This window comes from Castor canadensis, chromosome 1, assembly GCF_047511655.1.
Source record: "Castor canadensis chromosome 1, mCasCan1.hap1v2, whole genome shotgun sequence".
Classification (NCBI taxonomy): domain Eukaryota; kingdom Metazoa; phylum Chordata; class Mammalia; order Rodentia; family Castoridae; genus Castor; species Castor canadensis.
The window spans coordinates 186,317,377-186,461,555 of record NC_133386.1 but is presented as its reverse complement, the minus strand read 5'-3'; the positions used below and the strand labels follow the sequence as shown (position 1 = coordinate 186,461,555).

The following is a 144,179-nucleotide window of genomic DNA, read 5'->3' as shown; positions in this document are numbered from 1 at the left end:
ACATAATGAAACCCTTTGTTTTGCACAACTATTATTACTAAAATTTTAGTAATAAAATTTTAAGAACAGAGGACCACATGAGACCTAGATTAGGGAATAGGCTATATGAATTACATTATTTATTTTGGTTCACCTAGTTGCAAATTATTGGTAACAAACAAACTAGTCAAAAATGAATTGCTAATAAAGCAAAATTCACTTCCACTTGTTTTAAATTTTTGGCTAAATATGGGCTTCTAAGAATAACTTTACACAATTTAATTCATCAAATTTTATAGTTGAGAGGTAATCAATTTTTAAATTTTTTGGTAAATTCCCATAAAAAAGAAAACTTTCAAGTTGAATCTAAAAATTTTAAGTTCCTTTTGCAAAGTTAATATGTTATGTTTTTAAATAATACACAGTCAGCTAAGCATGTCTTTCTTATTTGATGATTCTTTGAAGAATTATAAATGGCATTGTTTGCTCTAAGTAAGTTTTACAAAGAAAGTTTGTTAGCTGAATATTTTCTAATCCTATGTCATGTATTAAGCAAATATATAATATCCTTAGTCTTTTATATACAAAAGGAAATAGTTTTAAAGAAAAACTTCTCTGTAAGGAAGAAGTGACTCTGGTTAGTGACTTTACTTTTTGATTTTGCCTTTTAAATATCTAAACTTTATGTCATTGATGTCTAATTTATATCATCAGAGCTGCCTTACCTACTGATTGCCTACTGATTGTATAAGACCTTTGTGTTTAGGTATCAGATGACTCTGAAAGATGAATTACATCTTTTGTGTTTATTCTAAACTGTAGATTAAACGAGTGAGAAACCATTTTAGAAACAATTTATCTCTGAGTAGTATATCAATCATAGACCCTAGTAACAAAATTGGAGAAAAGGGAAGAACAGGTTCTGCCTAGAAGCAAGAGGGGTGTGGGGGAGATGGAAGTGGTGAGGGCAGAGGGGAGAAATGACCCAAACAATGCATGTACATATGAATATATGAATAAAGAGAAGAAAATATTAATTATATTAATATTAAATTATATTTGTCTATTCTCTTAATTCAAAGTACAAGAACAATTCCCTTTGAAAATACCACTAGGTGACAAGCTTCAAAACACAGGAAACACTTGTTTTCACAAATTTATAATGTTTATGTATGCATTTCATATATATGTGTGTGTGTATATACATGTATATATATGTGTGTGTGTGTATATACTTTGTCCTTCATATATCATAAAATATTTTCAAAATTTTAAGTTGTCTCATGTCACTCTTCAGAATATCTATGTTTTACCAAGAATAAATCCCCACTGTGTGCCACATCAGTTTAGCCCTGCATGACTAACAGCTCTTACCTCAGCAGCCAGACTTCCTGCTGCTCTGCTTCTCATTCGTTTTCCTTCAGTCAGAACTTACTCTTTCCTATCTCTGCAGTATTTGCTCATAACCACCCTTTACTGAGAAAGCTCTGCTAGTCAACCTTTCTCTTATCTGTCCTTTTGGTCTCTGTACTGCTTCTTAGAGAGGGAGATCCTACTTATCATTTTCTGTTATTGCCTCTGATAATTATTTTCTTTATAAATGCAATCATCATAATTTGCCAACTTGATAGTAAATGTGTATATATGTGTATATAATTATATTATAAATGTTTATGAATATATGTAATTGTATTCTATGTGTATATGAGGACATTTCTGTTTTGTTAACATTCTATTATGCAGTCATCCGGTAATAGGTTATGAAGGAAAAAATTAGTTCATTAATTAACACTTAACCAAATCTGCTTCTAATCAATGCTAATCCCCAGTCCATACATTCAGTCTGTAACAACCAGTAACAAACTGGAATTAAATTAAATAAGATTTCCTGATCCATTGCAAAGAGGAAATAAACATCTGGTAACCTTAGAGTATCTCATCAAACATGAAGAAAAAGAGCTATCATACGATTGGGAAAAGGATTAAGTTTAGGTAAAATTGAAATGAAACAATATTTTAATTGACTATTGCAAATCAGGGCTGTATGTGAAGGTATTTACATCAAGTCTAAACCAGACAGTAAATACAAAGTACCCTTTCCTTGGAAATTACAAACTTAACTCATGTGGAATGCTGCATCTAAAAACACTTAATCTGAAGTTTTACACACCTGCATAGGAAATTGAGATTTCTCTGTTTCAAAGTGATTTAGATTTTCTAGGCAGAGTTAAGATATTTCATCTTACTGATATAATTTCAAATAATTTTGGAAAATCATGATTTTGTAGAAGCAAGTTTTTTCAGCAAGTAACAAAATATTATTATTCACTCAATAAAAACAGTTGTTTTGACACATTAGAGATTTGCTGTATCCTTGGAGGGGAAACATTTCTCCTGTTGAATTTACAGGTGGTCTTTTTTTGAATGGCCAGAGTAGATATTGACAATCTAAGTAATTTTTACTCTGTTCCTTCACATTCAGAAGGTTAACTAGCATATATTAACAATTGAGGTTCATGTTCCATGAATAGCTTCTATGTCCTCTGTTTTTTAATAGCTCTCCTTAAAGCTCCTTTTACATCCTGGTTCCTTAGGCTATAGATTAGGGGATTAAGTATGGGTGTGATCACAGTGTAGAGCACTGCTATGACCTTGCCTCCAGCCCTGGAAGATTTTGACTGGGGTCTCATGTACATGAAGACAGCAGTTCCATAGAATAAGCCCACTACTGTCAACTGGGAAGTACAGGTGGACAGAGCCTTGTACCTCCCAGAGGCTGATTGCATCCTGAAGACAGACAGAAGGATCCGGACATAGGAAACAACAATGAGGAAGAAAGGAATAAAGACAATGATGATACTGAAGATAAAAACAACCAGCTCAATGAGTGAGGTATCAGTGCAAGCCAGCCTCAGAACAGAAGGCACCTCACAGAAAAAGTGATTCAAGACATTGGGCCCACAGTAGGGCAAACTCAAGGTGAGCATATTGATAACCATGGAACTCAGAAAGCTACTGGACCAAGAAATGGCTGCCAGTTGGATACAGGTGTTTTGGTCCATAATGACAGTATAATGAAGAGGATGACAAATGGCTACATATCTGTCATAAGCCAAGACACCAAGGAGAACACATTCAATCATCCCAAAGGAGAGAGAGAAGTACAACTGAATAGTACAACTGAAGAATGGGATAGTCTTCTTTCTCCCCATCATGTTGGACAGCATTTGTGGGACATTAGTGGATGTGTAGCAAATGTGCAAAAATGACAAATTTGTGAGAAAGAAGTACATGGGGGTTTGGAGATGAGGCTCTATCTGGATAATGATGATGATAATAACATTCCCAACCACTGATAAAACATAGAAGAACAAGAATATAACAAAAAGAATGCACTGCACCTTTGGATCAGATGAAAGCCCCAAGAACACAAATTCATTCACAGTGTGGTTCATTTTCATTTTATCCATTTTTCAGCCTCCCTTCATTTCATAGAAGACAGAACCGCAGAACCACTCATTTGAAGACAAAATCAAGTCCCCTAAATGTCTCTGTCAGGGAGAGTCAACATGTAAGAAAGTCGGTAAAAATCCTGACCAGAGATTGTCTCCTGGGTTCTGAGCTTTAATAGAAATGGAAAGTTTTTCTCCAGCTTTGGAGGAGATAGTCTTGTGAGATAGGAATATCAAATTCGAATCTCAATGGAGTTAAGCAGATTTATTTGGCTTTTCAAAATAAGAATTTCCTTTCACCTATTGATAATCATTTCAAACTCAAAGTCTTAATCGGACATCATCTATTTCAAAAGATCTGATTCTCTGTTTTACTTCTGCAGCTAACAAAAGAGGAGCCAAAGGGAGCATTCAAGGAAATAGTTAATGGAAGCCATTACTTCATGTGCTACTCTACTAATTGATAAGCAAAGTCAGGACCCCAGCATAAGTTCATTCGGTGTCACCCTTATATACGTCCAGTTCTTAGTCACTCTGACACCCAACAGAGCAAATATCACACCAGCAAAAATAGACATGTGAAACTCTAATTGCTAATTCTTTTAGTTCCCTCACTTCCATACTGTGTAAACTGGAATGGTGTCATTATGTTTAAAATGAGAATGATGGTCTGGAAGTGTGGCTCATATGGTAAAATACTTACCATAAAGTGTGAAGACCTAACTTCAGACCCCACTACAGACACAAAAAAGGAGGGAGTAAAAGTGCAGTATAATACCAACTGTGTGAAATTTTTTTAAGGATAAAATTAAATAATATTTCCAAAGAATTTTAAATAATGTCTACACATTGATAACAATCTAAAAATAGTGTCTATTATTTATACTGTCAAAAGCATATATTGATGGTACATTTATCTGATGATAAACATTTCAAAGGAGCAATATTAATTAAAAGATCCAGAAAGTTAATGCTTCTACTTCTATTTATTGAATACAAAATATGCACAGGCTGCTCCCTGTGCATATTTGCTCTTAGCTCAGACAGTGTTAACATGGATTATTTACTACTTTCTGGTCTTAAAAATTTAAGGGTAACAACCTAGAAAGGCATGGGGTAATAAAGAAACCCAACAGTAAGCCCTCCACCAATGACAAGAAGTAGCTATCAATCATTTGTTTATTCTTTTTGTTTTCTTTCTTTCTAGCTTTTTCTTTCTTTGTTTCAAAATTATCTTTCTTGATATTTCAGTACATACCAGATGCAGGCTAAGTACTAATAAACATATCAGGCATTCTTAATAATTTTATAAAGATGAAAGTCCATGGAAAGTTTCAATGAAGAATAGAAACTGGCTCTTGAAGACATAGAACCCCTTCCTCACAAAGACATTTGAGTAACTAGCTGCAAGTCAGAAAAAGAACACATTATGAAAAATATCTTTTTGCATATAGTATGTTTTAAAAAGCTTACTGGAGTAAGTTCTCGGTGTGTCAGAATTTTGTGATCAAATAATTGCACAAACTGGTAAATTAAATTATCTAAAATATGAAATCCAGGTATAAAAGAAGAATGGACCTGGACAAGGCAGAGAGAAGTTCAGTCATGGTCTTCTTTTCATCCAAAGTAGCAAGAGAGAGTGTATGCAGGAGAAATTTCAGCATACTCTTCCAAATCTTCCAAACAGTACTTGGAGTCCTACTGTAAATAAAAAAAATGTTTGGGTGGTTTTTGGAAAGGATTATATTAACAACAGTTGACACCTGCAGTTTCTTTAACTGAGTTTCTCCACTGACAGTGATGACACAAAATCAGGAAACCATGAGCTAGTAGCAAACTCTATAGGATTTGTCATTAGTGAACCTGAATTCTGTGATTGGTCCCTCCATACATCAGCCTAAGGGTTTTGCACAATTCACTGCAGCTATCTATGTATACCTCATTCTCCTAATCCATAGAATGTGAGCAAAAGTAACATCAATCTCACAGAGTTGAACCAATTTAATGAGATAATGCATGCAAAATACCTAAAAAAGAGGTAAGTATGAGTTCTAAACACTCAATAAATGATAAATGTTATCATTGTGCCATGTGACCCTCATTAGAGGATTCTTGCTATGTGAATAGGAATTATTGACCTCTCTCCCCAAAATGACAGAGAAACTCTCTTTAATACATTAAAAATGTGAGATTATTTGACTAATTACTAAATATATGCACAACCACTAACAACACACATGTACCAGTATATCTATATTTAGATCATCTGTGTATATAATAAGACCACATCAAAAATAATAGTCTTGATTCTGCAGGCAGGCATGTATAAGCAAAATTTTTCAAATGTAATGGAACATAAATGTTTTGGGTCAAGTTGTAAACACTGTCTAAAATTTGAAGATTCAAATAAAAAGGATACCCCTAATCCTTGTGAACCACAGTTGCCTGAAAAAGCATCTTTGGTCACATTGCAGATGTTGCTGGTGAAATGTGGCTATAACCTATTCAAATGCACAGTTTTTCAGAGTATAAATCAATTCTCTTCCTATCTGAATCAGCAGATTTTTATATCCTTCATAAGGAAGGCAAAATAAAGCACTTTTGAAAATAAATTTAACACCCACAATATGAAAAACTCACCAAATTAAACATGGAATCCAAGAGAGCTGTATATTTTTCAACTACCCGTAAGCAATCATCTAGTTAACCATATACCCTCAGTTTACCTCATAAGGCAAAGTCTACTGTTGCCAAATGCCTTCTTCCAATGTTTCCATCTAGAAAAATGTTTTTTTAGATACAGACATGCATGACATCATCTTTGAAATTACTCCCTAATTTCATTCACAATACAAAAGTAATGACTCTCTTCTACAATTCATTTCCATCCTTTGAATATATACTCTACTGCTCTATTGATGGTGGTGGTGATGGTGGTGGTGGTGTGTATGTACATGTATAAAAATGTATCAGCCTATCTCATCATTTGACTTTGTGTTTCTGTCATGTTTGCTTATGTTTCTTCACCCTGTAGCATAAATAAGCACCATTAAATGCTAGTAAAGCACAAGTGAATCTTTCCTATTTCCTATGTTTGTCTTGAATTTTAATGAAGAATAAGTTCATTCTCATTGTAGCTATGATTTTAGGCAAAGTACATAGTCATGCAAAGTAATTTTCCCCTCATGATATCTCTTTCAGAACAATACTGCCTAATGCTAAAAAATCATGTAGATCAGTTACAAGAAGAAGAAAAAGAAGAAGGAGAAGAGGAGGTGGAGGAAGAGGAGGAGGAGGAAAAAAGTTATCTGGCATTAGGCCAAGAAAGCACAATGTGTGGCTAACTTACGCTCTGCATAGGGTTACTTGCATCATAAACGCTGTATGTACTACATATATAATCAACTGATCTTTTCATTCCACAAGTTATAGGAAGAACCCTAAAATCTTTTACATTAAACTACAAAAGTCTGATGTTCTTTCAACACTTCAGATTTAAAAAAAACCTAACTTTTTAATTTTTGTAACATGAACTGAACATATTGTCTTATCCAATGTTTAATTAAATTGCTTATTACTTATGCTTGACAAGTAGATTTATGGATACAGTGATATTCTTTGGTTTTAACAATGATTCATTTTCCAAGGATGTTTTTTCAAAGTAATGCAGCATAAAGGTTAAAAGTATACAAAAACAGCAGGAATATGAATTGTAACTCCATCACTCCTATACCAAATCACCTGGGCAAGCTTCTAAACTATTCTAAGCTCTTGCTTGTCCTATTATAAATATGAGCTGATTAGTACTTAGTTCATTAGGAAATATATTTAGCAGTTTTATTACAGTATATGACACAGAACAAATGCTTTGTAAATCACAGTTAAGATATTTTATAGATCAGATTTACTCAATTTGCTGCAAACTTACAAAAATTCTAAGAGTGGGAGAGTTGTTATGTATAACCATATTAGTAAGTAGTTCTTAACTATCACTATAAATTTATTTAGACCCTGCTTTAACTCATATAAGCCCTATTGATAAAATTCATGGTGTCAATTCATGGGACATCATTTCTTCAAAAAATAAAATTTATTGTTAGAAGTAAATTTAAGAATTAAAAAGGGTTAAGAACTAAGTATAAGAAAGATTATATCATCAAATACCATTACTATTAAGTAAGGATATTGGGAAAGTTGACCAGAAGTCCAAGAAACAACTTTCTCATAAATCCTTCCTTGAGTTATGAAAAGTATGCAGGAAACTCACTTATGACTTGATAAAAGGTAAACACCACTCAACCACTCACACTGCTTACAGATTGTACTGCAGATGACAACTTACTACTTGGCATGAATTAATTTCACATATTATCTTAATTAAATACTTCAGGTCTTGTTTTAATAGTGTGGAGGGGAAAGAGAAGAATGTGAGAGCCAAGGCTCCTAGAAAACCATGCCCTAGCAGCCAAACCTTCAATTAGCTACAACATCATGGGGGGAATCATGATAATAAATGTTAACAACTTCTGATGTTCAGTGGGAGCAAATAAATCTCCTTTCCCCACAGTGCAACATCATCAAAAAGGGAAAAAAATCACCTAAAAACTGATAGCAATTTTTGGCCACTATTATTCTCTATTATATAGACCACATTTTAGTAGGTATTTTTCAGGTATCAAGTTTCAACTTCATGGTAATTCTGAAATGTATTTATTTTAAACATGAAGATATGAAATATCAGAGAGTTTAAACAATTTTCTCAAAGTCAGAGTATTAGTAGAACCATAATTTGTACTGAATTCTGAATAATTCTAGCATGTCTTTCAGTTAAATAACATTATTATTATTATTATTATTATTATAATTAGTCTGAAACAGCAACTACAAACAGGCACACTGGTAAAACATGCCCTGAAATCATAAGCAACATATGAAAATAAACTGCTTCATACCTGCCTCTCCATATATACGTGCATACAAAATCCCATTAAGAAAGTAGATAACATTCAGGTGTAAATAAATGCAGTTTCAAGGAGATAAATCTCTTGCTATGATAACTACAAGTGAGGTACTGCTGTCCCTTTTATACATCAAAGAAGAAGAAGAAGAAGGTGGGGGCTAATGCAATGAAATGTCTTAGTATCTAAGTCTTTGTTTTAGGCCCTTAGGCTGAATTTTAAATTCTTGAGGGACAGTGTCCCAGACCAATGATTAAAATTTAATCATTTGTTCTGAGGAGCTCCTGGTTGAAGTGTTTGATAATTTCTTCCCCTCCCCTGAAAATAAATTTGTTTTCCATAACTTGTGTGCTTTCCAAATGACCAGAGTTCTCATCCTTTTGAGTTGCTTAACAATCCTAATCATGACAATGGGTTCATACATCATAGGAACAGCAATTCCCAAAATGCAGGGTTCAGGGGCCTCATCCAGAGTCAACAGGAATTTATAGATGATTATGATCCTAATATATTTTCAATAATTTACAAAGCAATTTTTAAATCTAGGTTCTTTTCTCCATGATCATAACAAAATCTGAACCCATCTCTTTTTTTTTCACCCCCTAACCACTTCTTGTATTTTTCCAACTTCTCTCCAGGTCCTCATTCATTGATTTATCTACTCACCTTGTCTATATTATATATAGAATACTGGAATTCTAAGAGGTTATTAGATTATCTTGGTATCCATGTAGATAAGATAAGGAAAAAATTATTTCTGCTCATCATCCAATTTTAGCCACTATGCTTATGATAGACTTGAATGGTAAAAGAAGTAATGCTTATCATGTTTGTAGATATGCAAATGAAACAAAAAATTTAAATTATAGATATTATTATGGATTATAAAAATGATACTTCAATGCTATTCCCATGATTGTGTCATAATAATTGACTCTATATTATTGAAAACAATGATGATGATGGAACTTAATGCTTTTAAAGCAGAACTGATAATGTACAAGCTATTGTGTTTAATGTTTTATTAATTTTATTTAGAGGAAGCTAAAGTTCAATATTCTTGAACAGAAATACAGAATTCTTTAAAAAATACTTTCAAACAAATTTCAACAGCACATTAAAAAGATAACTTTCCATGATCGAGTGGGATTTAGCCAATGGATGCAAGGATGGCTCAACATATGCACACCAATAAACGTAATATATCACATGGACAGAATCAAGGACAAAAACTGTTGGTTAATTCAATCAATGCAGAAAAATGATTTGATAAGCTGCAATATTCCTTTGGTAAAAAGTTCTGAACAAGTTAGATATAGAAGGAAAGTACCTCAATGTCATAAAGGCCATACATGGCAGTGCTACACCTAACATCATACCCAATGGGAAAAAGTTAAAAGATTTTCCTCTGCTATCAGGGAGTCCACTTTCACAATTTGCATTCAACACAAAACTGAAAGTCTTAGTCAGAACAGTTAGGATTCAGAGTGATATTGCTGAAAAGCAAATAAATCAATGCAGTAGAATAAAGCCCCCAGAAACAGACAATATAAATGTAGTGAACTGAACTTTGACAAAAGAACAAAGGTCAAAAATGAGCAAATGAAATCAAAGGAGAGAGAGCGAGAGAGAGAGAGAGAGAGAGAGAGAGAGAGAGAGAGAGAGTGTTTTCACAATAATAATGGACAACCAGAACACCTAAGGAAAAAAATAAATTATAGCACAGGACTTAAACAGTTTACAAAAATTAATTCAAAGTGTATCACAAACTTAAATGTAAAATACATAATTATTAAATTCCTAGAAGATAACATAGTAGAAAATCTAGATTACCTAGGATTTAAAAATGACACTTTAAACATGAACAAAGAGTTACATGCACAAAAGAACTGATAACCTTGACATCATTAATATTAAAATTGCCTGCATTACAAAATAACTATGAAGAGAATGAAAAGAGAAAATATTCATAAAATGCATATCTGATAAAGGACTTAACCATGACACATAAAGAAATCTTAAAAATCAGTAATCTTAAAATTCAATAAACTAATTTAAAAATAAGCCAAAAATACTAACTAACACTTCACCAAAGAATTGACACAGTTTGGGAATAAGCAAATAAAAAGAAATTTTGTATGTGTGTGTTTTTGTGTGTGTGTATGTGTGTGTGTGTGTGTGTGTGTGTGTATCATCAAGAAATTGCAAAATAAAATCACAGAGATTCCAATACAAATCCATTAGACATATCCCTGGCCAAAACCAGAGCAATGACACACCCAAATACCAGTGAGAATATAGAGAAAGAGGAATTCTCTTTCATTACTGGCAGGAAGTCAAAATATTACAATTGCTATGGAGTTTGACAGACTTTTACCCTGTTTTTGTGTGTGATGGGTTTTTTTGTGATAGAATCTCGTGAACTATTTGCCCTGGCTGCCTTTGAACCATAATCCTCCTGATCTCTGCCTTTAGAGTAGCCAGGACTAGAGGTGTGAGTCACCACCAGCACCCATTTACAAAATATGTTCTTGCCAAATGATCCTAGCAATTCTGCTCTTTACTATTTATTCAAAAGAGTTGAAAACATAGTCACATATTATGTACACATGAATGTTTATAGCCACTTTAGTCAGAACTTCAAAAACTTGGACACAACCAAGATGTCCTTTTGTAGATGAATGGAAAAATAAACTGTGATACTCCTATATAATGCAATATTATTCAAGAGTGAAAGTGAGTTATCAAGCCACTAAAAGATAGGGAAGAACCTTAAACGCATATTACTGAGAAAAGATGTCAAACTAAAAAGGCTACCTTCTGTGTGATTCTAACTGCATGAATTTCTACAAAAGCAAAACTATGTTAGCAGTAAAAAAAAAATACCAATCTTTGTCAGAGGATGGAGAAAGAAACGGTCACAGACAGAGTACAGAGGACTGCATTTAAGGCAGTGAAATTATCCCGTTGGACACTGGAGTGTTGATGCATTTCATTATACATATGTCCAAATCCATGGAACATATAATACCAAGAGTGACCTCAAATGTTAACTACAGATTTAGAATTACAATGATGTACTAGTGGAGATTCATCAGTTTTAACATCCTGATGGGTGTTAATATCCTGGTGGGTGATGCTCATAAAAGGAAAGTATATATGTGTATGAGGCAAAAGGTATCTGCTAAAGATGGAGACAAAAGGAACCAAAGATTCTCTTGCTGATCAAATTGTAAAACTCTGAGTGTCAGAAAATCATGATAAAAACAAAAACTACACTATTTTAATGTAACATATAAAACCACGAAAGCTAAGGAGTCTAGCATACGAAAAAAATGCAGTGCAGAAAAGTGTAACTGGCCACCAGTTGCTCAAAACCATCATCTGACCAACTTGGGAGTCTGAGATTGGGTGGATCACAGTTCTAGCACTGTCTGAGCAAAGAGTTTGTGAGATTCCAACTCAACAGGAAAAACTGCTCATGGTAATCCATGCCTATCATCCCTGTGACTATGAGAAGCTAAAATAGGAGGACTGTGGCCCAGATTCACCTTGGGAAAAAGTTAAACCCTATCTCCAAAAATAACAAGAGCACACAACCAGAGCAGAGTTGTGGCTCAGACAATACAAAGCCTGACTCACAAGTGCAAAGCCCTGAGTTCATGTCCCAGTACTGCCAAAAAAGCAGTGTATAGAGAATAAAAGAAGTTAGTGATAAATTAAAAGAGGATAATTATAAAGTGGGAGGGGGCAGGAGGGAGAGATGGACCAAACAATGTATACACATATGAATTAATGAGTAAACAATAAAAAAATGTATAAGAGAGATAGTGGTATGTTTACTTATGTACATGGCATGTAGAAATGTTTGGAAATTCAAATAAACAAAAATATACCAATATTTTACTGATATTATCAGTAAATAGTAAATGTAAATAACTGTGTTGTATAAATAGTATTAGCAAACTTAGGAGCTCTGCAAAGGAAAGAAAGGAATTAGCAACATTGATGAATACTATTAATAACAATCAGTAACAATTGTTATAAAATATAATGGAGTTAACTTCACACAATGCACCTATGCTGAGAAAACTATCTGCATACATACTAATCCTTCATGTTTCCTTGTTACTAATTATACAATGTTTTTCTGAGCATGTGACCACTATGCAAATCTGTGAGCCACTTTCTATAATATTATGTTAACTTCAAAAACAAAGTCTTTCCAGACTGTGAGAGAGAACAGAAGATTCACATACAACTTTGATAAAGGGAAGAAAAAAATTATACTTTTGTTTTTGCTATATGAAAACCACAAGCTTCTGGTTATCTTTGTTGTTAGAAACTAAAAAGACAATTTGTGAGACTGAACTATTAAGGAACTCAAGGAAAGAAAAAGTATTTCTGAATGCTATGTCCATATACCTGTGTTAATCAGTTTGGTAAGACTAATACTTACATTTCATTCTTCTCTGTTTACCACCCTTAAAACCCAATCCATACATGTTTTCCAGGATCCTGACAACATAGCCTGGTAAGATTCTAGTTACTCCTTTAGTAAATTATGTCTCAAAGGAAAGTCTTGGACTTCTTCATCTGGGGTTGTGATATTTAACTTTGTCCAAAGGCAATGCAGAGTGAAGTATTTAGATGCTGAGGAGATTTACATAAGATTGTGGAATAGCTCCCTTCCTAAAACAGTCATTGGAAAACTTTGTCCAGGGAAAAGCTGGTTCCCTTGAAGAGCAAGAGCAAGTAGGAATTAGGGATTTCTTCTAAACTTCAAGGCTTTTTGTTGTTAACCCTGCCCTCAGCACACCATTATCTGTATAACCAACTCTTCCAACCCATCAGTTCTTTGAGCTTACCAGAGAATGTCTTATAAGGTTTAACATTTAAATAACTGGCTTTTCTTCAATCATTAAAATTAAAAGCTAACTTGGGCCTCAACCATATCCAATTACTATATCCCTCACAGACTTGTCTGGAAACATTTGTTCCCCTCAACTTAGTCAACTAAAGAGAATTTTAAAAGGTAGTATTTTTAGTGATGTGAAAGGAGTATGGGGAAACCACAAAGAATAGACTAGTCTTTTGCAATGGAATCCTACTGTAGTTAGTCATGAAGTGAGAAGGGGAAAAAACAATCATTAGAACAGAGAAAGACAGACAGAGAGAGAGAGAGAGAGAGGGAGAGAGAGAGAGAGAGAGAGAGAGAGAGAGAGAGAGAGAGAGATTTTGTAGTGAGGGCAATTCAGTTGCTCTTCATCCAGGGAAGAATGTGACCTTCAATAGCCCTGAAAGAAAAACCCTAGGGACAAACACTCTGAATGCAATTTCTTCTCTTTCTTCCCTGTCACCCCAATATTACTAAGTTATTCAGTACAGTTTGCAGAAGCTGGCTTCCTGCTTCAGATAGCAAGAAGAAAAGAAATGGTAGTCAATCTGAAGAGGAAAGTAGAAGACATTCATCATCCTACATAAATATCAGATCCTCTGAATTAATCAATATTCAAATAAACACATGTGGATGTCATTTAGGTTCAGTAAAACTCAGCACATGATGTGAAGGAAGATTACAATTGCATATATCCATCATTGGTGGACCAACTGTCTCTAAACCAAACCTTTCCATCTCTTCTTGAGTAAGATTAACCTTACTTCATCAATGTACAGTTATGTTTAATTGTCTCTCTGCCATTTTCCCCAAGCTACAAAACCATGTTTCTTCCATGTTTCTGGAAGTAGCTGTTTTGAATGTTGGAATGAGCTGTTGCTTGACTTTTGGTAAGTTTTATGGTTTGGGTATGACTGTTAGTATACAGATTTTGTTTTTAGTTTCATAATAATTCAGCATTGTTTTGCATTATGTTATATTACAGAAACAAGAAGAGCTCATTTTCATGAATCACCATCATTCCATCTCAATTCCTTAAATTACAGAAAGTATAAAGGAAAACTTTTCTTTCTATTTGTACTACCTCACAATGCTGGGATAACTGTCATGTATTACTACATGAAGTCACAGGTTGAGATGGGGGCCTCATGAACACTTTGCCCAGGCTGGCCTGGAACCATGATCCTCCCAACCCCTGTCTCCCAAGTAGCTAGGATTATAGACGTTAGCCACTGTGTCCACCAAGAGATTGTTTCTTAAAGCAAGAAATTGTGCCTGTGACTTGTGTTCATGTTGAAAGCCCAAGGGAACACCATGAAGATATGTGTACTGTTTTGTTTTGTCTGTGTTTGTATGTAGATTCGAGCATTTTCTGATGAAAATATTCAGAGATGAAGTTTCAAAAGATATCAATGAGTGAAAAACGCTATTATTACTTTTGAAGTTATGAAAATTAAGATTGAATAATAAAATTAAAAAAGAAGATGGAGATGTGGTACCGTGATAAAAAACTGAGCTTCTAACAGAGCTAGGAGACAGACAGAAGAATTTTTAAATAACAAAGGAAAATAACAAAAGTGAAAGATCAGAATTACCACCACTTCAACTATCTTCAATCATAATGATAACAATCCTGGCATTGTATGATTTTATGACAATAATAACCAACATAATATTAAAGGTTCAACCTATTATTGAGTTTCAAACATTCTAATCTCCTTAAAAACAATGTCTCTGTTAAAAATAACCAATATCTTATAAGAAATGTGTTATTATAGGTGAGGTGTACATTATATTATAAGTGAAATAACTTATTCTTAAGAAGATTAAGTCTTCAAAGATGGCCAAGCTATAAAGGATTTGAATCAAACTCAAACTAAGTCTGTCTGACCCCACATCTCACACTTAGGAATCCATGTTGCTTCCAAATATATATGTATAAAATTCACTAAAATTCCTTTGTGAGTGTGTACACATTAATTTACTTAACCCTCTCTCCTGGAAAATAATACTGCTGTCAGTCTAATAACAGGTAACATTTTTTTTGCAGTCAATTTGCACAAAAAACACTGGGATACTTGAGGGAGAGGAGAATCCCTGGTGCCCCAATCAACTAAATTAGAATCCTTTGGAGATGAGGCCCAGGAAGCTGAAACTTTAACAATATGGACTGTTTTGTGTGTCTCAATTTTGTTGTGGATTTCAGCATTTTCGACTGAGAATATTCACAGAGATTAAATTCCAAAAGATATTAGTGACCAAAAAGCACTTACTGTTGTTTCTTTATTTTTTGGAGTTGGGTACTGGAATTTGAACTCAGGACCTCCTGCTTTCTAGATAAGCGCTTTTCCATTTGAAACACACCCCCCAGAACAAAGCATCCATTATTTTTAAATATAAGAAAAAAATGCACCTGTTCTCAGATTTAGAGGGCCACTGATATCTTGAAAATTGTCAGTGATTTAAAGTCTCCCATAAGTTATTTAAAAACATTATATATTTGAATTTTTACAACAGTCCCATCTAACACCTACAATTATTATTCTTGTTGTAGAAGGTGAGACAATAAATCCTAAGGGAATTGATTAATGTGTATGGGATCTTCTGAGAGCTAGTAAACAGGGAGATGGAGTTGAATCCATGTCATAAGTTTGAAGTCCCAGTTCTGCGTCTGTCTGGTTTGACTATCCTCTACTGTGGCTGCCTCTGTTGTGGAAAAAAAGGTTCCTCATAGCTCTTCAGTATGAGAGACAATTTGATATTAAAATAGGAACCCCCGTCCTCAGAAACATATTCTGTTTTTAAATACAATTTTCTGCACATTTAACTGACTGGACTATGAGTTCTGTGGCTATTCCATTCTGGTTTTTCTTGTACCTGTCAGTGAAGGGCACAGAATAGTCAGAGATTTCTAGTTATGGCAAGAAATGTGTGATAAGAAACAATTCCTGTAGGGTTAAATGCTGTGATTACATAGGACCACCATAGGGATTTGGTTTAGAGTCTTCTTGAGGATCATAACACTTCATGCAATTATCTCCTCAGAAAATATGTGATTTAGCCTGCTGTGTGACAGACAACAGTTTTGAGCACGAGCAACCACCAGTGACAAAGAAATCAACAAACCACATCGTTTTTGAGCTGGCATCCTCCTGGATGGGGACAGACAACAAACTAGAGGATGAAGTCAGTGTATGGTGGCCTATCCTCTGTGTGCTCTGGAGAAGAATAAAGTGGAGAGGGAGGGTGCTGAGGGTTTGGAGAGAGGCGCCACTTGGGCAAAGTGATTAGGGACCAAGATCAGTGAGCAAGCAATATTTTTTTAGCAACAAAATGAAAAGAAATGTTCTAAGAACAATGAACAGAAAGTTCAAATATTTGTATATAAAAGTCCTTTAGGTTACACAAGAAGCAAGTGTGTGCACACATCTGTTTTAAATTCATGAGTAGGAAAGCGATATTTCTAGCCAAGAACTTCCCTGAGAAATAAATATCTACTTCATTCCAGAGCTGTCTTCATTTCTATCTCACCTTCCCTATACTAAACTAAAAGCTAGAGGAGGGTGATTAGGATGTGAGTATCAGGAAGTCAAGGGTTATTTCTTTGTCATCTTGAAGATGTGACTAACAGCACACAATCCTTCCTGAAAAGAAGGAAGATTTAATTCATGGCACGGGGAGGAGTTAGAGGAACCAGTTGGAGCTGAAAGAGCAGAGTGCAGTCAGATGAACAAAGGTCCAGTCTTAGCTCTGTCTCTTATTTGTTTTGTGAACACATGATTCATTTGTCTTTCCCTGCAGGTATCAGTGCCTCATATTTCTGAACCTATAGTGGGAATGGAATACATCATCATGCATTATTCAGGCCTGCTCTGCATGTACTCATTTGGGCAGGGCCATTGGCTCCCTAACATCATCTGTTATGACTACAGCCTCTGAAGTCTCAAGAATTTTTAATATTGGTCCAGATTAAGCCTTTATCTCAAAGAATAATCCGAGTATGGCATTAAAAAACCTTCAGTGATCAACTCTCACATTGTTTCTAAATATTTCAACAAATATATTGTATTCTCCAGACAGACCGCTAAACTTAGATTTTTTATATCTCATTCCAGTTCTTGCTTCTGAACCTTGATATTTGTAGATTCTTTTACTTTAGCCAAAAATGTCCTGATTCAAATGGTTACCATCAGCTTTTTCTTCAATAAGTTTGTGTGCTCCTACTGTGTAGAAATTTTATGTTACACACAAAATCCCTGTTTCTGGAGTGGACAACAATCCAGGGGCAAGGGGGACCCCTGTTAGTACACTTCAGTATGTCTCCTGCTATGAGGAATGGTGATTTTATAATAGACTATTGCACTTATCTGAATGTTTCAAGATTTGATTTCTCTCTATGAACTACAGCCTTCTTGTGATCAGGTCCATGGTTTAGTTGTTTCTCTTGACAATAGTGTCTGGCATGGTATTTAAAACAAAGCAAATGCTACAATGTACACTGATGTGCAGGCTGTGGAGAGATGACAAGCACTGTGAACACTGGCTTTTGAATAATGGCTTCACCAACCACCCATATGTGACCTTGAATAAGGTATATGTAATCAGTTTGAGATCTCAGATATCTGATCTACAACATGGGAATGATATTGTCACTTACCTCACAAGAATAGTGTGAGGATTACAGCACTCAGTAGACTATCTGAACATAGTAAGTGCTCAACAAATGTGATTGTGATAAAAAATTGAGAAAAACAACAAGGTGCTTTTAGTCAGTATGACACTTTGGTTAAAATGATAAGCTGTGTCAAAATCACATTAGATAATATGACACTCCCTTATGACATAAAAATTTAATGAGGTATTGAGAAGCATGAATACATTAGTTGCAAAATCTAGTTGCATGGACTCTTAAGACAAGCAGCAGCTCAGTGCCAGTGGCTCATGCCTGTAATCCCAGCTACTCAGGAGGCAGAGAGCAGTAGAACTGTGGTACAAAGCCAGCTGCAGCAAATAGTTCACAAGATCCTGTCTCAAAAAATCCCTACACAAGAAAAGAGCTACTGGAGTGGCTCAAGAGTTAGGCCCTGAATTCAATCCCCAGTAGTGTAAAAAAAAAAAAAAAAATGGCAGTTATCATCTCTAAAGTGATTTAGCACAGATGAACAAATACAAAAAGATTATCCTTTGTTTGAAATGGTGAGAATAAGACAATAGCCATGAATTTTGAACTAACATTGCCTTGGGTGTAATACCTAATTTTCCTTATTTCTAAGTTTAAATTGACTGATTCATTACTTATTCTGTATATATTTGTTTGACTGCCGTGTGAATTACAATATAAATTTCAGAAAAATGTTGATAATGTATATTTTGAAATTTTATACATAGGGATTTTTATGCTAAGTTTCTAATACATAATGATTCCCATAATCATTTTAAATCACAATCCTGTTTTGCATTAAACAAACAAAAGAAAGTAAACACTCTTTTGCTTTTTCATACTCTTAGAAATATGAACCCCTGGAGGTGCTCAAATACACTGGGGACACTGAGGAAGAATAAAGTCACCTGGATTGATGGTTTGGTTCTTTGTTGTTTATGACTGTAAGATTAATGATAAGTAAGTGTTTGTATGGGAAAAGGACAGTAGAATGCTTCTGGACTCATAATCTGGCTTGATTCTAAGACAAAGAAACACAGGAGTGTGGGAACAGATGATATGAGATTGCCTGGAACTGTTATCAACCCCACAAGTATGAGGTCAATAGCCAAATCTATAAGCGTTGTCTTTTTGGCTTTGATTTAAGGTGTTCAAATCTAAATGAGAGAGACATATGGAGCCTACCAGCAACTATCTTACAGCAAACCTTGGTGAGGTGTAATAGTAATAAGAAGTGTTGGGGAGAATAATAAGACAAGAAAAAGATGATTTCTCTCACATTATTCTAGAGACAAAAAGGAGAGTAACATGGCTGGAATGGAATGAAGACAAGGGGAAAACAGGAGTTTGGAGCAAAGAGACACTTGGCATGTTTGTAAGGATTTTTGCCCTTATTCTGAATAAATTGAGACATCACTGGAATGATTAAAAGTAACATGCATTGTAACAGGACCACTCTGGATGCCAAGTTGAGGAAGTCTAGTTGGTAAAGGTGGAAGGAAGGAGACAGCTAGGAAGCTTCTGGAATACAGCAAGTGGGAATAAAGATGGCTTCATCTAGAGGTAAAACTATGGAGGAAGGAAAATCTTGCCATGATCTGGGTATATATGATAGGAGATATGGCAAGATGTTGCTAATTAATCAGACATTGTAAAATCTAGAATTCAATCAAGAATGACCCAAAATGAATTTCTGTAAACTAGAATAATACAGTTTACTATAGTGATGAAGATGAAAAGAGAAGGAAGCTTAAGAAGGATTCTCAGGAGTTCAATATCCCCAACAGTCATTCTGTCAGAGATAATAAGCAGGCATTTGGATATATGTCTGGAGTACATGGAAGAAAAGTATAATAATTAGATTCATTTACATATGAAAAGCATTAAAGTCATCAGAAATGATGACTCATCAATTTCAGAAACGATGAGATCACCAGGAACAGAATACAGATGGAAAAGACAAAAGGTAAAAGTGTTAATCAAAAACAGGGACAAAAACACGAACAGAAGTTGAAGGGGGCGTCATCAGACTTAGACTCAAGCAAACACTCCCAAGCAAAAGGAGCATTTTCCAACAGGAAGAAATGATATCTATGGCAAATGATGAAACGAGACCAAGTAAAAGGAGGACTCAGACTTAATCATTTGATTTAGCCATGTGCACTCCCTGAACCTGAGAGGGATAGCAGTCAAGAAGGCCAAGTGCAGCAGTCTGACATCATTCTATATTTTACTCAGAAAAACTACACATTATGTAGCATACTTCTGTGTACATTTCCCCCCAGGACATTGGATCTAACCTGTCTTATTCCTCAGTATATTCATATGATCACTTACACAATTATGAGAAATAAATCTGTAATGGCTATACAAGGTTACAATAAATTGAAATTTTAGTAGAAACATGCTTGATTTAAAATAATGTTAATAAATAAGTCTAGAGTTTCATGTACAAATTAGTGACAATATAAGCTAAGAAAACACACATTTAGCAAAACGTTAGCTCTCAAGAAAAGAATAGAAGTATAAGACAATAAGATTTACACAACCATGTTTTTATTGAATCATCATTCCTAATACAAAACATGATCAATCAATTTAGATAATTTGAGACTGAATGTATAATTATAAAGTCAAAGTGATCATTACAAAATGAAAATTCTTTCCAAAATGATTACACAACCAAGGTTTCGAAGATTATTTTATAATAGTCCAAATCATTATTTGGATCATTAATAACAATGTTTTATTTATTCAGGCAGTGATTTAAGCTAAGTTCTCATTTTCTCTTCTCTAAAGTGAGTTACCAACAGCTCTGGAAATGGGTAATCACACAGTAACCGAGTTCATCATTTTGGGCTTCACAGCAATCCTGTGATGCTACAGATGCTCTTTGTTGTGTTCCTCATCATGTACTTTGTGACAGAGGTAGGAAATAGTGTGCTCATCATGTTGATCTGCAATGACTCCTGGCTCCACACACCCATGTACTTTTTCATTGGAAACCTGTCTTTTCTGGATCTCTGGTATTCCACTGTCTATACTCCACAGATCTTAGTAACCTGCATATCTGAAGACAAGAGCACTTCCTTCACTAGCTGTGCAGCTCAGTTCTACTTGTCTGCTGCTCTGGGATGGCTTATGACCACTATGTAGCTATTTCAAAGCCACTATTTTATTTTCAAGCCATGCCCATAAAACTATGTGCATTTTTTGTAGTAGCCTCATATCTTGGTGGCTTTATTAACTCCTCCATGATCACCAAAAAAACTTTCAACTTTTACTTTTGCAATGACAACATCATTGATGACTTTTTCTGTGACTTGCTTCCTCTGGTGAAGCTGGCCTGTGGGCGGAAGGAGGGTTACCAGAATCTGATGTACTATCTCATGACCTCCAATGTCATCATTCCCATTTCACTCATCCTGGCCTCCTACCTCTTCATCATCGCTACCATCGTGAGGATGCGCTCTACCCAGGGCTGCCTCAAGGCCTTCTCCACATGATCTTCCCACCTGATCTCTGTGACCTTATACTATGGTTCTGTTCTCTACATCTATTCTCGACCCCAGTCTAGCTATTCTTTAGATAGGAACAAAATAGTTTCCATATTTTACACTGTGGCATTTCCCATGTTGAATCCCATGATCTACAGCCTAAGAAATAAAGATGTGAAAGAGGCTCTGAATAAGTTCTTCAAATAAATTGGGATTATTGCCTTCTGAGTAGAAGTACAGACAAGGTGATAGGGTTATTTTTATTCCCGGCAGAGATCCCATTATGCTCTATCATGATCAAGAATCATTATAATGAAGTTATGGAATTCCTATGCTTGACACATGACAATTTAACTATCCTAACAAAAGAAAATTAGAATAAAAAAATAAAATTTTTAATATAAAATATAAGAATTTGGACATCACTTAAGCAAAAAGTACCTTCCCAATTTAAAAATGGATAGCTAGCCAAGTGTGCTTACCAAAGTGAGTTGTGGCTGAATTATAGGTATTTCCACAAATAGGAATAAATATGCTGAATTAATTTTTAATATTCTTATTAATAATCAGATGATATCCCCTTTCATAACCTTAGTGGCAATATTCAGTGATATTTATGTATTTTTTCACCTAGACCTATTAGCACAAATATCCAGAGCTACCCCAAAAATAATTTGGTATAAATAATTTCTAGCAGGCATGATCTTTCCAGTTATATGTTTCATGACAATTTCCTCCCTTGTTGAAAATTAGTTTCATAGACATGAAGTCTATGACTCATTTTATAATTCACTGGCTTCTCTTTATTTTTATAGGTGTAAACTCCCAAAGACTTCCACATCTAAACTATATTATGAGCATCAAATACAATTGTCATACTAAAAATAATAATTACAATAAAGTAAAACTTTAAAAATCTATGAGTACACATTTCAGAATAGAGAAATGTTTATAAAGAAAAAGCATAGATAGTGATGAAATTAAAAAATAAATATCATGTGGTACAGTTAACTTTTTTAATGTTCAAAATGAGAAAATGCTAATGTAATATGATTTACAAAGCACAAATATGCCATTGCTTTTATTGGTGAATCCCCTAAAGAAAGAAAATGTAAGAAACTCCAAGTTAGGCAATTAAACCTAGAAAATGTAGGTGCTCTGCACAGAAGAACAGTCTGATACACACTGGCCGTCACAAGGGTTTACCTAGAACATGGAACAAGGGACAAATCAGTACTAGTTGAACTCACAGCATCTCTGTACAGACAGGAAACACACAGTAGTTTCAAGATGCTTGATTTGGAAAGCTACACCAACTTAGTCTCTGGTTTTGTGAAAAATATCTTCTATTTCTCACTAATAGTAATAAAATTTGTATGATATGCATTATTTTAGAAATAATATTATTACGTCCAATTGGCACACTGTAGTGTCAGAACATCAGTTACTTTATGTCAGTTGAAGGAAACAAAAAAATACACCACTCCAAGGGAAATACTGGCTATGAAATTAAAACCAATGTGACAAAGGTATTGTTGGGACATTTCAGTATCATAAACAGTGACACATAACTGCAGAACCAATGCCCTGACTACTGTACAACTCCTCTGTTCTAAACATTTAAACGGAAGCAAGTTTCTTTCTCCAAATAAGAATCAATAATATGTGCGAATACCATAAGCTTGGATGGCCTTAGTTATGTTCAGTTTATTTTTTTGTGTGGAAATTATCTTGTCTCCAGAATCACATATACAATTATCAACATGACCCTAGCTAAAGGGAAAAGTGCAAGATAGACATAGTGGTAGATTCCTGAAATCCCAGCCTTTTGGTGGCTAAGGCAGGAGGTTTATGAGTTCTAGGCTAGTCTAAACTCATAGCAAGATACTCTACCAAAAACATAACAAAACAGACTATAATAAACCTAGCAAAACATAAAAATAAATAAGAACATAATAATATTGTAGATAGACGTGTGACATTCATGTTTCAGAATATGATTAAATAAAAATTTAACAGTGAGTTCTTTGACTCACTGTAATGTAAATTGTGTTATATGTAATTTAGCCTTTGAAGTATTCTGAAGAAACTTTCATATTAATTTGAAATTACAGAATATATTCCCAAATTTAATCTCAACACAAAATGGCTTCCTGGTTTGAGTGTGTTAATTATAGAAGTTGTAATAAATTAAACATTTTCAGAGAACAAATGTACATAAGTAGTGCCTTTCCAAAAATATCTTGTACTCAAACATTCTATTTTTATAAAACAAATTAAGTCTTAGTTGTATCAGTCTGAATTCTTCCAAGAAATAGAAATTATAAAATGTGTGTGTGTGTGAAAAATTATGATGGCCAGCAATTCTAAAACCAGAGTGCTGTCTAGCAAAATTCAAACCCAGAAGAGCTAGCTGAAGGTGCTGTTCAAGAGACATTCTGGACCTCAGGAGAAACTGTCGTGTAGACGATAAAGTATTGTTTTTTTTTTTCATTGTTTTATTATTCATATGTGCATACAAGGCTTGGGTCATTTCTCCCCTTGCCCCCACCCCCTCCCTTACCACCCACTCCACCCCCTCCCTCTCCCCCCCCAACCCCCTCAATACCCAGCAGAAACTATTTTGCCCTTATCTCTAATTTTGTTGAGGAGAGAATATAAGCAATAATAGGAAGGAACAAGTGTTTTTGCTGGTTGAGATAAGGATAGCCAAACAGGGAGTTGACTCACATTAATTTCCTGTGCGTGTGTGTTACTTTCTAGGTTAATTCTTTTTGATCTAACCTTTTCATAGTTCTTGGTCTCCTTTTCCTATTGACCTCAGTTGCTTTTAAGGTATCTGCTTTAAGGGCAACAAATGCTAGCTAATTTTTTAGGTGTCTTACCTATCCTCACCCCTCCCTTGTGTGCTCTCGCTTTTATCATGTGTTCAAAGTCCAATCTCCTTGTTGTGTTTGCCCTTGATCTAATGGATGACAAAGTATTGTGACAAAGAACTCCCTTTGAATTTTGGAAGTGGATTTTCTGGTTGAAAAGCTGCCATGATAATGATTAAGGTGCAATACACTGGTAAAGTGCTTACGTGGCATGCATAGGCCCTGGGTTCAATCCTCAGTACCTCAGGGGAAAAAATGTTAAAATTGCCTTGATAAATTATTTCCTCCTCTGGCACATGTTTATGTATGGGCAAACAACCTGATAATAACCCTTCTCTGAGTGTCAATCATGACTGCAAGGGAGAACCCTGTAAGAACCAGCCAGTCATCAAGGACCAGAACTCCCCTCTCTAACAGCAGTCACCATTAATAATCTTCCTGTGTTTCATGCACAGAGATTTGTATTTATTTGCAAGGATATGCAAAAAAAACAAAAACCTTTAATATGCACACCCAGATGTATAGAATGAAATATTTTACACATTGTTCTGTGCTTCACTTATTTTAAATGTGTAAGAGATTTTTGTATAGTTGAATTATTAATTAATTACCTAAATAACACAGTAAGCATTTATCCACTACTACTCCACTAGGCTCTATAAATAGGTCATGCTAGGGCAAGAATATATTCACTGTTGTACAAAAACAGATAGGGACTCCGCCTTCTTGGGTTTTGAAGTGAGAGAGAGAGAGAGCTTTACCATCACAAAAAGCTATAATTTTATAAGACAATAACTGCTAAGAAGCAGAGATTTCTTTGCCATGGATACTCTGCAGGTCAGCAGAACCTGGCTAACAGGTGTTGGTCCTTGTTCACCCAGTGGACAGGTAACATGGGCCCTTGCTTTCACCACAGTGTGGCAAATGTTCTCCAAGGGAGACTTTGTCTGCAAAGCTGAAGTTGGAGTGCATTCTTTGCTTGACCACATATGAATAAATGTTATAAAAAGAAAATATTTAAAAGTGTAATTAATAATATGTTATTAATTATGGAATATTTATATAAATACTAGTGAAACATTTTTATTTTTATTTCTCCAATAGAGGTAATATGCAATTCTATGCTTCTTACTAAAATAAAACAAAAAAGTATGCTATAGAGAATAATGATTGGATCACCCTTCAATCTTCCCTTGAATTCAACTTTCTTCCTATGAAATAAGCTTCACTGTTTTGGAGAAAATTTCATTTATTCACTAATGTTCTGATAAAAAATTAGTGAAGAGTTAAGAAGACAGCTCTTTCATCGTTTTTTTTTTTTCATTTTACATTTGCTGGTAACATGTTATAATATAATATCTTAATAAGAATTAGGTTTTCCCATCACTATGCTATGTTCTTTGAAGCTAGGGATTATATTTTTGAGTTGGTTGTTGGTTTTTTAACAGGTGTTTGCTAGATTTTTTAAATGTGTTTTTAATAATTAAATTTATTTTACCTAATAAAAGGAAACACAAAAATTCAACCGTACATATCAGTGTCATACCATGTGATGTTTTGAAACAAACCTACACACACACACACAGACACACACACATAATATATGTATTATATATATGTTAAATATAGCATACACACACATATATATATGTTAGGGTGAGAAAAAGGAAGCCATGTTAGGATTGGACCCTCCCTCCCTTGAAGGCAGCTTACTGGAAACACCATACCACCCACTGGAAGGACCACACCTAGCCTCAAGGAAATGACAAGCTGCCACTTTGCCAGGGAGTCCAAAGTTGAACAACTTATGTACCTGGTTACCACTTACCTCCTCTAGCTTCCCTTAGTGATGGTTGACTCCACTCCGGAAAAATTTTCCCGCCCAGCAAAATTTCCCCCCCAGACCCCTTCCCTATATCTATTCCAAGCCTGTAAGTGGTTGTGGGCTCCAGTTCTCTTGCTGGGGACCCCCTCCACAGTGTTTCTTCCCCAGTAAATCCTGTGCTGGCATTTGAGCTGTCTTTCCTGTCTAACCATTCTGTGCCTCTTTCAGTCTAATAATAAACATATATACGCATTTGTCCTGTTTAAATCTGGTCATGCATATCTGTCTTAAACATTTATCACTCCTTTATGAAGAAAAAATTCAATATCCTTTCTTCTAGCTTTTTGAGATATACAACATATAATTGTGTATATACTCCCTACCTTGCAATAACATAACAGTGATTTATCACCATCTAATTGCAATTTAGCAAACATTGTTCAATCTTTCCCCATTTCTCTCTCCCCCCCTATTCTTTTCAGCCTCTGTTAATCACCACTGGTGAGATTAATTGTAATATTCCTCACATGAATGAGAGCATGTGGTATTTGTTTTTCTGTTCTTGGCTTATTTTACACAACATTATGATCTCCTAGCAAGCCACAAGCTGCCTAGGCAGAGAGGGAGGAAAGAGATGGGAACAGAGGTTGTGGGGGGAGGGAAAAGGGCATAGTGGTTTTAAGGTGCCCCAAAGGGAAACTGTGAGACATGGAAACCTTGGCATGAGAGTTCTCCATGAACCCCAAGCTATGAGGGGGAGTGTGAATTGTATGAATGGACACCACTGGGTCACACAGGCCACCTGCCATGCAACACAACCCATGGAGAGGCCCCCCATGTTGGGCAGACACCACTGGATCCTGGGCACCCCCCTCTACCCCCCTCTACCTACCCTCTGCGTTTCCTAAGGGCAGAGTTTGCCCATCTCCTTCTGTTTGGAGAAAGAGAAGGAAACAGAAGGAAGACAAGAAAAGAGAGTAGAAATTGAGTCTCGGGGAATACTGTTTCTACTGGCTGGTCTTGCCACATGATGGCAGCTGATGGTGGAGCTGGTGATCAGAAGCCTTCCAAATTCTTTGTGTCCTGTGTGAAGGACACCTGGGTATAAATGGAACTTATTAAAGTTAGGGAAGGAAAATACAAAGGGAAGCATGGTGAGGACCAAGTAGAATGTCAGACTGTAAGAGAGTGCGGTTCTCTTCTCCAGGTGCTTTTATTTATTTTTATTCATTTATTCACACGTGCATACATTGTTTGGGCCATTACTCCACCCTTTCTCCCACCACCTCCCTCTCCCAACCACCACCCCTTGCTTCCAGGTAGAATCTGTTCTGCCCTTTTCTCTAATTTTGTTGAAGAGAAGACATAAGCATAATAAGGAAGACAAAGCGTTTTTGCCAGTTGAGATAAGGGTAGTTATTCTAGTATTGCTTCCATGTACAAATGTGTTACATCCCAAGTTGATTCATCTCTAACTGTCCTTTTCACTAGTTCCTGATCCCCTTCTCATATTGATCTCTGTAGCTTTAAGGTTTCTGTATTAGTTCCTCTGTAGTGGAGACATCAAATACTTTCATGTTTTGGGTTTCTTAGCTATTCCCCTGCTTCCCATGTGTGCTCTCCCCTTATCATGTGACCCAAGTCCAACTCCAGGTGCTTTTAAAAACCTATGCTAACCTTTGGGAAAGGAGGATCCAGGTGATTTCCTAGATTCCTGATTGAGTGGGGAGGGGCATGGGTAGCTTCTGAGCCAAGTGAGGGCATGTCATTATCTGGCTCCATTGACCTTTAAGCCCAGGGGAGGAGCAGGGCAGACTTCCATATAAGGCTATGTTAATTATCAGATGTGCTACCCATGAGGGAGAAAGTTCCCATTTTTTCTAATTTATTGTAATTAAAATGGACCTCTTATGGTGAGTCAGGAAGGGGTCTCAGTCCCAAACTTTCCTTAATTCTAATCTGCCTCAAAACTGCTAGAGGAAAACTTAGGGGAGACATTTCGAGATCTAGACATAGGAAATAACTTTCTGTATAGGACTACAACAATTTAGGAAATAAGAGCCATAATTTACCATGTAATCCCAGCTGTTCAGGAAGCAGAGAATGGGAGGATTGCTGGTTGAAGCCCAACCAACCTGCAAAAACCAACCAGGCAAAAGTTAGTAAGAAACTTTCTCAGCCAATAAGCCAGACATGCTGTCTGTGATGCCAGTTGCTGGGACCCATGGGTAAGAGGACCATAGTCTGGACTGGCCTACAACAAAAATATGAGACCCTACCTGAAAAGTAACAAGCCAAAAAGGACTGGTTGTGTGGCTCAGGTGGTAGAGTCCTGCCTACCAAGTGCAAGACCCTGACTTCATATCCCATTAACACCAAAAAATAAACTAAATTTAAAAGAAAAGAATTGGCAAATGAGAATCTTCAATTTAAAAAGTTTCTACATAGGAAAAAGAAACAATCAACAGAGTACAGAAAACAGCCTGGAAAATGAGAGAAAATCTTTGTCAGTTATTCATACAAAATTTATAAAGAAATCAAATTTTGGTAATAGTTATTCTAATTAGAGTAAGATGATAACTCATTATGGTTTGATTTGCTTTTTCCTGAGGAGTAGTGATAGTGAGCATTTTTGCATATACTTATTGGCCGTTTGTGTGTCTTCTTTAGAAATGTCAACTCAGACTGTTAGTTTTTAATAGGGTCATTTGTGCTCTTACTATTGAGCTTTCTGAGCTTCTTGTATTTTAATCCCTCATCAAATGTGAAAATATATTTTTCCCATTTTATAAGATATCTCCACTTTGTTAATAGTTTTCTTTGCTCTGCAGCTTCTTAATTTCATGTAACTTCATTTGTCTATCTTTGATGTTATTGCATCTGCCTTTGAGGACATTTCCAAATACCATTGCTCAGAACAATGTCACCAAGCATTTGCCCTAAGTTTTCTTCTTCCAGTTCCATACTTGCAGATCTTAGATTTAAGTCTTCATATAAGCTGAGTTTTATATCGTCAGAGATTTCATCTAATTTCATCCTTTTGTATGTACATGTCCAGTGTTTTAACACAATTTACAGAAAAGATTATGCTTTTCCCAATGTGTGTTTTATCACATCTTTGCAAAAAGTCAGTTGGGTTTAAGTGTATGATTTTATTTCTGGGTTGTCTATTTTCTTCCTTTGGTCTTTGCATCTGCCTTTATAATAACACCATGGTGTTTGGTTACTAAACTTTACAGTAAATGTTGAAGACAGGTAGTGGCAAGACATTCAGATTCATTCTTCTTTAGTCAAGATAGCCTTGACTATTCAGTATTTCCTGTGGCTCCATAGGAAGTAACTCTTATGTAATTTGCTAATTGGTTTTCTCTTATTTAGTTGCTAAATGACCACCCACCACATCCTCACAACTCATTGTAAGTGCATGTTCAATTTGAATATTTTATCTTACATGACTTTCTCTTACCCTCTAAAATCCTGTATCTTTCTCAAGATGAACAGTTCATTATGTCATCAAGTTTTGTTATGTTTGCATTTTATTAAAAGAAGATAGCATTTATTAAAAATAATGGAAATTCTGTCCTAATTAGGTGACTTCTTGGCTAGGTGGGTTAGCTAATGTGAAACAGAGAAACTCAGGTCACTGTTTTCTACCATTTGTTTGAATATTTTCATATTAGGATTTCTTTCTTAACGTAACCACATAGAGACTAAGTTTTATATCATAAGCATACATTGTAGAATTTTGCTGTTAATTCATTTCCTGGTCCTCTGGGATCAGTACATCCTGCATCTTGCTTTTGGGAATTTCCAAACAGACATTTTCTTTTTTCTCTTTTTTTAGTCCCAATTGGGTGGCTTATTGTAATTGTCAATTTCCTTCTCCTTGCTCAAATCTCTCATCATCTCCTCAGAGCAATACTGTGTTAGAATCTATGCAAAATCAGACAGCATTCACAGATTATTTTAAAAAACTACAGTTACAATTGCAAAAAGATTAGAGTGATTCCTTAAAAATGCACACATATGTAGGCATAGACATTTATATAACAAATTATATATGTATGTATATATGCATACATGGTAATAAGACATCAACGTTGCTGTTTTTTTTTCTACTGACTATTAAATTTCTAAACAATTTAGTTTCTAAGAACTTGCCTGTATTAACTTATAATCAACTAATAATTCAAAGCACTCTTAAACACATTCTCTGCAATTTCTGTTCTTAAAAATAATTTTGCTTACTAAGGAAATGTCATTTCTACACATATTCCATTTTCACTTGATCATAAAATGACATAGTAAACTAGACTGCATTTGCTACTTTGAGTTTGAAACTGGAGTTTTGCACCCAAGGCCCAAACTCCTGAGATTCCATCTGCCAGATTCGACCACTTGCCCATAAATGCCAAATAAAGAGACATGATGAAGGCAGGAAAGAGAGATTTATTATACAGCTTAGGACATGTCTTGTAAAGAGGCACTAAGTACTCAGCCCACTTCTGGGATACAGACATGAGCTACAGGTTTAAGTAGATGAAAAAACTTGGGTGCACAGGAAAAAATAGATAGTCAAACAGTCCAAGTCATAGATGTGTTCTGGTTGCCCATTATGTTGGTTAAAGGGTTCCGAAAGGAGTTCCAAAGATGTTATTGCTGTCATCACTTGAGAGGAGCAGTCTTGTTCCTGTGAGACTGCTCCTGCTTCAGGATACAACAGCAAGCATTATTATAGGTAACTGGCCTCATTTGGAGGGCAGTCTGTCCTGCAAGTCTCCTCTGTTCCTTATACGAAGTTTTAGTCCCTTGTCATAAAGATATTATCTGTCTGTCCTTTCTGGAATCCAAGGTAATCACAAAGTGCAAACAGAATGGCTTAGACAAAAACAGCTGCAAAATGGAGTCAGGGATGCTAAGCTTCTCCTGTTTTTAGTTAATTCATGGGCCCAAGAAGGAGTCAATGCTTTCAGCAAAAGCAGTTTGAGGACCTCTTACAAGTTGACTGTGGTATATGTTAGATATTATCTATAAAATACTCATGTTTGGGCCTGCCATTTTGTAAGCATTATAGTTGTAAATATTGTATTTATTAAGGTTTGAAAATGAGAAAAGAATAGAATGAATCTGAGTTCAATTGTTATTCTCAGTGCTTTACTTGATACAATGTTGGGAAAGTGATTATCTTTGTTTTCTACAAGAGTCTTGGGCAAACAAATGTCTGGTTAACACTTCACTTACATTGTAGAGCATAAGGAGGAACAAACCAGGTCAACATTCTAAAACAAGGGAGCAATTTGAAAAAATGAAAGGAGAGGTGACCATAATGGAAGGTTTGTGGGTAATTACACAGAGTTTTGAGGTTTGCTACAACTTAATGCATGGTGAGCTAGACAGAAATTTGCTAAGTTAAGTTCCTATTCATTCTTGCAAAGTAGCTCAACCCATTAACCTTTTTGGTGGGGAGGGGGACTGGGGTTTGAATTCAGAACATCACATTTGCAAAGTTGACTGACACAACTCCAGTCTATTTTGATTAGGTTGTTTTGGAGATGGCAGCCTTTTGAACTGTTGTACTGGACTGGACTGGCCTGCAACTGAGATCCTCTTCAGTCTCCCAAGTAACTAGGATTCTAGCATGAGACACTGGAGTCTGGCCTCATCCTATTAACTTTTAAGTTAGTCTGAGGATGGGGAGAGGAACTGTTTATTGACAATAGTGTGACAATTAAATAACCATTCTTGCTCAGTACAGTGGCCCATGTGCAGAGGTTCTTTCTACTTGCAAAGCAGGCACTCAACCACTTGATCCAAACCTCTAGTTCATTTTGCTCTGGTTATTTTTGGAGATAGGGTCTCACAAACTGTTTGCCTGGGCTGACCTGGATCTGTGATTCTCCCAATCTCAGCCTCCAAAGTAGCTAGAAATACAGGCATGAGTCACCATCACCTGGCTGAGATTACACCTTTGAAAACCTTTAGTAAAATGCCTGGCACTTACAAAATGTTCAGTAAATTTATTATATTATGATAAATAATGGAAAAAGTGTGTGCAAGTTACTTTTAGCTAATGTGCCTTGTTGAATATAATTGTCACATTGGCTGGAAGAAATGACTACCTTTCTTCTCACATCAAAATTGAACAATGAGCTAAGAATCAAGACTGGATTGAATCGTTGTGAAATCATTCTGGATAGACCTTGAGAAAATGTGCCTCTAAAGCTACATAGTCACAGATGAATAGATACTCAAAGACTAAATTTGTCTGAAGTGGCCTTATTGTAGAGAAACAACCATGAATTTAAAACTGAAATTGCTTTATATGCAAACCCTAATTGTATTTATTTCAAAGTTTGATTTATTGAAAAGTTCTGTGTATACTTTTTCTTGACTATGAAGTAAACTGAAACACATACTTCAAATAATTTTTTCAAAATATTCATTTATTGAGGAATTTTATTATTTAAAACTTTCCACATAGGCATTTTTAAACATTTAAATTTCTGACCTTTGTCTTTGTGATCCTGGCTAACTTCACTTAAGATGATATTCTCCAGTTCCATCCATTTACTTGTGAACAACAAAATTTCATTGATGGCCCAAAAAATTCCATTTTGTGCATGTGTGTGTGTGTGTGTGTGTGTGTGTGTGTGTGTTTGTGTGTGTGTGTATGTGTGTCTGTGTTCGTGTGTCACATTTTCTTAATCCATTCATCATTTATAAGTCATCTAAACTGTTTCCATAGCTGGATATTTTGAATAATCCTACAATAAACATGGGCATGCAAGTGTCTTTATTGTATCTTCTATTATACTTCAGGTATATCCTTAGAAGTGGTTTGATGAATCATGAGGTCATTCTACATTTAGTTTTTTGAGGAGCCTCCCTACTGTTTTCCACCATGATTGCACTAACTTATATTCCCACATCCTTACTACCATTTGTTGTTGGTGGTGTTCTTGATGCTAGCCATTCTAACAGAGGTAAAGTAGAATTTTAATATGTTTCTGAGTTTCAGTTTGTTTATGGTCAGAGATGTTGACCATTTCCTCATGTCTGTTTTGACCATTTTTTAATTATTATTCATCTATTCACATGTGCATAGTTTATTTGGGTCATTTCTCCCTCCTGCCCCCGCCCCCAGCTCTTCGTTCTTCCCCACTCCTTTCCAGGCAAAACCTGTTCTGTGTTTTTCTCCAGTTCCGTTGAAAAGTAGAAATAAGCAATAATAAGAAAGACATAGCATTTTTGCTAGTTGAGATAAGGACAACTATACAGAGAGATTCCTAGCATTGCTTTCATATACAAATGTGTTACAACCCAGGTTGATTCATCTCTAACTGGTCTCTACACTGATTCCTGATCCCCTTCTGGTGTTGACCTCTGTTGTTTTAAGGTTTCTGTATTAATTCCTCTGGAGTGGGGAAATCAAATGCTTCCATGTTTTGGGCTTTCTGTCTAACCCTGTACTTTCCCGTATATGTTTTCCCTGGTCATGTAACCCGAGTCCTACAACACTGCTGCATTTTCCCTAGATCTAAAGACCACATATGAGGGAGAATATAGAATGTTTGGTCTTCTGTGTCTGGCTAACCTCACTCAGAATGATGTTCTCCAGTTCCGTCTATTTACTTGCAAATGATAAGATTTCATTCTTCTTCATAGCTGAGTAAAATTCCATTGTGTATAAGTATCGTATTTCTTAATGCATTCATCAGTAGTGGAGCATCTTGGCTGTTTCTATAACTTGGCTATTGTGAATAGTGCTGCAATAAAAATGGGTGTGCAGGTGCCTTTGGAATAACCTGTGTCTCATTCCTTTGGGTATATACCCAGGAGTGGGATTGCTAGATCATATGGTAGATGTATGCTTAGAATTTAAGAAACTTCCAAATTTTTTTCTGGAGTGGTTTCACCAGCTTGCATTCCCATCATCAGTGTTCTTTTTTCCCCACATCCTCACTAATACCTGTTGTTGGTGGTGTTTTTGATGATGGCTATTCTAACAGGGATGAGGTAGAATCTTAGTGTGCTTTTGATTTGCATTTCCTTTATGGCTAGAGGTAGTGAGCATTTTTTCGTGTGTTTTTTGGCCATTTGAATTTCTTCTTCTGAGAAAGCTCTATTTGTACTTTTCCTTTGAAAACACTCTGTTCAGTTCATTTCTTCATTTCTTCATTGGATCATTGACTTTTGGGGAGTTCAGCTTTTTTTAGCTCCTTGCAAATTCTGATTATTAACCCCTGTCAGTTGTAAAATTAGCAAAGATTTTCTCCCATTCTATGCCTGCCTCTTCAGTCTGGTGACCATTTGCTACACAGAAGCTTTTGATTTTCATGTAGTGCCATTGGTCAGTCCTTTCTCTTAGTTGATCCATTGGAGTTCTATTTAGGAAGTCATTGCCTATGCCTGTGTGTTGCAATATATTCCCTACTCTTTCTTGCACTAATTTCAAAGCTTCAGGTTTTATAGTAATGTCTTTGATCAACTTTGCATTGATATTTGTATAGGGAGAAAGGCATGAATCTAGTTTTAGTCTTGTACATGCAGATATCCAGTTTTCTTAGCAACATTTGTTGAAGAGTCTATCTTTTCCCCATCACATGTTTTAGGCATCTTTGTCAAAAAAAAAAGGTGGATATAGTTGTGAATATTTATTTCTGGATCTTCTATTTGATTTTATTGGACTCTGTGTCTGTTTTTGTGCCAGTATTACTTGTTTTTAATATTATGGTTCTATAGAATAATTCAAGGTTGAATATTGTGAGAACTCCAACATTGCTTCTTGCTCCCACATAGGAATTTTTAAAGACTAGTTTCCCAATGTACACTTATTATCATCAACATTTTTCAATCATTTTATTTTTTGATGTGGAACAAATAAAATAACATTAGCACACTTTTTTGTTAATTGTGTTTCAGAGACTTTCAAAAGTACACAACTCCAAGTTGCTTGAGGGATCAAATACACTGGAGAACCTGAGCAGGAATAAGTACCATGGCTCTATGGTGCGATCCTCTGTTGCTTGTGATAGGGAGAGTTGAAGGTGAATGTTCTTGTGCTGGGTGAGGAGTGTAGAACAATCTGGACTTAGCCAGGATTGGCTCTAAGTGATAGACAAAGTGATCTGTCCCCAGATGTCATGGACAGTGTTTGGGAAGTCTTATTGACCCTGCTGGTAAGTACTTTCTATGACATCTGAGTTTCTATACGTTTATTTCATTGGCTTCAAAATGTACTAACCTACATGTGAGGGACCTATGGAGGTCGCTAACAAATGACAGTTTGATATGGAAAATGAAAGGAGATGGCTTCCTGTTTAATTGTCAGGAAGTCTGAGGAGACAGTACCACTTACTAATTGTATGTTTGTTAGCTGTTTATTAAACCTCACTTTAGACATCTGCAATTATCACCATTAAGTTTTAAAATATACAATATGGGCACTGTGAAATTTAGGTGAAATACTACACGTGGAACACAAAGCACAGTGCTTGACTCTGAATAAATTGTTCAAAAATGTTAACTATTATTTTTAAAATTATAAATCCTGGTATCATAATGAGGAGTAGAGTATATTGAAATCATAAGATATTGACATTGAGATCAAAAACAGGAATTTTGAACTTTTTTCCACAGAAAATCACTTGAGTGCTTATAGACTGTGCTAAACAATTGTTCTTATTTTAAATTAAACATTTGATTTTAAATCAATAACTTACATAATCTCATAATAAATGTACAATCATATGATGTATACATTAAAGTAGCCTATGTTTTTAATCAAATGCCTATGGCAAAGAGCATTTTCTAGTGAAGAGGAAAGAAAGTAGTTAAATAGATGGGATCTATGTATTATTAGACAGTGAGCAGTTCATGAGATGATAATATGTTAGGGGAGGTAAAAGAGATTGGTAAAGACAGTAGATTGCAAAATATTGATTACAGAACACCATAAAAAGTCATGTGAGATATTATAAAGAACTGACAATGTAAGAATTTTATTTCTGAAGATAAATGTAGGGAAGGAATTCTAAGATCAGGGAAGAACATGTAGCAAAGCATTAAAAATTCCCTATTTGTTCTAGGAATAAGAATGAGGACAGAGTAGTCTGAGTGCAGAGAAAACTGAATGGGTGAACAGAAGTTGGTTGTAGCACGGGAATGAGGGGCAGATCACACACAGCTTAGACATCTTTGTAAGGATATTGAATTTTATTCTGAGTAAGTTGAGAACTCAGGGGAATATTTAGAACATAACAGTATCAAGATCAATTGGAATTTAAACAGGACCACTTTGGATGTCAAGTTGACTCCAGTGTGTGTAAGAATGTAAGGAAAGAGAAACTTACAAGACTTGCAGTGCTACAAATGGGAATAATGGTGGCTTCACTTGGGGTGTAATTATAGAAGCTGGGAAACAAACAAACAAACTAGCCATTGTCCAGGTACATTATAAAGGTAAAGACCAGAATACATTTCTAATTAATAAGGGACAAAGTGAAAGATTGAAATAAGGTAAGAGTAATACTAAATGAGTTCCAGTGACCTGGAATAATACCATTTTCTGCAGTAAAGAAAGAGCTTTAGGAAGAATATCTGGTAGTAATCTTATAACAGGAATTAAGATCACATTCAAATCTGTTTCTGGAGTATTTAGAAGAGACATGGTCAACAAACATGACATTCAGAATTACACACAGATAACATTGAATACTGGAGATCACTTGAGAGTACTTTTAGATGAAAAAACAAGAGATGTAAAATATGCTCAAGGGAACATTCCAAGATTTAAGAGCTGTCATTATAGTACTGAGAAGAAGAACAAAAGAAGCAAAAGAAAAATCAGGCAGATATGATTATTGGGAAACTAAACAAAAAGAGCGTTTTCTTTCAGGAAGGAGTGATAAAATATCATACATGCTATGGATTGAGCAAACCAGATGAGACTCAAAAGTTATTACTGGCTTAATCCTATGAAGTCATTGAGCCTGTAGGGGAGTAGCAGGCATGAAATCCATCCTGTATCTTATACCATTCTATGTGTCAGTCAATAAAAGGACTATTAAGATTGAAATTTATTAAGACACATATTGAGAATTTGAGTATAGACTATGTTCTTTTTTTTTTTTTCATTTTTCTTTTATTATTCATATGTACATACAAGGCTTGGTTCATTTCTCCCCCCTGCCCCCACCCCCTCCCTTACCACCCACTCCACCCCCTCCCGCTCCCCCCCCTCAATACCCAGCAGAAACTATTTTGCCCTTATCTCTAATTTTGTTGTAGAGAGAGTATAAGCAATAATAGGAAGGAACAAGGGGTTTTGCTGGTTGAGATAAGGATAGCTATACAGGGCATTAACTCACATTGATTTCCTGTGCGTGGCTGTTACCTTCTAGGTTAATTCTTTTTGATCTAACCTTTTCTTTAGTTCCTGGTCCCCTTTTCCTATTGGCCTCAGTTGCTTTAAGGTATCTGCCTTAGTTTCTCTGCTTTAAGGGCAACAAATGCTAGCTAGTTTTTTAGGTGTCTTACCTATCCTCACCCCTCCCTTGTGTGCTCTCGCTTTTATCATGTGCTCAAAGTCCAATCCCCTTGTTGTGTTTGCCCTTGATCTAATGTCCACATATGAGGGAGAACATACGATTTTTGGTCTTTTGGGCCAGGCTAACCTCACTCAGAATGATGTTCTCCAATTCCATCCATTTACGAGCGAATGATAACATTTCGTTCTTCTTCATGGCTGCATAAAATTCCATTGTGTATAGATACCACATTTTCTTAATCTATTCGTCAGTGCTGGGGCATCTTGGCTGTTTCCATAACTTGGCTATTGTTCTTAGCTTGTATTAATATGGAAATACAAATAAAAATCATATTCAATGAGAATTTTATTTGCCTACAAAAATGAAAATTCTTTCTAAATGAGCCATTGGAGTGTGGCGTCCCACACTTTTATGATTACCAGGAAAGCATTATACTATACATAGCTTAGAACTTTACTGCATTTCAACTCAGTAATTCAGGCCAAATCCTCATTTTCTTTCCTCTAAAATGAGAATTAATACTTCAATGGAGAAGAAAAATCACACAGCAACTGAGTTCATCCTGTTGGGCTTCACTACCAATCCTGTGACTCAGCAAGTCCTCTTTGTGGTGTTCCTTGTCATGTATGCATTGACTGTGGTGGGAAATTGCACCCTTATAATATTGATCTGTAATGACTCTCGCCTCCACACACCCATGTACTTTTTCATTGGAAATCTATCTTTTCTCGATCTCTGGTTGTCCTCTGTCTACACTCCAAAGATCCTAATGACCTGCATCTCTAAAGACAAGAGCATCTCCTTAGCTGGCTGTGTGGCTCAGTTCTTCTTCTCTGCTGGATTGGACTATAGTGAGTGTTATCTGCTGGCTGCCATGGCCTATGACTGCTATGTGGCCATTGCAAAGCCACTATTTTATTCTCAGGCCATGCCTTTAAAGTTATGTGTATTCTTTGTAGCAGCCTCATATCTTGGTGGTTTTATTAACTCTTCCATCATCACCAAAAAAACTTCTACCTTTGACTTCTGCAATGACAATGTCATTGATGACTTTTTCTGTGACTGATTCCCTTGGTAAAACTGGCCTGTGGAGGGAAAGAGGGCTACCAGGCTTTGATGTATTTCCTCCTCACTTCTAATGTCATCACCCCCATTGTGTTCATCCTGGCCTCCTACCTCTTCATTATCACCACCATTTTGAGGATGTGCTCCACCCAGGGTCACCTCAAGGCCTTCTCCACATGTTCTTCCCACCTGATCTCTGTGACCTTATATTATAGTTCTACTCTCTACATCTACCTTTGTCCCCAATCAAGCTACTCTTTGGATACAAGCAAAATAATTTCTACATTTTACACTGTGGTGTTTCCCATGTTGAATCCCATGATCTATAGCCTGAGGAATAAAGATGTGAAAGAGGCTCTGAAAAATTCTTCAAATAAATCAGGATTATTTCCTTCTAAGAAGAGGCACAGATTATTCTTAAGTAGGATATTTTATTTCAAGCACAGGTGCTGGATATATCCATTAAAATACCATGTAAGTTAAAGTGTTTTTACCCTTCACACATGCCAGTGAAGGAGATCCAAGTTTTTTTAAAAGTAGGATAATTAAGGTGATAATGCATGAATGTAAAAATGTATGAATTTGATTAAATTTCATATTACTTTTGATTAAAAACAAATACTTAAGCAAACAATTTTCCTTTAACTTTAAGAAATGACAGAAGATTCACTCTCCTTAGTAGAATATTTGGTTGACTGGAATATATAGTACAGTATCTATGCTTAGTTATTACTCCAATTAAGTAAACTGAGGAGTTAATTTTAATAGTTTATTTTGAGTCATGACTATGTTGTATTTATGACCTTTCTTTTCCTCAGCACAATATCTTAAACATTTTTAAATAAGACTCTTTCATTATGAAAATTTTGCACAATGATCCAAACGTACTCAAGAAATGCTTTGGTACAACTTCTTCCCAACAGCCATGATTCTTGTAATCTATAGGCCTCTGAGGTTGCACTATACAACTCCCTGGGCTCCACTTTTTTTGAAACAGAGGAAAACATAAAAGAATCTCCATATTGTGATCACTAAACACAATCATTATAAAAAAACAATAACTACAGTTAAGTAAAACATCTTGAAAAATAAAAGAATATGAGCACACATTCATAAGTGGAGAAAATTTTATAGAGAAAATACATAGTGATAAAATTAAATAGTAAATGTGATATGGTGCATTGAATTTTAATTAAACTTTCAAATTAGAACAATGCCTATGTTTTATTTGCTTTTAAAGCTTAAATATGCTTTGCTTTTACTGGCATATTTAGTAACAAAACAGTGTAGAAGAAATTGTGAGTCAAAAGACTTAGCAAACACCTGCTAGGACCCAAATACACTGGCGATTACACAGGTTTACCTGGCCTCAGATAAGGACTGTAATCTGTATCCATTGTAACACACACTGACCCTGTGAAAACAGGCATCAACAGTATAATTCCACCATGCTTCATTTGGAAAGCTGTAGAAATTCAGTCTCTGGTTTTTGAAAAGATAGTTTTTATTTCTCACTAATAATTATAAAATTATTATAAAAGGCATTCTTTCAAGGTAATTTTAACAGGACCACATTGCATATTATAGTGGCAGAACATCTGTTAATTCATGTAATTAAGTTAAACCAAAAAAATACACAATTCCACTGAGAAACACTGATTGTAAAAGGTAAAACAAATACCAAAAATTTATTTTTACTGCATATCCCTATCATAAACACTGAAACATAACTGTATTTTGAAAGCATTTTCCAGCTATTTTCCAGGCCCTCTATGCTAAGTCTCTTAAGGGAAGCAAGCCAGGCCCCTTTTCCAAATAAAAGCAACATATGTGCAAATACTGAAAGCTCAGATCAACTAAATGTAGCTTCATTTTATTTTTATATGAAAAACTTGACTCCAGAATCATGTATAAGTAATATCATCAAGGCCCTATGGAAAAAAAGAAAGAGCAGCTGCTAATAAATGTAGAAAATCAAATATATGCAATATATAAAATGTAATTAGACATGTAGAATTGATGTTTTAGAACATATTTAAATATGTACTTAGTAGGAAGCTCTTTCTGTCTCTGTAGGGAATATTTCATATGCAATTTATAGCCTCAAAGTCTTCAAAAGAATCTTCCATATGAATTTGAAATTATACCATAAACTCTTAAGGAAATTTTCTTAAGTACAAAGTTCAAACTCTTAATACAATATGGTTTCCAGATGTATCTTTACAATGAATTTTAATGAATTAAATCTATTTCATGTTTTAATTTATTTTACATCTTTATTGAGTATATTATAATATTTTTATTAGGATATATTCAATGGCAAGGGGGATTCATTATGACAATACCATATAGGCTTATATTGTACATTGGTTAGCTCATCCCACCATCTCTCCTCCTCGACCTCCTCCCTGCTCACTTAAAGCAATGAGGCTTCTTTATTCTATTTCATGTAAGTATATAAAGTCCATCCATCATATACTTCACCTTAACCTCATTCATGTGCCCTACCCCCTCCCACAAGTGTGCTGGCACATACACTGTACCTATTTACAGTCCTATCTTTCATTTTTAATATTTAAGTCAGTGTTCCAAGGGGTTTCTCAATGTGTCTCTGCTTCTTTTGGTCCTTTCAGTCCCTTCCATTGTTCTCCCTTACCCTTTTATCTCCCACCCCCCATTATTCAAGTTTTCAATACATAGCCTCATGTCCTCTACCTAAACAGATGTTGTGTTTTATAACATTATTGATGTTCTGTCATTGTCTTTTCCTTTCCCTCTTTCCTCTCCTTCCATAGAGTAGTTCCACTATTACAAACATGTTCTACATGTGAGTTTGCATTTGATCATGGTCATTTTTGTGTATATGCTTATCTTTGGATCTTTCTTCCTAGTATGAGAGAATACATGCAGCCTTCATGTTTCTGAGCTTGGCTTACTGCACATACATGATGTCCTGCAGTTGCATCCATTTACCTTCACACTACATGTCATTATTCCTTATGGCTGAGTAAAACTCTATTCTGTGTATATATACCACATTTTCTTGATCAATTCATCAATTGTAGGGCTTCTAGGTTGTTTCCAAAGCTTGGCTATTGTGACTAGTGTGGCAATGAGCATTGGTGTACCAGTGTCTCTATTGTATCCTGACTTACATTTCTTTGAGTAGATGCCTTAGGAGTGGTATCACTGGATCATATGGCAGTTCTATCTTTAGTGTTTTGAGGCATCTCCATACTACTTTCCTTAGTGGTTATTTTAATTTGTGTTTCTGCAAACAGTGTATAAGGGCTCCTGTTTTGCCACATCCTTGCCAGCATTTGTTGTTTTTATTGCCCTTGAATATAGCCATTCTAACTTGGGTAAGATGAAATCTTAGTATAGTTTTGATTAACACTTCTTTGATAGCCAGGGAAGTTGAGCACATTTTCATAGTTTTCTTGGTCATTGTACTTCTGTTTGATACATGTATACAATGTTTAATGAAAGTAAACATATTTAAAAATATTTTTTAAGTAGATTGCTCTAGTGAATAAGTCTCTGAGATATAAATGTTCTACAGAAAATAAACAATTTTTAGTATTTGTATTCATCTGTGCTCTTCATAGAACAGGAACTCTTAGGATATCTATGTGTGTGTGTGTGTATATATATATATACACACACATACATACACATATACACACATATAAACATGTTGCTTATGAAGTTTAGGACTTACAAATCTTCAGGGTAACTATGCAGGCTCAAGACCAACAAGAGCCTAAAGATTAAGGAGAGCCCCTGGTACATATGAAGTCCAGAGGTAGTGACAGAGAATCTCCTCATGGAAAGCCACCACCACCTTCTTCTTCCTTCTTCTTCTTCTCCTTCTCCTTCTCCTTTCTTCCTCCCCCTCCCCCTCCTCCTCCTCCTTCTTCTTATCTTTCTCTTCACCCTCATCTTCTTCTACCTTCCTCCTTCTCCTCTTCCTCCTTTTTATTCAACTTTTTAAGGCCTTCAAATGATTAATTTATTTAAAATTTCCTTGACAAATTAACTTCTCTGAAACTTGTTTAGAAGTTATTCTAATAATTTCACTCAGATTTGGTAATGGCATTGGTAGAGCACTGTAATGTAAGCAATCATTACAGCCCAGATCTCCCCCTCTTTCTTCCACCTGGAAGCATTTAATCAATTTTCAATGAAAATATGAATACACTTATGAAATGCACACATAGGCAAACAAAGATATTGTACACACTGTTCTGTGCTTTTCATTTTAATAAAAATACTTTGGAGAGGATTATGTTGTTGCATATTAAATAATTAATTACTACATACCATGGAGGGCACTATGGTAGGGCAGAGATATATACATACGCCGCTGAACAAAAATGGGCAGACTCAGAGAGTGGATGGGTGAATATTTTTGGGGTAATATGGCCAGAAATAGAAGTGGTGTACCTCCATTTGTCTATGTCTCCTCTCATGATCATGGTTTAACTACAGAAGTATCTGTAAATTGCAGTTTTCCTGTGTGTCCAGATATAGCAGATGTGCTTGGTACACACCTATCCCTGCAGAACATCAGCTATTTCTGTAAGTTGAATGGAACCAGAGAAATACATCATTTAAAAGGAAATCATTGTCTACAAAATGTAAAACCCATGTGAAAAATGTATTGTTAAAACATATCAGTATCATAAACACTGACGCATAAATTCTGGAAGAATGCTTAACTACCATGCAGGGCTCTATACTATTCCTTTTTGTAGAAATAAGCAAATTTCTGTCTTCAAATAAGAATCAATATATATTGTATGCTTGGTTGACCTATGTGTTTATTCAAGTTATTTATGTGAGGAAATATATCTTGAATCATGTATAAATTTTATCAGTAAGACCCTAGATAACATGTAAAATGCCAAATGGGCAAGTGGTTCATGACAGTAATCATCACTTGTGGAGACTGAGGCAATAGATTGTAAGTTCTAGGCCAGCCTGGGCAACATGTGAGATCCTGTCTCAAAAAAAAGTAAAATGCAGTTTGTAATAAACTTAGCAAAACATAAAGATAAATAAGAACACAATAATAATGTAATTAAGCATGCCAAATTCCTGTGTTACAATATTCTTGCATGTTAATTTAACAGTAATGTTTTGTCTGCAATTTATGGCTTTAAAGTGTTCAGAAGAGACTTTCACATGAGTTTGAAATTGCTGTATAAATTCCTAAGGGAATTTGCTTAGTCAACTCACAAAGTTCAATCTTTTAAGACAAAATGCTTTCAAAGTGGGCCTTTTAGATGTGTCAGTTTTAATAAAATAAGCATTTTTTGAAGTACAAATTTTAATAAACAGTCTCTTCTATGCAAAAAATGTTTGTACTTGCATATTCCACTTAAAAAATTGAATGACTCTTAGTATTTGTATTTGTCTGGATTGTTCCAAGAAACATAACCTATGAAATTTACATAAATACATCTTCATATATATTTATAATTGATATATTCATGGATGGGAATTACTGCTCATATGTATAAATAATTATACAGTCTGGTAAGTGCAAAATTGGAATATGGTCCAACAGGATCCATACCTAGAAAAGCTGAACTGAAAGTTCAGTTTCAAGCAGGCAGCCTGGACCTCAGGAGACCTATGGTTTCAATGAAGGCCAAAGGCAGTGTGCAAGCATATTCTCTTTGGAGAATTTCCATGTTTAAAATTGCCATCATTGATTCATTCTGCTGACATTTCTTTAGCAGATGGAAAACATTTTTTTTTTCATTTTTTGATAAGATCTCTGAGTTACCAGAAATGACTGCAAACAAACATCCTGCAAGATACGTCCATTATCACAAGCCAGAACAATCCTCTCCAACACTGGTTGTCATTAAAAACTTCTTGAGTTTTCTTCCAAAAGAGTATTATTTACTCACAAGGATTATAAAATAAGTCTTTATTATATACACCCAGACTTATGGTAAAATAAGGCACATATTGTTCTTTGATCCATTACTTAAAATACCTCAAAGATTTTGGGATTTTGGTTAACTAATTTATAAAAAAGCTCAACAAATATTTATCAAATGCTACTTCATAAGCTTTGTTAAGGTAAGGAAATACACACTGATGTACACTGGACTCAGCCTTCCTGAGGTTATGGTTTATTGGTGATACACAGAGATTCACAATCACAAACACATGTAAAATTTACAACAAATACTTATTACAAAACAGAAATTTTTCATCATGGATACTTTAAAGTGCTTTCTTGTTACCAAAATAGTCATACACATTATATAGAAAGAGGAAAATAATTAAAAGCCCACTTCAAACTTCCACTTAATATCCAATCTTCTTGAATTTAACTCTCTTCTTTTGAGGTATTATTTCCTTTTTTTTGAAAGACATCATTTGTTTAGAAAAGATTTATAGTCACAGAAAAATATAATGGAAAGTTGAGAGAATAATTCTGTTTGAAGGATTTTTTTAACTTCACATTTGACTATAAGATGTATTGTGAAATAATGCCTTAATTACAATCATGTTTTCCTATCCCTATATCAGCTTCATTTAAGGAAATGATGAAATCTTTGTGAATGTTCACTGGGCATGCACTTGATTTTTAAAAAGTGTTTTTATTCTTTAATGTTTTTTTTTTTTCTTTTGGTAGCAATGGGTGTTCAGCTCAGGTAGGTAGATATTCTCTCACTTGAGCCATGCTTTCACCTCTTTTCCTTTGCTGCTTGTTATTTATTTATTTATTTATTTACTTACTTTGAGATAGAATCTTGCTGTATATGTGGGCTGGCCTGGACCACAGTTCTCCAATTTGTGCTTCAATGCAGTGCTGGCATGACAGGTGCACACCACTACACCCAGTCATCGGCTGAGTCAGGATCTCACTAACTTTTTGCCAATCTGGCCTCTAACCAAGACTCTCCCTATCTCTGCATCCTAAGTAGCTAAAATTGCAGTCTTGCATCACTGTCATTAACTTACTAATGAAATTCATTTTTATCAAATAGGTAAAAACATCAATATTGTATTAATCTAGTATCATGTGATGTTTTGATACCTGTGTACATTTGTCATGTTTAAATCTGGTTAAGTGTAGCATTTATCCCTTCCTTATGGGAGAAATTTTCAAAATCATTTCTTCAAGTGTTTTGTGATATACATTATTGTTATCTGTACTCACCTGATTGAAGGACACAGAAGATGTTTTTACTGTTTTCTAATTTTTACTTAGTATTCCTTGGTCAACAATTTCCACCTCTCCTTCCCTTGATAACCAAGGGATGGTTACCTCCAGCCTCTGGCAACCATCATCTAGTCTTAACTTACATGAAATCAGTGTTTAATTTCCAGACATGAATGGGAAAACATGGTATTTTTTTGTTCTTGGCTTGTGTTACCAAACTTTATCTCCCATTCTGTTCATGGTTTTGCAAATAATGGAATTTCATTCTTTCTTACTGCAGAATAGCATTCCATTGTTTATATATACCACGTTTTCTTTATTCATTCCTCAGGTAATGGACAATCAGGTTGTTTCCATCTCTTGGCTATTGTGAAAAATGATTCAATAAACATGAGAGTGCAGATGTCTCTTCACCATAAAAATTTCATTTCCTTTAGATATTTATCTAACCCCAGGAATGGGATTGATGAATCAGATGTTAGTTATATTTTACTTTTTATGGAATCCCATGCTGTTTTCATTACTATACAGTTTGTACCCCCATCAACAGTGTGTAATGGCTGCTCTGCAACTATGACAGAATTTGTTACTTATATTGAAATTTTAGTGTAAATTAATTGCTGAAAGCAATGGATTCATCATGATGTTTTGTACTTGTGTATTTTGTACATATTTCAATCCTATTCACCCCATCTTTATCTTTCTCCCCCTATACCTTATGCTCCTCTTTACCACTGTAAGTTCCCCTTTTGCACTCATTTTCTTTTTCCTCCTAATTCCAAATATGAGAGAAAATATGTAATACTTATCATTCTGAATGTGGCTTATCCCGCTTGATATCATGATCTCCACGCTCATCCGTTTCCCAACAAAAGATATACTTCAATTCTTATTTATGGCTGAGAAACTCAATTATATATGTATATATATAGCTTGTTCTTTTGGCTAATTCTATAAATTGGCCATTGTGAATAATGTCGCAATAAACATAGGAATGTAGGTATCTCCATAGTAAGTTGACTTTGATTATTTTGGGTGCATATACAGATTTAGTGTCACTGGGTAATATGAAAGTTCTGTTTTTAAATTTCTGAGGAATCTCCATAAAGATTTCCATAGTCGTTGGACAAACTGACATTTGTACCTACAACATGTATGTGTTCTTTTTCCTGCATGCTTGCCAGCTAGCACTTGTTGGTTTTTGTTTGTTTGACGATCTGAGTAAAATTGGAATCACAATGTAGTTTTGATTTGCATTTACCAGATGGCTAAAATGTTGAGCATTTTTGTGCATTTACTGACAACTTATGTTTCTTCACATGAAAAGAATTTGTTCACATCATTTACCCTTTTATTGACTGTAGCATTTGCTCTTCTGGTGTCTCAGTTTTTTGGAAAAAAGAATCTCACTAGAAGAGTAAATTATCAAATGAAGATTAGTAAAGAATCAAACATTGGAAAAGCCACCAAGTGATGACAATTACTACATACCTTTCAATAATAACTCTGAATGATAATGATCTCAATTCTCTACTTAAAACACATAGACTTGTGGAATGGCTTAAAAAATAAGACCCACATGTTTTCTGCCTGAAACAAAAGCACCTCACTAACAAAGACAAACACAGATTTGAGTGATGGAAAAAAATATTTTGATCAAATGGATCCTGAAAACAAGTAGGAGTAGCTATACTCAAATGTGGAAAAGCAGATATTATCCAGAAAATAGAATACACCAAGAAAGTCACTTTATGTAGATAAAGGCAAAAATCTATCAGGAGGAACTAACAGTTCTGAACATGCATGCACCAAATGTTGATCATTGCACCAAATTCTACAAAGCAAACATTATTGAACAGAAAAGCAGAGATAGAACCAATAGAGTAATACAGTGTGACTTCAACATCTGATGCTCACCAAAAGATTGGTCTTCTACACAAAAAGTCAATAAAGAAACAAAAGAATAAAATGATACTATAGCCAAAATGTACTGAACAGGAATCTAAAGAAAATTCCATCCAACAGTCAGAACACACATTCTTCCCAGCAACCCATGGAACTTTCTCCAAAATACCTAACATTTTAGGAAATAAAGCAAGTCTTCACAAATACAAGAATTAAAATAACTGTTTATATATTTTGTAAGATCACAAGGGAAGAAAGCTAGAATTCAACAGTAAAAGAAATGATAGAAAAATCCTCAAGCATATGTAGATTGAACAATTTAGTTTGAAGTGATCAGTGTATCTTCATAGAAATTGAAAATAAAATTAAAACTTTGTAGAATCAAATGTAAATGAAAACACAATACACCAGAACCTGTAGGATACAATAAAAGTAGTCCAAAGAGGTCCCAAGAGGAAAATTTATAGCAATATATGCCTACTTTAAAAAAAAGCAAGATATCGCAAATCAATAACATAATAATGGATTCCAAAGTCCATTATTAGCCAATCTCAAATTAATAGGATGAAAGAAATAATAAAGATCAGAACTTAAGTTAATGAACTGGAAACATAAAGAAAATTACAAAGTATTAAATAAAGAATGAGTTGGTTCTTTGAAGTGGTAAATTTAACAAACTTTTATTCAAACTAAGCAAAAGAAAGAAGTCAATTAACAAAATTAGAGCTGAAAAAAATTATGCTATTACAAAAGAAACTGATAAAATCCCAACAATCATTAGACAAATTCTGAAATCTTGTAGTTAAAAAATTGGAAATTCTAGAAGAAATGGATTACCAAAATTAAACTAAAAGATAGAGAATCCTAAAATGATCAAAAATAAGTAACAAGATTGAAACACTGTTAAAATATCTGCAAGCAAAGATAATCCCAGGACCTGATGATTCATTGCTGAATTTCAGCAAACTCTCAAAGAAAAACAAGGCCTCTCCAAATATTTTAAAATAACAAAGGGTAAGAAGCCTCCCTAACTCAATCTATAAAGCCATATTACCCTGATACCAGAACTGAATAAGCATAGAGCACAAAAAGAAAACCACATGCCAATTTCCTAGATAAACATAGATGAAAAATGCTTAATAAAATACATGGGAACCAAATTCAGTAACACGTTAAAAAGAGCATGCCTCATGATCAATTTGGATTCATTCTAGTAATGCAAAAGTGGTTTAACATATGCAAATCCATAACTATAACATAACATGTAAATAGAATCAAAGAAAGAATCCCATGTACATCTCAATACATGCAGAAAAAAAGGGATTGACAAAATTCAAATCTCTTCAAAATAAAAATCTCTGAACAGATAAGTCAAAGAGAAATCATACATCAACATAAGAGAAGCTCTATATGACAGACCTATAGTTAAGATTGCACTGAATAGGAAACCTGAAAATTGTTCCTCTAAAATTAGAATGAGGCAAGACTGTCTGCTCCTACCACTCTTGCTCTAAGATTTAAATCTTAGAGCAGTAGGGCATCAAAAAGAAATAAAAGGAATATAAACAGGCTAAGAAAAACTTAAATTATGTGTTTGCAGATAATATGACCTGGTTCTTAAAAGACCCTAAGGAGTATAAGAGAATAATGTTAAATCTGATAAACACTTTCAGCAAACTAGAAGGATAAAAATTCAATATCCAAAACACAGAAGTTTTATATACATCAACAATGAATATACTAAAAAAGAAGTCAGGAAAGAAATTCCATTCAAAATAGTCTCAAAAATAACAAAATACCTAGGAATAAATTAAATCAACTTTGTGAAAGACTTCTACAAAGACAGCTATGAATAACTGAAAAACAATAGAAGATGAACAGAACTTCCATGTTCATGGATTAGCAGAATTAATATTATTCCAATGGCATATTACCTAAAGCAATCTACAGAGGAACTGTACATCAAAATTCCAAAGGCAGTATTCACAGAAATAGAAAAATAATCCTGAAATTCATATGGAGGCACAAAAAGTCCTGAGTACCCATGACAATCATGAGCAAAAAGTGTAACAGGAGGTGTTACAGCACCTGAGTTCACACAAAACTACAGATTCATATTAATAAAACCAGCATTGTAATGACTAAAAAAAAAAAAAAAACCAGACAAGAAGGCCAATAGAGTAGACCGGAAGACATAGTAAAATTCCAAGCAAACACTGCCTTTCAAGTCTTGATAAGTGGAAAAAACATAGATTGAAAAAAAACCTAACAATTCCTGTTGGGAAAACTGAATATGCACCTGTAGAAGTCTGAAACTGAATCCTTTTCTTTTACCTTATATAAAAATAAACTCAAAATAGGTCAATTACATCAATATAAGACATTAAACTATGAAATTAGTAAGGGGAAACACTCAAAGTACAGGCATAGGCAAGAATTTTTGAAGCAGTAGCAGCAGCAGTAAATATGAGTGAAAATTGACAAATAAGATTACATCAGATTAATAAAAGGTGTTGCACAACAAAATAAACAGTGAAGAATAAAAAGTCTACAACATGGGTGAAAATCTTTGCCAGACATTATTATATCTAAACTAATTTTTATATTTATATGTTCACACCTAGAATATGCACAAGGAACTCAAAAATTATCAAATCAAAAAACGGCCAAATGAACTGATCAGGTACTTCTCAAAAGAAGAACAAATGAATAATAAATACATGAAAAAACTTCCAGCACCTTTAAACATCAGAAAAATGCATATCAAAACTACATTGATTCCATCTTATCCCAGTTAGAATGGCTATCCTCAAGAATACAAAAGAAAATTACTACCAAGGATGCAGGGTTGAAAATTGCCCTATCCACTGCATATGCAAATGCAAATTAGTCCAGCCAATATGGAAATCAATATGGAGGTTTCCAAAAAAGAACAAAAATGGAACTGCCATATGACCCATCCATAACACTTCATGGTATACACCCAAAAGAGCCAAAGTTGGCTTAATATAGATACAGCTTCACTTACATATTCACAGTGGCTCTATTCACAATAGCTCATTTATGGAATCAGCCTGGGGGTCCATCAGCACATGACTGGATAAAGAAAAATATGGTGTATACACATGACTAAATGTTCTCAGCCACAAAGAAAAATGAAATAATATTGTTTGCAAGAAAATGAATGAAACTGAAACTGAATGTTAAATGATATAAGCTAGTGTCACAAAATAAATATCATGATTTCTCTCATATATAGAATCTACAGTGAAAAAAGAAAATCAAAGTAAAAAAAATGTTCTACTAAGCATGTGAAAGGGGATGAAGCAAGGGGTGAGTTAAGAAAGAGCATTGAGAAGGTGAATATGGAAAAGGACCTTAAATGCATGTATAGAAATGCCATAAGGAGCACCCTACTTTGTAAAATAAATACATTGCAATTTTTAAATGAAAAAAAAAGACCCCTTTAGCAGCTGTTACTGGGAAAACTGTGCATCCACATGTAGAAGAAACTAGATTTCTGAAACTAGATCACCAAATATTTTCCTATACAAAAGACAACTGAAATTGATCATAGCCTTCAATTTATGACCTAAAACTTTGTACCTAATAAAGGAAAATATTTTAGGGTATAGTCATAGGCAATTGTTTTCAAATAGGACTACAAAAGTTTAGGAAGTAAGAGAAATAATTGACAAATCCGATTGCATAAAAAAAAGCTTCTGCACAGCCAAAGAAACAAGTAACAGTGTGAAGAGACAGCCAACAGAATGGGAGGAAAGTTTTACAAGCTATTCATCCAACAGGGAAATAATATCCAGAATTTATAAAGAGCTCAAATTTTGGCACTAATTATTCTTTTTTATTAGCATAAATTAGTTGCACAAAAGGATTTCATTGTGATATTTGAAAATGAGCATGTCATGGTCTTTGTGCAAATTCAACCCACCTAGTGCCCTAGGGCTCTTTCTTATCCCACTTATTCCCTTTTAAAATAATTTTAATGGGATTTTTTATTCTATTTCATTCCTAATGTAAAGAGCTTCAACTGTGTTCTAATGGGATAAGGCAATATCTCACTGTAGTTTTTTTGTTTTGTTTTGCTTTCCTCATGATTAGCAATATAGCATTTTTCTTGTACTTGTTGGTCACTTGATATTTCTATTGGCAAATGTCTATGCAAATCCTTAGCCCATATTAAATAGCTATTTGTGTTCTTACTATTGAGTTTTTTGAGTTCCTTGAAAATTTTGGATTTTATTTCTTATTATGTTCAGATACTTTCTCCCTATTCTGTACTTTATCTCCACTTTGTTCATAGGTTTTTTGAGTTTTATGTAATCTCATCTGTTTGTGATGTTCTGGGCTTTCTTTTGAGGCCATATTATAGTATCATTTCTCAGACCAATGTTACAAAACATGCAACCTAAGTTTTCTTCTAGTAGTTTCATATTTTCAGATCTTAGACGTGCGTCTTTAGTCCATTTGAGTTGATTTTACATGATGTGAGAGATTATTTAATTTCAATCTTTTCTATGTAAGATTCCAGTATTGCAACACCATTTACTGAAAGATTACCCTATTTCCAAGGTGTAACTGGCACCATGGAAAAGTTTTTCCATCTTTGCCAAAAATCAGTTGTCTCTCAGTGTATAGATTTAATTCTAGGCTGTCCGTTCAGTTCTTTGGTGTATAAATGTTGTAAGTTAAAATAGCTTTGTAGTACATCATCTTAAAGTCACACAGTGCTAGGGACATTATCTTTGTCTGAATTATCCTCAGTGTGCAGGAATAACCATGACTTTTAAACTGAGATTGCTTTGGGTAGAAAATCTAATTGTACTTATTTATAACTTTGATTTGGACAGGCTAATTATTTGTTCTGAATATTAGCAAATTATTCTATGATAACAAGAAGCAGAACATATTAGAAGCATAAGACATTAACATAGAGATGAAATCCTGGATTTCTCAACTTTTCCCACAGTTGACATTTGAATGCTCATGGATTGTGCTGAAAAACTGTACTTACCTTGTTTTAAATGGGTCATTTACAATGAATCATCAACACAATCTCATAATGCAAGTACAAATCATGATGACATATATATTCAACTGGTATATGATTCTCATCAAGTGCAGAGGGAGAAGAGCATTTTCTAGTGAAGAGCATTTTCCTTTGCTGGTTGCATGGCTCAGTTCTCCTCTGCTGAGCTGGCATATGCTGAGTGCAACTTGCTGGCTGTCATGCTTATGACTGCTATGTAGCCACTGCAAAGCCACTGCTTTATTTTCAGGCCATGCCCATAAAACTATGTGCATTTTTGTAGCAGCCTTATATCTTGGAGGCTTTATTAACTGTCTCATCAGAAGCACAAGAATATTTTACTTTGATTTCTGCAATGACAATGTCATTGATGACTTTTTCTGTGATTTGCTTCCCCTGGTGAAGTTGGCCTGTGGTAGGAAAGAGGGCTACCAGGATCCAATGTATTTCCTTCTTATCTCCAATGTCATCACCCTCATTGTCCTCATCCTAGGCTCATTCATACCTCTTCATCTTCATCACTATCTTGAAGATACACTCCATCCAGGGCCACCTCAAGGCCTTCTCTACATGCTCCTCCCACCTGATCTCGGTAACCTTATGCAATGACTCTATTCTCTACATCTGCTCTTGCCCCCAATCTAGCTATTCTTTTGATACAGACAAAATAGTTTCCATATGTTACACTGTAACATTTCCCATGTTGAATCCCATGATCTATAGCCTGAGGAATAAAGATGTGAAAGAGGATCTGAATAAACTCTTCAAATAAACCAGCATTATTTCCTTCTAAGAAGAAGCACAGACTATTTTTCATCAGGTTATTTTATTTCAATCACTGACAAATCAATGTAGAATGGTGGCTATTCGGAAAGGAGAAGGAGACCAGCAGGAAGGGAGGAAATGTACAAGAGAGTAATGAGAGATGAATGTGATCAAACTATATTATAAACATGTATGAAAATGTCGTAAGCCTATTGTTTGCTCAACTAACATGTCCTAAATAAAAAATAAAAATATATCCTATAGTAACAGACATCTTCACTGCCATGCCAGAAGTCAGAGAAAGATAAGAAATGTTCTTACTCCTCAAAACCGTAAAATAGCCATTGCATTCTAAGATATGATATGTTAATGAAAGGATTTCTTTGAATTATGTCCACCATTTTCTATTGTAAGCCTTGAAAATGCTGAAAGTTCCAAAAGAGATATAATACTTCTTGCTAGTAGAGGCAAGAAAATGAACATTTAACTTCATGGACAATGATACAGTAAAGAAATAAGTCAAAACAAGTAAGCACAGAAACTCCTACAAAAAGGAATACGTGCTGTTAAAATGTCACACAGAAACAACAGAATGAAATAATGCAACAGAGTAAGGGGAAATAATCTAACCCATGGACAAAAAAACAAAACAAAATAAGCCCTTAGGATCACTTACACTTCCTTAAGTTTGATAATTTCCAGGAAAATTCAACTTATAATACATATATTCATGGAAAAGTCACAGGAAATTCACAGTATAGCTATCTTAAACAAAAGTGTTTTTTTTCTTTCAAAAATAGAGAAGAGATAAAACAGGTCCTCTGGGTGTTTCAACCAATCATAGAGGGTAAGATATTAAGAAAAGTGCTTAGAAGGCAGGATGTAGTGGAAATATTATGTATACATGTATGAAAATGGAAAAATAAGACCTGTTGAAACTATAGCAGGAATGAGAGGAGGGAAGATAAAGGAGAATCATGGGGTGGGGTGAATTAAGGTATGATATATTATAAGACCTTTTGTAAATATCACAATGTACCCTAAGAACAAAAATAGTACAAAAATTTAAAAGAAAAAGAAAACTCAAAGCTATATGGTATTTTTTCAATTGTAACTAGCATGTTTTAATAATATCACAAGACATTCATACCAGATTGCATTTACTTGGTCACTTGTTCGTTAACATGTTGTTCTACATCTTCGTTGTCCCTGCCAGTTTCCTTATGGAGAGGAGCAATGTGCTTGGCTTTCTCACTAAAGTATCCTCGACATTTTATTACTCAGATTATATCTACTCATGCACAGTGAAGTGCTGAACAAAAAATGTTCCAGACAATAGAACAAAAGATATTTTAATAATTTTGGAGGGAAAATCCACTTTCAGATAAAAATTAAAATTTAGATAAGAGGATAATATTTTGGTGATTATCATTCATGATTCATGTAGAGGTTACCATAATCTCTTGTTCTGATAAACACATTCAGAACTCAGCTTTTCCCACTCTGGTATACATAAGTGGCTTTCATAGAAAAAACTTAGGAAATGTAGACATAGTCAGCTTTCCAGTGAGTGTTAAAGAGCATAGGAGCCCAATAAAAGTTCACTATTTTTTCTAAAATAATGGATCTGTTGAAGAAAACATAAATGAGTCAAAGGGATGGAACATCAACCTGGGCTTCATGATTGATATTCACATTACTGAGAGGACTTTTATGCAAACATATTAGTGATGAGGTAGAGAAGAGAAAGCTGTCACAAGAAAGGAAATATATCACAGGGTCAGTAGTGTTAGGAATGAATTCAAGATATTGGATGTCATGAGATAGACAGCACAACTCAGAAATCAATAGGCAAGGCAAAATTTACTTCTGCAGAAGGGTGCACCACAGACAGAGTTTAGTGAGCAAACACAGTGAGTAGAAAGTCCACTAAGGTTTTTGCCTGTAATGCAAGTCTGCCCCTCACCCTGATTGAACAGGTTTGGGTTCACAGTCTTCAGGATTGGCTAACTTGAACAGTGACACATGGCTCAAAGTGCTTTCAGACATGGGAAGCCAGGAAATTAGTCATTTTAAGTAGTATTTTTAAGATAGGACATCTGGTGATAACAGGAACTTATTTATCTCATAAAGGAACTTATTTACCTAAGAATGTTCAAAAACAAGAGCCTTGTATGGCTAAGTAAAGTTTTATAAAGCACATAGGCAACAATTTGGGGATGTTATAAAGCACATAGGCAACAATTTGGGGATGTTAAACTGACCTCTGCACAATCATAACTATACTACACATTAATTATTTGACAGAAAAGACCTGACTTTAGTTGTTTCTTACTAGTAGGATAGTATAGAATACAAATTTAATCCAGTGCTATGTCTTGCAGTTGAAATAACCATAAGAAGAACACTAAGGTACAAAGGAGAAAAATGGAAGGGATGAACCAGTTTGGGATTCAATACATATGTACATGGAAATGTCATAATGAAACTCCACATATACCAATCTTAAATAAATAAAGAAGTTTTTTTTTTTTTTCAAAAACAAAGGACAGGAAGGTAAAACAGATCCTTCCCAGGAGTTGGTACCAGTGGGAGGGGGGAGGATATAAAGAAAGGGTGTATAATTATGTTCTGGGAATATTAGGAACTTGTGGAGAGCAGAGTAGGAGAAGCCTGTGAGGACTTTAGCACAGTTATACTCAATGTTCTGTAGGCTGAGTTTGGCACAGCCCCAACCACAGAATAAGGCTAGAGTACAATGCAGCTCAGCTGCTTTTCCTAAGTTGTTTGAAGCAGGTTCCTCTTGTTACAATGTCATCCCTTCCCCAAGAACTGTACTTCACCTCCTTATTTACACTGAAGGAGGACATGAGGCTTTTGGCTTTTGGATTTTTGATTTGGGAGGCTTTTGAGAGGGGGAAGGCTTTTTGGATGTGGTAGGCTTCTTGGATGTGGGAGGCTTTGGAAGGGAGGATTGCTGGAGGGAGATTGCTGAAGGGCGAAAAGAATTTCTGAAGGGAAAAGAATTGTTGAAGGGAAAAGAACTGTTGAAGGGAAAAGGATTGCTGAAGGGAAAAGAATTGCTGAAAGGGAATTGCTAGCAAGTCTGAGGGCTGAGACTTTAAGAAAGCTAAAGAGAGAACATGGGACAGTGCAAGTCTGATGGAACAGCGCAAGTCTGAGGGCAAAGATTTTAAGAGAGATTATGCTAAAGAAAAGCTAAGAGAAAACGTTGGACAGAGCAAGTCTAAGGAAAGAAACTTTAACAAACAATAAAGAAGATTTTAGAAGTGAGGTTTTAAAGAATAGAAAGAAGAAAGACTTTAGAAGCAAGGTTTTAAAGAACTGTAAAGGAGTAAGGCCTTAAAGAATAAAGATAGAGAAAAGCAGCAGTGTAAGTGGAAAGAATAATAGAGAAAAGAAGCTATGACGCAGTTGTGTGTCTACATCCAACTGCCCAACACACCTGATCCCAGCTTTCTGTCTGTCTGTCTATCCTTCATTTTTTCTGTATCTCCCATTAGAGTTAGGCCCCACACCAGTTAGGCCTACCCAGTTAGGTTCAGTGGTAACAGGAGCAAGAGCTAAATCTCGCTCCATGTACTCATGTACAAAAATGGAAAAATGAGACCTGTTGAAACTATTCTAAGAAGGAGGAGAGTGGCGATAAAAGAAAGCACTTTTGTAAATGTAATGATGTATCACCCATGTAAAAATAGTAAGATAATAGATAAGTGAATCAATAAGTAAAAATTTAAAATAGTAAAAAAAAGCAATACTCTTCTTTTATAGCTGAATAACTTCTTTAGCTACAAATGAGAGTTTCATTAAATGCCATTAACATACCAGTCACCTTACCGGTAATACCTCTTTATTTTCCTTCAACTGTGTGAGTAAAATAGTCTCTTGACTGTAAGAGATGAGAAAGTTAAGGTTTGAGATATTTCAAAAAATTTTTCCAAGATCACAATTATTGAAATGGTTGGCATCAGGATTCAAATACAGGTATGTTTATAGCTCATCATTTAAAACTATAGCACTACACAAAATGTCTTGATATGAGTTAACATATTTAGTTTTCATAACATTGTTATGCTGCTAGAGATTCTGTAATAGACAGTAATAATACTAGTAATCATACAACTGATAGTTCTTTTAGCATTTCTCAGACATCATCTTCAGGAAACCTGTATTACAAGCACTTGGGCTGCTTTAGTAACAACAGGCTCCTAGGACCCATCCAAAACCTAAAACAATGGGTTGAGGCTAGATGATTCTTATGTGCACTAAATTCTAAAACCATTGGTTCCTTGATGTGCTTGGATCAAACTTGAGTTAACTCCTTTAAAACAAGTGCCAGGAAGATAAAATATCTCTCCCTTAAATATGAAAAAATGAGGTTATACTTCATTTACTAGTAATGGAGAGCTTGAATCTTTGTTAATTACTCACAAACAAATTTCTTTTTCCATGATGCCCCAGTTATTTTTTAATAAAATTTTTATTAGTATATATTCATTATGCAGGGTGGGATTCATTGTGACAATTCTTATTAGATGCATATTGTACATTATTTACATTGCTCCCATCATCTCTCCCCGTCAACCCCCTCCCTGCCCTTCTTAAAGCAATTGCAAGAGGTTTGTTAGTTCTATAACAAACAAATATATAGTTTTTATAAATATATAAAGTCACCTTATTCTCCTTCATTCATGCTCCTCCATTTCCCTAGTACCCCTCCATGCACTGTACCTATTTTATATTCTTGTTTTTCATTATTAATATTTAAGTTGATTTAAAGGGGTGTCTCAGTGTATGCCCATTGTGGGTTTACTTTACCTTGATCCATTCAACACTTTCCATTACTCTCCTTTACCCCTTGATTTCCCAGGCCCTATTTTTCAATGGCTTTCAATTCACATCCTTTTACCCTCTACATTCACATCTTAGGTTTTACGATATTACTGATGCTCTATCGTTCTCTTTTCCTTTCCCTGAGTTCCATAGAGTAGTTCGACTATTACAAACATTTTCTACATCTGAGTTTGTATGTGATTATGCTTGTTTAGGTGAATATATTTGTATTTTGGATCTATCTACCACATACAAGTGAAAACATGAAGTCCTTGTGTTTCTGAGCCTGGCTTGCTTCACTTAACATGATGTCCTCCAATTGCATCTATTTTCCTTCAAAACACACATCATTATTTCTTGTAGTGGAGTAATACTTCATTGTGTATATATACCATATTTTTCTTGATCCATTCATCAGTTGTTAGGGCACCTGGGTTAATTTAAAAGCTTGGTTATTGTGAATAGTGCTGCGATGAACACTTGATTGCAAGACACACTTGATTTGCAAAAACAAATGTGGACAGACTGACCATTTTGTGGACATATTTCACTTCTTCCTGTATCTGTCAGTTATCAGAAAAAGTGAGATATCAAATAATTCCATTGTTGTTTTAGAATAAAATAATATTAATGCTTGCCCAAAATTCAATTCTACTGACTTGTTTCTCCTCCAGATCAAAGCTTCACCTACCTTCCTTCCTTCCATCAGAATATACTTATTACTTGCTTGTTATATGCCTAGTACTAGTCTATGTATTCATCCTATGATAATGAGCAAAACAGATAAAAATCTTGTGGAGGTTCTGTAATAGTGGACTCCTAGTGCTTCTGGACACTAAAAACACAAGGAACTACTGAAAAATGTTGCTAGAATGTTATAGCATTGTAGGTAATTTAACCACTTAGTACTATCTCTCAGTCATTTTATCCATTTCTTCATCCAGTTCCTATAGGAAACCTTTGAGGATCCAATAAATATAAAACAAAGATTTGAAGTATACTCTTGTTAGGGAATGCTAGCATCCTTTAATGAGCTTTTTCAAAAAGTGTGGTTGTATTCTTTATTGTTACAATGATCAAGGGTCCCTAATATATAAGGACCAAATGTCCTGGACCATGGATTATGCTCTTCCAAGAATAATAATCCACAATCTACATCCAATGTCTTGATGGACTTTTGTGTATGATGAAAGAGTTTAATAATTATATGAATGTAAAATCTATTCTCCTTTACAAATAAGCACAAATTATATTTTAGGTGGTTAAGACTATATTACTAGAGTAATGGAGATATCACATTTCTATGTGACATAATCAGACTGCCTTCAATTTAAATCTGGTTCTCCCCTATGATTTAAAACAAATGTGCCAAAGGATCCAGCAGAGTAACTAAGGGACAACTTCCTTTGTGTTTGTGAAAGAAAACCTGGTCATCATCTGTACACCACAAGAATTATCTTAGCAACATAACCATGAACTCACATGTTTATCATATCTATCTATTCCTTTACAAGTGTGAAATATGTGGTACATGAATATACACTATAGTTATCATACTGTGCAACAGGTCACCAAACTTGCTCCCTTCATCTAACTAAACTGTGTATCCTTTGATCAACATGTCCTCTTTCCCTATTCACACACACTGATCATAACCTCTAGTAACCACCATTCTACACCTACTTTTATAAATTAAAGTGTTATGGATTCCATATATATGTGATGCCACTCAGTATTTGTTTTTCTATGTGTGGCTTATTTCCCTTACCATAATGTCCATGAGATTTACCCAGGTGGTCATTTATGTTACAACATCATTCTTTTTAAGACTGAGTGAGTTCTTGATCCATTTTTCCATTGATGTATGAGTAGATTGAGTCCACATATTCTGCTATGAATAAAGGAGGGAAGATATTTGTTCTACATACAGATTTCATTTCCTTGGGACATATACTTAGAAGTGGAATTTTATGATCAAATGGTCATTATATGTTTCAGTTTTAAAGGAAACTCTATACCATTTTTTATTCATTTATTCACATATGTATACATTGTTTGGGTTATTTCTCCCCCCCTGGGCTCCCTTCCCCATCCTTTCTCCCCTCACCCCCTCATTTCCAGGCAGAACCTGTTCTGCCCTTATCTCTAATTTTGTTGAAGAAAAGACATAAGCATAATAAGGAAGACATAGCATTTTTGCTAGTTGAGTTAAGGATAACTATATAGGGAGATTCCTAGCATTGCTTTCATGTACAAATGTGTTACAACCCATGTTGACTCATCTCTAACTGATCTTTACACTGGTTCCTGATCACCTTCTCATGTTAACCTCTGTCACTTTAAGGTTTCTGTATTAGTTCCTCTGGAGTAGGGACATCAAAACCTTTCAAGGGTTTTCTACCTATTCCTGTATCTCCCGTATGTGCTCTCCCCTTTTCATGTGATTCATGTCCAATCACATTGCTACATTTGCCCTAGATATAAAGTCCTCATATGAAGGGGAACATGTGATTTTTGGTCTTCTGAATCTGGCTAACTTTGCTCAGAATGATGCTTTCCAGTTCCATCCATTTACCTGCAAATGATAAGATTTCACTTTGAAAATGACTTTGGTAATTTATTTTCCTCCAGTAGTGTACAAAAGTTCCCTTTTCTCTATTACCTCTTAGAAAATTAACTCCTATTTTTTTGATAATAGCCTTTCTAAAAGGTGTGATAGGATATTTCATTGTGATTTAAATTTGCACTTCCCTGGTGATTTTTAATATTGTGCACTTTTCCATTTATCTGTTGGCATTTGTATGTCCTCTGAGAAATGTGCATTAAGGTGTTTGGCCCATTTTAATGGATCACTTTTTTGTAACAGTATCTAAATTCAGTTAAATCATCTTCTAGTTCATTTTTACCTCATTATCCAGTCTCATTTTCTTAGTAGCATTAAACATTAACTGAAAATCTATCTTTACTCAAGGCTTTTTAAAATGTGTTTCACTCATTCTTGGAATGAAGGCTCTGGCTCCATAGAATGTGGATCAGACCTAGCATCCTCACTGCCATATCCCAGGGTCTAGAAAGCACATGAGCTTAAGAAATAGTTTCTGAAAAAAAGATGGATAAAGTCACATCACAATGTTAGAAACTTCTTGTTATCAAATGAATATGCCAAGGCTAAAAAATTGCTATCCCATGACCAAAGTACAAAAGATACCTATTTAGTATTAACTACATCTCTTAGGTAAAGCACAGAGATGGTCCCCATTTATACTAATGAAGGCAAACATTCTTCTCTGCTCCATTCAATGTCTAAACACACATAATTTCAAATCAGTGCTAAGTGATAGCATAATGCTTCAGGAGATTAGGAAACTGAATTTCTTTAAAATCCTTCTTATTTTGCATGAAAATACATTAATCAAGAAAGATTTTTATTTTATATTATTTCATTTCTTTACCTTTAATGATATTACTATAATCTAAGTATGTAATAGTCTTTCTACTGGATAATGATACATAGTTTTAAGAAGCAGCATTCAGATCTATTTACAAAGGATAGAAGATGTATTTCTAGGACATCAAATAATTGAATTTTACTTGGCTTGTCCCTTGAGAGTAACTCAACTTCTCTTTTATCCACTAGATGATAAGTATTATTTGAAAGTGAATATAACAATACATTACTATAGAAAGTCAGAGAATCCAGTGTAAATCCTTCCTGTCAAGCACTGACAGGATTGTGTGAATTCAGAAGAATAAGGAAGAAAAGAATGTTTGAGTGAAAAAAAGGAGAAATGAATGCAGGAGAAAGAAAACATAAGAAATATTATCATTAATATGAATGGGGGAATGGCTACACTCATTTGTCCCAAATTTTAAATTTTCAGTGCATAATATAATTAGACTCATTACAGTAATAGCTTTACTTTTTTCAATAACAAATTTCTAAAGTCTCAGCTTCAAGCTCAAAATTTGTAAGATACATAATTTATAATCTTTAAATATGCAGAGTTTAAGTCTTCTGGGGGAAAAAGAAATCTCTGGTTCAAGAATACAGTGGAGGTATTTGTTAGTTCATTCATTTCATTTTGTTCTATTTGATGCTGATGTATTGCTGTCATGGGGCTTACACTGTTTGACCTCATGAAGATTACTGTGGAGTACTGTCTGTGTGAGAGGACACTCAGACTAATGGAAAGTCATAAAAATATATCTTTCACTGTGAATTTAAAATATTTTTCTTTAAATCTAAACAAACCTTAAAAATTATGCACATCATTGTTTATGTATGTATGTTAATGTAGAAGGTACAGATTTGCAAAAAGATATTCTGTATTTTCAAATACATGATTAGGAAGAAATTTGAATAGTACACATTACAAAAATAGAAAAATATGTACGTAAGATCTTGAGCAATTTCTAGCAATCTACCCATTTCATATCATTTCCTTATCCAGTAAAATTTGTTCCTCAAACTTCAAAGTCAAACTAACTGGGAAAATCATTCAATTTTTCTTTTTCTTTCTAAGATAACCCAAAAATGACCAAAAGAATGAATTTTATTTAGAAAATCTAACACACCAAGACTAAAAATATCACATTTTACAACAATAACATGAACTTAAAATTACATAAAGGATAGTTTACTCAATTTCATTGTTATAACTCTTCAAAGTTAATTGAAATACAGAAATGCACACAAATAAGTCTTCACATCAATACATTGAAAACTGCAATAAAGACATAAAAGATTACCATGATACTTCTGGTCTTACGGCCTGTGTTACTTTCTTGAAGGCTTCTTTGACATCTTTGCTTCTCAGGCTGTAGATGAGGGGGTTTAGCAATGGATTTATGATGGTGTAGAACAAGGCAGCCACTTTGTCTCTCTCTAGGGAGTACTTGGAACTGGGCCTTGAATACATGAAGAGCAAGGATCCATAGAAGAGTGTGACAGAGACTAGGTGGGATGCACAGGTTGAGAAAGCCTTTTGTCTTCTTGAGGCTGAGTGGATCCTCAGGATAGCCAGGAGAATATTAAAATAGGAAATGAGAATAGCAAGAAGGCAGGAGAGGACTGTGAAGCCAACCATACTGGAAAGGATTTTCACGTACATCTTGGTGTCTGTACAGGATGTTTTTACCAAAGGGAGCACATCACAGAAAAAGTGGTCAATAACATTACTACCACAGAAACTTAGTCTGAATGTGTTAGCAGTGTGGGCTATGGCCTTCAAAAACCCTCCTATGTAAGAGCCAGATACAAGCCCAGTACAGAGAGAAGTGGACATGATACCTGAGTAAAGCAGTGGGTTACAAATAGCCACATAGCAGTCATAAGCCATGGCTGCCAGCAGATAGCACTCAGTGTAGGCAGCAACACACACACACAAAAAAAAAACTGAGCCCCACATCCAGACAAGGAAATCTGCTTATCTTCTGAGACACAATTGACCAATATCTTAGGGGTATACACAGAGGTATACCAGAAATCCAAAAAAGACAAACCACAAATGAAAAAGTACATGGGTGTATGCAGCCGGGAATCAGTTCAAATTAAGATAACCAGGGTCATGTTCCCTAATAAGGTTACCAAGTAGAGCATTAGAAATGCTCCAAATAGAATCAACTGCCACTGAGGGTCTACAGAGAAGCCCAGCAAGATGAATTCAGTCAGAATGGTGTGATTTCCCACTTCCATGTTCACAAAGAGGAAGACCTGATTAACATCATAAGTAGGAAAATAATTGAATTATATTTCTGTTAAGATAATAAGCCATACATTAATTAAGTAAACAATTATTAGTGAGCTTGTGTATTTTTAATCATTTAAATAACCATAAAATTACAATAGGAACTATGGGACTTCAGTCTGTTACTTGGCAATACTAGAATTGAAGTCAAAATCTGAGATTTAAATTAAAGCTTTCATTTATGAACTGCTTATTTCAGGGCCGTCCCTTATCAAACAGAAGAGAAAAATAAAGTTAGTAAGATTACTGGTAGTTTTCTGACAGGTTGTCAAACAAATATAGAAGATACACAAGAAATTATCCAACCCAATATTTGGTTCAGTCTGATTTCTAAAGTAAGTTGTCTATCATATCCCTCCACGAGTTAATAAGAATGTCTATGTGTCAGACATTGTGATAATATGTAAGTGAATATCAATATACTGTACTCTTCCTGCTACTATAAGTACCAATAGGAAAAAAATGTATCACTGGCCATTTGCCAGATACTATCAAAGCCCTATCCTTAACCATTTTATTCCTGAGCAGAATCTCATAAGGTAGGTGAGATGATAATATTTTTGCTGCTGCTGATGAAACTGAAGCAGAGAAGTTAGAATGACGTACAACTTCACAGGGCTGGCGAACACTACAGCTCATAATGGAACTCAGAATTTTCTTATTAGAAAGTATATGCTCTTAAACTTTAAGGTATTCACTAGTCTTAAAAGTATTTAATTGTTTTCTCCCATTTTCTCCTAAGGTATTGCTATACCTTACTAACAATATGATTTGTTTACTCATTTAAAAACTTTTAAAAACATTTTTTTCTAACACTGAATTTTTCTACTTTCCTCTAGGTGATGTGGGAATACATACATGTTTGATGCATTGTATGATATTATGGATGTTAAACATTGGAATGAATTTAATTTTAATATTATGGCATTGAGAGATTATAAGTCCTGAAGATCCAAAAATTTCTGAGGAAAGCTAAATGGAGGTATTTAATTACATAAACTACCCAATTTTCATTTAAAAATTGATTAACTTCTAATAAATATTTTTAAAAATTACTTTGTCTCAATTATTGACCTAGTATCCAGCTGACTATTTTAAATGGTTTCTTTAGTTTATATTAGTCATACAGGGGGTTTTGTCATGACATTTCCATATATGCATATAATGTACCCAGTTTGTTTCATCTCCTCCAATACTATCCCTCTCCCCTTCTCATTATTGAAATGGCAGGTTGCAATATTAATACTCAGTATTTTTCATGTAAATATGTTGTAATTTAATAGGTATAAGCCCATATTAAAGCAGAGGACAAAGTTAAAACCAAAAAAGATGGTTATTTATTTCTATGTTTTAAACATTTGTTTTTGAGCTAAGTCAAAATAAGTGCTGTAACTACAGTGTAAACCCACAACCTCTAGATGTTATATTTCTACTGGGTAGGAAGTTAGATATTGGTGTCCTTTCAAATGTGGATCGTCAGAGAAGACATAATTTCACTGGTGACATTAAAGACACTTCCACTTATCTGACTATTGTTATATAATAAATCTTTTCTCATTAGCACAAATAGCACAGTTTCTTAGTCCAACTGGTGGTGTTCCAGAAGTTGACTTTACATTACCTTATCGCACTTTCCCTCATCATTTGCTTTCATCCGTTTAAGAAGTCAATCAAACCATATTAACCACATGACTGATTTCACCATTATAATCTTACAGACTTTAGGAGCTCCACACTTTGTTAGAAAGTGCTATGCTCTATATATTTGTAAACTATTTTTTATGAATCTGCTCAAACATGAGTATTCTTATTTTCAGAATGTATAAATATTGGGTTATAGCCATCATCTCAAGGGTTACTGTGAAACTTGCTATGCTATTATCTTCCTATACAGAAATATATGTGAGACTTATTAAGTATATTTTAATATGAGTCATGGAAAATTGAAATACACAGACATTGAAAATTAGAACACATTTTGCATTGATGCAAAAAGGTGAATAATTGATAAATTGTGTAGCATAATAATCAAAGTGCTTTCCTTTGTTTGCTGCTATAGCTTATCATGTAGGAGAGTCCCTAATATATGTGTGGCCTATAATAAATAGGTATAAAAATAACCTATTTACTATAACCATATGGGTTATTTCCTTTATTCATTGAAGATGTTTCTCAACAGTATTGTCTACTTCTAACCTAACTCACAATTTTCAGGGAAAAATCTACCCAAGCACATTGTACTACACAAAAAGAATAAAAGAGAGAAGACTAAATTTTCATGTCTCAGATTCATCCAGAATTTTGAATTGTCTGTTAATATGCAAATATGAAATAGTAGGGATATAAATTTAGGAGCTTATGACTCTAAAGCCTCCTGTACAGAATGGCACATGAAGATGCATCCTATATAGAATGACTGAAAAAAGACTTATTAAGAGCCTCTTAGCCCATTGCATACATGGAATGACTTACTAGGAAGTTTCTTACTCCATAGCAGCTTGTTACCACTCCCTTCACTTAAAAACCCATGGGAGTAATGTGACCATCTGGCACCTGAACATGAATAGCAAGCAAAGGACGGAAAAACAATTAGATTAAAAAGCCTGTCATATATTTTGTCCCCTTACATCCTCCACCATTTAAGTGAGAATGTATGTGAACTAACCTTGCTCTTATATCGCATTTCAAATTGTAGATGAACAACAGATATATCATCAAATGGATTCTGATTTATCAGGAAGTGTGTATGTGTGCACATATACCTGAATGTGTTAAGTACAGCAATAATCAATTAAGGGTCAGGTCAGATTCTATCTGCCTTCTAACTGTAGGTAAAATCACAGAGTGGCCAAACTGGTACGTATAATGAATTTCAAACCAAGTACTTACCTTTGGTCAGAAAGGCCAGTTCTTAGAAGTGGCACCCTTTTCCCTGTTCTCTGGTGATTTAGCATGCCTTTGTTGAACTGGATATATGCACTTTCTCAATTGCCTTTTGAGATTCCTTCCACACAACAGTACGGGAATATGTTCCTCAGTCTCAAAAGACTCAGTTAGAGTAGATGTGGAATTTCAGGATGATATGTTAATGGTGTTATGGTAATGTTAGTAATATTATATTCAAAGTTGACATAATGAATCTAAGTCACAATATAATCATTAAGTTTATCTGATAATTGATTCTCCAAGTGATCCTAATTAATCTTTCCTAGAATGTATCATCTGTTCCTTCCCTCTAAGCTATAATTCTTAGTCTTGTCTATCAGGAAGGTCTTCATCATTCTTGTTGCTATGAACTGAATTTTGAACTCTTCCAAATTTACTTTGAAGTTTTAACATCTAGTGTCTGAGCATTTGCCTGGGTTTAGAGATTGAGCCAAGAGAATAGTAAGTTAAAATGAGATGTTTGCAGTGTATGTATATCAAATATTCTGATGGTGTCCTTATAAAAAGAGAAAACTTAAACATGGAGATACCAGTTATTTTTATACAGTAATAATTCATGTAAGTAAGCAGCAAAGCAGCATACCTGTAAGCCAAGGAGAGAGGCCTCATGTATAATCAAATATATAATCAAATTCTAGTTCCATCCTTTTTCTTACAAATGACCTGATTTCATTCCTCTTTATGGCAGAATAAAACTCCACTGTGTAGATAACAGACACAAATATATATGATATGTATTGGATATATTTATAGCATATAACCATTCATCAGTTGATGGGCACCTTAGCTGATTCCATATCTTACCCAGTGTGAACAGTGCAGAGTTAATATGGGTATGCAGGAGTCTCTTTTATAAGCTGACGTCATTTCCTTCAGGTGCATACCCAGATGTGGTGTAACTGGACTTCAGGATATATCAATTTTTAGTCTTCTAAGGAAACTCCATACTGTTTTGCAATGTGACTGGACTAATTTCTATTCCCACTCACAGTATACAATCATTTCCTTGTTCTCCATATCCTCTCTAGCATTCATTTTTATTGTTGTTTCTGTTTTGTTTTGTTTGTGTTTTGTTTGGTAAAGGCCATTCAGTTGGGATAGAAAATACTTTTTCATGTATGGAAATAAAAAATGATCTGATAAAGCAAACATATATTTGGACTTTTCAGGAAGGAGCACAGGAATGCAGAAAGTGGAGGTGGGGCAGGCAAGAAGTGGAGTATTGAGGGTGTATATGATCAAAGCATGAGACAGGCATATGTAGGAATATCACAGTGAATTCCATTAACTTATACAATTACTATGATTGTATAAAAAAGAAGTAACCAACCTTGCTGGTGTCTTGAACTTAGACTTCTAATTTCCATAATTGTGAAAAAGCAAATTTCTGTTGTTTAAGTCACCGAAATGCATTTACATCTTGTTATGCATCTTTAACAAACTAATGTACTCAATTGTCAGCATTGGGGTATTTTATTTGAATGAAAACATGTGTTTCACATGCAAAAGAGTGTCTAAATTAGGTATAGATCATGTATCACAATGCTATGTTCTCTATAATTTAATCTGTCTGTAAAACTGAATGAGCAAGGAAATACAATCATAGAATCTTAATTTTATGCTTAATTATTTACTGAATGAAAACCTTCCATATAAATCTTCCCATAAATATGGAGATTTTGAAATCTCTCTCTTTCTTTCTCAATTTTCTATTTCTTTCTTTACCAATCTACATCTTCATTTCCGTCTATTCCATGCAACTTTTAAGCTTTTGTCCTTAGTTTTTGAATTGTTGGGTAAATAGTCTTCAGGAACTTTGCAGTTACTCTGAGAAGAAGTATTCAGTCACCTACATCTATAGTCAAGGAACTGTATTACCTTTGAGTCACAACAAAGTAAAGAAATGAAAAGCAGAAAATAAAAAACACACTATTTTCTAGTCCCATATGTGATGTATGAGGTTAATATCCAAAATGAGTTTAAAAACACTCAATAGCAAAAAGATAAATACAACAAATAAAAAAGGCAAATGATCAACAGGTATATGAAAAGTATGCATCATAACTAATAATTAAGAAAATCTAAGTAAAAACTACAATGAGCTATCACCTCACACCTATTAAAATGAAAATTATTAAAAACAAGTGTTGGTAATGATGTGGAGAGAAGGGAAACTTTAAACAGTGTTGGGAATAAATTAATAGAATCATTATGAAAAATGGTAAGAATACTCCTCAGAAAAATAAAGTAGAATTTCCATATGGTTCCATGATACTACTTCTGAATATATATCCACTGTAAATGAAATACATATCTCAAAGAAATAGTTGTACTCCTAAATGTTCATTACAGTATGAATAATGAGACCAAAATATGGAATCACCCTAAGTTTCCATTGATGAATAAAGAAAGAAAATATGAAATGCATATATGAAGTGGACAAAGTAAGGGGTTTCATTATGATAGCAGAATTCTTAGTCATTCACTTCAGCATGATGGCTAGACATCCCTGGGGATAAATTTCCCAATATTTGTTAGCCTCAGTGTCAGCAGCAAAATGATTCATAATAAACACAACAATACCTTTAAAGCAAGAAAATAAGACTTATACACAAACACACACACACGTGACATGCACACAGATGAATATTATTCAGCATTAGAAAAAGAAGTGAATTCTGTCATTTTCCACAACATGAACAGTCCCTTAGGACATTATGTTATGTGAAATAAGCCAGGTACCCAAAGACAAATCCAGCATGATGTCACATATGTATGAAGTTAAAAATCATTTAAAAAAGAAGAAGAGTAGATATGGTAGAATAATATTTTCAGGGTCTGGGCACATTTAGGGAAAATGGTAAGATTTTGGTTCAAGAGTAGAGTTTAAATTATACAGGATGAATAAACTCTCAATATGTAATGTAAAGTATGTTGATGATAATTAATAATACTCTATTGTATTCATGAAAATGCTGATAATATATTGTAAATGTTTTCACAGACATGCACATAAATACTATTTCAGGTATTGAGTATAGTAATTACCTTGATGATGGTAAACCCTTGCAATATGCAATATCAAAACAGCATGTGGTTAACACTGAATGTATACAGTATTATATATAAAATATATTTCAATAAAACTAAAAAATACACTAGCCTACACAGCAGGTTTTCCCAATGCCTGAGCATCATTTATTTTAATAACATGCTAAAATACATTAATACCAGTTTAATAAGACAAATGCATACTGGAATTCCCATATTAAACAAAGTTGATTTTGTTTTCCATTATCAATTATGTTTGAGATTTAGGCATTGAAAAAAAATACATTTTTAAAAGCTGTTGCTTAACAAGTCTTTCATTATTTTGTTCCATGTTATATTTTCCTCAGAGTATCTTTGACAATTTTAATATTTAAGCTAAAGATCAAGGGGATCAAAATTTGGATCATAGAAACATAGGACACTGACTTTCTAGAATATAGCTAGTGCTTGGTGAGGAGTGAATGTAGAGAACTGTACCAGAGTACAAGGTGACAGTGTCAAGTGAGATCCACAAGTAGAGAAGGCAGTAGGGAGACCCTCAGTGAAACAGAAAGTTCAATATCACTATGGTGGTGAGGAGGGAAGAGGCAAGAATAAATGTGGTGGGAGTACTGATGTTGAGGCAAGTATAAAATAAAATACAGCCTGGTATCTCACCTTCGCATCACATGTCAACTTCCTACATGGGAGCAGGTCACAAAAGGAATCATCAATGATATTGTTGCACACAATCTCAGGATAAATGTCTGACTGGCGATGATAACTGTATGAAGAATGCTACCAAGGTATGAAGCAGCAACAAGAGTAGCCATAGCCCTGGAGACACACCATAGGAGAAAATATGAGGACAAGAGTTGGCTAAATAATGGCCATAAGCCATAGAGGTCATTACAGACCAATCTAAAACAGAATTGGGCCAGGCAAGTTGAAAACTAGGTACTGCTATGACAAGTGTATAAATCATTAGGATTTGAGGCATATAGACAAAAGAAAACTAGAGATCCAAAACAATAGGCTTCCAATGAAGAGCAACATGGGTGTGGAGCCAAGAATTGTGGCACAGAGAAATTGGGAAGTTGTTCCTTGAGATAATGATGACATTAATAATGAGGATGGTAATAAAAAGCATGTTCTGTAACTCCATGTCTGCTATGAGTTCTAAAAGAATGAACTTCTTCCCTTACAAGAAATATTTCCCATGCATTGTTTTATGAATTTCTCTTGTCTATTTTTGTGAAAAGATGAATGCATAAATCATGACTTAATATATTACTTTATGTTTCTTCATCATTTGCTCTTCTAGATAACATAAGAACTCAACTGATTCATACATGTTTTTTGTTGCTGAGTGTTATTGTGTGAACTAGATATCATTCCTTTTGATTAGACAGGATGTCAGTTTTATGATGCATTGAGGGATCAGTTGCCATGTAAATTACATGGTATGTATCACAGTTGTCATTCTTCTGGCAGAGTGTGATTTGTATGTGTCTTGTTCTTGAACCTAGGATGGTTGAGAACTATAAGGCCTATGTGAAAAAGATACTTGAAAGGACGTTCTTACTTTTTCCTCAGGTCTTTCAGTATTTTCTCTTTTTCCATGTGATTACATGGAAAAGCATTATCTTACTACTGCAACTGAATATAGAATACCACTGGACATACATCATAGTGTAATTTCCTAGAAAGCAATGATTCTATTTTAGACACATTTTTATCCACAAAACTAAGAACACTTTAATAAAAGCACAGGTTTACTTATAGTACAATAATCCTTTTAACTAAATATATATGACCCTGAAATATATCTTGATAGAAAGTTAAATATTATTTAATGGACAGTTGTGTTTATAATGTGAACAGAATTTCCTATACAATGAGAACTAAAAAAGAAAACTAAACTGTCTGAGCTGAATGTTTTGGGAGTGTATGGTAAGCACCCCAAGTCATGCTTCATAGTGATCCAGGTTCTCTTCCCTTGTACCTGTGAATGTTTATATAGGAAAAAACATCTTTGGATGTTTTAAGATAAGAATCAAGATGGTAATATATTCAACAACTTCAAGAATCCTTGAAAGAAGGAAGAAGAGGTATATTTGACCATAGACAGAAAAGGAAGAGGCGATTTGGCCATGGAAGCAGAGACTGGGGTGATGGAACTATAAATCAAGGAATGCCACAAGAAAGTGCAAGAAGTAGGTGAACAGACTCTTGACTAGAGCCTGAAAGCATCTTGACTTTGGCTCAATGATACTGAGTGTGGACATTTGTCTTCCAAAACTTTAATAGAATAAATTTCTGGCACTTGAGCAAACAAGTTGTTGGCACTCTGTCAGTGCAAGTATGAAACAAACAGGATATTATGGAATTCAATCAGAGTCCTCTTTCCCACAGAGTTTGGAGCTTAGACCAGACTGTTGTTAATAACAAAGGAAGCATCCTCCTTGCATAACTATGTTAGAATCCAAACGTTAATATTATAATCTACTCCAACGAAAAAATAGCTAGACTGTGATTGTGAGGGTTCTTGATTGGCAGGCAAAAATAAAATCTCTGCCTCTAGAACAAAGGTTTTAAAAAATATTTTATGCTGAGGAAAACAAAAACAATACTTTAATCTCAGCCATTATGCTAAGGCAAGAACTTAAAGTTGACAGAAAATATAAAGAATAACTCTTGGAATTGCCATGATTTCATGAAAAAATACTATTTCAAAAGATCTTGGGAGACCCATGATGGCAACTAGGGTGCAGAAGCAGACAGCATAATCTTTGTGACTCTGAAAACTTGCGGAGACACTGGAGCCACACTTGGTGGAAATAAAGCAGCAAGAAGAATTAAAACTTCAACACCCTTAACCCCTAGCCTGTGGAAAGCTACACCACTCCACGTTACACTGAGGAAACAGGAGGTCTGCCAGCTGCCAGACATTGGCTCCAAACTTGCTGGGGAGACATTCAGCAGACCAACAGGAGAACACAAAGGAATTCTGCACCCAGAAAATGAAAGCAAACAAAACCATGAAAGGACAGACAACACCAAACCACAGGAGAAGAAAAGACAAGAATCAGAGAGTAACATTAATTCAGCTGCACATAATCAAACTCTTAAAAAACAAAAACAACTAAATGACAAGAATCATCACATACCTACCAATATTAGCACTGAATGTTAACAGACTTAATCCTCCCATCAAAAGACACCATCTGTTAAACTGGATTAAAAAGAAAGATCCAACAATCTGTTGTTTACATGACCAATCTCATTGACAAAAACAAGCACTCTCTTAGGGTGAAAGGCTAGAAGAAGATTTACCAAGCCAATGGTCCCCCAAAAAGGCAGGAGTAGCAATACTTATCTTGAGCAAAGTAGACTTCAAACTTACCTTGATCAAGCAAGATAAAGAAGGAATTCCATACTAATAAAAAAGGAAACATACCATAAGGAAATAACAATTATCAACATATGTGCACCCAATGTCAGTGCACCTAATTTCATCAAACATACTCTGAAGGACATAAAAACATATATAGACTCCAACACAGTGGTAGTGGAAGACTTTAATACCCTCATCACCAATACATAGGTCCTCTAAACAAAAAATTAATACAGAAATTCTAGAACTAAATCATACCATAGATCAAATAGACCTAGCTGAGGCCTACAGAATATTCCATCAAATTTCCACACAATATACGTTCTTCTCAGCAGCCCATGGAACCTTCTCCAAAATTGATCATATCTTAGGGCACAAAGCAAGCCTCAGCAAATATAAGAAACTAGAAATAATCCCATGCATTCTGTCTGATCACAATGCATTAAAGCTGGAACTCAACAACAAAAACAATAGTAGAAAACATGCAAACAATTAGAAGCTGAACAACACATGGCTCAATGATCAGTGGGTCATAGATGAAATAAAAGAAAAAATTAAAAGGTTCCAGGAAGTTAATAAAAATGAAAACAAGACATACCAGAACCTATGGAACAGAGCCAAAGCAGTCCTAAGAGGTAAGTTTATAACCATGAGTGCATATATTAAAAGGGTAGAACAATCTCAAATCAATGACCCAATGCTACATCTCCTAGAAAAACAAGAACAAGCAAAACCCAAACAAGCAATAGGAGAGAAATAATGCAAATAAGGACTGAAAGTAATGAAATAGAAACAAAAAAATATACAAACAATCAACAAAATCAAAAGCTTATTCTTTGAAAAACTAAAGATTGACAGACCCCCAGCAATCCTGACTAAAATGAGGAGAGAAAAAACCCAAATCAGTAAAATCAGAAATGCAAAAGGGGAGATTAAAAACAAACACCAACACAGGAAATCAATGTGAGTCAATGCCCTGTATAGCTATCCTTATCTCAACCAGCAAAAACGCTTATTCCTTCCTATTATTGCTTATACTCTCTCTACAACAAAATTAGAAATAAGGGCAAAATAGTTTCTGCTGGGTATTGAGGGGGTAGGGGGGAGAGGAAGGGGATGGAGTGCATGGTAAGGGAGGAGGTGGGGGCAGGGGAGAGAAATGACCCAAGCCTTGCATGCACATATGAATAATAAAAGAAAAAAAATAAAAACAAACACCAAGGGAATCCAGGGAATCATCAGAGACTACTTCACAACCTATATTCCAATAAATATGAAAATCTTGAAGAAATGGACAAATTTCCAGATATTTATGACCATCCAAAATTGAACCAAGAAGATATTAATCACGTGAATAGATCTACAACACAAAATGAAATTGAAGCAGGAATAAAGAGTCTCCCAAAAAAGAAAAGTCCAGGACCTGATGGATTCTCAGCTGAATTCTATCAGACCTTTAAAGAAGAATTAATACCAACTCTCAAACTTTTCTACAACATAGAAAGGGAAGGAACACTGCCTAACTCATTCTATGAAGCCAGTATTACACTCATCCTAAAACCAGACAAAGCCGCATCCAAAAAGGAGAACTATAGACTAATTTCCTTAATGAAAATTGATGAAAAATCCTCAACAAAATAATTGCAAACAGAATCCAACAACATATCAGAAAGATCAGTCACAATGACTAAGTCAGCTACATCCTATGGATGCAGTACTGGTTCAACATTTGCAAATCTATGAATGTAACACTGCACATTAATAGAAGCAATGACAAAAACCATTTGATCATCTTAAAAGATGCCGAAAAAGCCTTTGATAAGATCCAACACCACTTCATGAAAAAATCTCTAAGAAAACTAGGAATAGAAGGAAAATACCTCAACACTGTAAAGGCTATATATGACAAACCTATAGTCAACATCATACTTAATGGATAAAAACTGAAAGCATTTCCCCTAAAATCAGAAGCAAAACAAGGATGCCCACTATCCCTACTCCTATTCAACATAGTCCTGGAATTCCTAGCCAGAGCAATTAAGCAAGAGAAAGAAATAAAAGGAATACAAATAGGTAAAGAAACTGTCAAAATATCCTTATTTACAGATGACATGTTCCTATATCTTAAAGACCCAAAAAACTCTACCCAAAAACTCAAACACCATAAACAGCTTCAGCAAGGTGGCACGATACAAAATCAACTTACAAAAATCATTAGCTTTTCTATACACTAACAACAAAGAAATTGAGAAAGAATATTTGGAGACAATTCCAATTGTAATAGCCTCAAAAATTCAATTACCTAGGAGTAAACATAACAAAGGATGTGAATGATCTCTACAGGGAGAACTGCAAACCCCTGAAGAAAGAGATCCAGGAAGACTACAGAAGGTGGAGAGATCACCCATCCTCATGGATTGGTAGAATCAACATAGTAAAAATGGCTATACTACCAAAAGCAGTCTACATGTTTAATTCAATTCCCATCAAAATCTCAATGACATTCACCACAGAGATTGAAAAATCTACCTTAAAGTTCATTTGGAAACACAAGAGACTGTGAATAGCCAAGGCAATACTCAGCAGAAAGAGCAAAGCTAGAGGTACCACAATACACGATTTCAAGCTATCTTACAAAGCAATAGCAATAAAAACAGCCTGGTACTGGCACAAAAACAGACAGGAAGACCAATGGAACAGAATAGAGGACCCAGATATGAATCCACACAGCTATGCCCACCTTATTTTTGACAAAGACACCAAAGACATACAATGGAGAAAAGACAGTCTGTTCAACAAATGTTGCTGAGAAAAGTGTTTATCTGCCTGGAAAAAAAAAAAAAAACTAGATCCATGTTTATCACCCTTTACTAGTATCAACTCAAAATGGATCAGGGACCTTAATATCAGACCCAAAACTCTGAAGTTAGTACAGGAAAGAGCAGGGAATACTCTGGAAGCAATAGGTATAGACAAGGACTTCCACAATAAAACCCCAGCAGCTCAGCAACCAAGAGAAAAGATGGGATATGGGACTACATAAAATTAAAAACCTTCTCCACAACAAAAGAAATGGTCTATAAACTGAAGAGACCAGTCACAGAGTGGGAGAAAATATTTGCTAACTATACATCAGACAAAGGAATGATAACCAGAATATACGGGGAGCTCAAAAAACTAAACTCTCACAAAATCAATGAACCAATAAAGAAATGGGCAACTGAACTAAACAGAACTTTCTCAAGAGAAGAAATTCAAATGGCCAAAAAATACATGAAAAAGTGCTCACCATCTCTGACCATAAAGGAAATGCAAATCAAAAGCACACTATGATTTCACCTCACCCCTGTTAGAATAGCTACCATCAAAAACACCACCAACAGGTGTTGATGAGGATGTGGGAAAAAAGGAACCCTCTTACACTACTGGTGGGAATGCAAGCTAGTGCAATCACTCTGGACAACAATATGGAGGCTTCTACAAAAACTAAATGTAGATCTGCTATATGATCCAGCGTCCCACTCCTAGGGATATACCCCAAAAAATTTGACTGAGGTTACTCCAGAGGCACCTGCACACCCATGTTTATTCCAGTGCTATTCACAATAGCCAAGTTATGGAAAAAGCCAAGATACTGACTACTAACAAATGGATCAAGAAAATGTAGTATTTATATACAATGGAATTTTACTCAGCCATGAAGAAGAATGAAATCTCATCATTCGCAAGGAAATGGATGGAACTCGAGAACATCACCCTGAGTGAGGTTAGCCAGGCTCAGAAGACCAAAAATCATATGTTCTCCTTCATATGTGGACTTTAGATCTAGGGCAAAGCAGTAATGTTGTTGGACTTGGGTCACATGCTAAGGGGAGAGCACATACTAGAGGAATGGGGATAGGTAGGAAACCCAAAACTTGAAAATGGTTGATGTACCCACTGCAGAGGAGCTAATACAGTAATCTTAAAATGACAGAGGTCAATATGGGAAGGTGACCGGGAGGTAGTAAAGAGATCAGGTAGAGATGAATCAATTCGAGTTGTAATACACTTGTGCATGGAAGCAGTGCTAGGAATCTCTGCATAGCTAGCCTTATCTTAACGCTTTGTCTTTCTTATTATTGCTTATGTCTTCTCTTCAACAAAATTGCAGATAAGGACAGAACAGGTTCTGCCTGGAAGCTAAGGGCTGAGGGTAAGGAGAGTGGGTGGGAAGCAGGGGGGAGAAATGGCCCAAACAATGTGTGTACATATGAATATATGAATAAAGAATTTAAAAGATCTTATGCACAACATTCTGACTGCAGTTAATAACAAAGTATTGTATATTTGAAAATTGCTAAGACTCAATTTTAAGTGTTCTCATCATCAATATGACAAGTATGAAGATAATACATATGTCAGTTACCTCAATTTAGTCATCTCACAGTATGTATTTACTTCATAGCATCATATTACACATGCTGACTGCACAAATTTTATATCTCAATTTAAACAATGAAAAAAGTAAATCTAACATTTGGAAAGATAGAATGTTGGTGCTTGCAACAACCAAAATTTTAATTTGAGTGAGCAGTGTTCCTAAGAGAAAAGTTGACTTTCCTAAAAGCACACAGGTTATCAGTTTTGGATGGATACTCTATTTACAGGACTCCACCACCCAAAGTCAATGGCATGTCCTTGTCAAAATACAAGGGTAAGGTATCATGCTGTTTATTTTAGCTTTTGTTGTCTATTCCTTGGTGTCATAACCTCTTTCCCCAAAAAGAAGATTGACAAGTGCCTCTATCCCTGTTTTAGGAGATTTACAGTTTCATGTCTTACATTTATGTTTTAATATATTTCTAGTTCATTTTTGTGTGACGTGAATTATATTCTTTTTACATATGGATGTACTGTTTTCACAGCACATTCATTAAGGATATTTCCCATTGTGCATTTCTCTCTTTTTCTTAAAGATTAAATGCATGGATTTATTTCTGAGCCCTTACTCCATGAGTCTTGTTTTATGTCAGTGATATTGTATTTTAATCACTACAGTTTGTAATATACATTGAAATCAGGAAGTATGATAGCTACCTCAGTTTAGTTCTATCTCAGGTTGCTTTGATTATTTGTATCTTTGGTGGCTCTAAGCAAATTTTGAGATTTCTTTTATATTTCTTTAATAATGTCATTATAACAGCATGGATAAACCTGGAAAGCATTAGGCTAAGAATAACAAACAAACACAGATAAATTCTATGCATTTTCCTTTAAGTATATAATGTAAAAATGTTGAATACATATAAATACAGGACAGACTTGTTATCAGGGAATGAACGATGTGGAAGTATGGAGATATTGGTCAATGGATATAAAATTTAAGTTACAGATGAATTATGGTTAATAATTTTTGTAATATATATTACAAATGTGGTAGGAAGTGGTTCTTAAATTAAAAAACAAAGAATGGTTAAAATGATTATATATGTTAACTTTTATGAAACTATCTGAGAGTATATGACAAAGATATTAAACTGTACTTAACAGAATTCTGAATTATGATAACATTACTCTGGCTTAAACTGCTTCTATATGGAAACTGGAATTATTTATTTTCCCAGAAGCCCAAATTTCAAATAAGACTTTCACTGTTTTTCCACTTTGTAATAAAATAACTGCAATTTGTTGCATGTATTTTCTTTCCACCAAGGAAATGTACATATAAACTTGAAAATTATGTATTTTCAGATGTGAAGAATGTATGTTGAGGAATTATTAACAAACTTTCCCAAGTTTACAGAGCTGTCATATAATGGAATCAAAACTGGAACTCAGGTGATGCTTGAATTATTTAGTTCTGTATATGCCACACATTTCTTTCCTCAGCTGGTCTTGTTCACATGTCTGTGGTTAACTCTTAGCTCGGATGTGGCATGAAACATATAGAATGGATCATGTTAATGGCAGCATAAATCACAAAGTGAACACAACAGTTATCTCATTATCCAGCAAGTCAGCTCTGTCTTATTTAAAAGGTGGTAGGAGGATTCCAAAAAGTGAGAAGAGAAGCATTAAAATCCTCTTGAGACCCAAGTTTGGAATCCACAAGGGGCTGCCTGTGCTGTGACCTATTCATAAAAATGGAGCATGAAGGCACGCTATACCCAAGGGGTGGGAAAAACACAATGCACTCTTGAATCACACAGTCAGTAAAAAACTGTGTCCATAGGCGACTTTGAAAACCCATACTCAAATAAATTGGAAAATATAGAAGAAATGGGCACATTTCTACACACATATGATCATTCAACATTAAACCAACAAGATATTAATCACCTAAACAGATCTATAACCAACAATGAAATTGAAACAGCAAAAAAGAATGTGCCAAAATAGAAAACTCCAAGACCTGACAGAGTCACTGCTGAATTCTACCAGACCCTTAAAGAAGAACTAATAACAAGACTCCTCAAACTTTTCCATGAAATAACCTCTGTGGGAACAAGAAGCAATGCTGAAGGTATCACAATACTCAACTTCAAACTATAGTACAAAGCCACACCATTAAAAACAGGTAGTATTGGCACAAAAATAGACACCCCCAGAGACCAATGGAACAAAATAGAAAATCCAGACTAACTCTACACAATTACATCCACCTGATTTTTGACAAAGATGCCCAGAACATATGATAGAGAAAAGACAGACTCTTCAACAAATGTTGCTGAGAAAACTGTATATCTGCCTGTACAAGACTAAAACTAGATCCATGCCTTTCACCATGTACAGATATCATTTCAAGATTGATCAAAGACATTAATATAAGGTAAGAAGCTTTGAAATCAGTGCAAAAAGGAATAGGGAATACACTGCAACATACAGGCATAGGCAATGACTTTCCTAAATAGAACTCCAATGGATCAGTAACTAAGGGAAAGGATCGACCACTGGCACTACATAAAACTAAAAAGCTTCTGCACAGCAAATGGTCCCCAGACTAAAGAGACAGGCATAGAATGGGAGAAAATCTTTGCCACTTACACACCTGACAGGGGATTAATAACCAAAATTTATACTGAGCTAAAAAAACTGAACTTCCAAAAAATCAATGATGCTATGAAGCAATGGACAAATGAACTAAACAGAGATTTTTCCAAGGAAAATGTACAAATGGACAAAAAGCATATGAGGAAATGCTCAACATCTCTGACCATAAATGAAAGGAAACTCAAAACCATACTAAAATTCCACCTCACTCCTGTCAGAATTGCTTTCTTCAAGAATGCAAACAACAATAAATGTTTGCAAGGATGTGGGGGAAAAGGAACCCTCATACTGGTTATTGGAAACGTAAGTTAATGTAATCACTATGGAAAACATTATGGAGGGTCCTCAAAAAACTAAAAGCAAAACTGCCATATGATCCAGCAATACCACATCTAAGGATGTACCCAAATGAATATAAATCAGGATACAATAAAGACAGCTGACAACCATGTTTATTGCAGCATTATTCACATACCTAGCTATGCAAACAACCCAGATGTCTTACAAATGATGAACGGATGATGAGTGGATTAAGAAAATGTGTGTGTTTGTGTGTGTGTGTGTGTGTGTGTGTGTGAACATATAATGGAATTTCATTTAACCATAAAGGAGAACAAAATTTTATTGTTCACATGTAAATGAATGGAGAACATCATTTTAAGTAAAGTTAGCCAGGTTTAGAAAGACAAAGGTCAGATATTTAAATGTCTAAGAATACCTATGTGGAAAGCTTTAAATAATAAAAATTTCAAGAAATAAATATTTTTATGAAACTCTTTGAAATGCGTACGTTAGTTCACATCATAATGAAAATAAATATACACAGAACATGCAATTAACCTATTCAAATCAAAGTTAGAAATAAGTGCAATTAGGGTTTGCATCCAAAACAATTCCAGCTTTAAATTCATGGTTTTCCCCTACAATAAGACCACTTCAGACAAGTGTAACATTGAATAGTATCTACTCATCTGTGACTATGTTGCTTTACAGGCACATTTGACTCAAGTTTCTATGCAGATAATTTCACAATTAAATCCACTCCTGTTTCTAAGTTCATTATTCAATTTTGATGTTATGAGAAAGATAGACACTTTCTTCTGACCAATGTTACAATTTTATCTAACATGGCATACTAGTTAAAAGTATGTTGTCAACTTTCTCCATTATTTACCATAATAAATGATAAAATTTATTGAACATTTTATAAATCCCAGGCACATGACTGAAGGTTTTAAAAGTGTAATGTGAGCCAGGTGCCTTGACTCACACCAGTAATTCTAGCTACTCCAGAGGCTGAGATTGGGAAGATAAAAACTCCAGGCCAGCCCTGGCAAATAGTTTGTGAGACCTTATCTCCAAAAATAACCAGAGCAAATGGACTAGAGGTTTGGCTCGAGTAGTTGAATGCCTGCTTTGCAAGCACAAAGTCCCTAGTTCAAGCCCCTGTACCAATCCCCTGCAAATGTGTAATCTCAGTGAACCTTCAAAATGATCTTTTGATACAAGTACAACTGTCATACCTATTTTACAAACTAGTTATCTGTGCCAAAGGAATGGGCATATTTACTTGTTTAAGGTCTTGCAGTTTGAAGCTATAATGATTCAAAATCAGTTCTCTTACTGCCCATCATTTGTCCCCAAACCTGCATGTCTGTCTAAAATTAGTATCTTCTAGATTCTTTGAAAACCACTGAAGATTTTGTTTTGGAGAAACCAAAAGAAAAAAAATTAAACAAATAATTGTAGTAAGTTTTCTTTAAATTATTATATTGATAAGTGAGAAACAGGCCAGAGCACAGATCAGTCTAAAAATATTCTGTACATTATGATAACGTGACATACAAAGGAACTTCTAATTCTGGAGTCTGGGCTGTGCAGTCCCTAGATACAAATGCCAGCTTGCTCCCTAGCAAAAGGACACATTTAATATACAAACCAACCAATCAAAATCCCATATCCTCAATGTTAGAAATATCAAGGTGCTGCCACGATAACAAATCAGACACGTGCTCAGAAGTTGATGGGCAAGGCAACATTTACTTCTGCAGAAGGGTGTGCCTCCAACTGGAGTCAAGCAAGCAAGCACACCAGACAGAAGGACCACCTCAGTTTTTTTCCTAAAGAGGACTTCCCCATGCTCCAACAGAGGGAGCTCATGTTCACAGTCTTCACAATTGACTAAGGTTGAAGTTTAGCAGAGAATAAGAGCAGACATGATTGGAGAGCATGGAGACAAAACTTAATTTGGTTGGGGTATGCAAACACAAAGGGATAATCTATGAGGCACAGAATTCTAGAATTCTGGCAAAACTGAGGCCTGAAATGTCTGTTGACCTAAAATGGCAGCACCAAGTATATAATTAACCCATGGGTCAAGGGGACCTTGAAGCAGAGATTCCTTTGCACAATGTTTATCTTAAAACTAGCAGTTTGAGTTTAGGGCATCCTATGATGAACAATTCTCTGTGGAAGGCAGATAATTTAGAGTTAGGTGACATGCCACAGATCATATAAGCATTGAAGAAATTAGCTAATATCCATACAATGACCCACATTCCACAGTGCAGTACCAGACAGGATGGAGGCAATGTTAAAACCCATTACCCTTTGACGGAAAATACCCAATTTATTTCACTCTCACACCAATAATCTATTTTAAATTTTACCTATACAAAGTCAGTATTTCCCCTACCTATATCACCCAATACCAGTTATTTTTCAGTTAGGATCTTAGAGTCTTTGCCCCATGCTGACCTGGACCATATATTCCTATTTACACCTACTGTGAAACTGGGAAGACAGGTGTGTACCACCTTACTGAGCTTTTTTGTTGAGATGGAGTTGTGGTAACATTTTTGCCTCAGATAGCCTTGAACACTAATCCTTCCTTAGTATCTGTGACTATAGGCATGGGTCACAGTGCTGAGCAAGAATGGTAATTTATTTAATTGTGATACTGTAATAAGCAGTTCCTCTCCCCATCCTCAGGCTAACTTGAGAGTTAATGGGATGTGGCTAGACTACAGTGGCTCATGCTGTAATGCTAGTTACTTTCAAGGTGGAGAAGGATCACAGTTCCAGGACAACCCAAGAAAATAGTTCAAAAGACCCAAATCTCCAAAATAGCCTGATCAAAATAGACTAGCAGTTGTGACTCTAATGGTAGAGCACCAGCTTAGTAAATGTGTTCTTTAGAGTTCAAACCCCAGTCCCATTCCCCATTACCACCAAAAACAAGTTGATGGGTTGAGCTGTTTGCAAGATAGGAAAGGAGCTTAAGTTAGAAAGATTCTTTCCAGGCCCACCATGCCTTCAGTTGTGTCAAACCTTATGGCTCTGTGCAGTTACCCACACAGCTTCCATTATAAACAGCACTCCTTGCATTTGTTCAAATTGTTTCTTATTCTTAGAATGCTATTATATGCTACTCAACCTGATTTGTTCTTACTTACGCTATACAATTTAAGTGAAATGTTTAACCAGAACATTTGTTGTTCCTGAGAATTTTGCATAAAACAAAGTTAATCACTTTCCCAACATTGTACCAAGTGAAAGAAAGATGCAGGGTACTCTGTAAAAAGCACTGTGAATAGCTATTGAACTTAGGATTCCTTCCACCATTTTCCCATTTTCAAATCTTGTAAGTACAATATTTACAATTTTAATGGCTTACAAATTGCCAGGACCAAACATGAGCATTTTATGGATATTATCTAATTTATACATCAGTTAACTTGTGTTCAAACTGCTTTTGCTGAAAAGAACTGACTCCTTCCTGGGCCCATGAATTAACTATAAACAGAAGAAGACTGGCAACCCTGCCATTCCCTTTTCAATTATTTTGTGATCACCTTGGATTCCAGAAAGGAAAGACAGAAAATATCATTATGACAAGGGACTGAAACTTTCTGTAAGGAAAAATGGAGACCTGCAGAACAGACCATCCTTCCAAACGAGGACAATTATCCATAATGATGAGGCTGTACCCTAGAACAGGAGCAATCATCTCATGGGAACCAGACTGCTCCCCTTATGCGATGACAGCAGTAATACCTTCTCTGGAACCCTTCTCATAACCCCTGCACTGAGACAGTGGTCAATCAAAATACACCAGTGACTGGGGCTGTCTGACTATGCATACCTTTTGTCCCCTGTCCTTACCTAAACCTGTAGTTCATGTCTATATCCTAGAAGATGGGCTGAGTGTTTATTCTGTCTCTTGGCATGTCCAGAACCATGTAATAGATCTTCTTTCTCTGCCTTTACCATGCCTCCTTATTTAGCATTTAGGGGCAGTGGCCTGATCTGGCACATGGAATCTCAGAAGTTTTGGGTCCAAAACTCCTGTTTCAAAATCAGAGTGACAAATGCAGTCTAGTTTACTATGTCATTTTATGATCAAGAGAAAATGGAAACATCGGTGCCACCTTGACAGACTTGCTGCCTCCTTCCTGTGACAGACAGGTCTTAAAATGTGTTTGAGATTTCACTTCTGTCCTTCTCAGCTTCCATGTAACAATGCTGAAGTCAGGAAAAGTGTATGGTACAACCTGTGAGTGAACCACTGGGATAGGCATGGCAGTCTCTGTCCTGTGGCAAGTCACTGTCTACTCTCCAGTGTCTCTGATTCAGCATAATTATTCCAACTGTGCATGGAACTGCTAAGAGACAACTTGTCTATGACACTGTGACATAATAGCATCTCCACTACAGTAGACTCCAAGGGATCCTGAACTTCATCACTTGCAGCTCTCTGCTGTGGTCTAAGAGCAATCTTGTCTATACAGGAAACTGCATGGGTTCAAACCAGGTCAGCTTTGCAATACTGCTGCCATGTAAATAGCATTGTGAAATAGTCCTGAAGCTGCTTCTGACACTATCAGCTGTAGTGTGGAGTAATTCTGGCAACTTAACTCCTTGTAGCAAATGTACCAGTGTAAATTCTAAGGGCAGGTTTGCCAACCTCTCTTCCACAAAAGGGAGTTCTCAGTCTCAGTCACAGTTATCTCTCTCAGCTTTGTACTTATGGCAGTTCTTCAATCCCACTTTGGATCCCAGAAAAAGGCACATCTACTGTGCCCCTATGAACTACAGGCTGACTTCTTTGTCAACTTGGTTTTTGGTTTTTTTTGATAGTACTGAACTAGGGCCTTGTACTTGCTAGGGAGACACTTTACCACTTCAGTATAATCCCAGCCCTTTTGCTTTAGTTATTTTCCTAATATGGTCTCACATTTAGGTCCAGATCAGTCTCCTTCAATTTACTCATCCCATGCTACTGGGATAGTAGGTACCATCCACTATGCCTAGATTTTACTATTTGACATGTGGTCTCATGAACATTTTGCCCAGGCTCACATCAAACTGTGATCCTTCTGATCTCTGCCTCCAGTAGCTGGGGTTAGAGGCACACAGCACAGCATCTGTCTCTCATCTCATCATCTTGGTCTTACTTGCATCCTGAAAGAGAGGTATAAACTGGCAATAGCCCTTCTCAACTGAAGTCTAGGGCAGGCCTGCTCACCTAGCAACACACAGAGAAAAATACCATCTGTGATTGTATTTTAAACTTTCATATCTATTATTTGTAACCATTATTCTTATTGTTAAAAGATCTCTTTTTGTTGATATTTTAACAGATGTTTTCACAAGTTTGTCTGAATTGACTGTGAAAACTATTTTCCCCTATAAAGTACAACCGCTGATGATCCTACTAGATATTTTAGTCCAGTTTTTTTTTAATCAGTTAGCCTGAATATCTAAAAAATCACCCCTTGACAATAAAGTCACTTGTCAGACAAATGTTGTTTAATTCTTCTGATCAAGTTACAGTTTTAAAATTTACCATTTATAGCAAATGTGACTTAGAGACTACTATCACACATCAATGTGTTTACATTATTTCAGACAGGAAACTTCAGGTTGGGTCCCTTCTGACAGAGCAATATAGCATGAATTAACATTCCTTCAAAATGCAAGGCATGATGCTTTTCTATTCACTATTATTTTAACATAAATAAATCTATTCTGATACCTAAAGTCAGACCATTTTCATGCACTGTATTTTGTGAGCTTTTTGCTTCCATGGACATTAATGATTTGCATTCTCTTATTTTATAATCATTACAGTTGAGGGGCTACCATTAATTTGAACTGGTTCTTGACTGTGCACTAGATATAGTCAATCTGTGGATTTTTAAATTTTGATCATTAAGGGCCATTAATAACAGCTTGGAATCTAATCACAGCAGCTCAGCTAGTCATTACATTTTCTATCCTATCTTCCAGCTTAGGAAGACTTTGTGACTAAATTTTACCTGAGAATTTGTTTGGAAATTCTGTGTGTCCTTTTCACTCTTGACACAAAAGAAGTAGCTGACAGCTCCTCTCCATTACTCTGCACCCTAATGCATATGTTGGAAATGAAAAGGCCTGTCTGGCAGTACAAATGTGAAAATGAAACACCCAAACTGAAGATCACAGAAGCACCTGAACAGCCATGAAAAAGTGATATCTCAATTTGAAATGATGAAAATAAAATTCTAGTTTAAGAAGAATATCTCAATTTATATCAAAAATAGTAATTATAATCTAATGTTTTCAATGCTCGTATTTCTTACTGTTCAAAAAAGGAAGATAGTCTAAGTATTTACAGAAGAAATAGTGTGGCAAGACCACTTTTTGGTTGTTGAACCAAACTCTGAATGGCAGGCAGAATGGTTTAGCTTAATTAGAAGGTTACATGGAATAGGAGGTGATCCCCAGGGAAAAGAATAGTTAGTACTTAAAGAGCATTATTGGTTCTGACAATAGAATATATTTAAGCGGTAGTAAGCATCTGTTTCAAATAAGGTAAATTGCCTAATCTTAAAAATTCTTAATTCATCTTTCTGACTTTTTAATGCATCTATTAAAGGTAAGAATTATATTTAACCTCCATCCAAACACTACTTTTGTCTAATAAAAATTTACTTAATAAATATCCATATGATTAGCATCAGCAAATAATAAATCTTTACAGAAAAATCTTAAAACACTCTTAGTTTTTAAAAAACTTGAAAGTACCAGATTAGACTTTGTACTTTTCTGGATTTAATACTTGTAAGTTTACATGAGAGCAAAATACAGTGAAAATGCATTGTTGTGGTCTTAAATAATATCTTGATAATATATTTATTAGCTGCTGATTTGTGGCATTCTTACAAAAATAATTACAGCAATTTTTGGTGGACATATCTACTTTTCTTTTTCTCTTTCTTTATATTTGACCTTGATACATAAAAATTATGTAGTTATAAATAGGATACTCTGTACATTTTTTGATACATGTACTCATTGTGCAATGCTACAATCAAGGGAAATTCTCCTCCCCAATCATTTATCAGTTGTGGTGAATGTGTTCAAAGTCCTTTCTTGTTTTTATTATTTGAATAACAGTAAAACGTAATTTCCTGTAGTCATCCTACTAGGCAATGACAGACCAGAATGTCTTACTTTTAATTAGTAGAACTTGCACCTATTATCCATCCTCACATTATCCTTCTCTGACCTCCATTATTTCCATCCTCTGTTCACCTCCACACCCCTCTCACACCTGTGACATTCATAGGTAGTAGGTGGACATAAGAGGTAGCCACAAAAGGAAGATGGGAAGAAATCATTTTAATTCAACTTCCCAACTCCACTAACTTCTATTTATGATCAGGTAGCCAGAGCCCAGAGGCTATCACACGATACTATAAAGTTAGCCACTATCCTCAAGTTTAATTCATTCTTTATCCAACAGTAATACACACGTTACACATCAGACCTAAGAGCTGGAAAAAGCAAAGGTAAGGGATTTCAAATAAAAATACTCTATCAATTAGAGTGGTAATTAGTAGTTTACTCAATGTCTCTCTTAAAACAATGATCCAAACCCAAAGATAAGAGTTTCTTAATAAATATTCTAACCTTAAAACCTGACCCTGTTCTCACTCTAGGGACAATTGGCTTTCAGTCTGTTGAAAGTGTAATAGTTGCCTAATATTCTTTACTGTTGCTTTTACTCAATCTTTGCATCATGTTTGAATTATTCTTTCAGATGTATTAACCAAGGTAATTTTCAAGCCCATCTTTTTCTACTTAAAACATCATGCATTTAAAAATGCATCATACTAGCATATTTGCAATTTCTAAAACTAAATCTCAATCAAGAGAATTTTATACACTTTGAAGATGATATTTAAAGTAATTTATTATTATGTCTAGAACATTTCAGTCTACAAAAACAATATATTTAATATTCCTTTTCCCAGTCACAGCAAATCCTTAGAATGCCCACATTTTCTACTCACAGTAGCAAACTTGACAGTCGTGTCTATTTGTTTTGCAGCTTGTGTTTTGATCTCTGGCCAGACTTACCAGAGATTGTCTAGTTTTATTGTTCAGGATTATCTCTTCTTTAAGATAAATCAATCCCTTTTGGCTTTCAAATTATTGACCACATGAAGTGGATGTGATCTACCTCACATCATAAGCAATGAGATAAGATCCACCTCTGCAAGAGTGAAAATTGCAATATTTTCTATGCACACCTATGAACATGCACACAGATACACAGGTTAAGACATATTTAGTATGAAACTGTAAGTGGGTACTGCATTGTGACTCAGGACTGCTTATAACTTTGGGACTATTCCAGTGAAAAAACCAATTCAATGTGTTAATAATATATCCAAATTTTCTGAACAATATGCTATGTGTTGCATATAAAATGTAGAGACTATCAAAAGAAACAATCTAGGGCTAGAGATAAGGAAAAATACAGTAGGAAAAGACAATCACACTTCTATTACATGCATGAGCAAAAAAAAATCTCAATGGAAACAACTGAGTGGAAATGAGTTCAGGGAAAATGGAGCAATTCATGAAGAAGTAACAATTTAGGAAAATCACAGAGACAATGTGTGGATGATGCTGCTTTCATATAATAAACATGTAATTCAAATGCACACATTCTAGTTAGAATTGTTTTCTGAGATTTTTTTAGACATAAAGTCTTAGAGTTACTTTTCTCCCCACTATAAAATGTAAAGAAAATTTATGCCCATGGATTTTATAAGTATTACATTGAAATCAAAATACAATTTTAAATTGAATAATATTTCATAATACTTAGTTGCTTAATTTTATTTGTTAATAAAATTATCTCGTCATGCATAGAATCAAAACTGAAAAAGACATTGTAAATTACAACAAAATCATAGCTTAAATATTAACTGCATTCATCTAAAAAATTAAGTTGGCATGAAGCATGAAATAAATTTTGAATTTATAGTAATAAAAGTATTTTGGAAGTGAGGAGAAATGCATGAAATCTTAAATAAATGAATATTACTATATTGAAAGTGGATTCAGATGTTGAGATTTGGCCATTCAAATAAATACCAAAATTTAAAATACATGGTTCATCATCACACACATGCAAATATTATAATTCTTAGAAAGATAACAATGACTAAAATTTTTCACATTCATATTAATAAAGAAAATTACACTTAATTATAATTATGGAGCACCTAGAAATTTTTTGTTTTCATAGAGAATCAGAAAAAAGAGCAAAATGTTCCATTCTTAGATTGTAGATAGTAAAACAAATACTGAGGAGTGTGAGATGAATGGTACTTCTGGTAAAACCATTCCCAGGGAATGAAACATGAAGAGATAAATGCAGAAGACAATGATTCCACAGTGAAGCAGTTTGACCTGCTGGGATTCTCTGACCTTCCAAACCTCCGAGGGTTCCTGTCTGGTATGTTCTCTATCATTTACATCATCATCCTATTTGGAAACACCCTCATAATCATAATAACAAGACTTGATCCTGCACTACAGAAACCCATGTATTTTTTCTTGGCAAATTTTTCTTCCCTGGAAATTTGTTATGTGTCAGTCACTGTCCCCAGGATTCTGGTCAACATGTGGACTCAGAATAGACGCATGACTCTGCTGAACTGTGCCACCCAGTTATGCTTTTTCCTCATACTGGCAACCACTGAAAGTTTCCTCCTGGCTGTGATGGCCTATGACCTCTACGTGGCCGTCTGTAACCCTCTGCACTATGCTCTCGTCATGAACCCAACAAAGTGTATTCAACTGGCTGCTGGCTCCTGGCTCAGTGGAATCCCAGTCCAGATAGGGCAAACCTGTCAAATATTCTCTCTGCATTTTTGTAATTCTAACCAAATTGATCATTTTTTCTGTGACATACCCCCTATTATTAAGCTAGCCTGTGGGGACACTTCTGTGCATGAGCTGTCTGTCTTTGTGGTATCTATGTTGTTTGCTGGATTACCTTTTATACTGATACTTGCTTCTTACAGCAAAATCATTTCCACCATTCTGAGGTTGCCCACAGCCACAGGACAGTGTAAGGCATTCTCCACGTGTTCTTCTCACCTGCTGGTTGTGATTTTATTTTATGGATCAGCAACTATTACCTACTTAAGACCAAAATCAAGTCATTCTGCAGGAACTGACAGATTGCTGTCTCTTTTCTACACAATTGTGACTCCCATGTTCAATCCAATGATATATAGTCTTAGGAACAAGGATGTGATTGCAGGGCTGAGAAGATTATTACTTAAAACATAGTGACATGTTTACATGGAATTTTTTAATTTGGTATATATACAATGATCAGAGAAGATTTCAAGTTACTACATTTCATTTTGACATGGTAATCAATTCTAAATTATCATGTATCTTTTTATATTTAAATATTGGCCTGAAATTTGCTCTGTTTGGCTAGGCAAATTCAACTAACCACAATTATGTATACTTATGAATAAAATTTCTGCAGTTTGCCTGTAAATAGATGGGTAGAATTCAAAATGTTTTGCCTTTTGATTTAAATTTAATTGAAACTTTGCAATCTAAATTTAGTAAATATATTTGATGACATTCTTCTTTGATTTTATAATACATAGAATAGAAATTGCCAATACTGGTTAACTAATAAATATTTGTTGAACAAACATTGGGTGACAAAGGAATGGCAAAATCTAATGATTTTTTTCTCTTTGGTAAGCATTGGATTATGTTTATTTCACTGTGCACTGTGTAGAATGTTTACATAATAGTATCCAAAAAGATTTAAGTGTGCATGTAACTCTCTTCGTAGTAACTTCTTATGATAGCTTATGGCAAATAGTACACTCCTACATTGCTCAAATTTATTTTTTGTATAGATTTTTTTCCATTTTTGCTAGTATAGTTTAAATGATTTTACTCCTAAATATTTCCTCTCTTTGTAAACTCTAATTAAAGCAGCTACTTGGATAAATAGTCATATTTATAAAAGAATATGTGGACCAAATGCAACGATGATTTAAGCTATTTTTGGACTGCCTGAATTCCACACAGTTGCAGTGAATTAGCTTATCTAATCTTTCATACTTTTACTTTTTCTAAAGTGTTTAAGATTACAATTTGTGAATTAGCATTATCAAGGAAATTGAGGATCAATCAAAAGAACCATAAATGACTGTCCATCCATCCAACATTATGCTATCAAATCAGTATCTCATCCTAAGGAATATGCTTTGGTTCATCTAGAAATTATTCCATATTGTAGCTTTAGGTAAGATTTTAAAATACTGTCTGAGACAATGTTATCTGGTATTCTGTGCACACTTACATTTCTCCTTTGCCAATGGTTTTCATTCATCTGCCATTCCACTGCATAATATGTCATATTTCTTTATATATATTTATGCATTATATTCATGAGCACATATACAAATCATTTGTTATTTAATGTTCTATATGTTTCAAGAATTTGGATATGGTGTGTGAAAAAGACCACACTAATGATAACTTTAAAAATAAGCAGTTTGTCTATGGTGGAAAAGTTTTTGTCTTTTATTATCTGAAATTTAGTAAAGCATGAATAACAATTGCATGGGTATAGTGGTGTCCTCCGAGGAATTCAGATAACTGAATTAGTCTTCCTTTAAATAAAGTACTAAATAGTTATGCATATTTTAACTACTTTTTTCCATAACATTTACATTTAGTAGATTGGTGATATGTTCTCCTTATTAATGCACAAGGTTATACGGTGAAATGTCCACTTAGGATGAAAAACAGGAATAATTTAAAAAGTCACGTTAGTGAAAAAATTAGATATAATCTGTTTTGGATATAGTTCCAAGAGGAATCTCTAGGTCTATGTCTTTTATACTTAAATTCATGAGGATAATCATACAATTTTTTTTTTACCTAAAATAATAGCAATCTTTTATTGTTTTTACATTTATTCATATGTGTATACATTGTTTGGGCCACCTCTCCCCTTGTCCCCCCACCCCCTCACTTACAGACAAAACCTGTCCTGCCCTCTTGTTCTCCAATTCTGTAGAAGAGACAAAAAGAAATACTAGCATTTTTGCTAGTTTGATATAAAAACAGCTATTCAGAAAGATTCCTAGTGTTGCTTCCATGCACATGTGAATTATAACCCACATTGTTTCATCTCTACCAGACCTCTTCACTACTTCCTGTCACCTTCCTATAGTGCCTCTGCCAGTTTAAGATTACTATATTCACTCTTCTACAGTGAGCACATCAACCACATTCAAGTTTTAGGTTTCTTCCCTTTCCTTATTCTTCCCATACATGTTGTCCCCTTAGTGTGTGACCCATGTCCAATAATATTACTAGGAAAGAAACATTGTACAATGTCAATTGCCTGTCCAAGGAAACTTACTAATTCACACTGGGAGATTATTTGCCATTTCATAAATATTATGCTTTGGATCTGATTTGTCATCCAAAGAATCATGGACTAAAGGCTTGGACACCAAAATGTTATATTATTGGTGCAACCTTCCTGAGGTGACACCTGGTAGAAAGAAACCAGACAAGTTGAACAGCCTGTAATGCTACATACACCCAACACTGTGATGTTCTCTCACCACTCTCATAAAAGCAGCAGAGATAGCTGACTCTGAATTGGAACCATTGAAAGTGTGAGTCAAAATAAGTATTTCCCCCTTTTAAGATATTTATTTCAAATATTTTGTCACAACAATGAAAAGTTGGTTCACACACTAAGGCAATGAATATAACTACAAATGTGTGCAACTCTCCTGGTAAGATATTCTTTGAAGTTAATATTTTAAACTCATCCGTTAACATGAACACAGAATTTGTTTTACTGAAGTGACTTATCCAGCAACACACAGGTTGCTATCTAATGTCATAAGGAACATCAGTGAATAATTTCTCACTTACGGATCCATCATACGAAGACCATAAATATCAATCATCACATTTCATTGGTACATTGCAACAGGCAAGGGTCCCCAAAGATGCCCAGCTCCTCCTAATCCCTAAAAGCTCTACATAGGCCATTTTATATGACAAAGAGATTTTGTTATATGAGTAAAGTTTTAAATCTTAAAGTAGACTATTCAGGAAGGTCTATTCTTATCAGAAAAAGAGTTAGAAAGAATTACAGATTAGTCAGAAATAGAAGCATAGAAAATACTCAGCTCTCCTATTACTGGCTGTGATTATGTAATTTGTGTGTTAACATGCCTTTCTATAGCTAGACAGACATTTTGACAACATTGTGGTAACACATGTGAGGATGGTTTGGAAAACACCAACATTTAAGTTGACAAACTGAGTAAAACACTTTACTATTGCTGATGTGGGATACTCTTGTCCAGTCAGTTGAAAGCCTGCATAGAACAAGGAGTCTGAACCTCCCCTGAGCAGAGAAAACTTGCATGTTTGATTATCTATAAACCAGAATCTCTCTTCAGATTTGAACTGAGAAATGAGCTTCTCCTGGGCCTCAAGCCTGTGAACTTTTGATTTTCTAATCTCCACAACAACATAAATGATAAAATTAATTTGCTAAGAACCCCCACAAATTTTGTTTTGTATATATATATATATATATATATATATATATAAACACACATATATATACAAATATTTACATATAAGTATACATTATTTTTTAAAGCATATTTAAGCCTAAGTCAGTGTCTCTTGATTAGTGTGAATTTACCATCACCTTAAGGATCTTTGGCATATGCTACTTTTCTACAAGTCTTTCCATCTTTTTAAAATCACCAACATTCCCAACTTATATAGGAAACTCCATTGAGCTCATTCTTCAGTTTGTCTAAAGTAGCTTGACCATTTTCGATATTGATAAAACTAAGATGCATTCTTTGGCTTCTATGTGGCTTTTGAAATCATTTAAAAATCAATAGCTACAATTTTAAATATTTGAATTATTTTCTTTCTTTTTCTTTTGGTACTAGAATTTGAACGCAGGGCCTCATGCTTGCGAGGTAGGTCCTCTTACTGCTTGAGCCACCCCACCAGCCCACATTTGAACTATTTTCAAAGAGTTCATTATCTGGAGTACTGTGTAGAACTTCAAAAGTCAATAAAAACTACTCTCTAATAACATGACAGTTCAAAAGTACACACTGAAGTCAACAGTAATATTGTTTCTGGTATGATAATTAATGTGTTTCTGGAAAAACCATTCAATGACAATAAGCCTGGTGACTGTTTTCTAGGTATCTCAGAAATAATCATGTTTAAGATGCTTCTATTTCTCTTATGGATAAAGATACTGACCATTTTTTTCATGTATTTATTGACCATCTGATTTCTCCATTTGGAAAGTGTCTGTTAAAGTCATATGCTTATTTACTGATTGGATTATTTATTCTTTTTAAAATACTTTATATATTCTGGATTTTAATTTCCTGACTGATGAGTAGGTTTCAAACAAATTTTCCTTTCCATAGTGTATGTCTTCTCTCTGTGAATTGTTTTCTTTGCTGTGTGCAAGCTTTTTGGATTTGCACAACCCTATTGGTCAATTTCTGCTACTATGGCATGGAAGGAAAATGGATGGAAATGGTGGTCACGTTATAAGAGAAGTAAACTAGACAAAGAAAAACAAGATCAAATGTTTTCCATCACATGTGGAATATAAGCAAAAAAGCATGAACGTAGATGAGATAAAGTCATTTTATAAGACTTTGTAATGATCTACAATAAGCCCAAGGGAATTAGAAGAGTACCAGTAGAAGGCATTAGAGGTATATTTATTAGTATTGTAAAAGGTGTAAATACCATCAAAGTACCTTATGTAAGTGCACGAAACTGTCATAATGACAATTTCATAAGTACCTTATGTAAGTGCATACAAAACTGACATTTTGTATAACTAATATGCAGAAGAAATCCTTGATTATCAGTAGTAAAATTAAAATACGTGTAAGCTCTGTTAGTTATTGTGAACATTATGAACCTCAGCAAGTATAAAATCACCCTTGCCAAGATAAGTCTAATATGAATTTTAAGTACAACATTGCTTTTGTAGATCTGAGAGGAAAACCCACTGACTTGTATTAAAATTGGTGGGGAATATATTTGTCACACAGTTTTGAATCCACAAGGTAATTAATCCATACTGTATCACTCTTTCTGAAATAGCTTCTAAAACAACTTCACTTTAAAGGTTTATGTCACTGCAAGTAAATTAAAGCATGCCTGCCTACCAAATAATTTATTTTCTACACAAAGGGTTTTTTTTTGAATGACTGATAACAATTTAGTGGATCACAATGTTTTGACTGATCTTTTGCCAGTTCTATTTAAGGCAAAAGTGTAAGATTTCCTGTTCTTCTGTCCTGTTTCTACCCTCCTACCTTTATTCTCTATTCCACATGTCTCTAAGTGGCATTCTTATTCTCTCAGAATGAATGATCAACATAAACTCCCAAGAGTCCACAATCTGGTTTTCCAGTTTGTGTATGATCCATTTATTCTTCTCAATAACTTCAGACCCTCAGCCTGACTCACAGTGGCCACAGTTTCCATTTTCTAACATCTCTCCTATTTATTTTCATGAACTTTATCTTTGGACATACCTGAGTTTTGTCCACACATGTTAAGAACCAGTTGAATTGTCTTTTAATATTATCTAATATTCTCATGCAAAATATGTGGTTATTAACCAGAGTCTACCTTACAGAGAGTGAATAAATCCTGAGGCTTTGGAATCAGAATCTTAGATCCTAATTCTCTATTCCTCATTGCCTTGCAATAAGTCAATATTAATTAATTAAATATTTTCATGACAAGTAAAGTTAGAGATGTAAACCTTAGGCACAACTGAATAAAAATGACACTATTTTTTTTTCCTGTTTAGTTTTACAAGGATAAAGCTCAGTCATAGTCAGTTTGTATTCAAGTGACCTTTCCCCAGTCAAATATAGACATCTAAGCTGAGCACAATGGAAATTGCCTATATTTTCAGAGGCTGAGACAGGAAGATTGAAAACTCAAGATCGGTGTTGGAAACATAGTGGGAACCCACATGAAAAAATTAAAGTAAGCCCACCTTATTTGTAAATTAACTACATGCAAGTTTGACCAAACCTGATAAAATGATAAATCAATACAAACTAAATTTCGAAAACAAAATACTTAAATTCTTGTGGACACTTTACATACCTCAAGTTGATGCAGGGATGCACTCAGTCTTGCCTTACTGTCAGTTGTGCTTAAAATGTTGCAAGATCTATTAAATGTTTTAGTTGTGTGAAAATGTGGACTCTCCAGAAAGCAAATGGTGCCCCCAAAGCAAGGTAAAGGTTAACATTTTTTTTTCTTTTATTCATAAGTGGATACAATGTTTGGGTCACTTTTCCCCCCTCCCCCCCTCCCCCTCCCTTATCTACCCCACCCCCTCCATCTCCCCCCACCCCCTCACTACCAGACAGAAACTATTTTGCCCTTATCTCTAATTTTGTTGAAGAGAGAGTATAAGCAATAATAGGAAGGACCAAGTGTTTTTACTGGTTGAGATAAGGATAGCTATACAGGGAATTGACTCACATTGCTTTCCCGTACATGTGTGTTACCTTCTAAATTAATTCTTCTCCAACTAACCTTTTCTCTAGTTACTGGTCCCCTTCTCCTATTGGCCTCTGTCACTTTAAAGTATCTGCATTAGTTTCTCTGCATTGAGGGCAACAAATGCTATCTAGGGTTTGGGTGTCTTACCTATCCTCATACCTCCCTTGTGTGTAACATTCTTAATTTAAGTGATATAATAAAAAATTTAGATTTGTTGAAAGGTAGTCATGTCTTTAGTGGAAGTTGAATGACATTATGGGAAAAATGAATTAAGGACGTGCAGTAAAATACTGGAATCTAGGCAGAATGAGAATTCTTGTTTTTTCCTTTATGGAAGTCTTCTTGGTACCCAGAGATTACAAGGGTCTAGTGTTTGTGCAGAGGTGTATGGATAGATGGCAGTTGATGATAGTTATGAAGATAGATAGGTAGGTAGATAGATAGCTAGATAAATGATAATAGATGAATACTTAGGTACGTAGACTGATACAAGTTGTTTATGCAATAAAGAAATTGTATCTCATAGAGTTTTCATTGTAGCACTGTATTATGTGAATGCTTGTGAATTCTAAAACTTTTAATCTATGTCTAAAGATGACATTTGATTTTAAGACAGGAAGTTCTTCTGTGATTAGGTAAGAAATATTGAATTTGGCTTCTTACTTATTCTGGTAGGCTTTGCAGAACTATTTGTTTTGTAAATTTATATAAATTTGATATACAGCACTTCTTTAATGGAGCACAGAATGTGTATGTAGTTTTCACCATATTCCTTCCATTTTGCTTATTAGTTCCATGAGTAACATTCACAGATTCTCAGATGCAGAACAAAAAGATTCTTGCTTTGGAATTTTTAACCCTTGTGATTTGAATTTGTCTTTAATTTATTATTTTGATATCACACTTTTGTCATGGGCATTTTCTATAATGGATACTGAAAGAAATTAAATGTTTAATAATTAACTTTAAAATAATTTCATTCTGCCTCAGCAAGAAGGGAAAATTATATATGAAAGTTTTTCTTCTGATGAAAATAAAATTTTATTTATTTATTTTACACTGGTAATTACCTTAGATTTTAAATTTATTTAATAATATTTTAAAATAAGAAAGAAGTGCATAGATGTTAATACTAGCACTCCCTAGAACACTACTGTTTCTGGAATTATGGCTGTTCTCATTCACTCTTATAGTAGTTCTGCATTTTCTTTTTTAAAAATATTTTATTAGCAAATTACTGCTGTACTGAGGATATATTGTGACATTTACAAAAGTGCTTACACTATATCTTAGTTAAATTCCCCCCCTTCAACATTCTCCTTTTTCCCCCCTCTCTCTATTATTAGAATAGTATCAACAGGTCTCATTTTTCATTTGTAATATGAATATTTATTATACTTTAATAGCTGCAAGTCATTCACCATTCTAAAAGTGAAGATATAGCTCAAGTATAAGATCAGTATTACTATCTTCATTAATATATTTTTGCTTTTCTAAAGACTGGTAATGAAAACCAACTTTTCCATCAACACAAACCTGATGTCACTATTGATGCATCTTAGGAATATTTTTCAATTATTTTCAAAAATATAAATTTTATTGTATTCATTTTAAGAATATAGTATAATGATCTGAGAGCCTATACATGTGGAACATTTTTATGTACATTTTGAAAATTAGAGGAACTGTTAATAAGTATAGGAAATGATTCCAATATTGCACCATGAAGAAATGATAAACGTGAAGTTAATGCTAGTTCTCCTGATATGGTCTTTAAATGATGTACACATTATCAGTAGCACCACAAAATATATCACAAATTTGTGATAACTAAAAGAAAATTTTAAAAATTGCAATGTTAAGCTCTATGGCAAATTCTAAGCTTGTGCTGAAATTCTCTATGCAGTCACTTCTACTAAATTCTTTTAGAATAAAATGTATGTGATGGAAAGCTTCTTTTGTAGAACATGTTATAGCATTTCTACTCACCATGTATAGTCAATGTACCCATTCATTTTTATTCATCCTTCTTATAAGCAGTGGCATGACAGAAAGAATTCTTTGAAATTTTGTTAAATTTTAGACCAATTTGAGGGCCAAAGTATTCCTGATCATTTGCAATACATAACCATGCCATCTCCCTTTCTACAAACCATGACAGATATATCAAGGAAAGATGATTTGATAACACATACACTAAGTGAAGAAAATTTAACCACAGTATAACATCTTAAGTGAAAATATATATGTCTAGACATGGAAGAAATAATTGATTAATTGTAGCCTTCATCTCTCTGAATTTGTTCACTTAAAGCTTAAAAATCATACACTGGGAGTATTGTTTAGAAGATTCATGATTTAAGTAGAAATTTAAAGGGAGAAATGACCCAAACAATGTATTCACATATGAATAAATGAATAAAAAAATAAGTAGAAATTTAGGCAGATAGACTGAACTGACCAATACATCTTGGGATTTTGTAGGAACCCTAGAGAAATTGAATTTCATCCATTCTAGCCTATCCTCCTCAATAATCACAAAACCATTTCACTCTTCATATCTCTATATTCACACTTTTCTCCCACATCCAAATCCCCTCTCTCTAATACAGAGGCTCATGTCAGATTATCTGTAAATTCTTATCCATATTTTTTTCCATGAATCTAGAGTCATGTATAATTATTATTGAAAAAAACTACAGAAAGGACTGATTTGGCCTGTATAAAACTAAAGGATGTGAGTTTTGAAAAATCCAATACTTCAAAATAAGGCCCTTTTTGTCTGGCCTTCCATTCTACATTCAGTCTTTAATAGGACATAGGAGTGGTTACATGACTATTTTAGTGTTCAGGTAAACAAAAATTAAGGATTTAGAGAAGATTTATGGCTCACCTAAAGGAAGACTAAAGTGGAACTGATTGACTTTGACAATTAAAAGTATTAGTGTCTGTATACAACAATTATTGCTTTAACTAACTCAAATCGACTGATCAACAGATTATTAGATACATTTTTGAAATATCATGGTGGAAAAAATGAAATTTAAAAAATCTATTTAGTGACTAGAATTAGAAGATCATGAAATTCCAAAGGTCAAAGAAAAGCAAATAATGAATGAATTCAATAACTGATATTTACTACAATTTATTTGCCTTTGTATTCAATGTAAATTCCAACATCCAAAGTCAGACAACCACTATCTCATTAAAGCCTTAATACAACAAATATGTTTACACTCTACATATTTTGTTCCAGGTATTGTTCTTGGTAAAAAAACAGAAAAGAAGAATAATTTGAAATGGGCATTGAGACATTTTCTAGTACAATAACTGAGAGAGTGATGGCAAAACAGCCTGAGCAATTACATGGAGATTGGAACACCCATATCATAATTGGAGAGTTGAGCATGAGACTTGGAGGAGTGTATTGCTTGATAAAAACAAAAAGGCTGGGAATATACATAAGGAGTATGTCTCTATGAGTATGATGGGTACAAGTGTATCATAATCCACTATATGTTCATGGCTATTCATATTTATAATCCACATTAAGTAACTTGAACATTTTTAATTTCTAAGTTGGTGCATTAGATTTATTTTAATAGATTATAGCAGAATAAATTTGTGATGCTTTCTTTATAGAAGTATAATTATTTATGATTTAATTAAAAATCTTGACCTAAATCTATCAAGAAATACCTGAGAATTCAAAAAATGTTTATCAACTTTCTATTTTTCTATATTTTTTATGCTGTCTTCTTTGTTGATTTAAATCTCAGGCAAACCCACTTCTTGGCAAAGAGAGCTATGAACAATTGTGAGCATCTGTTTGGTCAGAAGATTAGCTGAAACTAACCTTCCCAATAAATCTAGAAAAATCCCACAGTTGAGAAACTAATTCACTGGTATCTACCCCAAAATAATTCACTAGATCTCAGGATGACCAGCTGCTAAATATCATCTGTGCAAAAAAAGAGATCTACCAAGAACTAGAGAGATTGGGCCTCCTCAAGAACTCTAAGTTGGTATTAGTGAGAGGGTGAGAAATTCAGCTCAATTTCTATAGCTTGTAAGTTAAGGCATTGATCATAATATATATGTAAAATACACCTTGATGTGGTTGGTTTTCAGACATTTCAGAGAAATAATCAGAGTGCCTCAATAACCTATGAAATTACATTGGGAAGAAAGGAAAAAACCTTAATTTTATTGACATGTAACTTATGAAATCATATTGAGAAGAAAGAAAAATTTAATATTATTATTTCATGTAAAGCTTGATATAATGAATTCAACAAAGCATCACAGTCCATCTTTATATACAAATGATTGTATTATAGTAGGATATGGAAAGCAACAGTTATCCTCACAACAAAGACAAGTATTGGGAGTCTGAAGTCCAGAAATGCAAGGTCTCTGACCTGGACATTGTAAATTCTGTAGAGAGATCCAAGTAGTAACTGGCTAAAATGTGTGTAAGTAGCCAAAAAGCTTTCTTAAATAGAGGGGATTTTAATATTGAAATCTAGTCTCTTTACAGAAGATTCCCTACTTTGTAGATTGATGATCTACAGACCAATGACTAACAAATGGGAAGGACTTTACACTTGAGAGGAGATTTGACCATGTTTGGTGTCATTGTTTGCACAGACAAATGTGTGTGATGATGTGCACTTGTACTGAATGGATAGAGAGCATGGATTTGTATAAACTTCCCTTAAAACTGAGGAGTACCCCCTCCACCGCAGCATAAAATTGACAGGTCCAAAATGTTAGTTTGTGTCACAGATGAGATACATTGCTATGGTTGGGGAGCAAAGATGAAAGACTTTTGTCTTCCATTTTAAAATTCTTACCTGTGATATGTCATATTTTAACCCATTTAAAAAATTGAAAATCAATTGAATGCTGTATTTGCATCATAACAGAAGTTAGCCCCATCAGTCAGCCAGTGATTATTACTGAACAACACTGCGATCATAGTTAATGACACTACATTTTATAAATGAAATATACTAAGGGGTAGATACTAAGGAAAAGAAAATGGTACCAAAATTTGTTGATATACACATTTATTATCTTGATTATAGGGAGATTTTGTATCACAATTTATATGTATTTTGTACCATCAAGCTTAATAACTTAAAGGTATATAATTTCAATTTTACCTGAAGTTCTTCTTTTCTTAAAAAGGAATGAATGTTAATTTACACAACAAAGAGCAAAAAATGAGTGGTTCTTAGTGCTAGGATTAATGTAATCTTTTAAAATAGAGAAAAAATGACTTTTTGACCTGAACTTTTTGTGTGCTATTGGGGTTTGAACCCTGAGCATCACAAACCCTAGGCAAGTGCTCTACCATTTGAATATGCCCGAGACTTTTTGCTTTTTCTCGTTAACTTGTCTACCTATGCTGGCTGCAAACACTTCAGGCTCCTGCCTCTACCTCCAAGTACCTAGTATCACAGGGATGTGCTGCCATGTTCATCTTTGAAATACTTCTTTTTAGTAACCATTAAAAGGCATTTTTTAAGGACTGAAAATTCATATTTAAAAAATCATTGTTTTTTAGGATTGAATCTGACTTAATATCTCTTTCACACATTACCATATAAAATGAAAAGGAAAAGTTAATCAATTGGGACTACAGAAACAACAATAGAGATGAATTCCAAAATAAAGTGTTTCCTTTTTGTAAAAAAAAAAAGAGTGCATTTTAAATGCATGTTCTTGCAAGCATTATTTTGTTATTATTTGTTATTATATTATTATGTTGTTGTTGTTCAGGCCTCATCAGTGCCTGACACTTATCAGCAGTTTATATTTAAGAGAAGTGAAGTTGAGCTTAGTCATCTTTCCCAGTCATTCACAACATGAACACAGGTGTTTAAGCTCATGTAACCATTCTTCCCAATTCACTAAAGCAATGGTGATTTAGTTGTTACATTTAAACAAGTGAGTTAGAAAAATAAATATCAGATCACAAATGAAACCATGAGAGAGACAAAAGAAATGAAGGGTTAATGTAGAAACAGAGAAACAAATTATTACTTGTCCATTAAAAAGAGTGTGTTAAGCTTGAGAACTGACTAAAGATACATCACAATATCTGCAATGTGTAAATGCTTCCTTATTTGGAAAATATTTGCTCACCTTTGAGATTAAAATAAGGATCTTGACATGAGAGGACTACCCTGGATTATCTGCTGTGTTTGGCTAAGATTATAAATGGCATTGAAAGACATTTGTTCACCTGTAGGAGGTAATCAGAAGGTTGTTTTTATGTACAGATACATGTGTGTACATACATGTGAGAATATGTTATAAAATAGAGCATATAGAGTTCTGAATGTCTTAGCTGTGATGAGTGAAGTGACAGGACTAAAAAATCAGGGAATGTCATAGTCACCAGCAGCTGGTGGAGGCAAGGAATGGATTCTCCCTTATAAACTCTTGAGAGATTGGCACAGTAAACGGACTTGAGAGTTCTGTCCTCCAGAAATATAAGGGAATAAAAAGTTCAATAATTTTAAGTCAAAGACATTCTGGTAATTTTTCAGAAACAAATCAAGTTTAGGAAACCTTAAAATGGTAGGACATGAAATATATAACCCAATTTGCTTAATCAAGAATTAAGTAAAATATCTAACAAGTTATAAAAGTAAAATATAACATAATAACAGCTAATTTATTAATCAGTTATCACATACTATGTGTGATGGTAAGAATTTAAGATGCATTATTTAATCTTCATGACTATTTTATAAGAAATGCATAGAATATACTCTATATTGTATATTATAGCTGATGAAGTTTTGAAAGTTCCAAAATTATAATCTTACAATAGAAAAACTAATAAAACTGAATGAAAATTACAAAAGCTGATATCCAGAAATACATACAAACATACAGACAACCAATACTGTGTTTTCAGTAAAAAGCATTGACTATAAGGAAAGCTAATATGTATTTCCTATGCTAAAAGTACATTGAGTGAAAATGGTTATGTGTATCAGGTTGGGGAAAAGGCATGATTCTATGCCCAACTTTTAGAAATACGTTGTATGACTCTCCCACCAAGAAATGAAGTCTAATAGAACCATTTAACAAACCCATTCAAAACAACTAAAAATTAAAAAGAGAAAAAAAATGATTGATTCATTTAAGCTATCAATTATTTGGTAGAACCCAGTGATGTGGGCAACCATAAGTTGTATAATCCTTGGTATCCTAAAACAATTTTCTCTGACATTTGACCCACATTCATCCCAACTCAACTCCCTTGAAAAGTCCTTTATGCAAAGCTGATTCTACCTAGGAAAGTGGCTCCTCAGAATATGATTTAGATCTCCTCATTTTCTTTAGGGCATCTTTCACATCTTTGTTCCTCAGGCTGTAGATGAGGGGATTCAGCGTGGGAATCACTACAGTGTAAAACACTGTGGCTACTTTGTCAGCATCCGGACTATTGCCTACACTAGGCCTACAATAAATAAAGAGGATTGTTCCATGGAAGACAAAGATGGCTGTGAGGTGGGAGGCACAGGTGGAGAAAGCTTTGTGCCTTCCCTTTGTAGAACGCATCCTCAAGATGGTGGTGAGAATAAACAGGTAGGAGGTGAAGATGATCACCATTGTAAGGAACTCGTTGATAGTGAGCAAAACAAATGCCATGAGTTTATTAACAGACACATCAGAACAGGCAAGAGAAAAGACAGGTGGTAGATCACAAAAGAAATGATCAACCACATTTGATTTATAGGATGGGATTTCAAGAGCTAAACACAAATGAATCAAAGAATGCACCGTTCCACAGCGATAGCAACCACAAACCAGTTCAATATGAAGCTTTTGGGACATGATGGTCATATAAAGTAGTGGATTACAGATGGCCAAGAAGTGGTCATAGGCCATAACTGCCAACAAAAAGACCTCAGTGACCACAAATGTACAAAAGAAGAAAAATTGCACCATGCACCACAGGAAGGACACGGCCTTTTCCTTGTGTAACATATCAGACAACATCTTTGGAACAATTACTGTGGAGTAACAGAAATCTACAAAGGACAAGTGGCTAAGAAAGAAGTACATGGGAGTACAAAGCTGAGAGCTGAGATGAATTAATGAATGTGATCGTGCCCAGGTTGGACAAAACTGTGACTCCGTAGATGAGAAGGAACATGAAGAAGAGGAAGTCTCTCAGCTCAGGGCTGTCTGACAATCTGAAAAGCATGAACTCTGTCACAGTGGTACAATTTTCATCTGCCTTAGAAGAATGATGTTTGTGTTTTTTTTTTCTGGGAAGAGAATGAGGAAGAAGATGGGTTTATATTAGTTACAGAAAATATTGAAACTAATATCAAAATATATCACTGACATCAGAATATTATGAGGTTTCTAACAAAAACCCAACTGTAAATTTTTTAAAATGCTATGTATCTCAGTGGGAGTCACTTACCTAAATTAATTTTTGTGTCCTGAGTAAGCTTAACTGAGTCACAATGTTGTCTCTGAGCATACAGGTTTCATTTCAATTGTTATGTAAAAATCATGCTGTAGTCATTTAAAATAATATTTCAGACACTGACAAAATGAATTTCTCTAGTATTTGTATATAATTCATGTGAAAATAAGCAGCTAACCATGCGGTTTTATGAGAAATAAAAAAGGTACAATCATACAGTCAATTATAAAACTAATTGTTGATGAGACAGACTCATGAGTATTTTCACATTATATGGGTGATATTAAAAATTTTGGGGTAACCAAGGTATTTAAAGTATTCTTTCCAACTTTGTTTTAAAATAATTAGGCTTAAGAAAGTTGAAACATATTCTAAAAGCAAAAGTATTTACTCATGCATAATTCTACTAATTAAAATAATTAAAAGTAAAATTGATCTAAATTAGCATAAGAGGTCCAATATCTAGTCATATTTCATAGTTTCTCTGAATAGTTCACCACATGTGCAATAGAAACAATGTGTAGGAATAGAGTAACTGTTGCTGTGTAGTAGTGATTCTCATTGATAAAAATCACATGTACTTTATTACCACATTAAATAAAGTCAATCCCATATAATTTTTAGGTTACAAAGTAATATATATTTAATAAGAGATAAGATCCTGTAATCTAAGTGCAATTTAAATGTGAGTTCATGGACAAATGAAGTTACATGAAATCTGATAGTTCATGTATTTCAGATTAATCATGCTAGATAACAGATAAGGATAGTGTATGCTAAAAATTATAGATCTTTTGTTTTCAATTAAAATTTATGATGAATTGTTTTTATATTTGAATGAAAATTCTAAAAATAAAATATATTTTAAACATTAAATCTTTTAAGTGGCAAAAGTTAAATATTAAATAACATAAAAGTAAATCGTTATGTATCAGCTATAGAATCAATGATACTTAAACATACAAAGATGGAGAATGACAAATACAAATTTTACATCACTGCTTATTCCAAGTGTTAGTGCTTGTGTGATTGAATTCTTGAATTATTGTCATGATTGAATCATCTTAAAATTTTAAATCATTAATTGGCACACTTAAATGATAAAAACTGCAGTTTCACAGAATAAAAGTTTAGGATACTGTGTCTCTTGCTGAACAAAACTGAAATCATCCTTTACCAACTAACAAAAGACAGATAAGAATATATTTGTTGAAAATGGATTATTCATCATTGATTTTGAACAAATAAGTGACAAGGAACCAGGTATGTCGCAGTGGGAAAGGGCTTGCAAACTGTATACTAGACCCTAGGCTTGATCCCCAGTTTTGAAAATTTAAATAAATAAATAATAAAACAAAGTAACAGTGAATACTGAAAACTAGTATATATGTGAATATAAAAACAATATTGCCAATCTTTAGAAATCCAAACACTGAGAAAATGTGATTTCAATTTATCATGTTTATTTAACCATTACAAACTATTCACTGAATTATTATAAACCCATTTTTTATTTTACCTTCACCCAAAGTCTAGAATTTCTTCTCTCAATACTTTTCTAACTTAATTTGGAATTTCATCCAGATACAAAGAGTATAGAATTTTAGAATGTTATATTCTGTATAATCAATGTAAATTTATGATGGAAGAAAATAAATATTCTATTATAAAATTTCCAAACTAGCTGAATCTGTGAAGGCTTTTTATAATAAATATTATAGATATTACAAAAATATCAAACTTCTTAATATAAATGAAAGTCTTACTTTTTTATTTGTTTAAGTTAAATTGGAAAAGACAATTTAACACACTGCTCAAGTCCAATGGAAGCAATTAGCTCTCAGCACTTTTAGCAAGTATAATGAACTGTTTTGTGAAGACTGCCAAGCGTTCTCATGAGGAGACTTTTCAAATGTCTTTGTCAAAGTTGTCCTTGAATAACTTCACTGATAAATAGGAGATAAAAGAAACATAAGCATTCAAAATTATCATTTCTTCTTTGACAGTATTCTAAGAATTAATCTAATATCTCTAAACCATTCATAAGTCTTTTTAATCTTTCTTACTGAGACCCTTTACTGAAATAATTAAAACAGTAGCAGCATCTTATGCAAATGAACTTCTTCAGACCAAAGGACAAAAGTGACAAATTTTCTATGAAGATCTAACGTGCATGCAAAGAAATGAACAGTGCTTAGAATTACACTGACAAAGTGCATAAACATTTCATCTTTTTCAATGGATTTTGTATGTAACATGAACCTAAGGAGTTAAAGTTGAGGTGAAATACATCTAAGTCAGAAATGCAGCCATTCATCATAATGGTTATCAAATGATTTATAATCATGAAGAGAGATAGATATAGAGTCAAAGTGAGAATTAATTGAGGTTATTCTAAACTCTTTGCACATGTGTGAAAGACATTTCTTGGATCCTCTTAAAATAATCATTATTATAGTCACCTTTTTTCAAAACAGATTTTGTCTGAAGTTCCAAAAAGCAGCATAAGTTGCAACAGCTACCAAAATTGAAAGGAAGCAACAATAATCAATTGGCAGTGTACATAAACATGGAATTTTCATTCTGTGCATACATTGTTTAGCAAGCATGTTGTTTTTCATGGTAAAACATCAGGAATTCAATTTTTAAGAGTAACATACTTTCCAAAATATATAGGGAAGATGTATTATATTCATGAATTCTTCATTAAATGTACAAAGGTTTATAATGTCTTAACAGTACTATCACACATATCAATTAAAAACACTGCAAATTGAAGAACAAGGTATAACTACACTGTATGTTTTGAAAATGCTCAATATTACTTTTATAAATTGAAGACACAATGGTAAGTGAAAAAAAAAATCACTCATAACTATTTTGCTCCTTACTGTTCTTTCCACTCCAAATCTTCAGCCTACCCCTCCATACTTACATTGTCTCCATTTTGAGACTCTAAGATCTATAAATGACATATTCTCTAGAGAAATATTTTGGATCCACCACCTTTCTGAACGATTCTCTCACATCCTTATTTCTCAGGCTATATATCAGGGGGTTCTACATGGGAATCATTATGGTGTAGAGCACAGTAGTCACCTTATCAATATCCAGGCTATTATCAGAATTGGGCTGGTTATCAATAAAAAGGATTGTTCCATAAAAGACACTGATGGCTGTGAGATGGGAGGCACAGGTGAAGAATGCTCTGTGCCTTCCCTCTGCAGAGTGCATCCTCAGTACAGTGATGAGAATAAACAAGTAGGAGGTCAGGATGATCATGATAGTCAGGATCTCATTGAAATTGACTACAATGAACAGCATCTCACTGATTGTGAAATCAGAGCAAGAAAGACTTAAAAGATCGCAGAAGAAGTGGTTGATCACATTTGACTTGTAGGATTGAATCCCAAGAGCTGAGCATAAATGAAACAAAGCACACAAGGATGCATAAAGGTAGCAGCCAGAAGCCAACACCACACAGAGCTTCTGGGACATGATGACTGTGTAGAGCAGAGGGCTACAGATGGCCACAAAGCAGTCATAGGCCATTACAGTCAGCAGGAAGACCTCAGTGATTGCAACAGTACAAAATAAGTAAAATTGCAGCATGCACCCTAGGAAAGAAATGGCTTTGTCATTACTTAAGATGTTAGCCAGCATCTCTGGCACAATAATTGAGGAGTAGCAGCAATCCACAAAGGACAAATGGCTGAGGAAAAAGTACATGGGCGTGTGCAGCTGAGAACTGAGCTGAATCAGTGAGGCCATGCCCAGGTTGGCGAAGAGTGTGACTCCATAAATGAGAAGGAAGAACAGGAAGAGGAAGACTCTCAGCTCAGGGTCATCTGATAATCCCAGGAGAATGAACTCAGTCACAGTGGTACAGTTTCCCTCTACCATTGTTACTTCATTACTAGTCAAGTGAATGAAAAATAATGATTAGCTTATGTGAGAACAAGGGAGAAAACGAGGAAATAAAAAAAAGTTGAAACATATATACATGAAATGTAAGAGAAACACTGCTGTCAAATTCTCAAAATGTTGAACAATTGTCAGAATAATGCAAATTGTGTAACTTAGTGGATTCCACTGGTGAAAATTAATATAAACATTAGTAATAACCTTGTGTGATTCTCAGCCAATAACTATTGTTGTGTAGTTCAGATTTTTCCTCATGTAGGTGGTGTGATGATCTTTGAAATAGACTCAGTGAAATGCCATAGTACTCTACGGAAATCAATTCCTATTCACTGAGAATGTTAAGAAGTACGTCCAGGCAGTGTAACAGCTATTGTGGTTCTGTAAAATATTGACTATTTTATTGATGATTTTCAATGTATAATAAAGACAAGCCATCTTTTCCATCCTCTTTAGGAAAAGGCATAAGGACGTTGAATAAATTTACTTTCTGTCCTCCTCCTCAGATTGCAGGAGAATAGATGCATGGCTTCATGATCACTGCAATGACTACTCAGTGAAGATAGCCTAGAACATGAACACTCTATGTTTCTATAGCATCAATACATTTTTAAAGAAATGCAAACAAATTATAAAGTGGAAGTCATAATTTTTTCATCATTTGACCCAAAACAGAAAAGAAAGTTCTAAGATATTCGCTAGCTAAAAGAAGAAATTCTCCTTGAAAATTGTGTTTCAGCTATTGTATGCTGATAATAACAAACTTGACTGTGGTAAATTCAAAGCAAACACAAAGGTGTCAATTTTCTTTTCTGAGTGGAGGTATAGTCAATGACCATAATGCTGACACGTTAATTCCACCTTCAGAATTATGGTGGCAATGGCACCATAATAAGGAGATCATATTTGTTACTAAATTATAGAGCTCATAAATTTGGTATAAGAAAGGAAAAGAAAAGGAAGGAGGGAGGGAAAGAATGTACTATTTTGTTGTTTAGTCTGTATTTCTATGCACATCAATGTGTAATATTACAGAGGAAATTACTGTATTCTATCCTCAACTGTCTCTCAATAAAAGGCAAAACATTTTAATACTAAATGTCCAGGACAAGAGTTCTCATTAACATTCACTAACTAGAAAACAGTTAAGTGAGATAGTTTACAAAATTTTCTTCAGAAAATGCACTTCATTTCCATTTTTAAGTGACTAGATTCTAGTTATATAAAACAAACCTTCACATGAACACTTCTTCCTCAGGATTGAAGATTTTACATTTGTGTTATTACATGGTTAGAGACTTTATAATGTAAATTAAACTCTTGAGAAATGTATCCCTTATGTAAAACAATTATTGAACTCCATTGATATAACAAAATCAGTAGTAAATGAGCTAAAATCTTATGTCATGGAAGAGTCAAAATCTCTGTGGAATATCATTGGGAAATTTGTTTTTAAAATGGCCATAATTTGGAGTTCTTTTCCATAGTAGGGTGGTTATACTTAACAAAAATATAATATATACTTGACAGTATCCAGAAAGAATGTTTTCAATGTTTAATTTAAAAAATGGTAAATGTTTAATGTCAAAGATATGTGGGTTTTCCTGGTTTGACTTTTGTGCAATGTTTGCATGTTTACACTGTGTCCCCCAAAATATGTACAACCATTCTATGTCAATTAAAAAAAAAACAGAACAAAAAAGAATAAGCTATCTACTCTAATGTGGTAAACTACAGAAGATATGCAAACCTTATATAAGCACTAGGTCATTTAAACTAATAGTCACGAGGCATTTGTTTTATTTTTTTTTTCATTTTTCTTTTATTATTCATATGTGCATACAAGGCTTGGTTCATTTCTCCCCCCTGCCCCCACCCCCTCCCTTACCACCCACTCCACCCCCTCCCGCTCCCCCCCCTCAATACCCAGCAGAAACTATTTTGCCCTTATCTCTAATTTTGTTGTAGAGAGAGTATAAGCAATAATAGGAAGGAACAAGGGGTTTTGCTGGTTGAGATAAGGATAGCTATACAGGGCATTGACTCACATTGATTTCCTGTACGTGGGTGTTACCTTCTAGGTTAATTCTTTTGAGGCATTTGTTTTAATGCATGTTTAACAAAGGTAAGGATGGACACACAACCACTTCAATTGGGCAAACTTAATTTTCCTTTCCCAAAGCTGGTGGTTTCATTTAGTTTCTCTTGTTTAATTTCTTAAAGTAGAAGCTAAAACAAAAGATTTGGGGGCTTTATTTGTTTCCAATATAGTTATTTGCAATTGTGCATTATCCTTTAAGCAATTTTAAGGTAAGTTTTGAAATTTTAGGTATTTTGATTTTACTTTTTCCTACTCTGTTCACATGATTTTACATTTTTGCTGAACATTCTTTTTTAATTTGAATTATTTAAATGTGTGTTGTTCTGCAATCTGCAAACAAGGTGCATCCCTCAGGAAGCATAATATTTTCTTGTGCTTTGATTTTGAACTTTGGTCTTCCAGAATTGTGATAATTAAGTGTTTTAAAAATAAGATGTCCTTACTTTTAAGATTTGTTTCTACACTCTGGATAAAAATTCTTTAATACACTACACTTGGAAAGAATTTCTTTCAGTATATGGCTTATGTTTCTATTTTTTAATACAGATATTTTAATATAAAAATGTTAATTATGATGACATTTAAGGTACATTCTTTCTTTTATTGATAGTTCTTCAGAATGCATAACACACAAATATTTTTCCATTAAAAGAATTTTCTAAATGCCATGATGTGAAAATTGTTTGAGTTATCATATTATAATTGGTTCTATGATCACTTGAGTTAATTGTTGTATGTGGTATGACTTACAGACTGATTTCATCATTTACATGTGGATATATACTTGATCCACCTTTCCTTAAAAGACTCTTCTCTCCATTGATCAACCTTTATACCTTTTGAAAATTAATAAACATTAATTTTTTTGTCTGTATTTCAAATCATTATTCTATTGTATTGATCTATATTTCTTTAATTTTTATATCACATTGTTTTATTTTTCTTAGGTTTATATTGAATATTGAAATCAGTTAATGTAAATCTTCCAAATGTGTAACTTTTCAAAATTGTATACTTTTCTAGTTTACTTTGCCCATTTGCATAATTTTGTTAAATTATAAAAATAAAACACAAAAGAAAAATTTCTCTGAATCAATGGATCAACCTACAGAGATTTCATACCTTAGTAATACTGAGTCTTCAATCAACGTGTTTAAGATTATTATGACTAAAAATGAATTGATCCCTTCATCATTTTTGTTATGGTCCTCATAATATACTTATCTTGCCAACGTTATTTTAATTTTGTCTACTTTTGATTTCTATTACCACTTTATCAGATATTTTCTCTACTTGGTTCTTATTCTAATTTTTTTTTCATTTATTCACATGTGCATACATTGTTTGGGCCATTTCTCCTCCCTTTCCCCCAACCTCTCCCTCTCCCTCCCACACCTCCCTCACTTCCAGGCAGAACCTGTTCTCCTCTTATCTCTAATTTTGTTGAAGAGAAGACAGAAGCAATAATAAGAAAGACAAAGTGTTTTTGCTAGTTGAGTTAAGGATAGCTATACAGAGAGATTCCTAGCATTGCTTCCATGGACAAATGTGTTGCAACCCAAGTTGATTTATCTCTACCTGACCTTTTCACTAGTTCCTGATGCCCTTCCCATATTGACCTCTGTCGCTTTAAGGTTACTTTATTAGCTCCTCTGCAGTGGGGACATCAAACACTATCATGTTTTGGGTTTCCTACCTATCCCCATTCCTCCCGTATGAGCTCTCCCCTTATCATGTGATCCACATCCAATAACATTGCTGTATTTGCCCTAGATCTACAGTCCGCATATAAGGAAGAACATACGATTTTTGGTTCCTTATGTCTTCATTATTAAGAAAATATCTATATCTAAAAATCTCCATCTCTTAGTACAATACAGCCTTAAAAAGACAAATATCACATGCTCTTTCTTATATGAGGAAACTAGACCTAAAGGAGACAAATTATGTAAAATGGGGACTTGTTGGGTGGCAGTGAAGAGGTGATGGTGAAATGTGAGTGTGATGGGGTGAACATGATCAAAGTTCTTTATGTAGGCACTGGAAGACAGAATATTGAAATCCATTAAAATTATTTTAAAAGAGGAATCTTTGCTCCCATTTCCTGCATGGAGAACAGGAAATGTTTTTCTCTCTTCTTTTCTGTCCACCTTGTCTATACTTTATCCTGTTATACTAAAATAAATCCTTCCTAAAACTTCAAAAAATTATTTTCAAATAGGGATTTGAAAGTATAACAGAGGGAGTGAATTTAATCAAAGTATGTGTGGCTATATATACAATGAAACCTCTTTTAAGATTAATATGCACCAATAAAAAGGAAAAGAGGAGAAGGAAGCTATGGGCAGTGTTTCACTCCATGAGTGTAGTTTTCCATGGTGAAGTCATGTTGCATATTTTACCCTCAAATTTATGTTGACTGATTGACTTAGTTATGATTCAGTAGACTGCATCATGATTCAGGGCACATCCCAATGGGCGTAGGTATTGTGCCTAGCCTGAAACATCACTCAACAATGCGAATTTAGTGGAAAGCATGTCAATTCCATTTCTAAGTGTGATGTCTTGATATTCATATCATAAAAAGTCACTTAGAACACGGCTAATATGGAAGGTTCTCCAGTGCTCATGATGCCATAGTTTGAGAGAGCAGTGTTTGTTTGGTACTGACTTTCTGCAGTTGCACAATGCAGGAGTAATCCAAAGAACTTTCTCTTGCAGTTGTTCAGTGGAAATAAGTGAAGCACAATTTCTGTGTCTGCGACCCCTTTGAAGGTTCATTCTAGATTTAATTAACACGAATAATATTTTGCCTTAGTTCATGAGATTTTTCACGATGTCTCAGTTTATTTAAAATTCTAGAATTATGTGAGGAATTAATTTGATAAATTTCAATGTAAAAAGAACATTCATTTTGATTAAAAGGATAATTTTTGGGGAATATTAGATTTTGAACTCAGACCCTTGTACTTGAACTACACCTCTAGCACTTTTTTCAATTTAATTATTTTTCATATGGAATTTTGTGCTTATGTCCCAGCTGGTCAAATATACCTACCCTCTTATTTAAGCCTCTTAAATAGTTCTGACTACAAGTATTCATCACCACACCCTGCTTGTTTGTTGATATGGGGACTTGTTAACATTTTGGACTAGCTATACTCAAATATTTTCCTGTTATTTCTGCCCCCTGTAAGCCACATCACTGTGCCAAATAATTATGTTTAAAGAGATATATTTCATTGCATTATCATCAGGAATATGTTAAAAAATGGTCTTTGAAATAAAAAAATCTGTGGGATTCTATATAAATGCATTGACATCTATGTAATTAGATTGGTAATAATGCATATGAGAAAGTACATTCAATGTATAGTAGAGTCTATAGTAATAAAATAGACAAAATATAAAATCATCAACCTTTGGTAAGAAGTTCCAAAGGAATGTGTTTAGTCTCTATAGCTCATTTCAAGCATTTTGTTCAGAAACATTTGATAATATTAATTGCATCAATTTACAGTTCCTGATTTCATGGATTTTTATGATATAAAGAATTATATTTACTTTTTATATACCAGGATTTTTTTTGATGTACTGGGAATTAAACCTGGAATCTCCAATTTGTTGTATTACTTGATTCTCCAGAGTACCTGAGATTACAGTTGTGAACAACCACACTCAGCTTAGAATGATTTTGTGAAAGACAGCAGTGGTATAAATCATTGTGCATAACATTAAAATTCCATGAGATGAGGGGTTATAGATCAATAGATACAGATACAAAGTCTTCATTATGCTTAACATGTAAATGTTTTATTTCATTTTCTTTGGAAATCTAACAGTATGTATAAGAAAGCATGGTTATCTAGAGAAAATATGGCAATAGTAAAATTTTGTTTTCTTAATAAAACCCTTCTTAAATTGCCACATTTTGGGAAGTGTGTGTGTGTTTGTGTGATAACACACATAATTTTTTTTTGTTTTCATGGTTATTTAGGATCTACAAAGTATTTACAAATGATTCCCATTGTTAGAATCAGTAGCAATCACATTTATATTAGGTGTAATTTAAAAGATAAAATGTACAGAAAGAAAAGAATAATGAAAAAAAGTTTACATTATATCCTCAATAACATTCTCTATATGAAGTTTCACTTAGCAATTTATTAGCACTGTTATATATTTGTGATACCCAGATGTTAAGAAGCAGAAACTAGAAACAGAAGTATTTATATAATTAAGATAATGTTGGAGCAAACACTTAAATGCCATATGAATAGAGCTGCATCCAAGGTAGAAATCACTAGCTTAGTTATACATTCTAATCCATTTTTTGCTTTTTATTTATTCTTTGAAATTACTTCAACTGATGATGAGTTGAATTGCATATAAACCATTGTAATTATACACACTAACATTCACAAAGAATAGTTTATTCGATAAAATATGTATGGCAATTTTGTAGGTAGCATTTTGAAATAATCTTTAGTATCTTACCTGTAGTATTACGTATTTTCTAAAAATACTCAATAGTTAGAAAGCTAATAAAGTAAGCTTAAAACGACAGGTCAATATGGGAAGGGGACCAGGAAGTAGTGAAGAGCTCTGGTAGAGATGAATCAATTTGGGTTGTAATATACTTGAGCCTGGAAGCAATGCTAGGAATCTCTCTGTATAGCTATCCTTATCTCAACTAGCAAAAATGCTTTGTCTTTCTTGTTATTACTCATGTCTGCTCTTCAAAAAAAATTGGAGAAAAGGGCAGAAAATTTCTGCCTGAAAGCTAAGAGGTGAGGGGGAGAAGGAGAGGGTGGGGGGCAGAGGGGAAGAAATGGCACCAACAATGTATGCACATGTGAATATATGAAGAAAAAAAAAAGAAAAGAATCAGTGGGTTAAGGAATACCTATTTGGATTGAGCTCATCTGTTTTCTGTGGTTTTAGATTTATGTAGATGTTTGCAGTGGGAGGGTTGCCACTGACTCAGCAAAACCTAGAATATGAAGTTAGTTCATCTATTACTTAGTACCACAATCTGAAAATTCACATTTATCTGATAAGATCATGATATCCTGGAGTCACAATAGGATTTGCATATTTCTTCTGAAAACACAGATTCAGGTCTACCTACAACTTTCAATAGATCAATAAATATTTGCTAAGAAAAATGAGGAACATTACTATTTAGGATATTTTTAACTGTGAATAAATGTGACTAAAGTCAAAAAAATATGTCTCTGGGAAGATAACTAGACCTGTATAGTGAGTGCTATATTAATATTCTTATTTTCCATTTTCTCTTATATTCCAATAAAGTAGAGGTTCTGGATGTGGTAATTACTCATAATATAATTTTTTTAAGGACAGGCCTATTCCAGAGGTATTCAATAGCAATGTCTATCAAAGAGAGCAGTATATGGATAATTCTCTTGGGATGGGGAACTTGATTCAGACTAGACTCTATCTAAAGTACTATCTGAATTTAATGTGGATAGGTAAATCCTTTCATCAAGTGTTGTGCACGTCAGGTTACTGGTGCCTAGAGGTCATGTACGCTCTGGTAGACTAGGGAAAGAACTCACCAAAAGGCCCACATTTGCTTTTCTCTGTTATTGTCATCTAAAGGCATGATGGGAAAATAACTACCTGGTTGTTTGTGGAGTTTTACTACCATACTCTGTTTTAAGTAACATTAGCCCATTATAGCAGTGAACACAGCTGTTAGTCTTCTTGAAATAATCAGACCTGACAGGGATCCTGTTCTACGTAGGTGCAAGCTGGTGGTGTGTACAGCCATGTCCAAAAACCTAAGAGATCATGAATATTTTTATGGATGTTGGCTATCATTTCTTAAATATAAGGATTTGCTGTTTGAGTTTAGTTCTATTTAAGATTTTTTTATTGCAGTTGAGAATTTTGTCCAATTATATCATTTTTTCTGAACTCATTCACCCATTGAGAAAGTGTGGGAAGTTCCTTTTTGACCTTGGCACATCTATGTTCCTGTGATTGAAACTTGTCTTTGTTTTTTTTTCCCTAGAAAATTGCATTTGAAGCTGGAAAAAAGTGAATTACATAGAAAAGGTTGAACAAATACACAGGAAGACACTAATGAAAAATTAAACCTTATACAAAAATTATCATCATATTTAAATTTAAAACCTCAAACAATAAAATTAGTTGAAAAAATATGAAAGTAAATCCTTGTGGCAGGTATTCTAAGAATGTTACCAAAGCACAATGTATTAAACATATTTATAAATTGGACTTTATTAAAATTGAAATAGTTTGTGCTGATGATGACATTTTGAAAAGAATTCAAACTAGGGAATCATTTGCAAATCGCTTTTGTAACAAGGGAAATATTCATACATATTAAAGGATTTCCAAACTTACCAGTAAGAAATGAAGCAACTTAATATAATAATGTGCCCAAGAGTTTACCCAAGAAAACATGTAAAATACACAAAATTACCTAAAAATGGCCAAATATCATTAAACTTAATTAATACTCAAATTCGACACAAATGAGGTCATATATTTTAATAGCTAGGAGTATGACCAAATAAGTAAAAAATTGTTAAAGCTCAAAAACATGGAATGAATATAGAACCTTCAAAAACTGATAGGATTTAAGTATAGCCATGATGGTTTTTTCTTTTTCAGTGATGGGGGAAAGTAAGGTTGGACTCAGAGTTTCGTGATTGCAAAGCAGGCACTCTACCACTGGATCCAATCCTCCCTTCCATTTTGCTCTGCTAGTTTTGGAGTTGGGGCCTCATGAAGTTTTGCTCAGCCTGACCTCAAACCATCATCTTCCTGATCTCAACCTCCCAGGCAGATCAGATTACCTTTGCAATCCACAGGTGCCGGCTTATGCAGTATAGTTCTAAAACATTTTCTTTCCTGTATCTAGTCATTAATTTTTAAATTGTGTAAATGTATTCCTGCTTCATAACGCTAAATCAAACATTCTTCTCTGTTGAATGTTTTGTGCACATATCTACATATTTCTGTTTATTTGGGTGATATAAATTCTCATTGTTTTTTAATCATCACAATGAGATGCCTCCATGAACTCAAGCTGGTATTAGACTATGCACTTGGTAAGTCATTATTGGAAGTTTGGATTTTCACAATTGAGGGCCGTTAATGATAGAAATGCAGTCTTAGCTGGTCTCATGGCCCTTCAACTGAAACTTACATTTTCTAGCCTCTTTTCTAAATGAGTGTGCTCTTCTGACTAAATTTTTAGTTTTTTTTGTTATATTTTATTTTATTTTTTTCTTTCCCTTTTATTGTTTTGGCCTTTACTTACATGTGTATACAGTTTTGTGTCACCTCTCTTCTCACCCCTCCTTTAAATTTTTGAATCTGGAAATTCTAATGCTCATGTCCAATTTGCTCACTTAACAATGAATAGGTGAGGGCTTCTGTCCATTGCTCTGTTCCCACATCCATGTTCTGGCAGATTCTGAGGTCTGCTGGCCGGGGTGAATAGGGAGAAGGAAGACTCATGTTAAAGGTCATAGAAGTGCCTTAGCAGCCCTAGAAGTCTAACACCTCACTTTTCAATGACAGAAACTATCATTCTTTCTACTTTACGCATTGCACATTTGCAGTTTTTAAAACATATCTCAGTTTGAATTGTAAATAACATAAAATTATAATTTAGTTACATTTTCAATGTTCATATTTCTTAATAATTACACAAAAAGGAGCAGAATCAGAAAATTGAAAGAAGAAAAGGTGTAACAGAAATTTTGGTGGTTGAAGAAACCTCATTGAGTTGCAAGGGGAATGGTTTTATTCAATTAGAAGGAAGCATGGAATAGGAGGCAATCCCCAGAGTAGAGAACAGGTAGTACTTAGGAACATTTTAGATAATGACAATGGAAGATATTTGAGAGCTAGGTACATTCTTTTTCAAATAAACTAAGTTACCTAAATTTTGAAAATCTGATTCCTCCTTTCTCTCTATTTTATTCAGCCAATACAGATAAGTATAGTATTTAACCCCCACCCAAATATGTAAGCGTGCACTATATTTTTCTTATAAAAATTTATTTTTAACAAATTATTCATACTCTTAGCATCAGGAAATTTAATTACAAGAAATAGTAAAAGAATTTAACTGATTATTTTAAATTTCAAAACATTAGTTCAGATAGCCTTTGTAAAATTTTGGAAAGAAATTATTCTAAGATTATATGAGATCAAAACTCAAAGTGCCTGATCTCACAGTAAACCCAGATATTAATGATTAAAATCATTTAATCATTGTCATTTAAATATTAACATATTAAGTGATTAATGTGTGTAACATATATAACTAAAATGTATGCTTAAGCCATACAAGCATATATATATACCAGGCCTGAGGTTAGTAGCTTATAAAAAGAACAATTTCAAATAACTAATGAGCAAGATAGTAAATGCATGTTGTTGAAATGGATTTGCATTCCTCCCTTCCTTTGTCAAATAATTCCTTGTTTGTTTTGACCATTTCTCCTGTCTAAGTCTCTTGATTGGATAAAATTGAATAACTGAATGAAATATTATTTAAAAAATTTAAGATCATATAAAGAAAAAAGTCACTTTTATACTGAAATCATATATTAATGTGTAACTGTTAGCCAGTGAGTTGTGGCCATTTGGGAAACTTAATTACATCACTGGAAGGACAGACAATTCTATTTCATATTTTGTCTTTCTAACTCTTTGCTTTTGTTTTTACCTAATATGTAAAAATTCTGCATATTAATATGTAACTTGTGATGATTTGATATGTCTGTGCACTGTGTAATAATAAGAGTACCTCACTAATCAAATATTTACCAGTTATTTTTGGTGTCTGAAATTTGTTGGTGTACTTTTCATTTTTAATATCAGTAAAATATTGTTTCCTGTATTTACCCTGTTATGCAATAGCAGACCAGAACTTTTTACTTCTAACTAGAACTTACATTAGTTTTCCTTTGCTCAATCACAAAAAATTCTGAGGATGCACACCGTTTGTGCTCTCTGCTCCCACCTCCTCATTTGTGTCTGTGATTTTGAAGCTCACATCTTTATGACTTGTGAGCCCTGGCTCATGATGTATCTCCTTCTTGCAGTGAGTTAGTCATGTTTGGCTTTTAAATTATGTACCAAATAGTGTGGATGTGACCCAGTTCATCTAAAAACAGTGAGGTGTAATGTGACTTCTTTAAGACCAGAAGAAACCTCAATAATGTCTGCACACCCTCACTCTCACTCAGCCATCCTATAAACCTGCACAAAGATATAGAGGTAAGGCATGCTTAGTCTGAAACTGGCCTGGGGTCTTACTTTCCTCACGTTTTGGGGACTATTTCAAAGAGGAAAACATTTGACTTGTTAGACATTTATTCAGTAAGTTAGTAAATCAAATTTTGTGAAAAAACTATATTGCATATTGTACATAAAGTGTGGATACTATGGAAAAACAGCATCTAGATTAGAGATGAAGAAAGAACATAATAAAAACAATCAAATCCAATACACATATATGTATGGAAGCATAAACACATATATGCGTAATTAAAATGACTGAGTGGACTAAATGAGATCTGAAAAAAGCAGCAATTAATGAGAGAGTGAATGATGTTGAACAATCAGGGAGATGAGTATTGCGTGATATGTCTTTGTGTAACAAACATGTAATACAAACGTGTATTAGTTAGATTTAGATTTACTTTATATGCTTTCTGGACAGAAATCATTTTATGTTTATTTTTCTCTGTACTGTAAAACCTGACCAGAATTATAGAACTTCCATGCAATTATATAAACACAATTTTTAAATTAAACAATATTTCATAGTACATGATTGTGTAATATAATTTCTTAATAAGAAAATTACATAGATATGCAGAACATAAAAACTGAACAAGACTTTGAAAATACCATGGCAAATCCATAGCTACAACACCAATACAGTACTACTTTAATTTCTAAAAAATATTAAATGCCATGTAAAATATATACTTGAATGTTGAAATAAATTTTGAATTGATAATAATATAACATAGATTTGGGAAGTGAGGAATTTAACATGGCAAGCTAAAGAAAAGTATTATATAGAAAATAAATTCAGATTTTGAGATTCTGGGTAATGAAATGAACAATAGTATGTAAAATATCTCATCCTAATAAAAAAGTAAATCCAAAAACTCTTAAAAAGAAAAAAGTAACCAAAATTTTTCATATAGATATTTATTGATAGTGAAAAATACTCTTACCAAAATTTTAGAAAACCTGGTTTTTATTGTTATAGGGAAAGGGAAAAAAAAGAATGTGTGCCATCACTTGATATACATAAAAAAGCCAATTCTGAAGACAGTGAGATGACACTTACTTCTGATGAAATCTTCTTACATATGAACCATGAAGAGATAAATGCAGAAGACAATGTTTCTACAGTGAAGCACTTTGTCCTGCTAGGATTCTCTGAGCTTCCAGACCTCCAAGGGTTCCTATCTGGAGTGTTCTGCATAATTTACATAATTATTCTAATTGGAAACAGCCTTATAATCATGATAACCCTGCTTGACCCTGCACTGAAGAAACCCATGTATTTTTTCCTGGCAAATTTTTCTTCCCTGGAAATCTGTTATGTATCTGTCACTCTCCCCAGGATTCTGGTCAATATTTGGACAAGGGATAGAAGTATTTCTCTGCTGGACTGTGCCACTCAAATGTGTTTCTTCCTTATACTGGGAACCACTGAAAGCTTCCTCCTGGCTGTGATGTCATATGACCGCTACATGGCCATCTGTAACCCTCTGCACTATCCTCTCTTCATGAACCCAAGGAAGTGCATCCAGCTGCTAGCTGGATCTTGGCTCAGTGGAATGCCAATCCAGATAGGGCAAACATGTCAAATATTCTCTTTGCATTTCTGTAATTCTAACCAAATTGACCTCTTCTGTGACATACCGCCCATTCTCAAACTAGCCTGTGGGGACACTCCTATGCATGAGTTGTCTGTCTATGTAGTGGGTATGTTGGTTGGTGCCTTTCCTTTTACACTGATACTTTTTCTTACATCAAAATCATTTCTAGCATTCTGACACTGCCAACAACTAGAGGACGTGCTAAAGCATTCTCCACATGTTCTTCCTATCTGCTGGTTGTGGTTTTATTTTTTGGATCTGCTAGTATTAACTACTTTTGGCCAAAATCCAATCATTCTGCAGGAACTGACAAACTGTTCTCTCTTTTTTATACAGTAGTGACTCCAATTTTCAATCCACTGATATACAGCCTTAGGAACAAGGAGGTGATAACAGCTTTGAGAAAATTATTACTTAAAACATAGTCCTTTGGATTTATACAGAATAGTTTCATTTTGTCACAAAGTTAATAAAGGAACATTTTGAATTTCTGTTTCATCTCTCAGGGAATGTAATCAAATGTAGTTTATAGTCTACTTCTGTTACATGTAACTATTAACTTGAAATTTGCCCTGTTTGTATAGATAGCAGTCATTCTTTGATCTTTAGTGATAATGATTAAAGAAAACACTTTCTCATACATACAGTTTTAATGTATGCCACCTTTTCCCTTTAAATATATGAGCACAATTCAAAATATTACATCTTGTGCTTTAAATATAATGAAAACCAAGTTTCTTAATTGTCCATACCTGTATTTGCTGATATTCTTCTTTGATGATCTAGTATACAGAACAGTAGTTTCAAATAACATTTGAATATAAGCAGTTACTGAGTAAATGAGAGAACTTATAAACCAATGTTTCCTGACAATGACAGAGTTGTAGCAAATGTAGAGATTTTAATATCATCAATAAGCATTGGAATTCATTTATTTCACTCACTTTCCACCAACTCAGAATGTTTCCATAATACAAAAAAATGAAAGAAGCATGTGCCTAACTATATGCCTTATAACCTCCTCTGAAAGCATATTGTCTTGATCACAAGGTTTTATTTTGCACATTTATTTCTGCTTTGTTACTCTTCTTAAAAATTTGTTTTAAAGTATTTTATATCTTTATTAGATTTATCCCAAATAGCTATTTTTTTAAACCTTCGTATTAACAAAAAATTCTGAATTTAAATGAGTAGGAAATTGATCAAAGTCATTCTGGGATTTTCTGAAGCCCACACAGGTGCACAGTAACCCCTGCTAAATGTTTATAATTACTAAATATTTCAAATGATATCATTCAGGAAAGTGAACATAAATGAATAGAACTATAAATGTTCACTCACCTCTACTAGATTCTCATATAGCAACTCTTTATGAGTTTTTAGTTCATCTGATATTCCATTTTGTAATTTTTGGTATTATTGTACACTGTGCACAAGGTGATGTTAGTGCCTGCCATATATACAGTTATACTTCATCATCTACTCATTTGTATCCTTTACCATCTAGCTAGATGTACTACATGTACTTAAGGACACATATTTAATCATGAAAAATGCATGTATATATCATTTAATGTTCTAAATGCTTTAAGGAGCAGCACATGGTGCATGAGAAAGACCATGTCAGCAGTAGTCTCAATGGGAAACACGATGATGATTGTCGAAACTTTGTGTTAGCACTTTATTATCTGAAATCAGTAAAAGATAACTGAATATTAATCTCCCTTTAAGTAGAGTATCGAGTAGTTAAATGTTATTTAATTACTTTCCCTACAACATTTACACTACGTAAAATGGTGATAACGTACTCTTTGTTATTAATTAAAAGGGTTGTTATAAGTTGCAAATATCCACTGAGGATGCAAAAAAAGAACATTTGGAAAAATCTTATTAACAAAAACAGTAAAATGTAAACTATACCTAGAGAAAGCTCTTAGAGAAATCGCTAACTCTATTGCATTGCATGTTTAAATTTATTGAGATAATCACACAATGCTATTTTTGAGGAAAGGAATATACCATAATATCAATTACCTTTGCAAAGAAACCTATTTATGTACACATTGGATTACTTAAATTCCACTAATTATTCTGATTTGAATTTGAAGTGCCCCAGTTGGGCAAATGTTGAAGGCCTGGTCTCCATCCTGTTGAACTAGTGTGAGTTGGTGCAAAGTTGAGGAGATCGGACTAGTTGGAGGAAGCAGGGCATAGTGGCATGCCTTTTAGGGGATAGTGAATTTAGAACTCTTCCTCTCACACTCTCTGTTTCTCTGTCTATGTCTCTGTCTTCTCTCTCAGCTTTCCCTCTGTTTCTCATCTCTTTCCTGCATCTCTCTATCTACCTACCTCTCTCTTTCCTTTTTCTTCCTGGTCACCATTAATTGGGCAGTGTTCTTGTCTGTCACATACATTGTTCAGCCTCAATCAGTTATAAAAGCAGTAAAGACAGGTGGCCATGAACATAAACTTCAGAAATTATGAGCCACAATGAAATTTATCTTCTTTTCAAATTGTTTCTTTTATGTATTTTTTCATAGAGATGAAAATCTAGCTCATACAATTACAATACCTTTAGTTTATCAAAAGTGTGCTATTCTCCTAGTAAGTACTGTCTGTAGTGTGTGAAGCCTTGCACTTAAACCCAGTTCTTCTGATTACTAGGAATAAGTAGAACTTCATCAATGCCTGATTTATATCTCTCCTCCCCCATTTATCTTAACTCACCCCTCATTTTAAATCCTTTGTCAATAACTCAATATGATATAGAATCCTAAGGGTTCATTTAATGATTCTTTTCTTATGCTTTGTCAGGAAAGTTTTTATAATTGTTGACAATAACACTGAAAATAGTGTTTCCATACTGTTTTAAGTAACATGAACCTTTCTCAATAGTGATAACAAAACTGCCATACTACTTTGCATCTACAAACCTGGCAGATCTTTTCCATGTAACTGAGAGTGTGTGGTAGAGTGTAGCCATGTAGCAAAATCTAACAGATTTTGAATGTTCTTTGGATTCTCATTTTTATTTTTTAATACCTCACAATTTTCTGTATGCCTTTGCTATTTTCATTACTACAATTGACTGTTTTTTCCAATTTCATCACTTTTCTGACGCCATTCGACCACTGAAGAAGTATGAGAAACTAATTTTTTAAATTGGCACATCTATATTCCTGTGAATGAAAGCTGTTTTTATATAAAAATGACATTGGAAGAATGAGTATCCATTCACCATTCATGCATGCATGCTCAAAAACACACACATGAATCTAACACCAAAGGTTTGTTTAAAATTTGAAAACCTGTTCTATAGAATTATTATGTGAGGGTGATTTTTCATGATGTGGATTAGGCAATATTTCTGAAGTTTGTTGCGCAAGGAGTGATCTATAAAAGAAAATATAAGTTGGACTTCATCAAAATTGAAATAGTTTGTTGTGATGACATTTTGAAAAGAATAAAAGTAAAATCTGTAGAAACATCAGCAAATTACTACTTAAAAAATGAAATATGCAAAGAATATTCATACAATTTCCAAAATTTAACAATAAAATTATTATTTAATAATTTGAAGAATAGATAAGAAAATTGATGAATTAATTGATAGGTAATTGAGTAGAACCAAGCATGGTATGGAAGATATAATCCCTGCACTGGACAAGATGAGGCAATAGGATCACAAGGATAAGGCCAAACTAAATTAAACTATATAGTGATACCCTTATACAAAGCAAATCAATCTATAAATAATTGAATGAATGTGTAGTATTTATTCATAAAATTGAATAAGTAAATATAATATTAAATATATAGCCTACCCAAGAGATGTCAACTAATCACATGAAAATATCATTATTGTTCAAATTCAAATCAAACCCAAAATATGACAGTGCTACACAAGTATTTTAATAAGTAGAACAATGATGAAATAAAATACATCACAAAAAGATATAACAAAAATTTGGGGAATAAATATATAATTTGTGAAAACTTAGACCTTTCAATGTATAGGCACAATGATTCTAAAATATGCTTGTCTCTCTGTTTAGTCACTAATCTCTTATTTTGTGTAAATCTATTCCTGCATTCTAAAGCTGGACCAAATATTTTCCTCCATTATATTTTGTGAGCATGTATCTATGTATGTTTACATTTATGAATATTGCAGAAATGTATTAAATTATTTAATAATTGTTACAATGAGAAAGGACAACTTTGAACTGTCTTGTAACTGTGCATTTGTTACAGTGAATACTTGGAATTTGACAATTGTCAAATGGCTGTTAATGACAGTCTTAGCTGGTCTTATGGTAGGTCAGCTGGAAATTTATTAATTTTTTTGCTGTGTTCCAACTTGGTGAGCTTTTGTGACTGAATTTTTTGTGACAAATTGCATTTGGAAATTGTACACACCATTTTCAGTTTGTATTCCTAAAAATGAATTAGAGAGAGTGCCTCTACATTATTCTGCCACCTTAACCAGAGTTTTGTGGATCATTTTCAAAGGCAGAAAAATAAATTCTTTCTAGATAAAGGCATTATTTATTTGTACCATTTTAAAGAATATCCTAGTCAACATCATAAATTAAATATTATTATACTGATGTGACATTTTCAAGGCACATATTTTTTAATAATCAGGATGAAGGAAAAGAGCTTGAAAATTCAAAGAAGATGGCCAATTTTTTTTTTTTACATTGAAGCAAACTTCTTGAGTGGCAGACAGAAGGGTTCAATTAGAAAGTGACCTGGGAAGGGAGTTGATCCCCAGGGTAGAAGAGAGTTACGGCTTAAGAACGTTGTTAGTTCTGATAACGGAGTGTAGTTGAGAGGTAAGTACTTTCCCTTTCTAATACCTAAATCAGCCAACCTTAAAATCTTCTGGTTTCTCCTTTCTCTGTTACTTTTTATAAAGCCAATGAAAATAGGTATAGGTTAGAATGAGCTACATTTGTCTAATAGAAATTCATTTTACAATTATCTGTTTAGGATAAAAAAATAATAATTACAGAAAATTTTCAATTAATTTCATTGAATTTCTAAAATTTCAAAACACTGATTCAGAAAATCTTGAATTTTATTTTAGAAGATCATATAAGAACAAAATCTATTTTACCATGTACTAAGCCCATATATTAAAGATTAGCAACAATTTCATTATCCATGCTTAAATGTTTACATTTATTAGGTAAATATTATATGTTGAGCATATATTTGTTCATATGTTATACATATATCAATCTGGTGAGTGTATCTCATAGAAGCAGAATATTACAAAAAGAATGAGAAAATAAATGAATGGATGTTATTGAGATGCTTTTGCATTATAACCACCTACAGCAAACAGGTTCCTAGTTTGTTTTGACCTTTATCCCTGTACTGATCTCCAGATTGTATTAAATTGAAATAAATATGTGAATGAAATAGGGCTACGGGACCATAGTCTAGCATATTGAAAAAGTAATTGTGTGGTCTTAATCTAAAATCTTGTCTTAATAATTTCATTATTAGTTCTGATTTGTAACCATCTTACAAACCCTATTACATCACATTTTGTATCAAAGCATCTATTTCTCTTTTTCATTTTCTTTGTTTTTATTTTTACCTGACAGATAAAAAATTCCTCCTATTTATGGTATACTGTGTGATGTTTTAATAGATGTGTGCAATATGAAATGCTGAAATCATGATATACTTGTCTCTTCATTTGCTTATAATTTTTAATGGTGAATATGTCCAAAATCCTTTCTTGGAGCTCTCCTTTTTTGAATAACAGTACAATACTATTTTTTACATTGACTCAATGGTGCAATGGCAGACAAAATTTTGTTACTTCTAACTATAACTTAGTAACTCCAAACCAATCTAATCCCACCTCTCCTTGCTCTTCAAACCTCTGATCACCACCACTCTGCTCTCACTGTTGTGAGATCATGCTATAGCATTTTGAAAATCTCTAAAATAAATTTTTTCAACAGATTTGCAAAACTATGGAAGTCATCAAATATTTAAGTAAATTTTTGTCTAGAATATTGTAGATGACAAAATAAATTAATATTTATCCTCTCTTTTCTCCATCACAAAAAAGTTATGGATGCTCACATATGGTACTCAATGTTGATACATCACATGTGTGTCAACCTGCTTTTGCAGCTCATATCTAATAAGTATCCAGACCTACCAGTTTTAGTGTATGGTTTTCAGCGTATCTCCTCCTTGGAGTGAATTATTCCCTTTGGTTTTCAGATTTACTTACCAAATGATACACATGTGATCTAGCTTATACCAAAGCGATGATTTCAGATGTTATCACAATAATAGGCAATGAAATTATAATTATTCTTACATACCCTCACTCCCACTCATCAACCTAATGAAGATGCACACAGACACACAAGTAAGGTGAGTCTGCATTTGGCTAGGAATCATGTTTTCTGCTTTGGAAACTATTCCAGATAAGCAAATAATTTGACTTATTAATAATTTATCTGAGAACTTAGGAAATCAAATTTTGTGAAACAATATGGTTTATATTTCAAATAAAATGTTGAGACAATCAAAAGAAACTTATAATCTAGTCCTATAGGTAAGGAGATAACATAATAAAGTAAATAATAAAAGTCAATACTTACACTGTTATAAACTCGCATGCATCAACAAGCACATTCAAGGGAAATGTGTGAATAGAGTAGCTGATGTCAGCAAAATCAATAATTACTGAAGAAGTGAGTGATTTAGGACATCCACAGAAATGAGTTCTTCTTGATCAACTGTTATATAACAGCATGCAATTCAAATGTGCACATTCTAGTTAGAATTACTTTCTGAGCACTCCAAACAGATAACAAACTTTTCTCTCCACTGTAAAATATGAATAAATTTTCTCTGCTGATTTCATAGACCTTACAGTGATATTCAAACACAATTTAAATTAAATTATATTATATAACATTTAACAACTCAATAATATTTTAATAATAATTAAGTAAAAATAGAACATCACAGCTCAACAACATTTTGGAAATACTACAGCAAGACCATAATTTAAAACATTAAATATGTTCTTCTCTGAAAATACATGATAACAGTTAGATTGAATAAGGACTTCTGGTGCAATGACTCAAGTCGTAAAACACCTGCCTAGTAAGCATTAAACCCTGGGTTCAAACCCCAATACTGTCATAAAAGAGATTGAACAGGGAAATGAATTTTGAATTAATAATAATTAGGTAAAATGGAGTTGGGGAAAAAACATGGCAACTTAAAAATGGAAACATTGCTATATTGAAGATAGATTCAGATTTTGAAATTGTAGATGTTCAAATGAATAGCACAATTTAAAGTAATATATCTCATTATCAAACAGTAAATGTAATAGCCTTTAGATTGTAAAAACCTGAAATATTAATATATGCATTTATTAACAATGAAGGGTATACTTAATTAAACTTCTAGAACACTTAAAATTTTTGTTATTGCAGGTGACGCGTAAAACAAGAACATGTGGTAATGTTAGCTTATATGCAGGAAAATAAACAGTGAAAAGAATGAAATGACTTGTACATTTGATCAAATTTTTCCCACAGATGAACCCTGAAGAGATAAATGTAGAAGACAATGTTTCCACAGTGAAGCAGTTTGTCCTGCTGGGATTCTCTGATATACCAAATCTCCAAGGGTTACTGTCTGGAGTATTCTCCATTATTTACATAATTATCCTAGTTGGAAACAGTTTTCTAATAATAATAACTAAGATTGACCCTTCCCTGCAGAAACCCATGTATTTTTTCCTGGCAAATTTTTCTTCCCTGGAAATCTGTTATGTATCAGTCACTCTCCCCAGGATTCTGGTCAGCATTTGGACTCAGGACAGAAGCATTTCTCTGCTGAACTGTGCCACTCAAATGTGTATTTTCCTAACACTGGCAGTCACTGAAAGTTTACTCCTGGCTGTGATGTCCTATGACTGCTACATGGCCGTCTGCAATCCTCTGCACTATACACTAGTCATGAATTCAAAGAAGTGCATCCAGCTGGCCACTGGCTCCTGGTTGAGTGGAATTCCGATCCAGATAGGGCAAACATGCCAGATATTCTCTCTGCATTTCTGTAATTCTAACCAAATTGAACACTTTTTCTGTGACATACCCCCTATTCTTAAGCTGGCCTGTGGGGACACTTCTGTGCATGAGCTGTCTGCCTATGTAGTATCTATGTTGTTTGCTGTGGTCCCTTTTATGCTGATACTTTTTTCTTACAGCAAAATCATTTCCACCATTCTGAGGTTGCCCACAGCCACAGGAAGGGGTAAGGCATTCTCCACGTGTTCTTCACACCTGCTGGTTGTCATTCTATTTTATGGATCTGCTAGCATTACCTATTTAAGGCCAAAATCCAACCATTCTGCAGGAACTGACAGAGTGTTCTCTCTTTTCTACACCATCGTGACACCCATGTTCAATCCAGTGATATACAGTCTTAGGAACAAGGAGGTGATTGCAGCTCTGAGAAAATTATTATCTGAATCATAGTGCCTTGGGTTAACTTGGAATTGTTTTATTTTGTCATTCATTTATCAAAAATTTTGATTCTCTACTTTCTTACCTCGTGAAGGTAACTCCTTCCTGCTTGTCATGTAATCTACTGAAATTTACTGTTTGAATATAAAGTAGCTTACACATTCATCTTTCGTCAGTAGTTCAATTTGAGGATAATATTTTCTTACAACTAAAACTTGAATATGTGTTACCTTTATTCTGTAAAAGAAAAACAATTTGAAATGTTATATTCTGTGGCTTATATTTAATGAAAATTTATTCATCAATATTTTTATTCTTTATATTTTTTGTTTATTCATATTTTATTCACTTGTTTATATTTTATTCTTTTATTTAGTCCTTTATATATTTTGCAGTGAGTGGCATGAAACCAGTGTGTTACACTTGATCCACATCCCAAATACTTATTGTATTTATTTTGAGATGGGGTATTGTTAGTCAAGCCTGGCTGACCTCACACTTGTCATCCTCCTTGCCTAACTAGTGTAGATGTTGGCAGTATAGGAGTCTTCTACTAAAAATAAATTAATAATAATTTACCCAAGTGTCTATACCTGTGTTTTCTGACATTCTTATTTGATTTTACAGTTCCTGGAAAAGTGGTTAGTGAATTCTTTTTGAGAAAATGATTAAATTAGTGAATCAATAAATGAATGTTGCTGCACCCTTCTATACAATCCTGGCAAAATCTAGAGTGTTTACAGTATTGGTAAGCATTGCATTATATTAAAATTTATTTCAGTGCTATGGAGCACTGTAGAATGTTTCCATAATAATACTGTAAAAGAGACATAAGAATGTGTTTATCTCTTTTCATAGTCACTTTCCGTGAGGACATATGGTATAACGCAATACTCATATATGGTGAAGACAGCCATATTTTGCATATTTTTCTTCCCTCTTTTTAATTGTGGCCCCCAAGCAATTTTCATTTAGTTATTTCAACTCTTTCTCTTTGAAATATTGTGGTGGGTAGGGGTAAATCATGGTACTTACAAATGTTCCTACAACAAATCAAATACATCATACTCAAATACATCATACTTGAATTCACCCTCTCCACCATTCTCTAAGGTCATGTGACTCAAATATAAGATCAATTTTATTTCTACTTACATTTTTGATTTTATAAAGACTGCTAATGGAATCAAAGTGTTCCAGCAATCCACACACAGGCTCACTATAAATGTAAATTAAGATTTTTTTCAAATTCTTTTTAAAAAATGAATTGTGTTATATATATTTAAAGTGTACAGAATGATGCAATATGGATCTATAGATAGTAAAAAGGATACCACAATTTAGCAATTTATCCATCTTCTCACATTCTGCCTGAATCTATTAGTGTTTCATGCTTTGCTTTTGAGACTTCTTTACAACCTTTTAGCACTGGAGAATTTTGCAGACCAAGTGTCTATTGTAAGTGAATAGACAAAAAGAATTTGGATAGCTTAAAATACTCAAAAACAAAGAATTGAGTCTGGAGAGAGACCTCGGTGCTGTTCACAGCTTCCACTTAGAAAAAGACAGTAGATAAGAATGTAAAGATATAATACCACAGATTATTGTTTTTTTTCACTTTCAGTTCTCTTCCTGTCATGTATATACTCTTGTTAAACAATCACCACAATCAAATGATGTGCATACAGGTCACTGCCCAAAGTTTCTTGTGGCACTTTTCTAACTTTATTTATCACCTAACCTCAGGGAAACACTGGTAGGCATTTTTTACCACAAAAGAAATTTCATTTTATACAGTTTTGTGAAAGTGAAATCATAGAGTATGCATTATCTTACATATTGTTTCTTCTACTTACCATGGTTGAGATTCATGCATCCTATTGCATATCTCAATATTTTATTCCTTTTGTTGAGGAATAACAAAATCCTCAGTGTAGGAATATCCCTCAATTTGTACACCAGTACACCCATTATTAGGCTTGATTAGTTTCCACTTCCCTTTTCTTTGTTCTTTTAAATTTGGAGATTCTGGAGTTTGAATATTGGGCTTTGTACTGGATAGGAGGTACTCTATTGCTTGAGCCATGCCTCCTGCCCTTTTCGCTTTAGGAATTTTTTTTTAATATGGTCTCATGTTTATGCTTGGGGCAGTCCAGACTGAATTCTACCATTTAAGCTTCCTGTGTCACTGTGATGACAAGCATTCAACAGAGTGTCCAGTTTTTATTGGATTGGACTGATCTCAAACAGTGAACCTCCTGATCTCTACCTTTTAAGTAGTCACGGCACTTGGTTTAGTCCCCACCTTCCTAATTCGATCAAAACTGATAAAAACAATCATTTATACGCCATTCTATGGACTTGTGTTTTAATTTGCCTTAAGTGAATTAAATTAATTTCTCAGGATTTAAACAGTTGTATTTTAGGGCAGGTATATTTCTTTCACTTTAAGAAATTATCAAATTGTGTTATAAAGAGGTAGCAAGATTTTCAATGTGTATCAACAGTGAAGAAAAGTAAAAATTCTACAATTGTTTCAGTAACAATTGGTATTACCATTATTGGTAATGTGTGCACATTTTTATTTAAAGTATATCCCATTATTTCACCTTGACTTTAGTTATGATTTTCCTAAGGTGTATGAATTGGAGCATGTTGTCATGTGCTGATTCTCATTATCTTTGATTGGTTTTCAGTTTTGACATTTTCTCTTTTTTTATTGAGTTGTTTCTTATTGATAATACTTTGTCAAATCCATAGTTTATAATTACGTTCTTCAAAAATGGAGATACCTCTTCACACATACACTTAGATAGACGTACATGTACACAGGTTCTACATGAAGTACATATATAATATACTGCATATAAATGTGTAAGAGCATAGAATTATAAATAATTTCTTTCCAAAAAATTTTTTTTCTCTTGTTGTACTCTATCCATACCATTCTAGTTGTTTATTCCTCTATCAACATTATCCTAAGATACAAAGCTCAAAATAACCACTTTAGGGCAGCTTTTCTTCTCTCTCTTATGTTGACTTAGGTCACACTTGGGTATTCAGGGATAGTTATGGAGAGACAATTGTAGAATTATAAAATTCCTTATTCCATTTTTCACATTAAAACTTATTCCCTGGCAAATTGCCTTAAGACTACCTATATTCCATGAACACATGTCTTCACAGCATAATATAAAAACCACTTTACATCTTGTTTTGGAAAAAAGAGTGGTATCAAAAAAATCAATTCTTATTCACAAACTCAACTATACATCCTATTTTGTTTAGATGAAAGGCAATCTTACTTAAAAGATATTTCTTTTACGTTAGCTAATACATGAACACTATTCAATTTGGTTAATCATTTAAAAATTATATTGTTTCCAAGTCTCATTAAATCATACAGGTAAGATTAAATCTGGATTGATCTAGGATAGATGAGTTAATACTTCTAAAAAGTACTAAGGTTTTAAGCTAAAAAGCAAATTTCAAATATAATTTTAAGAAAATATACATGATGCAAAATAGTTCATTGTCTTATTGTCCTTACTGAAAAAATTGGCAATATTTTTAAAGTAGAAGCCAGGAAAGAAAAATGGGCATGTCATGGTAATCAAGTTATTTTGATTTAGAACTAAACAGGTGGCTTCAAAAGTGATGAAATGTTTTCACTAACTGTATGATGTACAATGAGAAAACTGGATAACTACATGCAAGAACTAAATCTGTAAACTTTTTTCTTCAGCAATCATTTGTGTTTTGTGAAATGATTTAACATTTAGTTTTTGCCTAAATTGTAGCAATGTCTTATTACTGTACTTTGTTGTACATTTCAGTGCTTGGAGAAAGATTGTAAGTAAACCCTTTAAATGATTCTGTCTAAGGTACCAATAAGTTCTTACTGTTTTTCTTTCCTTTTTGGTTGTCAGGATTTAGCTTAAGTTGAAAAGGAACAAGCTGAGTTCACCATAGTTATAAGAATCGAAACCTTCAGAGCAGAATTGTCATTTCTGGACTTACAATGTTGTGGTTCAACAACAGTTTTGTCTTTCTTCCTCAGTGTCAAACGACCAAAAAAAAAAAAAAAAAAAAAAGCCTGATTTTCACTTACTGGGTGTCCCTGTAACAAACAAATGATTTCCAGCCACTCATGCTTGTGAATCGAGTTTGTATGTTTGCAGGAGTATTGCACTTCCAAAGATGGGGAGAACCAGCTGTATTCTCTACTAACAAATTAACTAAACCTCTAATTTTAAAAAACTTTCATATGTACATAACACCAATTTCAAAAGTGAAAATTATTATCTTAACAAAAGATAACTACAATGATAGAAGTTTGCCCCAAAATTTGCATCAGTCCAAATTCATTTGTTGGCCTTAGTTTTTAACATTTTTATAAACAGATGACTATGTGCCTTATCTCTTTTCTTCTTTACTACTCATGTATCCTGCACAGCCAGTGAATGAAGCAATACTTGAACATCACATATACAGAATAAGAATGACTGACATTTCAGTGAGGTCATTGTGGAATCAGGGTTAGTTCTGTGTCCTTCAGAAATAGTCCATACCATAGCAGAACAAATGCCACAGTGGGAGACCAAAGTTCAAAAAATGGGCAATACTGTCACTGTTTGTCTTAGAGGATACTTATAGAATATGAAAGTTTGAATTTTGTGAAGAATTAGCATGAATACTATCAAATTAAAATATTTGAAGGAAAATGTGGAACTTTTTTTTCTGAAAATCATTCTGCATAAATCATCCTTGCACATGTGAATTATATTAGCAGAGAAAAATCCCCAAAGCCAGTATATTCCCAATCTTTGATCACTATTATCCAGTGTAAACAACCTAAAATCATCAACAATAAATACTTATAAAAGTTATCTTTATGAATTTTTAGAGGAGGTACTGTAGGAAATACAAAAAAGTAACCAAAAATCTGTTTCCTAATTCCACCACAGGAGGTGAGAAATTCTTATAAGAATAGATTAAGTATAAACCAAAATGAGAGTACTGGATGTAAAGAATGTGACATAGTCTTAAATGAAGTTGGCATATGACAATTTGAAAATAGCCTTTAAAGTTTTCAGTGACATAAATGGTCGTTAGTACTATTATGAATAATAGCCAATTGTAACAAACAACACAAAAGTCCTTTAATTGACAAGTGCAAACCAGTTCTCCAGCTTGTGTCCCCCTCAATATCAACAAGAATTCTTCACGCATTATCATTTCAAAAACTGTCCTCATGAGAAATCTGGGATTCAGGAGGGTTGTGTAAAGCCCCAGGAGAGTCCAAGACCTAGCAGAGTGGTTTTGAGTGTGCATACCTACACCTGGGTTTGGTTACCCAGGAGTTGACATGGCTTCAGATGTGGAAATGCCCTGTCTTTGGAGGTCTTGGCTTTAGCACTGTTTGGCCTTCAACCTACAACCAAAATGGTCATACAGGGGCATGAAGGAATCACTCACAAGAGTACCCTGGCAGTCAGACCTACTGTTATAGGTCTTCTTCGTGTATCCAAAAAACTCCTGTCCTCCAATCTATGGTGCCAGGATGTTAAAGATCACGTAGGACCCAAAGAGAAACCTGGCCAGCTCTGACACTTTGACAACCCTCTTCAGCTACACATCATAAAAGATATCTCTTAGCTTCTGTTTAAGAAATCCTACAGAAAAAGGAAATTTCTGGGGGAAAGCCTGTGTAGACAACTGGCACAGGCTTGCCAGGGTTTGTCCTATAGCATGTCCCAAACAGACGGGCTTTGTCTCTACTGCCTCTCTTGTCTCAGCATGAGAATTATAACAACTCTGCAGGGAATTGCTGAAAGACAAACTTGTTTAGTCTACTTGGCCTGTCTAATCAGCATCTCTACTACAACTTATCCCAAAGTGTCCCACCATAAGCTCTTGCTCCCCTCTGCTCTGGATGTAATCTTTTCTACATAGGGAACTATAGGAATTCTCTCCTAATATCAGGTCTAGATTTCCAACATCAATGCAATAACACATTATTAAAATACCCTTAAAATTTAGTTTTAGCCCTTTAAGCTGGATCTGGGAGCAGTGAGGACCAATCTTTTAAACCTCTGTTCCACAAAAGACTGTCCTGAATATCTCTCAATCTTAGTTCCTTTCTTTCTCAAGCTCAGGACTTAAGCAAGTTCTGCCTTCTGTGTGTGATGGGGTAAAGCCACATTTCTCAATTTTTGTTATTGTGTCCTATACAATGGAGTGTTGTTTACTCTCTAAGAAGAATGGAATTATTTGTGTTTTTGGAAATCAGGTAGTACTAAATATGATCCTATTAAATGAAGTAAGCCACAAGCAGAAAGAAAACCAGCACATAGGGGACAAAACTTTCAAATTGTATTATACATGTATGAAAACATCATAATGAAATTTATTATGCTGAACAGTTAATATAATCTGAAATATCCTTCAGTTGTCATCAATGAAATGAAAATTCATGAAAAAGCTCTTGGTTTTTGGTAACACTGCAAACTTGGGCAATAAAAAATAATACCTTCCTATGGTTGTTAGACCATTTTAAGTGCTATAAAATTTCAAGTTGTGGATATGTAAGCAAAACCACTTAGTGACGCACAGTATTTTGATTGATCTTTATTCATCTATTTATTTTATTATATATTATTATTGTCTTGAGGGTACATTGTGACATTTACAAAACGTTCTTTCAATATGTCATAGTTGAATTCACCCCCTCCATCATTCTCCTTTATCTTCCACCACCCACCATTCCTGGAATAGTGTCTCATTTTTACATTTTCATTCATGAGTACATAATATTCCACTATGTTCACCTTCTTCACCCTTTCGTTATATCCTCCCCCAACATTTTACAAACTCCATTTAACCCAAAAATTCTAGCTTCTTCCTGATCGCCTTCCTCTACTCTCCTGTGTCCTCTCTTCCTTTTCATGTTTATCTAAATTGAATTCCTACATTATCATAAAGAATGATGAATATAACATTCCCAAGAGCACATAGTATGTTTCTCCAGTAAGTATGGGAAGCATTGCTTCCTCCTCTCAGCAAATCCAACCCCCTCAAACTGTCTCAGTAGCTAAATTAGCATGAGTGAGGTTAGAACACTGAGTCTGTGTAGTCTGTTTTCCTGTTCAGTGTGCAGCCTGTGATGAACCTTCTCAGAAATCTTCATTACATTTTTATCAATAAGCCTGATAAAAGTAACAATGACCTGAAAAATATGTCATTTGTCAGTCTTCAACAGTTAGAATTTAAAATTTTTCATTGAAAGCCTATGTGGCTTCAAGACCACCATCACAGATCAGTGAATTAAAGTTATCCATTCACTTCACCCAGAATGTAATCTAGATTAGATCATTTTTTTATGAAAACTGTTCATCCAGTGCAGCCTTGGTCAATCAGTTTTCCAGACTGCCAGAGATATATAGAATGTTCAAATCTTATTTCCAATGGGTTTCCCCTGTTCCAGAGTTCCTTTCACTTGACAAATTAGTATAAAATAAATACCATAGACAGTAATTCTTTTCATGTTTTGATTTATTTGTGCCTATCATTGGGGATATATCCAAATATTCTCAACAACAGCTGTTTTTTCCTCAGTAGGAGCAGAATTGCCAATGCTAACGATTGACTGATATTTGAAAAATAAGAGCTGAAATCAATGAAATAGAAACCAAAAAAACCATACAAAGAATTAATGAAACAAAAAGTTGGTTCTTTGAAAAAATAAACAAGATCGATAGACCCCTGGCAAACCTGACTAAAATGAGGAGAGAAAAAACCCAAATTAGTAGAATCAGGAATGCAAAAGGGGAGATAACAACAAACACCATGGAAATCCAGGAAATCATCAGAGACTACTTTGAGAACCTATATTCAAATAAATTTGAAAATCTAAAAGAAATGGACAGATTTCTAGATACATATGATCATCCAAAACTGAACCAAGAGGAAATTAATCACCTGAATAGACCTATAACACAAAATGAAATTGAAGCAGCAATCAAGAGTCTCCCCAAAAAGAAAAGTCCAGGACCTGATGGATTCTCTGCTGAATTCTATCAGACCTTTAAAGAAGAACTGATACCAACCCTCCTTAAACTGTTCCATGAAATAGAAAGGGAAGGAAAACTGCCAAACACATTTTATGAAGCCAGTATTACACTTATCCCAAAGCCAGACAAAGACACCTCCAAAAAGGAGAACTATAGGCCAATCTCCTTAATGAACATTGATGCAAAAATCCTCAACAAAATAATGGCAAACCGAATTCAGCAACACATCAAAAAGATTATTCACCACGACCAGGTAGGCTTCATCCCAGGGATGCAGGGGTGGTTCAACATACGAAAATCAATAAACGTAATAAACCACATTAACAGAAGCAAAGACAAAAACCACTTGATCATCTCAATAGACGCAGAAAAAGCCTTTGATAAGATCCAACATCATTTCATGATAAAAGCTCTAAGAAAACTAGGAATAGAAGGAAAGTTCCTCAACATTATAAAAGCTATATATGACAAACCTACAGCCAGCATTATACTTAACGGAGAAAAATTAAAACCGTTCCCTCTAAAATCAGGAACCAGACAAGGATGCCCACTATCTCCACTCCTATTCAACATAGTACTGGAATTCCTAGCCAGAGCAATTAGGCAAGAAGAAGGAATAAAAGGAATACAAATAGGTAAAGAAACTGTCAAAATATCCCTATTTGCAGATGACATGATCCTATACCTTAAAGACCCAAAAAACTCTACTCAGAAGCTTCTAGACATCATCAATAGCTATAGCAAAGTAGCAGGATATAAAATCAACATAGAAAAATCATTAGCATTTCTATACACTAACAATGAGCAAACGGAAAAAGAATGTATGAAAACAATTCCATTTACAATAGCCTCAAAAAAAATCAAATACCTAGGTGTAAACCTAACAAAAGATGTGAAAGACCTCTACAAGGAAAACTATACACTTCTGAAGAAAGAGATTGAGGAAGACTATAGAAAGTGGAGAGATCTCCCATGCTCATGGATTGGTAGAATCAACATAGTAAAAATGTCGATACTCCCCAAAGTAATCTACATGTTTAATGCAATTCCCATCAAAATTCCAATGACATTCATTAAAGAGATCGAAAAATCTACTGTGAAATTTATATGGAAACACAAGAGGCCACGAATAGCCAAGGCAATACTCAGTCAAAAGAATAATGCAGGAGGTATCACAATACCTGACTTCAAACTATATTACAAAGCAATAACAATAAAAACAGCATGGTACTGGCACAAAAACAGACATGAAGACCAGTGGAACAGAATAGAGGATCCAGATATGAAGCCACACAACTATGAGCAACTTATCTTTGACAAAGGAGCTAAAAATATACGATGGAGAAATAGCAGCCTCTTCAACAAAAACTGCTGGGAAAACTGGTTAGCAGTCTGCAAAAAACTGAAACTAAATCCATGTATATCACCCTATACCAAGATTAACTCAAAATGGATCAAGGATCTTAATATCAGACCCCAAACTCTTAAGTTGATACAAGAAAGAGTAGGAAATACTCTGGAGTTAGTAGGTATAGGTAAAAACTTTCTCAATGAAACCCCAGCAGCACAGCAACTAAGAGATAGCATAGATAAATGGGACCTCATAAAACTAAAAAGCTTCTGTTCATCAAAAGAAATGGTCTCTAAACTGAAGAGAACACCCACAGAGTGGGAGAAAATATTTGCCAATTATACATCAGACAAAGGACTGATAACCAGAATATACAGGGAACTTAAAAAACTAAATTCTCCCAAAACTAATGAACCAATAAAGAAATGGGCATGTGAACTAAACAGAACTTTCTCAAAAGAAGAAATTCAAATGGCCAGAAAACACATGAAAAAATGCTCACCATCTCTAGCAATAAAGGAAATGCAAATTAAAACCACACTAAGATTCCACCTCACCCCTGTTAGAATAGCCATCATCAGCAACACCACCAACAACAGGTGTTGGCGAGGATGCGGGGAAAAAGGAACCCTTTTACACTGTTGGTGGGAATGTAGACTAGTACAACCACTCTGGAAAAAAATTTGGAGGCTACTTAAAAAGATGGACATCGATCTACCATTTGATCCAGCAATACCACTCTTGGGGATATACCCAAAAGACTGTTACTCCAGAGGCACCTGCACATCCATGTTTATTGCGGCACTATTCACAATAGCCAAGTTATGGAAACAGCCAAGATGTCCCAGCACTGACGAATGGATTAAGAAAATGTGGTATCTATACACAATGGAATTTTATGCAGCCATGAAGAAGAACGAAATGTTATCATTCGCTGGTAAATGGATGGAATTGGAGAACATCATTCTGAGTGAGGTTAGCCTGGCTCAAAAGACCAAAAATCGTATGTTCTCCCTCATATGTGGACATTAGATTAAGGGCAAACACAACAAGGGGATTGGACTATGAGCACATGATAAAAGCAAGAGCACACAAGGGAGGGGTGAGGATAGGTAAGACACCTAAAAAACTAGCTAGCATTTGTTGCCCTTAACGCAGAGAAACTAAAGCAGATACCTTAAAGCAACTGAGGCCAATAGGAAAAGGGGACCAGAAACTAGAGAAAAGGTTAGATCAAAAAGAATTAACCTAGAAGGTAACACCCACACACAGGAAATCAATGTGAGTCAATGCCCTGTATAGCTATCCTTATCTCAACCAGCAAAACCCCTTGTTCCTTCCTATTATTGCTTATACTCTCTCTACAACAAAATTAGAGATAAGGGCAAAATAGTTTCTGCTGGGTATTGAGGGGGGGAGCGGGAGGGGGTGGAGTGGGTGGTAAGGGAGGGGGTGGGGGCAGGGGGGAGAAATGAACCAATCCTTGTATGCACATATGAATAATAAAAGAAAAATGAAAAAAAAAAAAAGATTAATAAGCGAATAAAGAAGTACCAAAACAAAAAAAAAAAAAAAAAACAAAAAAAAAAAAAAAAAAAAGAAAAATGTTGGTTTTGGCTATCTTTTCTTATTTTCTATTGTTCTCTTAAACTTCTGATTACTTGTATGGCATTCTTCATATTGAAAGATTTTCATTAGAACTATGATCAAATATTTTTAAAACTTTTTTGTGGACACATAATAATTTTTCTCCACCAAGTTCAACATTTTTTAAATTATATTTTATTTTCAAGTTAATATATATTAATAATACAAGATTTCATTATGATGATTCCATACATGAGTACAGTGTACTTTGAACAAGTTCACCTCTCCACTGTATTCACATTAGGCCGCTTTCTCTCCTCTTTTTCAAACAGTATTTGCTGGATTTCATTTTGTTGACTTTGTGTATGTGTGTGTGTGCATTAGTCTACTTCTATCCTCTTCTGCTCTCAGTGTCCTTTCTTTCCCCTTCTCCCTGTTTATAACAACAGAAAAAAATGTGTATTAGAGCTTTTGCTCACATTTCCTGTGGGGGGAGCAGGAAATGCTTTTCCCTGTTAAATAGAGGCTGCATTGAGGAAGTATGCTCTGCATCTTTCTGATATGTCTGCTCAGAATTGCATTCTATTTACTACGTTTTATTGCTGTTTACTTTGTAGATGTCACACTTTCCTGCTTCTTTCTTTGTATCATAAACTTTGGTTAAAACTGACCAATTTAGTTAAGTGGAGCGATTATTGATTCTATTACCAAATAGTTCATAATGGTCCAATAATGGTTGTATTATTTTCTAATTAACTTTCTTGGACTAGTTTAGTGAGCTTGCTTCCCTTGTGGTGTATCAATGTTGATGTCTGTTCATCCCCTACTTTAATTTTAATTTTTCTTCTTTATATTTATAAAACTAATTTACTGTGATGCAATAAAATTTAGGGCTCATCCAATGATATTGTGTTTACACATCTTAAGTCAGGAAATCTGTATTTTACACATGTGCCTTTGGGTGAATAGGAGAATTTTAGGATCCTTTTAAGTCCTTATAAGTTCATACTGGATTTTCCTTTATTATTTCTAGATTTATAAGTTTGTATCCAGCCACATCTCACAGGAGAGTATATGTAGTCTTGCACTTCAACCCAGTCTGTCAGGCTATTGAAATAAGAAGAATTTATTCAAGGTTCACTTTATATTTCACTTTCTCTAGTAATCATTAAGAAATTTCTTGTTCATCACTTCCATATGATAAAGAATTTTAAGGGCTGCTTTAACATTGTACTTCTCTTATTATTTGTCAGGAATGTTCTTATGATTTTGATAATAACCTTGTTAATGACTTTTCCATAATGTACTCTACGTAATGTGAGCTTCTTCCAACAGTGATAACAAAGCTGCCAATCTTCTTGGTCTGCAAAACCTGGCAATTTCTCTGCTCAAGGAAAGTGGGTGATGGGTGTAGGAATATTCTAAAATCTAGCTAATTTGAATTTTTTTATGGTTCTTGGTTTCCTTTTATTAATTCATCTCAGTTTTCTATATTCCTTTGATTATTTTATGCAATTTTTAATGGATAAAATTGACAATCTTGTCCAAGTTTATCATTTTCCTGAACTCATTCATCCATGTAGAAATTGTGGAAAATTAATTTTTGAACTTGACACAATTTCTTT

At 34.2% G+C, this 144,179-nt stretch overlaps 4 protein-coding genes and 6 pseudogenes across 4 annotated transcripts; 6 read left to right on the top strand and 4 right to left on the bottom strand.

Annotated features, from left to right (window-relative positions):
- Positions 1-2,513: 2,513 nt before the first annotated feature.
- LOC109681079 (olfactory receptor 2G3-like) lies at positions 2,514-3,449 on the bottom strand. The gene has a single exon (XM_020155654.2). It carries the CDS (start codon positions 3,447-3,449, stop codon positions 2,514-2,516), a length of 936 nt encoding a protein of 311 aa, XP_020011243.2.
- A 12,864-nt stretch (positions 3,450-16,313) lies between these two features.
- On the top strand, positions 16,314-21,650 carry LOC109681084 (olfactory receptor 9G19-like; annotated as a pseudogene).
- A 16,569-nt stretch (positions 21,651-38,219) lies between these two features.
- Positions 38,220-39,241, top strand: LOC109681085 (olfactory receptor 9G19-like; annotated as a pseudogene).
- A 3,938-nt stretch (positions 39,242-43,179) lies between these two features.
- On the top strand, positions 43,180-53,671 carry LOC109681087 (olfactory receptor 9G19-like; annotated as a pseudogene).
- A 9,592-nt stretch (positions 53,672-63,263) lies between these two features.
- LOC109681088 (olfactory receptor 9G4-like) lies at positions 63,264-64,213 on the bottom strand (annotated as a pseudogene).
- Positions 64,214-90,363: 26,150 nt separating this feature from the next.
- Positions 90,364-91,308, top strand: LOC109701632 (olfactory receptor 10AG1-like). The gene has a single exon (XM_020187161.2). It carries the CDS (start codon positions 90,364-90,366, stop codon positions 91,306-91,308), a length of 945 nt encoding a protein of 314 aa, XP_020042750.2.
- A 13,623-nt stretch (positions 91,309-104,931) lies between these two features.
- Positions 104,932-109,027, bottom strand: LOC109701631 (olfactory receptor 5L1-like; annotated as a pseudogene).
- A 114-nt stretch (positions 109,028-109,141) lies between these two features.
- LOC109701633 (olfactory receptor 5L1-like) lies at positions 109,142-109,984 on the bottom strand. Its single transcript, XM_074068147.1, has one exon. The coding sequence runs from the start codon at positions 109,982-109,984 to the stop codon at positions 109,142-109,144; it is 843 nt and encodes a 280-aa protein (XP_073924248.1).
- A 12,486-nt stretch (positions 109,985-122,470) lies between these two features.
- On the top strand, positions 122,471-123,444 carry LOC109676613 (olfactory receptor 10AG1-like; annotated as a pseudogene).
- Positions 123,445-130,611: 7,167 nt separating this feature from the next.
- Positions 130,612-131,556, top strand: LOC109676615 (olfactory receptor 10AG1-like). The gene has a single exon (XM_020152947.2). The coding sequence runs from the start codon at positions 130,612-130,614 to the stop codon at positions 131,554-131,556; it is 945 nt and encodes a 314-aa protein (XP_020008536.2).
- The last annotated feature ends 12,623 nt before the right edge of the window (positions 131,557-144,179 follow it).

Coding starts and splice junctions, on each gene's coding strand:
- LOC109681079 (XM_020155654.2), bottom strand. CDS start 3,449: ATGGATAAAATGAAAATGAACCACACTGTGAATGAATTTGTGTTCTTG.
- LOC109701632 (XM_020187161.2), top strand. CDS start 90,364: ATGAAACATGAAGAGATAAATGCAGAAGACAATGATTCCACAGTGAAG.
- LOC109701633 (XM_074068147.1), bottom strand. CDS start 109,984: ATGGTAGAGGGAAACTGTACCACTGTGACTGAGTTCATTCTCCTGGGA.
- LOC109676615 (XM_020152947.2), top strand. CDS start 130,612: ATGAACCCTGAAGAGATAAATGTAGAAGACAATGTTTCCACAGTGAAG.